Source organism: Melanaphis sacchari, unplaced genomic scaffold (assembly GCF_002803265.2).
Source record: "Melanaphis sacchari strain LSU unplaced genomic scaffold, SCAv2.0 Contig22_pilon_pilon, whole genome shotgun sequence".
In the NCBI taxonomy this organism is placed as follows: Eukaryota; Metazoa; Arthropoda; class Insecta; order Hemiptera; family Aphididae; genus Melanaphis; species Melanaphis sacchari.
Genome location: NW_020271107.1, coordinates 847,880 through 992,058, shown reverse-complemented (window position 1 = coordinate 992,058; position 144,179 = coordinate 847,880). Strand labels below are relative to the sequence as shown.

The following is a 144,179-nucleotide window of genomic DNA, read 5'->3' as shown; positions in this document are numbered from 1 at the left end:
ATTTTTTATTTATTATTACAAGTAATAGGATTGAAAAATTGAATTAAAAATTTATAATTAACATTATTATGTTACATTTATTTGCATAAAAATATAAAATATCAATATTGTATTTTTTTTTTTTTAATATCTAGGTGATATAATGGTGATACTACGATCTATGGGTGGCGCGAGTCATGCAATGAAAAAATCAGGATTAGGAGGTCTACAAGATTATTGCATCAAAACAGGATTACATCAAAAATCAATTTTAGAAGCTTGGAAATTGAATAATCAATTAATTAATCAACTCAACATAAATGTGCCATCTTTAAAATTAAATACTGATTTAGATATGACACCACCAACACCAATACAAGTATGACAGATTATGAATTGTTCTAGTCTTAATATAATACAAAAAATATTGTTTGTAGGTGAAACAAATAAGACAAATCGTATTAGCTGGTATGCTGGATAGAGTTGCAAGGCGACTAACTACAAATGAATTAAATAGAAATGGCATAAGGCCAAATAAGGCTGCTTATTACGCATCTAATTTAACAGCAATAGTATACATACATAACAGTAGTGTTTTAAAGAAGAGTAAACCAGAATGGTTAGTTTACCAGGAGATATTTGAAGTACAAGACAAAATGTATATTAAAGGTATATAAATAATAATGATATTTACATTAGTTCAATTAGTTTTATTTTTTTAACTGCAAATCTTAATGTACAAAATGATATTAAACATTTATTGTTTTATAACAATTCATTCATTAAGGCCTTACTGCAATTGAACCAGAATGGTTACCTGTGTATGCTAGTAGTTTATGTAAGACATTAAAAGTATTAGATGATCCTACACCAAGGTATGATGAAGAAACTGAGAAAATGTTCTGTACAGTTAATGCAACTTATGGTAATTTATTTTACTATTTTTTTTTCTTGAACACTGTAATCTAATAGTCAAAATTACATTTTATTCAGGTCAAGCTGGATGGTCATTACCACAAGCTGAGATTGAATTTCCTAATATTGAACAAAAATATTGTTGGTTAGCTTTTTTTATACTGAGCGGAAAAGTTTTTCCACAGTTGCAAGATTTTAGGCAACATCTGTTGTCAGAACCTGATCTCATAGTAAAACCTTGGTTAAAATTGTAAGTACATACTCTGTTTTATATGAACAATTATGTTATTTTATGTTTTATTTTATTTTTTAGCTTAAAAGAATCATTTTATTTGCTCACACAATCATTAATCAAAAATCACGATGATTCAGCAAAAAAAATTAAAGAACATTGGTTAAAAAAGCCAACATGTAAATTTTTATTGATTAAATAATAAAATTGTCTGATGTTAACAACAATCTTTATTTCGTTTTTACAGATCTGTTGGAAGAATATTTAACATGGTTACCACAATCAGCTCATAAAGAAGTAAAATCAATATGGCCACCATTATAAAATTAATAATTACAGACTTTCTGGTGAATGTGATTTTAAGTAATATAAATAAACTATTGTACAATTTCATCCTCGTCAATTTCTGAACCAATATCTTCATCAACCGTCATCTCATCTGAGCTCCTATTTTCTTCAATAGGCTTAACTGTTTGACTTTTTTTCTAAAATTATAAATTTTTTTATCACAGTTTGTTTTAAATTGAATATTACATAATATAAAATTAAAATAATTGTATAATATTTTTACTTTTTGCCTCAAAGCGTTTCTCAATCCACTTGTTTGAGTTTGACTTATGGATGTCATCAAAGACAATGAAGGTGCTGAAAGTTCAAGACTCTTCAATTCGTTTAACATTTCAGATCTCTAAAAATTAATTTAAAAATAATAAAACAAAATGTATAGTCTAATAGGTAATGTTAATAATAACTACAAAATATATCACCTTTTGGCTCTTTTGTTTTTTTTCTATAATTTTAGTAAGTGCTTTTCTTTGTCTACTAGTCAGTTTTTTTTTCTTAATAGCTTCTGTATCTGTTTGGTTTTCACTTTTCTTAGATTTGTTTTTCTGTAAGTAGATAACAAAAATATATTACTGTCAACACAAAAATTCAATATTTCTTAGGTCAACCCGATTTCTCAAAAATTATGGTATATCTTTCAATACATTTGGATTTACTGTTTAAATATAATTAAATTTTTAATTTAAAATACTCAAAATTAATGTTATTATTTATAATACCTAGAATAGGTATTATAGTATTTTATTTTTTTTTATTATTAGGTATCACAGGTCTTTTGGTATTATTACTACTACTATATCTACAATTCCTCACTATGATTCATTATCTTATTAACTATTATTTCTCAACTGGTGTTTTGTGGAGTGTTATATTGAGCATCAATGTCAATAATGTTTCATTAAAACCTTACACACATATTTTTTTCTTTTTTATGAAACCACTATTATGGTTGACAGTTAAATATTGAAGAAGACACACTAAATAACTATTATTAATGCCACTATTAATTATCAGGTAGTATTAATCAATGGTACTGTAAAATTGTTTTTATTTATACTAAAATCTAAAGAAAAGTAATTATTCTTGATGTACAAAAAATACATCTACACGGGGCTATAAAATGCATAATAATTATTATTTGTAAATTTTAATATATATCACCATTGAGTTTCTATTTTTCTTCATTTTTCCACACAAACTAGACTATTAAATTATATTGTTAAAAAAATTTAAAATAATTAACAAAAAGCAAAATCGGTAGTACAGGAAAATTTTGATTAATTATGACTTTGTTGATTTAAGAAATTATTTTAACACAGAATTACGTTATTTTATTAAAATCACGACGAATAGGCTAAAGTCAAAATTGAATTTAACACAAATTCAAAAACTCTGAATTCATATCTTAAAATTATCTTTATATTTTAAAATCTATATCATTGTATAGTGTATACTATATAATGCCATGTGCGAAGTGCCTGTATACTGTGTAGTGATAAAGCGGCATTATCATGATCATGAACCGAGGTGGTTGATTAAGACGAATTCATAAAATATCCACTTTTGTGATTGACATTGTAACTATACATTAGAATAATTATTTTTAGTCTAGAAATTTCATCATAGTAAAGTCAAAATATTGTTATGTGATGCTGTAAATTCTAAAACACGACAAAGAAGATGCTGTAATCCCGTACAGACATTTAATCATTTAATTATGTGTTAAAAAATTAAAATGTTAAAATTAAAATGCTTACAGATGATAGTATGATACAAGTCACGAAGTATCGTAATTTGTAAGCAGTAGGCACTAGGCAGTAGCCAACCTAAAAGAAATCTGGTAATCGGGAAACCGGCAACCATGGTCTACTGATACCGGTGCCGACAACTACCACGTTTGCGTGGTAATGTCGATTGCGATATTTTCATTGGTGCCGACTCAGCCGCCGCACCGCCATGTTTGATATTGATGTGTGTATTGTGTACTATTATACGTTTGAATTTGAAAGTTCGAATTTTCGAAACCTAATTGAGATTAGAGGCATAAACACTATGAACAGTATGAACGATGAATATAATGCTTTAAAGAAAGCATTTATTTTATATCCGACACTCGCGATAAAATTTATAAAAAAAATTAATTTTGTCAAGTCATTATCGAACATCAACCGATCCAGTCGCCGATAGGCTTTTTTCCCGATCCGAGAAGTGTGCCCCCTTGCATTCACCGTATAGAAGTATTAAGCCGGGTTCACGTTTTCGTCTGTCGTGTCCAAAAGTTGAGTTGAATCCAGTTTACGGTAAATTATGAATACGATACAACGAACGGCGTTGCTGTGAACCCGCCTTTGGGTTTACGACGTTTAACCCGTTAAGAAATAATGACATTTTTGCTGTACAATAATAAACTATATAATACTGTACAAATGGCGCCCATACCTAATATATCAATAAATTATCATATTTTGTATCTACACACGGACACGGTTGACCATAATAAAGTATTACTCGACAAAAGTTTAAAGATTTACGAATTTACATTATTAATATGTAATGTGTATTGTACAGTTTGCGTTCGCGCCATTATCTATGCACCAGACCTGACCAACACCCGTCACCCAACCACCGATCAGTGCAGTCAGTTTCCGCCGGCCTGCGGGCAACGATTATCAGTATTATCACTTTACGTTGGCCTTGACAGATGGCAGTGGCAGTAGTGGGACTTAGGACAGAGGACTTGACATTCGTAGTTCACCGATCGCCATAGTTTGAACTTACTCAATAGTCAAAACTCATCATTTGTGTTCGTCTGCTATCCCTACCGATCATCAGTCAATCATTTACATTTTAAAAATATAAATCATTTTCATTGAACGGTAAAGTACATACACACATACACACATAAATTTTATATACTTAATAATAAATAACTGCGTTAAGCTTATTTACGGATCATTTATCTCATACATAATTATACCGAGCTTATTTTGAACCATGTTTTGTTATATTGGCGCATTACAGAAGACGGTGAGTGCAGTCCCGTCCACCCTTCTCAGTACAGTCACCAAACGTCTAATAAGCATTAGCTTAAACTCCAAGATGCCAGTTAAAGTAAGACGAATTTAAATTATTTAAGGATTTTTATATTTTGATTCTTATAATGTTTAATTTTGACAGGTTGGAGATACCGTGCCAAACGTAGACCTGTTCGAAAACACACCTGCCAACAAAGTTAATATATCGGAACTGTGCAATGGAAAAACTGTTGTACTTTTTGCTGTTCCTGGAGCATTCACTCCAGGCTGCTCGAAGGTAAATACTTACATTTTTTTAACTACAGTAAAACTTCTCTATAACGACCCTCTATTAAATGGAATCCTCATTATAACAAAAAATGTCAATAGTTCCGGTGTAAATAATATATAATTGTCTACCTCTCTATGAAGAAAACTCTTTATAACGGAAAAAATGTTGGTTCCAAACGATTCCGTTATAGAGAGGTTTTACTGTATATTCTATTTATATATAATATTTATTACCTATTAATCATTTAATTAAATGTATTTAGACTCATTTGCCTGGTTATATAAACACTGCTGCAGATCTCAAAAGTAAAGGTGTAGATGAAATTGTCTGCGTTTCTGTGAATGATGCCTTTGTAATGGCAGCTTGGGGTCAAGATCAAAAAGCTGAAGGAAAAGTAATTTTTAAAATTTCTATTAATATTATAATATTATTTTACTAAATATACATCTTATTTTTAATTTAATATTATATTTTTATTTAAAAATATTTTTAAATTATACTTTAATTAAGTAATATTATCAATTTAAACAAAAATGTTTTAAAACTCAATTTTGTAAATTTGTAAATTAATATTAATTTATTACTAAATAATTAAATGACTGAAGGCAAAGACTAACCGAGTACAAATTAATATTTTAATTTAAATTGAATAATAAATTATTATTTTCCTGGCTGTGTTTACATTCAGATTAATAGTTTTAAATAATACATAACTTAAAAATTAAGATATTAATAAAATTAAATTTAAAATTTCCATTAATTTATGTTTTATAATATCGAAATATACTTTGCTTATACATGGTTTTTAAAATATGGCTTTATTGATTACCAAATCTGATTAAAGTTTGACCTTTATACTTAAATATAATTGCTAAAACCAATACATATCATTAAAATTGTTGTAAATAATTCATATTCATGTTTAAAAATAAACATATTTTATAACTACAAACTCTATTATTCATTTTATTAATTTAGAGTGTAGATCATTTATTATTTATACTAGTTACATTTAATGATTAAATTTAAGGGTTAGGTAGTATATTGATTATTCCATTCACCTCTACATATATAATGTATAAACTATAGTTTGATTATAACAAAAGTTACTTTGTTGAAAATATAATTTATTTAAGGTTGCCCTGGGTAATTATTATAAAAAAAAAAAAGTACACTTTGGAAATAAATGGCAATATGTTATCTTTAGTTTTTACCTCATACATTTTGAATTTTTAATACAAAGAAATTATTGAAAAGCATCTTAAAAATAATCAAGAATTAACATTAGAACCCCATTAGTATCATATTATTGTTAGAATATTTATAGAACTAACGATTTTGTAATACATTTATTTTAGGTACGATTATTAGCTGATCCCAATGCAGAACTCACAAAGGCTTTTGATTTGGCCATTGATTTGCCACCATTAGGCGGCACCCGTTCTAAGAGATACTCAATGCTAATCAAAAATGGTAAAGTGGAACAATTAAATGTTGAGCCAGATAACACCGGATTGTCTTGTTCATTAGCTAATAAAATTGTTTTGTAATTTTATTTTTATTTTATTTTATATTTTTTCCAAATTAATTTATGTGAATTATTTATAAAAAATAGTCCTTTAACAAGAAATATATTAATTTTTTCGGAGCAAAAATTATAGATTTATATTATTTAAATTTCAAATTTGTTCTTTTTTAATATGTTATCTGAATACCTAAATAAATATTACTTTATTTTTTACTTAAAGTAGTATAAGTGTTAAGTAAATACCCAATAGTGATGATAATTTCTTAAACTGTTAATATTTATAATATATATTTTGTATTTTTTTTTTAAAAATTATAAGTTAAATAATTTTATTTCAATAATTATATTAGTTGAACTAAACAATAGAATAGCTATATGATCACATATAGAAAAAAAAAAATAAATAATAATAATTTTTTTGATCAATTATCAATATTGAAAGATTTACTCTCCAGAAAATTGATGACAGTAATAAGACATAATACTTTTAATTTTGTCCTTGTATCATAATACTATACAAGCTTTACAATTTAACTCATATTACCATACTTTCAGTGTATGTGAAATACAGTTTCCATGTAATTATTGAAATTATTTACAAAAAGTAATAATGAATCACAATATTATGATAATAATAAATCCAACTATATAAATATGTGATGATTACACTTATACATAACATGATTTTCTGATTTTTTAATATTATAATTATTAAACAAATTTATTCTATTTTTAGATCAGTAGATACAATCACAAATTACGATTTATTACAATATAATGAGCCATTAAACAACAGGTCATAATTTCTTATTTAAATACAATCTAAGAATTTTACAAATATTATAATGAAGAACCAAAACAAATATGTGTATTATTGTTATTGTAAGGTTATTTTACTTTAAACAAAATATTAATATAAAATGAACAAACTTTATTACTTATAAGATAATATTTAAGTATATATACTTAAAATTATATCATTTGCAATAATAATTTTAATTATTAATAATAAAATATAATGAATATATTCAAATTAAAGAAGTTTATTTTAGGAAATGCTATCTGATGACAATAAACAAAATAAACAATATAATTGTAAGTATATCCTATAATAGGTACAATGTAATAAAAATATTAAATTTTAATTTAAATGACTAGATCTTAATTTAGTAGAAAAAAAGTTTCATGCTTAATTTGTTATTTTAAAAATGATTTCATTATTAACGATACAATATTATGATTATTATAATATAATATAATTTAAGAATTTGAAATGACTTTGTATACAATTTTGTGATGAAATACTATTTGTTTACTCGTAGTGAACACTATTGATATGGAAAAGATCAACAATCAAAAAAATCATAATCTTGTATTAAACCAATGAAAGTATAATATAGTAATTAATCATTCTTTAAGTTGAAACATTGTACAATATTTATTGATAAATAATTTTTGAATTTAATTCTTGTTTTTCAATATTGTACCTACTATTGAATATTTTAATTTAAGTTGAGAAAAAAATATATTTTTAAATCAATAATGCCAACCATAGAAATGTATAACGATTATTACAGGAAAGTAATTTTATGTTTAATGTCGCTTCCAAAGTAGTAGGCTACCTAACTGCATATTTTAATATTTAATTGCCCATACCAAATTTTATTTAAGTAGAAAATATCTGCTTTATTTAGAATGTAATAAAAAATATTTTAGTAAAAGTTAGCAGTTTTAAAGAAGATGCTTCACCCGCGTTTGTTGTTTTCGTCCTTAAAGTGCATCATAACATGGTAAATTTGCATTTAACAGTTCACGTTTAACTTTGTTTAAAAATTATGGTGAATCCAACCTATCATGAAACTTAATGGTAAAAATGTTATTCGTGTTCGTACGTACGTTTTTTACGATAGTTCAATTTTTTAACGAGTAATGAGCATTTTTAAATAACACTTTTTAATAGTTACCTACGCAAAACTCGCTAAAAAATTTAATTATCTTTAAAAACCAACTCACGAACACAAATAATAATGCTTTATTTTTTTACCATTAAATTTCATAATAAGTCGATTCACTTTAATTTTTAAGCTAACAAAACTAAACGTGAACCGCTGCACATACATTTTCCATATTATTCACATGTAAGACGGAGGCAACAGATACAGGTGTAGCGTCCTCTTGATAATTTATAAAGATAAACTATTAAATTTAAATAAGTTATTTTTATGTAAGATAATACTTAAGTACCTATTCCTGTTTTCACCCCAAAATACATTGGTCTGAGAATATCTGTAAAATATCTGAGAGATGGAAACCGATTGTCGACTGGATTTTAGATACATAATATAGTATTAAAGGTACATTTATTAATTCTTTAAAAAATAAAAATTAAATTACTTTTAAAATAAATTTAATGAAACTAATATATTATTATTTCTTAGAAAGATGTGAGAGTTAATTCACGGGCATTAAATTTGTCACGGTTCACACTGTTCACAGCCATCGCCGTCCAGGATCAGCTTCAGCTAGTATATTATAATGGTATTATGTGGTGTATAGTATACACTATACACCATATATTAAAATGAGATATAATTGTATTGCATATTGTAATAATTGGATTTGGGATTTTTAATAGTCATATCAATTTATCCAAGTGTTCGTTTTTATACCTGACGACTACCAAACAACGGTATAGCGGTGGTTCATACACAGACAAAACGTTTTGAATTTTTGTCTATTTTCGGAAATGAGAGAAGAGTAGACCAGTGAATATAAACTACCGGACTCGACACGACTATAACTATTTTTAATAAACACCATAATACAGTTTATTTGTGTATCGAGAATTGGAATAATACGATGCTATGTTAATAATATGGTGTACCTAGTTATTTAACCGCAAGTTCAAATAGAGCAGTGTTTCTTAATATTCGTATTATGGCGTGTCGCCATTAAAATATTTCATGCTTTACGACAAACGACAAAAAAAAAAAGAATAGGTAATGGGTAATATTTAATTTTAATTTGTAATGCCATAAAATATGTAAAATGCGTCGACGAGAGATAACTTATTTTTTAATCATTATAGAAATTACATCAAAAAAATGTATCTATGTATATATTATTAAAGCCTATTAGTTTTTGGAAATCTGTCAAAAATGTTTATGTACAATTATATGTGATATAATATACTTTGTGACACTTTTGGATTTATTCAGCAACTCACTGGCTGAGAAACACTGGTCTAGAGATCTCGATAACATCACCAATTTTAGGACCACTAACACACAGTGGCGTGTTCAGCTTTTTTGAAAGGAAAAATAGGAGAAATCTATTTTTGACTGTTGTTAAACCACGTCAAACAAAAATAATGTATTGTATATTTTTGCAAGTTGTGTTTAAATGTAGCCATGCAAGTTCTAGATAATTATAATATTTATAAATTTCATAATTAAAAGGTATATCTAGTGACGCAATGGCATAGCATGAGACTTGGTGGCCTTATGGCTTATATAGAAGGCGGATCTATTGAATACAAAAATTATATTATTAAATATAGTGATGGTATAAAGAGTGATGCTATAGAAATGTTTTCATATTTTAAATCAAATTGTTTTCAACATCTTTCAGTGTAACGAAAAATGCCTCGTACCCTCCCCTCCCTAACTTGGAAGTAATTATCGTGAAAGGAATATTTGTTATGTGTACATATTTTGTGTACGTTTTATTTGTTATACTTATTAGTAACAAGTTGCTATCTTGGCGTAAATCACCCCGCGATGGCGTTAAATATGTTTTTATTACTTTATCATATAATATTATATTTTATTGTTTACAATATTAACTTAGATACAATACCTATATGAAAAATGAAAAAAAATCCCTAAAAAAAATATGACATTAAAAACACGACTGATTATTTCATCAATAAATGACGAAAAATCAATAGACAAAAATAAGCCAAAGAGGGGATATACGACACCCTCATCCATCATCCCACCCCGTGAGAACGCCCCTACTATGGGAGCTATATATTGTGTTCGTAATGTACATATACGCATATAGTATACATGCATTACTGTCCGCTTATAATAATATAAAGCACGATTAAAATATCGAACGCGATCTATGTATAAATGCGATTACTATATATGCATTACGTGGGTTTAAAGGACACGCTGGGATAACGGTCAATATTTTGGCGTCACATTAATAATTATTGCAGTTACAGCTCATAGAGGTAGATACGCAGAACACACATACCTAACGCAAACGTATTGCGTATATGCCTATATAAAACGTCTAACAATAATAATAATAATAATAATAATAATAATATGTAAACGCGTATTTTATGTCTGTGTGGTTTTATCTACTGTAACAGTAAGACTACTATGGTGGAAGGGGGGAGGGGAGGGGGTAACGGGTGTATACTTGCAATAATTTACGTCGTAAGCACGTTAGTGTGTTGTGGTGGCGGGCCCAAGGGCCAGCGGGGGATAGCGATGAGGGTCGAGTGCAGGTCAACTCGCCGTCGCTGCTTGTTCACGATGAATTGGGGTGATTTTATTTTAAACTTTTTAACCTGCAGAAATGATATTGTAATGTAATTATAATTTTGTTATTATGTATATTAATTATCGTTTCGTGTCGTATACGCCGCTTTTGCCAACTGCCGTATGGGAGGGGGAGGGACGCTGCATTCACACGAGAATAGGTATAGACTAATATAATATGTGAGCACCGTCTAAACAGCAAAAATGAGATATCCCTGTGCGAACTTTACACAGGTGTTATGGGCACTTATAGAACACGTGTATTATTGTTTGTTACATTTTTATGTCTAATGGTAACCTGTAATTTTAGTTTTGTTTAATGCCTATAGGTATAACATTATGATAATATATATATATATATATATATATAACACACGGGGTAAGTTATGATAGACACGTTATAATAGGTATATGCAATACGAGTTGACGGGAATACGTCGAATAATTGGTTGTAAGGACTAAAGACTCGTAACGAAATTAACAATTTTATAACTAATGGCGGATCTATTTGGTGGGCACTATTTTGTTAATAATAGTCCTTAAGTAAGTCTTATTATGTACAATTTGGAGGAAAATTATAAACAATTTAACGTATATTATTTTTTTAATAATTAGTTACGTCATAACAATACAATGTAATATAATGTAATTTTTTGTTCTGGTGTAGGCCGTATGAAAAAATTTACCACTCGTCGAATTATTAGTAATTTTTAACAAAAATACGCGGAACGGTGGGTACTTCAGCTCTCAAGCATCCCCTCTCTCCTAAGTTTGCCACTCAGCTTGCATCGGTTTACAGACGCTTCAACAATGATAATATTCTATAATTTATCGCGGGCGTTATGCCTCTACTAAATTATGTGCGATAATACCGTTATAAATCTCGGTGTGGAATTACTACTGTTCGCAAGACTCAAGTCTGTCTAATTTAAAATGCTGCGTCGGTAGCGTCTCTCGAGAATTTCAATCGTTCGCCGTATAGACGCATATGACCCAGTAATCAACGGGCAAATAAGTGATGAAAAAAATTCAATCGGACAACGATGTCCAAACCCGATAATCTCCCTGGGAGAGTTGTGGAACGATCGAGTACCAACGCAACACATTACGCGAAGATATAATTATGCTGTTATAGGAATAGGTATTTAAAATCTTCTTTTACATAGTACTGCGAACAACGGAATATGAATTAAAATATTATTTACACCTATATAATGTATAGCATATACAGTGGCGTTGCCAAAGGGGTTTTGGGTGTTGTATAACTTTCCCCCCAATTGATTTTTATTCAATTATTCAGTAAACATATTATGAATGACCCTTTTTTTCCATAGTATCCCTGATATATACCTAAATCTTAAACCCTCCTCCCATTCGAAATTTTTTGCTACGCCATTGAGTACCTATATATATTTTATATAGGTCGTTTCCATACAAATGACATTGTCATAACTCATAAGTCATAATATATTTCGTGGTTATATTATAATTTATTTAATTATTTACCTAAATATAACCGTGTATAGGTATATAATTTAGAGTTTCAAAAATCATAAATGAGCAACATGCTAAAAGCTGTATAGTGAGTATAGGTACATGTTTGAGCATATAGACGACTAGGTGGTAATTAAGGAGTGCTTAGCAATATCAAATATTTTGCTAACACCTCTCTATCAAATAACTTGATAAATTATGCACTTATATAATACACTATAATATTAATTTCTGTAACGCGACGAACAAAAAATTGACTGTACGGACCACCATGACACTGACACATAATAACGGTTTTCCTCAAGCGTATTACTGCAGTTGATTTTTTTCCCGATATTTTCAATAAATCAATTAAAAACTAAAAATATTATTAATAACTTTGCAATTGATGAGACAATAATGGAAAATTTGCTGTATCATTGATAGTTACTTATTGTCAATATTTTATTTGAGTTATTGATTATTAATTATTATTATTGTTATTAAAAATGTTATAAAAATACGAGAATTAATAGTGATTTGTATCGTAAGATTCGTATATGATACCTATTAGCATCTCCAAGATCTATAAACCTTGTTGCGTGCTCATGTGTGCTTAAGTACATTATACGGGTATACCTATACTGCAGGATGAATAGTAGGTAGGTAATAAGCTAAATTATCGTCACGACATAATATTTTAAAAAAAAAATGCGAATTTAGGTAGATTCAAAACGCTTTAAAACGAAATCTTTTGCTCAAATGTATACATAATGCTGCAGATTATATTACCAGTGAATCGGTAATTTCATTGGTTCGGAATGTATAACTTTATATATTTTTTAGTCTCTATAAATATAGTGTATAACAATCACTGCAAACAACAACGAATAAATAAACAATATGTATAATATGTAAGTAAGCATATAATAAATTGTAAAGGAAAAAAAATAATTCAGTAAAACAGATCTGTATTTATTTTTTTTTTTTTTTGAACCCAGGTCCGCTTGTAGCTTATATGCCGTAGCGGCATGAGCCTTATGTCATCCTGTCCCATCCCCGTCACCGTCAACGGTGGCAAAATCAATTAGAAACTCTCGGTTATACAACGGCGGTAATAGTTTATACGCATAGGAAGTCAGTGCGCATGCTCGCACGTTTACAGTACGCATCTCGGCGCTCAATGGCCTGGAGTTTTTGATTTTTGCCTTGGGGCGGCGGCGGCGGCGGAGGGTTTGCATAATATAACTTCTACAGTTTCGCATATTAGGTACATACAATATTTATAAGCCGACGCTCTACCGTTCGGACAGACATCCTCATACTTGTTGGATATTATTTACATACATACGTACGTACGCGTAATACTTACCTATATGCACGTGACTACAGTAGGACCGCGAAAACGGCGCGTCTGACTGACTATATATATATATATATATATATATGTAATGTGACTTGCAACCAGCAACAAAACTTTTCGTCGCCGTCGTCATTGCAGGTCATATCATCCTGCGTACCTATATAATAGGATTGCAGTACTCTTAACTTGAACTATTCGTTGGCTCGGCGGTTAAGTCTTGTGTGCCGAAAAAATGTAAAAACATTTCCGATAAGTATTAATATTGTAACGATGACACAGATACATTTTTCAAAAAGTAAATCTAATTGTTTTTAATTATTGTGATTTTTTGTTACTTATTGTAAATACTTAAGTTTTTCTCGCGATAAATGTAATACCTATGTAATATATAGTTGACATACCTGTATAATATAATATTTCTTTTCATATTCTGAAGCTTTTCTAAAAAAAACTTTCGATAACGTTTGAATACAATATCGAATATTAATTTATCTATTATAGATTTATAGAATGGTCGTGGTATACGTAGATCATATAGATTTATATTATTAACCGTCTAATACTTATTTATAGAGTTTGAATAATGAATGATAAGTATTTACTATTGCTATATTAATTTTACTGGACATCTCTTTTGTAGTTTTGTCTAAAGTTTAAACGGCTATTAATAAAAATATATATTTTTTCAATAATAGATACAATATTGTATATTGAGTATTAGGTTTACTAATACCCAGGATACATTTTTAGACGATTGTTGAGATTTAGCTTGTGAAGTGTTAAATATTTAAGCATACTTACTAAAGATTGTTATAATGCGGGTTGGCATTAATTTTTATTTTTAAAGCCTGTAACGAGTGTAACGTAATACTATTACAAAGAACATGTAAAAAGTTAGTTTTCTTTCTAAAATTTATTATTTTTAATGTGTTTTCAACGTGAAAAAATCATTTTTTTTAAGACTAAACAAATTTACCGAAATAATAACCATCAACAAGTACCTATATTTGTTTATAAGTTATTATCACGCATTTCTGTAAGTCTAAAACAATATGAATTTCGGCAATATTATATATGTCATTTGCAACATATTATCTCTATTCTCTATAAAATATAAATACCTAAGTAATGGCGTGGTATGATATGTGCATAATATTAACATAAATTATGAGAGAACCGACCACCCCATTCACACGACCCTTCATATAGGGTTGCTATAGGGGTGTCTTACTCCAATGTTATTTTTATTATTTTTTTTTTTTTTTTTTGGACTGTAAGTCATATGTGTACAAAGTTTTGTTGATATTGTTCCAGATGTTCTAAAGTTATGTTAAAAAACTAGAACGTATATACCTATAGTCTATACACGATACATATACATAGGCAGTAGGCACGTATTATACTTCCAGTTTTTGTGTACTTATATATTTATATAAGATATTATATCATATACTTAATATTCTTTATAATTACTGTAACAACCTCCTGTTAGCGAATAGATAATTATAATTATTAATTTTATTGGACTCATTATTGTTTCAGCTTTCGGCTTTCAGGTTCAAGACAATTGAAAGTAATAAATTACGAATGCACACGCGTGTTTATAATATTATAAACACTTGCACTAGCAACTACAGGCAGTAGAAACTTTAAATTAAAACATATACTGCACAGATGCCTGTTTTTCCACCTTTTCGTTCTCTTCATAGTCTCGTCACTTACCAGTTATATGAAATACCAATAAAATGCAGTTTGTTATTTGAAATTTCTCAGATATATAATAAATAATAATATTACATAAAATAGTTATATATGTATATGATACAATATATAATATATTATGTGTATGATGGTTATTAGACATTAGTTATTATAATTAAACAAGGCGGGAAAAATGTAACGTAAAGAAACGTTAATTTTTCGTATTAATAATAAACATATAATTTTATCGTATTAAATAATAATATTATATAGATTATAATTATATTTGATTGGTGAGTTCATCTAACAAATAAATATTTTTTAAACTTGAAACTTTATCATACTGTAATAATTTAAAGCAATAATAGGTTTCAACAATTTATCAACTGATCGTGTACCTTTACAACAAACACGATTGTCAAGTACAGAGAATTTAAGTGTTAAACGCCAAAAAATAAAATTCGTTTCATAACGTCTTCTATTATAATATTTCATACAACAGGATGACTGCTACAGCTGCTCTCCAATCATAAAAAAAATAACATAAATTTAAAGAATTAACGTCATAAAAATGAAAGATTTTATATTATTTTATATCATCACGTCATGTTAAGAGTCGAAAGTATTAATTGTGTGGTGGTGTTGATGGTCATGGGAGGAGGTGATAGTTATATTTATATATCTCTATTTTGCTTCTAGAATTTCCGTCTTTTTTACTGTATTTTTTCTAAGTTAAAAATTGGTTACTGATCAGTTGATTAGAATTAAATATAAATTCCTTCAAAAAGGTAAGTTAAAATTAAAAATCGTGACTTATTGGTTATTGTGTAAATAAATTATAAATAACAATAAACTATATATGAAAACAAACATGGTACACGCCATAATATTTGTATTTATAATAAAATATATATATTTATATATATAATTAATATATAATATTTATATTTTTATAAAATTATACAATTTGAACGAATTTGTTGTAATGATTAAAAATAACACATATTTCATGTATAGAGATTTAAATGTTTTACTCAAACTGGTGGATCTTTAATGTACGCGAGACTTGAGGGGAGTTGCTAAAACAAAATTGGATTTGTGAACGAAAAAAGGAGTATAAAGACACAAAATACACATCTACAAATATAAATATATATTATGTAGGTACATTAAACACTGGTAGTTTTAAAAAGTGATAAACCAAAAAAAATATCATAAAATATGTACAACATTTATGTAAGTATCTACCCTGCAGTACAACATGTAGTATACCCATTATGGTAACTTACCATTATTAAAACTTTTTTGCAAATGAACTAATATGAAAAACATTTTAAAACTCAGAGTTCCCGTCTCTGTCTCTCCCGCGCACGCCTATGACTTATAAACGTATACAATATCCTGACAAGTAACCAGTGCGAGTGTATACATATACATATATATATAAAAGAGTATGCGTAGCCAACATACTTATATAGTAGGTATAGTTATTAGTTACTATAGTAGGTACTTACTACTTATACGCTGTATATTATACATACTTATATTTCTACCGCACAGCGTTAACTTCCCCTCGCGTGATCTTACGCTACGATAGATCGTTATATAATAATATGTCATCAGACAGTTATTCCCCCTATTCGACAAAAGGTCCCTTTGCCGGCGGTTGTTGAGGATTTTTGAACGGGAGCGCCTTTCCCTGGCGGTGCTATTCCCGCCCGTCAATCCCTGCTCAACGCCGTACGAAATACAAAACCGTTCTGCTATATGTTGTCGACGGCGCGACGGTTGTATAAAATTTAATAATATGGGTACGTATTATAATCAGACAGCAGGTATATAATAGTGTAAACTAATAGCAGTTTTTGTTTATTTGTCGCCAAAATCGTGTCTGCCGTAATGTGAAATACCGTTCATACTACATATTATTATAGGTTCGTTTCATTCAACTTGAAACTGTTGTGATACACACATCACGGAATAATGAATAACGATGACTACTCAAAGGCTTTCTATTTTTATTTTTATTTCACTCTCATAAATTGAGTTTTCATTTCCCTATACATCATCGGAAATATTACATTTAAAATGGCTTAATTCTCTGCAAGACTTAACATGATAATATTACATAAATGTCAAAAACTATAAACACTAAAAACTAAAAAAAAAGAAAGTAATGTAGGTATAGGTATTTTTAAGAAGTCACGAAAAATTAAATATTGATTTTGTTCTAATGTACACAATTTAGAAAATGATACTATAATATATATTACTATATAATATTAGAGTCTCTTAATCGAAAATCCAAGTGCTACAATATTATATTATAATAATAAACATTATGCACAGAGAGATTTATTTATTTATTATATTATATTCTCACTGTGTATATAAAGTTACTCCTTGATCCTCGCTTCATATTATAGTAATAATTATTTTTGACATTATAAGCGCGACATTGTATAGCGGTAAACTAAAAAAAAATAATAATAATAATAATAATAATAAAATATATAGCAAAATCGTTATTCATTACTTTTGTAGTTGAGTATTAATATACATATACTTCAATATAAATCGATTTAAATTCGTATTGATATATGATATAAACGATGTAACATAATAGTATATATACTGATATAAGATAGTATATATGTATAATACATTTTATAATTTGCACATATAGTTTATAACTAATGGCTCCTATAGTCCTATATTATTTACATAACACTATATAAATGTAGTATAATATAGACTTTTATGTGACTCTCGTATGTACTATAATATACTTTTATACATAGCATATAGGTATACCTATTGTATGCCATATGGAGAATATGAGCTCAATAGCTATACCTATTCTAGTTGTAGTGATATATAATGTCTATGATAATAGTATATTGTACCTGATCACAAAGTTTTACTTGATAATGATGCTCTTTATATAGGAAAAATTTACACCATATTTTAAATAATATTTAATTAAATTTTAAATCTACCTACTCTTTAAAACCTATAAATACCTATATACATATGACGGACTGAAATATATATTGTAATATTTTATTGTATTATAGTATAGTAAACATTAACAAATATATTGCATATTTTATTACAAATATACTATATTCACATTTTATAAGTAATAATCGATGTTGCAGTAGTTGTATACGAATATTAATCGTATTACCGCTGCTTCCATATTATACCAGACCTATTAGTTATATCGGTATAGCTAGTATAATATGTTTATCGGTTATTACAATGTAAAACGTATCTTGATTTAAACATTTGATTAAAATATCAAGTACATTTACTTTCCAATGTTAAATCAATAATTATTATTCACTTACTAAAGAGGTGTTGTTTAAAAATAATAAAAATATATTTGATTTTTATTCCGATGATAAACTATTGAATTGACACGATAATATTGAAATATTTTCTGTTTAGCGTTACGCTTACGACTGTAATGTTTGAGTTAATATGTGATTACACTTAACTATCTTATAGGTGACACTAGAGTATTTTACAAATCAACTACCTATGACTTACGAAGATATTAAATAAAAAAAATAAGCTGTAATAATCAAGTAATAATGAGTGTAATAATCTTAAGTATACTATCATAATAGTATGTCGAAATACACGTACTATAACTTATGACTATAGTTATCAGTGGTATCACTAATTAGTAAATATACTAGTATAAAACAAACGAGTTGTTTGAAAAATATTATCAAGTATCATATTATGATATTCATGTATTATGTATGATGGTAAATTGTATTAGATTCTAAATACTTAAAAATAAAACTTATATAGTTATTAGTTATGACTTTGTAGTCTATAATATGCCTGTATACAGTATAATATAGTGCTTTGTAATTTGTACTTACTACATAGATAGTAAGGTGATGGGTATTGAGGAAGTAGTTCTTAATTGTTCCGTCCATGTTAGCAGTAAAACCGAAAAAAAAAGTTAAGTACCTAGTAGGTGTTCTAGGGTTCACGCCTTTTAATCAAACCTTATTACTTATTTTATATACCTATACAACTTATGTAGTATGTATTTAGTGTTTTAAATTTTTAATGCAGGTATACTGATTGAAAATATTCTTTATGAATAAAAATTGAAAATTAAATAAGATTTTTTTTTTTTTATTTCAGCATTTACACATTTTTGTTAAAAATTAATATTTATTATAATTATTTGTTATCTAAATATTATAAACTATGACAAACTTGCAAGTTTTATTTCAAATATTAAACTGCTAAGTACTACTACTGTCAAGGGCAGCGGAATATTTAATATTTAATTAGACAAAATGTACTTAGTTACACCTACTATAAACTTATACATGCTTCACAGATAATGGTTATTCTAAAATTAGTAAAATTGCATATAAAATATACACACCTGGAAATAATATAGAGTTAATAACAAATACACTTATGTTTAAAAAAATATATTGTTCGATTTTTAATGAATATATTCAACAAGGCAGAATACTATGCTTACATACGTAGGTACACCATTTAGTATCTAGATGTAAATTTGGTAAATTCAGTTTTCTATTGTATTATTGTAGAAGTAAGATAATTAGAAACAATGTATTATTATATTTGCTTATTTTATTTTGAGTAAATATAATGTTTTTTATATTTTTTTCATGTAAAATCATTTAAACATCAAACCATATAAATAATTATGCATTTAACCAGTCATTTAGGCATTTACAATCTACTACTCCTTATTGCATATATTATCGCCTATCGGCTTTATTCCTTCGTCTCTGTGATTAGGTATTCGATTTATCCTGAATGATTATCTATTAATTAACACATTAAATTGTGTTTAATTGTTATATAAACCATTTGTACATAGACTCACAGAATTATGTTTTTATAATCTTTGAGCTGTAATATCATTTGTCGTACGAACGAGTAATCAATGTTGGTATAATATGTTTTGACTTTTGAGGTGTAATCAAAGATTAAATATGATTTATAGTTTTTATGTTCACAGCTCACGGTTGTTCACATATAGGTTCACTTGCATGTGTTCGCCATGATTTTTTTTTTTTTTAGAGGTACCTACTATAATTATTTTTATTATTTTTATAATATTTGCTCAATATAAATGTAATAGCATTGTTGCTATTATTATACAGTCATTAAACGGTATTTTTAATTGAAAACGTTCGTAATATATATTTTTAATATTAAATTGAGTTTGATCAGCTGGGTATTCTACCTCCTATAAGACTATATGTCAGGCAAAAAAAAGTCCAATGTAAAAAATGTTTTAGAAGAAAATGTCTGATAAATAAAAATGTAATATTTATTTTTATAATAAAATTACGTAATATCATTGGGTATAAATTGTATATTCAATGATAATACGCAGGTACTATTATTTTTTTTTTATATATTAACACATACAAATATACACATTTAATTTGTATTTTACTTTGTTTAAATTCCTATACATAATAAAATTAAAATAATCTCATAAAACATCTTTAAAAAACAACACAAATTTATATGATTAAATAATTTACAGTATAGTATATATTTATATAAATAAATAAATATTAAACATAGGATTATATAGTATAATCTAATTATTAATTAATGTATTATATATTTATATAATGTAATTACAATGGAGGATGTCTTAATAGTGGAGGGTTGATTATTCGAAAAGTCATGGTTGGGAATTGAAAATATAAAAGGGAGGGAGAAATGTCCAAGTACCATACGATTTACATTAATCAAGTATAATTTTAGGTTTTAAATAACTTAAAATGAATAAAATACTAAACAAATTCATAATTTACGACTTCATGGTAACTGCTTCAAGTATATCATTTTCAATAGACTCGGTTCTATTATTGCGGTTATCCTGCAGTTAATAGCGCTTGATATTATTTTGAGATAATTATGTAATCTAAAAGATGAAATAATTTAAGTAGGTCTACTTGACAAAACATACCTAACTTAATATAATCACCTACCAACAATAATATTAGATAAGTATTAAATTCGGGCGTGGACTTTTATTGATGGACTTTTTGGGTCTGTGGTCTGTCTTTTGTTCGGGGATTCGATTACCTGATAGTAAGTTTCATTAATTATTATTTAGCCGTTTTACAATAAATTATATTCTATAGAACGTATATAAATTATAGAAACTACAGATAACTTAAACTTAAAGTTATAGTATACTTATGTTAATTACTAACTACTAATTAAATAATGTTAATACATTTAATCTGCTTTTTAATTATTTATAAATGTTACACAATAGCATTTATTGAAATACCATTATGGTTGTAAAATATAATATACTTTGTATACATTGATGTATCTACGTTACTTACCTAATACCTATCTTGTATATAGGTACCTAAAACCATGATAAACATTTCTATACTACAGTGTTTATAATCAATAAACACGAGTTATATCAATGGTATAATACCGTGGAACTTATCTGCTAAATCAGATAGCTATGGACGCTATATGGTTGCTATTTTTACATATAACCATAATTGTGCATTAGTGCTACACGTTTACTCATTTTAAATATAGAAGTAGGTATAACTTTTAATTTAAAATGTCCTGTTTAGTCTTTTATAAAACCATATTACAACAATACATGGTTTAAATTTTATATTATAGAACCATAAAGATAGACACAATTATGTATACTACTAAACACCGTGATTAGAATTTAATTATATGCCTATATAATATCTATTAATATGCATTATTCTACTCTACAGGTAAATAGTAGAGCAGTAGGTACTGTGAAATCAGGTACCAATACTTCAATATATCAATGAATAAAAACATATGAAACACTGATACTAAGACTTTATTCTTTTTATCAATGATAAAACGAAGTGTAACTCACTTAAAATGTTATTATATAAATAATGAATATTTTTATTTTTTTAATAATATTTATATGTTGTAATATGTTAAATTTTTACAGAAAGCTTATAATCTAAATATTTATTAATTATATATTTACATAATAACGTGAAAAAAATATACCTAATAATAGCGGTAACACATTGAGTGAATATTGAATAATAAATAAAAAAAATAATATGACACATATAATCATGTGTTATATATATATTTGTATTTAATTTTATTAATTGTTTATACTTCTTCAATTACTATATATATTTTATGCTTATAACTATATTTAACCTGTAGGCTATCGTGGTATATAAATTAAAATATGTCAATTAAGTGTCACATTGTTTTAAAATTTATCACGTTGATGTTCAGTATGAAACAAAAAGGTTACTAACACGATATTCAATTATTCTAATATTTATTTAAATATATAATTTTTTAAGTGTAGGTAGTTTATATTATATAAAAAACCATTGAAACTAGTTGCTTACTTGAGAGTTTATTTTTGATAGTTTATCTATTATCATCATTATTATTTTTTAAAATAAGATAAAGTAAAAGTAGCTTATACTGGTTAAATATAAATATGGGTATTGTATGTTTTAGGTAGCTATCCAAGTGTTCTTTGTAGCCCGTAAAAATATGCCACCCCTTAAATGATTTAAATTTTGTTTAATTTATTATTTAATATTTGATGCAAGGATGTTCAAGACTTCAAATTTAACTTTGAGTTTTTATTTTAATTTAGTAACAATAATTTTATTTATACATTTTATCAAACTTATAGAGTTTAATTTACATTAAAGTTTTATTCATTTATTTTATAAAATGTTTATGAAAAAAATATAGTAAAACTATCACTTTTAAAATATATATATATAATTAATGTACACCGGATAGATAACACTCACCATTTAATTTAAAAGATATTGGATTATTTTAAAATAATCTAGAGTACTCCGACATTACATATTATAGACTATATTTTATTATTTTCGTGTGTGGTATTATTATATATTGGTTTTCTTCGCAAGGTTACCTGATCCAGTTAAGGTAGTACATAAATATCCACGTTTGTTCCTGCGTGGTGGTGGATAGTAGACAAAGTTAGTATAAAAACATCAATGACCTACTAATAAACCTCAAAAGTTTTTTAAAATTAATTGATCATTAATTGATATTTTGAATATTGTCGGCCCCTGTACACCGCGTCGCATGTCCAAATCCGTGATATTACTTCGTTTATGCTTAACGTTCTTTCTGACATTTTTTTTTGCTCAGTTCTTGTAGGTCTTAGTGTGATGATAAATAACTTTAATCTTACTCAAGAAATAAACTATCAAATGCAAAAAAAAATTTCATATCTGATAAGTAGTTCCAGAGATTAACTCGTTTGTAAAAAAAAAAAAATGTTGGTTTAGCTTTATTCTATAATAATTAGAATTCAATTACTTTGTTTAATATTCATCTCCATGAATGGCATGAATATAATATGTATTTACACTTAGGCACACAGTCCTTTTAATTTACTTTTCAATGATACAGCCTACAAGTAGTCGGCATTGCCTTTTTCTTTAACTATTCATTGAACAGTATTCGGTATCAATGTAACGTGTTTTTTTAAAGTAGGTATACAAATGTTTATATTTACTATTAAAATAGGTATTACATTTAACAACATTTGGTAGGTACAGCTAAATATTTATCAGCGGTATAGGTAATTTCGAAAGCATAATTTGTTCGAAACTGGTTGATTGTACATTGTACGAATGTATAAATTATTTAACGAACTTAATTAATGTGATATTTTTATAAGAAAAAAACAAAAATAAATGAGAGTATATATATATACTATATACGCAAGCGCATGCGTGAGCCGGGTGTACACGAAAATGTTGATTGTTTGCCGCCGCCGGCTCTTCCAAACAACTATGAAACCGACGGACCTATACACGTTTAAGAGGTACCTATTATATACCTATATAATATAAAAATAAAGGCATTTATTGAATACCATTTAAACGTGTTCCTAAAATTTCACCCCTGCGCATAGGGCCTCGACAGACCCCGAACTCACGATTATTCCCGACCAAGTGAACAGCGGTTTGTACATATCTAGTATATCTATAAAAACTATAGGATATTATATTATTATACTTATATACGTGAGCGCCTTGTTGTATACCTATTCATATTATCGTTATAAGATTTATATTCAACAAATTAACACTCGATAATTATGACGGGAAATTAAAAACATTATGTATATGTATTATAGCGGTAAAGCGCATTAAATAGATATTTACCTAAACAGAATAGTGTTGGATTTGACAAAATTAGCCGGTTTATAAATTGTTATAATATATGCGAGTCGTATAGTATTTGACGTATAGGTAGGTAGGTACCAAACATAACGCAACACAGTCATAGCAATAATAAACCAACGTAATAATTTGAATTGCACGGAGACAAAAAATCAAAACACATGAATTGATGGACAGCTCTGCTACGTCGGAAACACACAAGCAATATAATTCAAATTACATCGCGTCCCACATTATCTAAAGCGAAGAGCATTCAACGACAGTAGTCATCTTCCACATATTATAGTTTCCGTTGTTTCCGATACTCTTGTGAGACAGCTCGACATATATACTGGTAATCTGAATTTAGAATAGTTTTATTTTTTTTTTTAATAAATCTTTTGTATACAAATTTTTTATAATTAGGGGAAGATTTCAGAAAGTGATTGGGAAAAATCAAAATACCTATCAGGTATGACTATACACAGATAGAATATAGAAAAAAATATAAAATATGCAACTATATGTTTTGAAGTTCATGTTTAATATGAAATAAATTACACTATTATAATACGTATAAATTGAGAATTATATAATACTATAAATTGTCATCGAACTTGAATGGCGTCGACCTGCGCTTTTTCTTTTCAATGCGATCGCATAGGTCGAATAACTCGTTCGATACAAATATTGTTATGCATTTTGGTATATTGTTTTACCGACGTTTATCGTAATCTCGCACGAGAATACTGAATTAATACCGTTATGTTTGTAAACGAGAAATGAAAAAAAAAAATTATACATGTTGTTTAAACGTTTTGTTTTAATACAAATGATCGCAGAGTGGCAAACGTGAAACGTCCGTCAGCGACGCCATATTATAATCGTTATTCGTTATTTTGTAATGGAGTCTACGACGGCGCGCGCGGGTTTCGAATACAAACTATAAACACAGAGAGTTTTTATAATTTCCCCGACACGCGGTGGTCTGATTTATATTCTCTTTGGAAAATCAATGTTGGTGACGCGCGTAGGTGGCGTCGGAGCCGGTGATGGCGGTGCCGGATCGCCGGAACCGTTAAACTCATAATATTGTTATATAATGGAAAATAAAAATATATATTACTGTTATTGTTTCACTTTCATGTTATTTAAATATTATATTTTATTTTACACGATACAGTTTACCGGTCGCTATGTCCTATTCAAAAATCAACATTTTTACGTTATAAATACATAACGCGCACACATAATATACACATACGCACTTACGACATACTTGCGCGCGCGCGCGCGCGCATACAAACTCATAAACAATAAGGGCGGTTTACTGTTTGTTGTTTAATATAATATTAATTATAATAATATAAAACGAACGGACGAATATTATAATACGCAGGCATAATCATGAATATGTGTATGCACTATTTTTACGTGCGAAAAAAGGTTTATATTATTTTTAACAAACAATAACGGCCCTTGACGAACGATTTTGTACGATTGATGGTTCTCGATCGTGGAGCACCGAACGGTAACCCACCTCCGAAATTTAAGTAAAAAAAACTAGTACCCGTGGGCAAAGATACACTGGTAAACATTTCAAATATTTAGTTTTTTGAATAAAAAATTACTAATGTTTACCAACACTCAGTACGGTACTTTTTATGCGAACACCACCCATCTGCCGGCCATCGATGATATATTATGTGTTAACGTCCAACCGAGGCATTTAAGTGCATCGGCGACTCCGCGAAACAATCATAGTTATTGTAGTGTTTTACACACACGTAATTGCCAATTGAAAGATGAATTATCATTAAATAATAGGATATTATAATTTCAGATTAATTTATTATTTTAATAGTATTATTAAAATCGGAAAGTATAAAACACACTGACCATTTTTATTTTTATCATTGGGCTATGACGTGTGTTCGTGTGTATTTAAACTGAATTCGTCAATACGTATTATATAATGTGTAATATTATGTGAGAAGACGAAATATTCAAGTGTAGAGCGATTACAGTAAAATTACGGCAGAGTGAGTAGTAAACACCAAACACGTTTTATAACTTTGAAAATATTCTAGGACAATGTGTTGTGTTTGCCAAAAATCGTGCCGGTACGATTAAAAACGCATTTTTCGTTGGATACGAACGTGCAATGGAAAAAAATTAATATTTAATAATAATAACTAATAAGAGTATCTTGTTGTTACACGACTAGTGGAAATATTTATAATATATACATCCTGAGCGTTTTGCGTAATATATCAAGATAGATTTAATATTATTTTTAGTATAATTCAACTGTGTATAATAAATGTTTTCGAAATTGGTTTTATGTTTTGAATTCGTATAAAAACACGGTCCACCGCGGCATATATTTTTTTTTTGTTCGATATTAACGTTCGAAGCGTCCGCGAGGTCGCGCTCACGATTGCTTTAATCTCAACACCATTACCGTGGACCTCCGGTTTTAATCTCAAACCCCTCTTGATTTTTCTTGGATTTCGTCCATAAGATTTTTAAAAACAAATAAAAAGCATAAATATATTGCAAAAATTCTTCGAAAAATTTAACAACCATTATTGGGGTTTTAAACGTTCAATAACCGGTGAAAACGGACATTGAAAAATCGCCGACGTCCAGCCCCACCAGCACGCGCCATCTTCACAAACAAAGAACACCGCTCGCTCAGGCCGTATTCGCTGTGCGTTTGTCCGATCGTCCGTATGCTCTGTTAGCTTTCCGTGCCGACCCGCGTGCATAACATTTGGTTTTTATTCGTTTTTACGATTATTTCCGTCCGCAAGTCCGTGTGACCAGGTTTTCTGTCGTCCGCAGCAAGCATACGCACAACGCACCGGTGCGTTTATCCCGTCGATTTTCTAAACGTCGCGAATCCCCGTCCAGCTGTACATTTTTTGTAATTTTTTTTAATTTCAAAACCCAAAAACCAAAATGAGTACGAAAGAAGCCAAGAATGACGTCGCCGTAGACAAGATTGCCGAAAACGATGTCGTAGACGCCAAGGCCGACCTTAAGGGCACCAAAAGAACAGCAGACGTAAGTTGTAGTTTTAGAATTTTTTTTTGTTATTATTTATTATTATACACCTAGATTTTTATTTAATCCGATGGCGCTCGTTGCAAGATCGACAACGAAATAAAAAAAAAAAAAAACAATGACAACAATATTGTTCGATAAGGTGTTTTCGGGACTAGTATTTTGATTTTATTTATTCCGACCAAGTCGCGCGTACGCGAAGAAGAATCATCCCGCGCATCCGTTACGCGCGCGTTTTCCCCGGTTTTCGAAATATCGCGCGAGCCGCCGCAACCGTCACCGCGTTGTCGGTTACCGGCGACCGTCGCCGCCGCCGCCGCGATTACAAACACCGCATGCCCGCCATTTTTAACCCCCCCGGCTTTGCACCATTGCCGGCCGGCACGCGTGCCGTTTTTTTCGTCTTTGCGTCTTTTCGAGTGTCTTCGCGTAGCCACTCGAAGTCGTTTCGAATATGATTTTCTCATTTTAGGCGTCGTCTTAGGATATTTTTTATTTTTTCTATCGTTTACCGAGCGTGGTTGGATGGTCTCGGTGTGTGCTGCCGTTTATGTAATTCCCGCGGCTTACCGCCGCCATCGCCACCATCCACCACATGTTCACCGTCGTCGTCATCGCGAATATCACCTTCACCGATCACCTCGGCTGTCATAGGTATTCCGATATTCGGTGACGATGCGCGCTGTTTGTTTCCGGCACACCGACGGTTGTTTACCCGGTCTCTTAAACCCCTCTCCCTCCCCTCGCCATTCCATCATCGGTACACCCGTTCACCCACCCGTCTCGTCAATCGAGTCGGCGTCGGTACAGCGGTGCGGTACGGAACCTCCTCCCCACCACCCATCTACACATAGTTCCCGCGACCGTCGTACTCGATTTCTTCTCTACGAGAAATTGACCACGGAACGCCGTGTAATTACACGGGCCGCACACACGAGTTATAAACTCTGGTCTTGAGTTATTATTACATTATTAATATTTATTACTCATTATTGCGACACGCGTCGTACGGTTATTATTGTTGTTATAATAATGCGGGGGCGTCTTTTTTACACTCATCATTCTAATACGAAAATCATTTTTCGCTCGGCGAGTACACACTCCACGCGTTACTTTATCAACCGATCGTCGCTTGAACGCGCGCGCCGCAGCCGCTTTTCCACAACGGTTCGCCGTGATGGTGTTGTGTTCCGGCGGCGGGGGAAACCGGCCTATTGCCGTTGTCGTCGTCTAGGACGCGTGTTTTCCGCACGCTACGGATACGTCGAGAACCGAGAAACGGACGCGAATATAACGCTACTATACTGATCCATCATCTCCCCTCTGTTGTTGGTGGGGTGGAGTCAAGTTGGTTGGGGGAATTATTGTTTTATAAATATACATATATTTGTAGCTAATATTATTATTATTATTATTACTACTACTTCCACTATTGCTTTTACTCGAGCACGACGTGTCTTGTCAGATCCGAATACCGACGACGTATGCTAATTGTTTCTAATTTTATTTGAAAATTCAAGTTGACAACGCCATTTTTCAAGACGGTATGACGAGATGTGCGTCACCTGTGAATCCTCGCTTTCTAAAATTTCTACGGTTACGAAATTGCGCCAATTACTGTCTAAAATATATTAAATCTAATATACCCCAAATTATTATGATGTAACACGAGTAAAGTAACTAAATCCTTCTGTGTCATCAATTATAGGAAAAATCAGAAGAAGTCAAAAAATTAAAAAAAGAAGAAAATGGTGAAGAAGACCTAGATGAAGAAGATGAACCTGAAGGTGAAGAAGATGAGGAAGAGGAATTCGCCGAAGGTGAAGATGATCTAGATGAAGCTGATGGTAAGTTCCTGCACATATCACATGTGTAATAATATAGTTTTTTCATGCATTATTTTCACAGGTTGTTCAGAAGATGAAGATGACGATGTAGATGGTGTAGAAGAAGAAGATGATGTGTAAACTGACATAATGTACAATTGAACAAGTCTCTTAATTTTATATAATTTATACATAGTGCCGCATGTACTCGGTAACTCCGTTCGATAGAATTTGATTCCAAAATGTAATTTTTTTTTATATACATAATTTGTAAAACAAAGCTTTTTTGCTACTGAGTGACTAAGACAAAATTGAATTTTTTTTTAAATTTTAAACACGATATTCCTACTAATTTGTCTTGTGTACATGTTCTAAGTCTCTAGTCACTCACTATCAGTCAAGTTTTGAGCATGTACTTGTGAAAAAAAAGTTTCTAAACTAGGTTACACTTGACTGGAATACTTAAAACTAACTCGACCACCGACTATTACATAATTGGTTTTTTTTATAACAGATTTTAAACGCAATAATTTCTTTTTTTTTTAAATAAATTTAATACTACTTAAGTATAAGTAAATAATATAAATAATATTTAAAAATAAAAAATTGAAATACTGAATTGTAATTTAGTTCATAGGTTTGTCTTCTAAAAAAAAATATATATAAATATATATATTATCGTTTAAAATTTAAGCTACTTTTGTATAAACATTTTGATTAAATGATAAGATAATCAAATAAGTACCTCGTGTTGGTTTTTTTTATTTTGTATTCTCGGTGTGTTTCAAAGTTTAGGAAATTTTTTTTTGTTTCTCATTCCAACTAAAGAATTTTTTTAAAAACTTTAGCCACTGAAAATATGTTTTAAGTTAACGTTTAACATTAAATAATAAAAAAAGTTGTAATGTCAATTTATTTCATCCCATTTAAGTAAAATAAGTATATATAATATGATATTATTTAATATATATATATATATATATATATATATATATATATATATATACACACGTCATAAATGTTTTGTTGTTTAGACAGTATTGTAGTTGACAATTAATTTATTGTTGTAAATAATTCTAGTACAAAATAATATTTGGATTGTTAATATTCTTAATACATATTGTCAGTTGCTACAGCTCAGCATTTAGTTTTTATTTACTTTAAAATTACTGTTTAAGTAATACAATATTACCTATTTTATATACTGAATGGTTAATGTGACCCATGGTGTAAGCAGCGTTTACATATTGTGTCCTGTTTCTATATTTTTAACCAGTTACTCAATTTCTGATATGAGTAACAAAACAAGTTAAAATTTAATTTTTTTAATAATAATTATTGTCTTTTAAGAAACCTGTGAATAATTTTAAAAAGAGTTTATGTGTAATAATTGTCATTTAACTCTAATAAATTTCCTATTCAAATAAATGATAAAATAATATCTACCGAGTACTTGGATATGTATTAATTTACTTGGTATTAAAGTAATCATAATTTTAAGATATATTATGTTACTCGTTAACAATTATAAAATAAGAATGTTAGGTGTATAGAGTTCAATATTGAACTATTATTATGACTGATATTCAAATAAAAGTACTAAATAGTAACTTGAAATTTATTTGTGTCCATTAAATTATTAATATATTTACTTTAAGGTGTTTTGTAAAATAGAAATTTTATAAATTAGAATATTTGGTTATTATAACTAAGCAAAATCATAATTAACATAACAAATGGCAGAACTTGCCTTTTATTCACTAATGATAGGTATTGTTTTAAATGGAAAATCAAAAAATTAACTTATATAAGCTAAATAACATCCCACTTGATGGTTTTAAGTATTTTAACTATTAGTGTGAAGCAAATTGAAATAATGGTTATTTCATTTTCATTATTGTTTTCCTTGTACATATGCAGGGCCGCTTATCGAGTAACTGCAATCTTTTGTTGCGGATTTCACAAAGTTTTTTCATTACTTTATTTTTTGATTTAAGTTTCAACATATAATCGACCAAACCCTTCATTTGCTGTTCAAAATTAAAAAAATTAATGGGTTATTACACCAATTTTTAGCTTGTAATTGTATAAATCTTACCTGAAATCGTTTATTAGTGGTATTCAATAAATGTGTATCACAGCACCTTTTGGGAGTTGAATTTTGTATGTTCTTTAATTTCAATGACTGCAATAAAGAAGTGACAACTAGTATCTTTTAGGAAAAATTTATAATTGGTGATTTGCAGTGTGTTCTATACATGTCCATTACTACATTGGGCTTTTTTATGGGGAACAATGTGACTGGTATTGGATGGTAATTACAATGATAAATGTTAAAGTTTTTATTGATATATTTATACGTAAAATTTAAATAAACTTGAAGTAATCCTCTTCCAACGATCCTTGATCTTTTTATATATGTAACAAGGAAAGCATTTCTGAAGTTGGAAGTCTTAAATTAGTCATGAAGGTCGCTATTAATTTCAATAATTAACTGAAACTATGTATTATAATGATCCCATATTATTTTTATTTATATATTGTTATTAACTTCGACTAAGTAATTTAGTATAATAAATGTTATATTTTTAGGTATTGCAATATTTAAAATTTAATTTTTAGATTCTGAGCGGAATTATGAATGGGTTGATTTTATGACGGTATGCCTTTCTTTTATCATAACCTTTTGGAGCAATAAAAACCAAATGAAATTCTTATAAAATGTTTATATTAGCGATTATATATTATGATATAAATTGAAACATATTTTGTGTCTTTTTGAACTATTGATAAACATTTTGAAGTTTTCGCTATTTGTTATTATTTTTTCTATAAACGAGTAGGTATATTTTCGTTTGGTCAAAAGCTTAAAAATGTAATATAAGGTTCCTGATAAGTTATTACTAGAATTGAAAAACAACATAGTAACTTCACAATAAGTTTTTATGACAATTTAAAATTAGAATTTAAACTAAATTTGGAAATTCATTTGTATAAACTCTTTAATTTTTAATATTCATAACAAACTTTAGAACATTTAATACAATACTCTTATAAGTGATTCTCAGTTATCACTATAATCCAAAAGTTAAATAAATATGATATAGGTATATTTTTTTTTGTTATAGATATCTGAATTTGAATATTTAAACAATGATTTATATTCTAAGACCTGAGTTGTAATTAAAAATATTAGTGAGGTTTTGAAATATTCATGTATATTATTTTGAATTTTATTATAGGTACCTATGCAGACATTTTAAAGATATTTCAATTATTTTTAAGGTATTGCCTATTTATAGTTTATGCCTTATTACTTATTACTAAAAGTAAAATATATTTTTTTAGAAATATAAGCTGGTAGATTTCGTTCAGAATCATTTTTGAAGTTATAGCAGTGATCTGCCTCAATGACAAAGGTACACTTGGCTTTAACTGTACAGTAGAGTGATCGTCTACATTACCGTCATTTTAAAATATGTATTATAAATACGCAACTATAGTGTTAGTTACATTTTATAATAATAATAAAATCTCGAAAGGTTAAATATACATACTTGAATATTAGAGATTTCAGTTAAATGTTGAATAGTTTTAAGAGATTCTTTCAGTTGTGAACTTGCTATTTGTTCGGCTATCATAATGTGTGCACTTTTCAATTTTAAACTTTCTTTTAAATCTCGATTTTCATTTCTCAATTCAGTCTCTGTATCTGAGAATTAAAAACGGTTATTAATCTATTATAATACTAATAGATAGGTACATATAAATTATAATATTATATTCTTATATACATAGACGTACTTGTTATGTGTGCTATTTTAGAATCGTATTTCTCTTTTATATCTTTTATCTCATTTTGATGTTGGGATAGAATAATTGCATTTTCTTTGGTTAAATTTTCTGTCAATGTTGCTTTGTATTCAATGTCTTTAAAATATTGATATTTGGCTATCAAGTAGTTTCTTTTCTTAGACTGTTGCAAGACGGCGTTTTGCATGTTGTTTAACACTTTCTCGTAACCAACTATAGTATTTTGCCAGGTACTTAAATTGTCTAGGAATACGTCCATTTGTTGCTCTAGTTGACTCTTAATGTGCAATTGATTATCGGATGACAACAAAGATGACCGTGAAGTTGCTTTGTGCTGCTGTTTGCTTTGGGTTTTTAACATATTTTGTATCGTTTTATTTTTTTCGTTCAATACATACTCTAAGGTAATTGTCTTATGTTTTAAATTTTCGATATCAGCTTCTACTGACTCAATGCTATGTTTCAAATCATTACACTCATTTTGTAACACTGTGATATTGATGTCTTTTTCGTGGAGCTGGCTAGTAAATTCATTGACTATTTGTTGTGTGTAACTTTCGTTTCTCTGACATTTTTCTTTTTCTTTGTTGTACATTGCATTTGCAAATTCGAATTTATTCGTTTGCTCTGTTAAATTTGTTTGAAGTGTTTTAATTAGGTTATTGCCATCGACATATTTCATTTCTCTGTCAGTCAATCGTTGTCGATAGTCGTTGAGTAACGTCAATAAGTGTGCGTTTTCTTTATTTAGCTTGTCGTACATTAACTGCATTTTCGAATGATCTTCTTTGAGGTTTTTGTGTTCGTTTTCTTTGCCAATTAATGTTATTTGGACCTGTTTTAGGTGTTCGATTTCATAATTTAGTTTTTCGTTCTCGTTTTCCAAATGTTTTTGCCATTCTTTGTTATCATCAATTTCTTTTATTAATTGTTGATTTTTGTCTTCAATATTTCTAATTGAACGTCTATTAATTATTTTTAAATGTTCTTCTTTATCGGCTGTTAATCTCGTAAGCATATTAATTAAGTCACTCAATTGATGGTTTTCGGACTTGAAATTGCTAAAACCTTGAATTTGATTGATTTGTTCGGCGATCAACATTTTGCCTTCGTACAATTCATTATTATTTTGCGAATTATCAAATGTGCCGTGGAATTCATCAATCAATTCTTTAGGAAACTCTGACAAATTTTCATGTAATAATTGTAATGGTACGACTGTATTTTGTTCTTTATTAACCGAATAAATTTCGTCTTTCAATTGTGATATTTTTAGATCTTTGATATACAATTCTTCTTTTAATTTTTCTACGTTGTGTAGAATTTCATCATAATTACTTAACGTTTTCACGCGTATGTTCATAAGTTGTTTATCAAAACTATTTTTCAATTTATCGTTTTCTGCTAATATGTAATGATATTCACTTTCACGTGCAACTAACGCAGCGCAAATATTGATCAAATGCATAACATCTTCCTTGTCATCGAATCTACGACCTAATGCTAAACGAAGATTAATTATTATTTTATTCATTTCAGATTTAAGCTTATTGTGTTCTTTAACTACACAGTTATTACTTTCATATTTATTTCGTAAAGTTCTGTTCCTGTTCTTTAATTGTTTGTTGTTTTTTTCAGATTCACTCGTAGCAAATCCTATCATTTTGTCCAAATTAATAGCGTCTTTATGACTTATGACGTATTTACCATCTACAATTCTTGATATAAGTTTTTCTTTAAATATTTTAAGAATATCTTCAAAGGAAGTATTCAATTTGTACAGAACTATTGTTTCGTAGTTTGAATTATCAAATGAATTAAGATTCAGATTAATTTGCCCACCTGCAGTCATGTAATCCATTACCACAATCTTGTTTTCTGTTATATCTGATAATGATCTCCTTCCATTAAGTTGGTAATTACAATTTATTACCTATTATTTCAAAATATTAAAATAATATTAAATTATACCTTTATTATATGTTATTTTATCTAGTATTATGCACATGCATATATAGTTAAAATCCATTGACCCGGTAAATTAAATAGATATATTTATTTAAATTTAATTAATTAATTTATTACTTATTAGTTATTACTTATTACTTATTAGTAATCAAAGGAATTAAACTGATAATTATTTTTTAAATACTAACCTGGTCCTTTTTGTTTTCGTCATTATATGTCGTTTGATTACTTATGTTAGTTTGTTGAAATGTACCAGACATTTTTTTTGATAATATCTGATTTGAAATAACCCAAACAATATTTAATATATAATTTATAATTGAAAAATAATTTATAAATGTATGTATATATATTATAGACTTCAATTGACGTTGTTTATTAATTACCAATAGGTATAAATAGATTTAAAGTTAATCGTATTAGAATTTATTTTTAGGTTACGCACACGAAAATTAATTATGTTGATAAAGTAACTTAATAATAAAAAATTCTTTTTTTTTATCGAAGTCGATCCTCAAAGGTGAAGTAAATTTTTAGTAGATCGCGGCCAAAATAAGTTTGGCCGTCCCTGGTGTATAATATACTTATTATAGGTACAAGTACAATATGCATAAATGATATATAAATGCATAGCATTAAATGTATTATGTTAAATTCTGATTTCGCTTACCTTTTATTTCAACGTATTGGTTAGATAAATACGAAATATGTATACCGCAACAACAGTAGTAGGTACATGCATCACACATTTAAAAATTTTTAATTTTATGTGTTATGGATCGTCAAAAAATGATTCGATGATGGGTTAATTGTTAAAGCCATAGATTATAATATTATAATATTAGTTATCGTCTTTCTTTCGGTGAATCGTCAATTTTGTTTTCTATATATCGATGACTGACAGAGTCGAGTCACATAGAGTCAATAAAAGCGATAGAAAATTTTATAGAATTACTTATGGCGGCAGTTGTTGTCAGTTGTCACTAATTGTTGGTCATAATATTTTAATTTCCTCCATGATTCCTGAAAGATTGGTATCCCTTCGTTCATTGCTGTCATTTGACCACTAACCGGCGTTAATTATCGCGATAATAATGTACACATAAATATATAATATCCAGACCATTAACCAAGGTAGATTCTTTGTTTTAATCGGTTGGACGTGCAAAGTTTTCACAGAAAGCGTATTTTATTATTTTCGAATAGAATTCATTCAAGGTATCAAGAAAAGAATTATAATAACAAATACAAGTAATAAATAATTAGTAGGTATATTCAATATATATATTTATATACTATTTTTTTATTTATTTGTGCAAGTTGTATGATATAACAAACTGATTCAATTATTCTAAGTTTTATTATTTTTATTTTGTATTTAAATTTGTTAAATTTGAGTTTTAAGTGAAATTTTTTTGGTTAAATAATACCTAAGACATTTCAATATTTGTGTATTGTGTATATATTTTATCAGAATTTTACATGCTTAAAATAACTTTCAGAGGCTTCAGTGACAGCCTTCTGCATGCACAGAAAAAGAGGCCTGCGCACACCATGATATAGGGGCTTGAACTTCATTTTAGCTCGCGAAAATTGAATACCTAGATATTGTTTTATAGATAAATAGGTAAGATTGCTTTCGCTTATAAAAATACAATAAAAAAAAAATAAATAAATAAATAAAAAAATGGCTTAGAATAGTCAACTTGCCATGCATTACTATATAAGATTGTTTTTAAATAAAAGAAAATAATATTTAATTTATTATTATTTATTATTTAAATGTACAAAAAAGTGCAATACCTTCATGTGGTTAACTACCTAGTATAGACTTAAAAAACAATCGATTAATTTTAACGGAAGTTATTTAGAGTTTGTTCTAAAATTTAAAGTTTATGGAGTAATTTTAGCTACGTTCGAAAACATACCAAGAGCTATATCTGATCTGCCATAGGCGGATTGCTCATTTCGGTCGAAATAGTTTACAGAGTGAGGTACAATAAAATTAGGTGTGCCAAATTGACCGTGAATTAACGTAGATGTACTCTAAAACTGAAATACACCTTTATCTTGGTGCATTATAAGTTTGTTAATTTTTTTCCGGTCAAATTTTAAATATATACAACTAAAAATTAAAAAAAATCGTATAAAATAAAATAAAGTCATTATAGTTATCTTTTGGTAATTATCGTTGTACTAGGTTATATTGTGGGTTGTGAGTTTTTTAAGTCATTTCACTTTTTATTCATCTATGTTTTTAAGATATCACGGGCCGCATCGATAGAAGTATGATCAGTTTACAAAAATACGGGTCATTCTTTGTCAACTTCTTGTTCAAACTTCAAATATATTCCTGATTGTTTTGGTTTTTCAATTTTTGAAAGATTAATCACAACACCTATTTTTTCTGATGTGTGTGAAATATATTTAAAATTGGTTTCTCGATAGAAACGGTTGTTTAAGTTATTTGTCCATTTTGCTTTCAAGGATTCTTCGCATCTAAAATCAAAACCCGGAGGAGGAATCAGATATTTTATAACCGTGCCGAACATTTTAGTCGACAGTTTAGCGATTAAATTATGTTTTTAGTCGAAATATTTTTCAACTAAAAAATAATTATATGGTCGAATATTATTAATTAATATAAATTATAATTTAAATTTTGTTGTCGAGTGGATTTTCTGATCAAAGTAATATGTAATTAAGAATAATAATTAATAATTGAAATTGACAAACGTACCTTTTTAGTTATTAGTCTAGAGGTAGGAATTACCTTATCTTTTGTATATTATTTTTGAGTCTGCCCATACCAAAAACTATACATTGATATTATATTATATTTTATATTCAGTCTAAATACATTTTTGTATATTTGTCAATTAATATGATAATTCATATATGAATATATGTGTTTCTTTATTCATATGATAATTTTACTACATCAAGATTTTGATATAAAAAAAATTATTTGTGCGGAATATAAAATAATATAAGATATTTTCTGCATGATATTTGCCATGTATCTAATAATTAATGTTTTTTTGATATCTAAAAATATTTATTAAAAATAACATATTTACAGTATATCTTTTTAATATCAGAAATAATATATCGAAAATCTGATTTGTTAACAACATTCATGTGATATTGTTTAAATGATGTATACAGGATATTTAGTCTTTAATATATATATATATATATATATCATGTTTAAAATTGTTTATCATAAATAACATATCTATAGTGTATCTATTTAATATAGGAAATAATATATTGAAAAACAGATTTGTGTGCAACAATAATGCTATCCATGATATAGTAAAAAAATATTACACAAATATCCCTTGAAGATTCATTTATATATTTGTATATTTAATGCATGTCTTAAATAACACTGTACAAAATGTTTTAACATAATATATTAGATATCTGTAGGATGTCTAATGAATCAATTATCCACATCTCTTGGATATTTTGAATGAAATATTTAACAAATATCAGATAAAAATTAATACGGATATTCTCCGTATGTTATATGTATATTTAATAATTATTGATTTAAAATAAGAATCGGAAAAAAATACAAAAAACTTGATCGTAAATGTAATTTAAGGCGCCACTCAAATTTTACCGGAGTAAGATTTGTTCTTATTGCTACCTGCCTAATTAATCTTGGGAAATATATGCTAACATCTATTCATAGTATATGCAGTTGAATTTCGGTTTGAAATCTATAAAAAATTATTAATCATATAATTCAATGGTAAAAGTAATTTTTGCATATTTGAGAATATTTTAAGATAAAAGAATATTAGAAAATATATTGATTCATTTTATGGAATTTGGATATTTTGTGTTATAGGGACGAAAATTATAAATAATATTAAATAAGTTTTTAGTCTGTTATTATTGAGATAACTATAAATGGAATAACGATATGGAATAAGTTAATAAAGTGTTAAGTTAAATTTTTTTTCAAGCTAAATTATAAGATATTCTTTATTTAAATAAATAAAAAATATACATATATTTCAGTAAACATATAGAATTGTATCATAATTAATGACCTTTATGTATCAATTAGATTATATTTTTTTTAAACATAAAAGCATATTTTGAATTTAGGAGAATATATTACTGTAAAACCATATTTTTTGCATATTTAATTACCTACAGTTTTTAAAGAATATTAGAAGAATATTGTCAATTTTTTAGGGAATATTAGCATCTTATTTTGACTATTTTAAGAGAATATTATTCCGACCTCTAGTTATTACAAGCGATAATAGCTGAGGTAGTTTATAAGATAATGATCATGAAAATATTTGAAACACGAAACTAAAGCAGAAATTGAGATGAAGTTTGTAGACAGAGAAATAAAAAAAAGGAAATTTAAATACAATCCAACAATATACATTTAAAATAAATCAAACAAAGGTGATCCAGGTTAATATTTATTAAAGTACTTAAAAAGAATAGCTCAAAATTTCAATTTTTTTTTAATTATATAATAATAGCTAATTATTTTATTTTTTTTTTAAACATTAAACTCAACATTTATATTTATATTTTTATAAATTTTTTAACTATTATATATTTTGATCACTTGTATTTTGGATATTTTATTTTCCGATCAAAAATGTGTTGGACAAAATGATATTTCGACCAATAGAATTTTTGTCGTTAGATTTTTGACCAGATCACTCTCACCATTTATAACATAGTCAGCTTAGTATATGGTGTGGGTTTTAGTGTACCCATTAGATATGTAATAAGTATTATACGAATTATTGTGTTGAGTTATATATCTACCTTATTCGCAAGTGTGCCATACATACACACTGCAGTTTTCTTATTATGTAATCATAGGAAATATTGTATTAGTAATTATTAGTCATTGATATTTATAATTTTCTATCTATAAATTCGTTAAAAATACGAAAATTTAAATGACGTGGTAGTATGTTTGAAGAAGATATTAATAATAGTTAAGATCGTATAGGTAATTATTATTATGTTTTTATACATTATATAATTTTATATTACTGATAGGAACTTAGATAAATAAATAAGTAAATTTAAAATTTAGCACTTAATAAAAATTATACCTGTATAAATAATGTTTTTATATAACTTACAAATAATAATTTTTTACAGCAAAATGTTTCAATAAATTTACAATCGGAAGCATAATATCTAATTTAAATTTGTTAGATTAAATAATAATAATAGGTACCTATGTAAAATGTATTGATAATTAAGTACTCCTTATAATAGTATTAAATTATGTAATATTTGACTAGTATTTGGGTAACTCTCATTTGGCACAAAATCATATTTTTAAATAACTTCACACAACTTCTGTATGTTGCTGTTCTGGATCAAATTTAAAGTCTTTCATCGTTACATATGCTATTCCAATTTCACTAACAGGTTTAGGAATTTCATATTTTACTTCTTCTGCAGTTTCAGTTGTAGTTTGATTTTGATTTGCTAGTTCTTCATCTAAAAAAACATTTTGTTACAAAATAATTTTTATATGTGATTGTAAATAAAAAATTACCATCCATAAAGTAACACATGTTATTCACAATTTGTTTGAAATCCAATTTTAAGTAATCGTTTCCTTTTTCCAACATTTCTTCTAGCGACTTTGTTAACGATTTAAAACTAGGTCTTCTGTATTGATCTTCTGCCCAACAGTTGTTCATTATATCGTACCTATAGTAAATATAATTCAGAAAATCAACACACAACGATTTGTTCAAAACACAACTGTACTATTTAAACATTATGAATTTATATATTGTACATTATGGTATTGAGATATAGTATCATAGTTATATATTTATATGTCTACATATATAGTTATTATTAAATATGCACTTGTAATAACGATGATAAAACACAAAAGGCAAAAGCCAAATTTTTTAAAGCAGATACGTGTATTTCGTAAATACTAACGAATAACAACAGCTGAAAACCTTACAAGGTAAACTGATAAATAGATCAAATAATATAAATTTGTTTTTTTCACATTGAATATTAATTTATTTTCTTTTGTCATTATGCATTTATTGTACTTACTCAATAATACAAAGTTTATATGTTGAAATATTATGTTACCAAAATGCATAACTACAGTCATTAGGTGCACAACCTACTTATAAATTATTAAAATATTACTTATTGATAGAGCATTGAAGATATTACTATATAAGTACCTATATCATATTACTTTAATTTGTTGATCTTAATAAATGTATAAATGTAACATAAACCAAATTATTTGTAGCTGTTATTATAAAGATAATTCATAGTCTGAAGTACAGTGGTTTCGTGACAAGTACTTATGCTAAACATAATTATTATATGATCATTTTTATTAGCACATTTAATCTTTTTAAAGTTTGAATTCAAAAAGAATGCTAAATGATTATTAAAAAAAAAATATATTTATACTAGAATTTATAGTTTTCCCTTGGTAAAATTATATTTTTTTACGTATAAAATTAAATTTATAATATTATGAATCGATGTATTGTATTAAAATATTAAGTGATACCACTTTTAGGAGTAATTTATGGTTAGTTTTTGGTATGAGATTGTCTTTAGTTTTAAAGCAATATAAAAATATTAAAAATTTGTAGTCATAGTTTTTTTTTTTAAGTAATTAGAAATTAAAATGTTGATAAAATTGTTGAAATTTACAAAAATTAGCAAATTATCTTAGTTAAAAATATATGTCATTTTTAATTTTAATAACTGAGGTTTGAAAGTTATTATTTTTATGAGAATTTTTTTTGAATTTTTGAAACACAAATTTTTAATATCTTAAAAGTTTGTCCTTAAAATTCCCTTCAAATAGTATTTATTAATTTGTTTAAGTAAAAAAAAAAAAAGAAATATATTAATTGTAGAAACATTTCAATCGTACTAAAATTGCAAAATTATATACAATGAAATTTTCGATATAACTTATTTACACTTTTTTAGTAATAAGTTATTATTGACTTATAAGTTTGTAATAATAATATATAATACAATATTGTATTAATATTATTATTAATACATGCGATGTTTTTGAACAAAATTTATAGTTCAACCAATACTGTGTTGCAAATTGCTAATATAAATAAATAATTAGAAAATATTCTTAGACATAGGAGACTGGCACGCCGTACAAAGAATCCAGTCGTTTTGTTGTAGTAATAATTTATCACTTAATTCAAATTTAACACATTTTCATTATACTGACCTGTCTGACCTACTTACCATTTTTTGTTTTTAATTTCTACTAGTTCCAATAGAACTATGAAGATCTGTGAATTAAAACCAGTGTGTACAAAATTTGCTATTACTATTTAAATATTTTATTTATTTTTTTTAAGTTTATCCTGAGTAACTATTTATTATTATTATTTTATTATAATTTTAAAATGTTGCTGTTTTTTAATACCTAATTCTTTTAATTTTAATTTCAATGATTTGAAAAATTATTGTGAATCTGATGTTTTCTGAAAATGTTGATCGAGTATTTATTGATGTTAATATTAAAGTGATATTATTTTTAATATCAATCTGAATAGTCTAAAATAGTCTAATCTAAAATATTAGTTAATACTTTTTTTAATCATTCTGTCATATTTATACCTATAAATCCTATTAATAATCCTTATACTTACAATTCAACTGAACAGTTTTTTGGTTTATCCATTCGGTATCCTTCCTTCAATAGTTTAAATAAATCCTGTACGATTATTCCAGGATATGGAACTGCTCCTAAAGTGACTAATTCCCAAAGTAAGATTCCAAAACTCCAGACATCTGATCTACTAGTGTATATATGATCTGCTAAAGATTCTGGTGCCATCCATTTGACTGGAACTAGATACAATTTATGTTAATTAATTTAAAATATTTTTTTCAGATAAATATATATAAGTTAAAGAAAAAAGAATACAGACCTCTTCCTTTCGTTTTTTTTAAATAAGTATTATCCTCGTAAACATCTCTGGTCAGACCGAAGTCGGATATTTTACATATTTTATCTTCAGTAACTAGAACGTTTCTTGCAGCCAGATCTCTATGAACTAACTATAGATAATATAATATATTATCAATGTTTTTTTTAGTATTTATATTTAAAAGTCTTATGTCTAGTTATTATTTTTTAATTTTTTTTTGTTTATGTATTATTTTTTAAACATTTATTAAAATTATTTAAATTTTTAAAGTTGTAAACACCTATACTTGTGATTGTTATTGAATATTACATTATTTGTTTTTTTGGAGCGATTTATTTTATTTGATTAATAGTAATTTTGTAAATAATTATTTAAAATTTAAATACAAACTATCATGTTAATGTCCTATTACATTTTGTAATCTTGACATTATAATTAAGTAATAAGTTTTTTTAAATAAAATTCTATAAAAATTTTGGGAATAGTAACATTTTAGGCGCGAAAACATTTTTTTTTTTTATTTAGAAAAATATTTTAAGCATAAGTAAAATATATTTTAATTTCAAGTAGGTATTACATAAATATATTGACTAAAAAATGTTTGAGATTATAAAAAGGTAAATTCTCGTACTTTAAAAAAAATGTATTTCAGTGCAAATTATTTTAAATAGATTTTTAAAGTATTCTTTATAGCACTGGTTTTATTTAGTATCAGTTAAAATTTAATACAAATGAAATATTTTACTTTTAGGTCTGCTAAATAAGCCATTCCCTTGGATATTTGCCAGGCGAATTTCAAAATATCTTTTGGACTGATCGGGTAAAGTGGAAATGCCATAGATATTGGGCTTTCGTTATGCTGGAACTTTTCTGCTGTATTGGAAACAAGGCCATTTGTATTGTTGTCTAGGATTCTACTCTTTCGGAGGTAAGATCTAGATAATGTATTATTTTTTAATAAATGTCGATTTATTTATAAATCAATTTACCTAAGTGAGCCATATTTAGCATATTCAATAATTAGGTAAAATGGTCCTTCTTGAGTTGTACAAGCCCCGAGTAATTTAACTACATTTGGATGATTAACGTCTTTTAACAAGTTGTACTCTGACAACAAATCATCCTTTTCAGTTTTTCCTGCATTATTTTTTATTGTTTTTACTGCGACCGTCGACATGCCTAAATTATATGTAGAATTTATATTTTAAGATGCATATATATATTTTTAATAAACACACAAAGTCATAAAATAATGTTGGAATGTGACCCTTCCAATGACACTCTATTGAAGGGGCGAACAAAACTTGAGTATGCATATAATAGCTGCAGGACGGCGTTTAGACGCCGCTGTAGCATTTTTATTATTAATAATGAATGTATTCATATATTATAGCTAAAACGCGTAAAGCCGTTAAGGTCACAAGTCTCATACCAAAAATCGAAACGTGACTGTTGACTGAAAATTTGCTGAGTATAATTATGAATTAAATTAGTATTTTTAATTCACTATGATTGTACAATAATTTTTTATTTGACTATTTGAAATTATATTCAATATAAAGTATAAGTATATAGAGCAGCGGTTCTCAAACTTTTTATTTCGCGTACCATTTAAGTATATTATCAATCAGTCGCGTACCACTGATGATTAAAAATCCTACCACTATGCGGCCTTCCGCAGTTCCGCGTACCATCATGTAGTCTTTCGCGTACCACTAGTGGTACGCGTACCACAGTTTGAGAACCGCTGATATAGAGTATAGGTAGTTATATACTTATTATATATACAAATTTCATAGATTGAATATGTATAATATTAGTTACATAATTATACCTTTTGTTCCAGGAATATCTATAGCTTGAGCTTTCAGAACTTTACCAAATTCTCCTTCGCCAATAACCTGCTCTAGAATAAGTCTACTTCTAGGAAACTCCCATTTAGGGTCAAAGTCCTGTAGAATAAAGTATAACAATAATCATATAATAAAAATGGACACTGATATTTACAGTATTAACGGTATAAGTATCTCTGTTGGGTACTGGGTTTGGTTGATATTCATCTTGATTGAAGTTTGGTAATAGTTCCTCGAGTGTTCTGAGTGTTCTGAGTGTTCTGACGTTCCTATTCGTTTTATGACTGCCCAAAATACACACGATTCTGAAAATAATATTATTGTATTGATAAAACTAAAATAATAATATTATATTGTAGTTAACCTAAAATTCACCTATTTCTGCAACAATACATAACAACCCCAGTTGTTACAAATGCTACTACTATTATTATACTTGTATTTACATTGCTATCGCACCAATTTCCGCACATATCTTGGTCATTATTTACTGAATAAAACATAATTTTAAGAGGAAAAATTAGTAAAAAAATTAATTTAGATGCTACATTTTTATGCAATAAATTATAAGTTATAATATACATGGTATATGTGCGAGTTTAACGGAGTCATTTTGAACTTTTTGAATTTTCAACGGTTCAACTCTGAGTTTTGTTTCACATGTACATTTTCCAATTTCGTCGCATGTACAAATGCCTTTAGCTTTTGAAATCCCAGTATGACCTTCTTTTCCAGTTCCAAATACTTCATCTTTATTAAAATTACGTTTAAAAAAAATGTCTATTTGTAAAAAAGTTATAATTATAATTACTGGTACAGTCTTGTGGGCAAATTAAATCGTTTAATTTTTCAAGGCTGTCACAATTTCCATCTGGACAGGTGTTAATATCTGGGGTACAAGTTGAATAATTTGCAGTAAACGCATCTGGTTTTGGCGATTCTCGCCATTGGCATTTTGAAAAAGCTCTGCAAAGGTTTGAAAAAATATTATGTATCCTTAAAGTTATTACCTATATTCATTATAATGTACGATATAATATAAGATATTATTTCGTCTATAAAAAAGTTGTGTTAGTACCTAATGACTATTAACGTTTATATATTATTTAAAAAAAACAGTTGGTAAAAAATATAATTTAAGCTATTATAAATATGAATGGTTGTAGTTCGTTATAAAAACTTCATAATTTATAATTTAAACATGACATTAGAAAAACAGTATAGATTCATAATAACGATGAATGTATAATTAATAATTATTCTTAAAACAATATCAAATTATTATCTAATATATAGATACATCGGTAGAGCTTGAACATTTTTTTAATAATTTTAACTATTCAGTGATGTGTTGATTGATTATAAAAAACGCTTACATAAAATTAAAATTTTCTCTTTTTTTAATATAAATATATCATAGCTTATACTTTACACACCCTATCCCACAAGACGATGTACATTCAAATTTTGTGTCTAAATGAATATTAGAACAATGTGATGTTTTCTTGCACGGCTCTTCCAGTAATTTTTCAAGTTTTAAAATTATTTCCGTTTTTTTATCTTTGCCATAAAATATTTTTAGCCTAAAAAAGATACTTAATTTTCATAAAATATTAATTATTAATAAATTATGAACAACATAATTCTGTACACTTTTGCATACAATTTTTCATGAACTTGATTTAATTATATGAATTAATAATTATAAACTAATAAACCAATATTATAAATAAATAATTTGAATTTTTTCTGAACTTACGTAAATTGTGAATAATTAAATGTTTGTAAAAATGCTGCATCTTTGATAAATACTATTCCACCCTTTTTTGTTACACCAAATACTTTAGAATCTTGTTCTTCGAGATAAAAGTTTAATTTTTGTAACTTTATATTGGGTAAAGGTTCGGCAACACGGACGTAATTACTAGAACCTTTATTCACTGTATACGTGGTATTTGGATAAATCTAATAAAAATTAATTACATTATAAATTAAATGATATTTTATGTTTTTAACGTGATAAGAATAATAGGTATAAAATAATCAAAAATCTCCTAGGTTAGGTTAGGTAAGTATAAATAACTAATACTTTATACGAATTAATTTATACCAATCATCGTTTATTTTAATTTTTCACTAAATTATCTTTTTTAAATACGAGTATAGCTTCAAATTATAAAACTATTTTAAATAGTATTTAATAATTCATTTTGTATTTTATATATAAAAGCTCATCATAAAAGTTTAAAAATAGGTATATCGTTAAATAATTTTTAGTTGTATTAAGTTTTATTTTTATTGTTTTCGTTAAAATTGTCATAAAGTTTTAATAAATAGAGGTAGGTATACGTACATACCTTATACCCGTATAAGTACAATTGTTGATATAGTTAATTTAATTTAATCAAGTCAATAAAAAAAGGTAAAAAACGTTTTACTAACAAAATATATCGTATTGTTTTATACTTTGTAGGTCAAATATGTTTAGTTCATTATACTTAAAGCTTTATTACATAAAATTATGGTCTACCTACGTAGCACGCGCAATAATGTCTCGTTAGCGAAATTAAACTTTTATTTATCATTAGCTATCAGTTTGATAAAGCGTCAGATTTCTGAGAAACTCATTCGTGACTGCTTCATGTAATATATGTATTCTTTAAACACCCCTTTATGACCTATTTTAATATAACTTACTATTTAGCTTTCAAATATAATTGAAACGAATCTCGCATATTATGCGAAACTTGACAAATAAAGAACTGTTTAACTTTTTAATTATTTTAAAATGACCGAAAATAATAAATATTTAGTCTTTAATGTTATAATAATAAAAGAAAAAATCAAGGGGTATACATAGCATATTTAAGGTTTAGCATTTTTATGACAACATATCAAAATTAACGCAATATTCTTTAAAATTTTAAACGTTATATAAGTACCAACTGGACCTTATGTTATTACATTGATTTCTTCTAAAAATACAATATATAGAGTTACCAATATGGCTAAGTGTAAAAAGTATTTAAGTATCAGAATTTAAATTAAAATTGTAATAATTTTAGTTCTTTAGTAAGTACCTGTATAATATATACTGACCTGTGACGACATAGAATCGGAGGTATCGGTCCTTTTTTGGTGAATACTGTGAGTTATTACACCTGGTCACGTCAAAAACGCATAAAAATGTATACAATATTAGTAGTAATTATAAATGTGCTGAAATGATTTACATAATTTTATAAACAAATAAGGTTACATTTAAGTTTTACCCAGAAGAGCTTTTTATAAGATTTATTTAGATTTATACTGATCGAATTATCACTTATACCTACCTATATAACCTTGAGAAATTTTTCAGTGATAAATCAAAGAAGTTAGTGTAACAATTAATATTATATTCAATGTATTTAGTAGTATTTTCTTTGCACGAAACTAATATTGAGTTCTCATTTTCTTAATGCAACCAAGGTGTTAACTCATAAATTTCGCAATCAATAAACTATTATATTTCAGAGTTATACGTTTATAAACGTACTCGAGTTACTTAAAATAAAATTGTATATTGGGTACCTACATTTTTATTATTATGAATACCTTAAAATTTTGTGTTATTGATATAATTTTGTATATTTAATAATACCAGACATTGATGTCGAATTACTTATACTAAACTTAAAATACATTTTAAAATGTTAATTATCTTCAAATATTTTTAACTTAATATTATTATCTTCAAATTTAATCATAAATAAGTAATTAATTAACGTTTAATTTTTAAAATTCAGTGTAACGATAAAGTGAAATAATAATATACGGATGAAAAAAGAATGTTTTCTTGTAAAAAAAAAAAAAGAATGGTGGATCATAAAAATGTAATAAATATATTTAAGATGTCCAACACCATCACAAGTTTATGACTCATTGTGCTCTACGAGACAAAATCGATATAACTTTTATGTTACATACCTATAGTTACTTAAAGTCATCAGTTTTTTAAAAATTTGTTTTAAAATTATTAGAAAAATTATGTGTTAATTTAAAATGGAGTGTTTTTTACTTCAGATAAACCTATATATTTTAATAATATCGATATGTTTAATGAATGAATAATCATAAGTCCATAAATTGAATAATATTATTCTTATGTAATATGCGCGTTTTTTGTATTTTTTTGTTCATTGGTCTTAAACTGCAAAAGTCAATAAACAATAAAAGATAACATAGGTTTGAATTGGGTGCAAATATATATTTTGACTAGTATAATCTCTTATTTAACTATCATTCGAACAATATTATTGTTATTATAAAAATGAGTAATTTATTAGCACATTATCTATTACTAAACCATGTGATAAGTTTGAATTAAAAAAAAAAAAAAAACAAGTTCATTATAAAAACATGTAAATAATAAAATATATTTGATATATATTTATACAATATAGTTAATTTAAATAAATAATAAATATTTTTTCTTTGTTAAAGTTTGTTAATTTAACTTAATTAAAAAAATTAAAAATTTTTTTTTTCTGAGTTGGCATTATTATTTAATATTCTTTAACGGTTATCCATAGTGAAAGACATTTTATCATTAATTATGTTAAAAGTAAAAGTCGATATATTTTTTTTATATATTTTGTAAATGTAATTACACTTATAATAATAATAAAAAAAAATATAATGATTGAAGTATAAATGTTTTATTAAAAACGTATTTAGAATATGGTATTATTACTGGATTAAAAATAGTTAAGATTATTGAGTCATATATATAATTATGTATGATGATTCTATATTATAAATATAAAAATTGTATCATTGCAAGTGAAATTTTTCTTTTATTATTAATAATTGCTTAATATTTAATTGTATGTTCACGTACCGTACGCAGCTATAATCCAAATAAGCATATGCAAATTGCGAATGGAAATCATGACAATTAAAACTAGAACGATTGCGTTATATTTGTTCTTATTGTTCAATAATTTAATGAACAAAATATGTTGTCAACAGGTCTACTACACTACTCCAACTGCGCGTCACACGAGTTTCACGTGTCGACAAGTTTTTCTTAAAACAGTCATGCTCAGTTTTTCAATTACCTCCCGCAACCCCTCCACAGTGAACGACTTATCTTATACTTTTTCTTTTCATATTTAAAATATTGTTTTAAATTTATAAATAATTGCTTGTAGTACTTATTAAATTATATATTTGTAATTTGTATTTTTTTAATCTAGATTTTTATCATTTTGAAACGCTATATTCTATAAATTTTTGTTTTCAAACTGTTCAAATTTATGTATTTAAAAGAATTATATATTATGTTATGAAGAATAAAATTAGTTTACTCAAAATTTAAGACACAATTTTAAGGATAAGAAAATTACTTCTTAAAAAAATGTATATGCAAATTTAATCAAGTAAGGTACTTAGAAAACAATAATTTATTTATTGTAATGCATAAACATACTTCGTAATATATAAAATGATAGCATAGATATTATTTTTAAATGTTTTGTAAATTTATTAACAAATATACAGTGTATTGTCGCAAAAGAATGTTAAGAATAAAATCATAGAAATGGGTTACGTTATTATTTTGATTTATTTTTAGCGATTTTTTTTAGTTTTACGTTAAAGTATGTACAATAATAGCATAAAATTTATAATATTATGTTCTAAGCTTTATTTAATGGATAATTATTTACAGTTTGTATAATATACAAATATTTACTCTTATACCTATATCGAATAATTAAGTAAAATAGACAATATTAAAAAGAAAGAAGTTAATTTTTTTTTAACTAACAATTACGTACGTATGATTCTTAGGTGTAAGTTCAAAATCTGTTTTTGATTACATATAATTACTCGTATTATACCTACTTAATAATTTTATAAAATATATGTTATATTATCACTTATAACATCTATTATGCTAGTGTTAGGTATAATTTTTTTTGATTACGAATCATTAGTTTTTTTGTCGATCACATTTAATGTTTTAACCGATTTCTTTTATTACCCAAGGTAGTTAATACCTGCATATTATCTATATTTAATCGATGTCTTCATTTGTTATATACGTTTAGTAATATTTCAGTGCATGTCCAAAGTCTTATAGTATTTTCATACACACTATGAAGAATATACGATCAACAGAATTATCATTAAATATATTTGTGTAGTGTGGACTACCAAACTATAATATATATAATGACCTATTCACAGAGCTGATCAAATAATGGAAACGTGTATATACAGAGAAACACGTAGGGAATTTTTTATGCTAATTGTTTCATGACAGTTTTTTTAAAATTCAAATCGTAATATTAATTATAAAAATGAAGTACCTACTTATTATCAATTTATTTTAAACAGACCTTTTATTACATGTTATTATTCAGTTTTAAAATAAATCACAGTGATATAATAATAGTTAATAATTAATAACTGATAAGTGATGTAGGTACCTATAACCATGTATAAGTACAGTGGTATTCAATAATACCTGAAACATATGATTTTAAATAAATTTAGGATAATTGCTACGACAGCGATGTACAGATTTTTTTCTAATTGAGTTCGTAATATTTGTATATTAATATTTATACTTAGAAATACACCACTATCTTGCAACCAGGAGAGCCAAGTAAGAAGAATTACCCAATCTCGGTTTTTTTATCTACCTATCCTATACCTGTTTAATTGACGCGATAAAAGCAAAACATCAGAATATACCTTTTATAACATATAAAATGCGTAGACATCAATCAATACTCGTAGTATAGAACTATAATTTATTACCAACTAATAACTATAAATATTCATAGGCAAATCTAATATATTATACATTTATACATGCATGTATGTTGTGACAAAGTATTTTTGTGGTTGAACTGTTGAAGTGATAATTTATAATTTTCATTGTGGCGAAGAAGTGCAGTCATTTACTTATGTTGTACAATGTATGTATTTACATATTATACACAGAAAATATGTACACATTTCCATTTCCACTTTGGTGACGTACAGGATTGTTGGCCGACAATCGTGGATCCCAAGTATATATAATATATCACTTAACTATTGTATGAATAAATATATAATGAGGTTTTTATATAATTTTCACTTAATTATTGAAATACTATATAATTTTAATATTTTCATTCGACGTGAATTGTAATTAAACAACCAAGATGTTTATACCTACACGTCTACTGCACATGATACAAGAGAAAAATGAATAATGTTAAAAGAAAAATTGCGCGTTAAGGGCGATGTTTTGTAAATACTGTAGAATAAAATCTTAGTATTGAAAACCGACATAAGATTTGAAGGTTATAAATTATTTGTGACAGTTTATATTCTCGGAAAATTTTATTTATTCATTCTAACAAAACCAGGAAACGGTTAAACGTAATAATAATATTTCACAAATTATTAGTCAACTCTTCTTTTTATACAGAAGTTTGAATTTGAACAACATATTTTATTTAAATTGTCTGTGGATTTTATACTATGTGATTTTTTTATTTTTTATTTTATAATTAAATGTAAAAGTTCTGAAAACTAATGATAAACATTCAAGAATTGATAATGAAAAGAAAGCAAAAATGTTTCAACTTTCAAGTTGAGTCTTTATAATGTACCTATAGTTTTTTCACAGCAGTACATCTTTTTAATTGCAAAAAAATATTATTAAATTTGGAATTTTTGTTGACAAAATAATACTCAACAATAATTAATGTGAAAACTTTATTCTTAAGTAAATACATTTTTTTTTAGGTGTCTGATGCTATATTATTAGTCTGCGGTGTCACAGATAACAGGAATGTGTTGTTATTTTAATTGCAATGCGGTGGTTGACAGTCAAGTTCAAAAAAAGTTTGTGCAAGTACTATTTTGATTTTAAATTTATTTTTTTTTTTAAATTTGTACATGTTTTGGGAAATTGAAAAAAAAAATTATCAACTAGGTTTTGGCTGCAAGCATTAGGGCACGGGTACAATTTAGTATTATATTTTTATCGATACAAAAATATGACATAAAATATTTTTTAAATAAATAGATAGATATATAGATGTAGTGTCCTACGCATTAAACTTATCAGTTGTCTCGATCTCTAATGACGAAAAACTATGTATATATCATACACTAATATACTAAGTAAAAAATGTATACCTATGTAATATATATAGTAATAATAATAAAATATTATACACTATTTATTTGTCTGTATTAAATTTCGAATGAGTCGGGTCGTCAGCGTTCTCCCGACACCCACCAGTTCAATCCACTCTGTCAGGGCCTCGACGACGCCCGTTTTCATTACTATTATATACAGAGTGAATTGTCAGACATGCTCACCACCATTTTTTCTTTTAATATTGAATTTATTCAAATTTTGATTCTCTGGAATGTTTAAATATACTCAACATCTATGTTTTTTAATTCTTTAGATTTTTAGTACTATTTAAGGAGCGATACTGTAGCGATACAAACTTCTGTTTTTCAAATGAGAATTCTCATTTTTTACTACAAGTCACTGAGTGGATATTTTTTTTTGATGTATTTAATTTTAACTTTTATTGAGTAGTTTCTCAATCATTAATTATTTATAGGTTCTAAATTATACTTAATAGTCCATTAAGATGGTTTTTCAAAAATATAAAATATATATAACATTGGATCTAGTTTTTATTACACTTGGATTAAAAATTATAAATGTTGATAGATTAATATAAATTATTAAAATTTTCAAGCTATCAATAGCCCTTATATTTTTTAAACCTATCATAATGGTCTTATGAATTCTTAGAACACAAAATTAAATACTTAACAAAAAAATACTAGATTTTAAAACTTCGAAATTTTCAGAAAATATATCTTTTAAATACTTTACAGTAGACAAGGATTCTTATTTGAAAACAGAATTATGTATCTCCTCAATATATTCATTAAGTAACACAAAAATTTCATGAATTATAAAATATAGTTTTAAGGTAGGTATAATTAAAAATGTCATTAGTTTGATTTTAAATAACTACATTATTGGAGAAAATAGAGTTGTTTGGTGAATTATTCTGTTTGTCAGATCACTCGTAGGTACCTACATTTGGAAGCATACAGTGCTATGTTTTTAACAGCTTACACTTATTATCTCGAAAAGATTTAAAGTTTTTGAATTTACTGATATTTTTTTATCGTGATATATTAAGTTTTACTTTTTTGAATTACTACATATATTTTGAATTTCATATTTATAGTTAAGATAAGCTATCATGTGCTTATGGTACTGAACTGGTATTTTGTATGTTTTTCTTGTACCATACAACTCCACACAACAAAACTTAAAATAACTTATATAGCTGTTGTATTACTTATTTGAAATAGGATTTTCATGTAATAAAATTTCTCGGAAAAATATTCAAAAACATGAAATAAGAAATGACGCTGCCAATCAAACAGTAAAAAAAAATCTTTGAACAAATATAAATTTATTTTTATGGCTTCAATTTATATATATATAAAAAAAAATATTTTTTAAGATGATAATACCTTCTTAATACCCTCTTAATTCGATATAAAATTAGTATTAATGTATTTACCTTTTACAAAACAGTTTGTATATTTTAGGTAGATATACGTGGTATTACATTTATGTGATAATAATAAATACGTTCACTAAGAATAAACCGTCATTCGACCGCCAAAATTGTTACAGGACAATTGATGCTCATAACATAATGAGGGCTTTGGGGTTAAATATATTATTTCCTAAAAATATCAATATTGAGTTTTTTATCAATTTTAACTGTACTATACTGCGTACTATTTTTATATAAGTAAAAAAAAAAATACTGAATTTGGTAGGTGTATTATTATTATTTATTTAATATTGGACATATCGATTTTTCTTTTTACGAAAATAAAATATCCCGCAAACATAAAAAGTATATTATTTTATTATACTTATCAATTTGCACAACTGATAGTAAAACTCATAAAACTTTTATTTCCTATATAGTAATGTATAAATAACGCAGCATTCGCGCGACGAAAGTACACGTCACACATTAATAAGTTTTTGCTTAACCTTTATTCCTAAAAAAAGTTATGTCTCCAATAAAATAAAGACATAGTATAGGTACTTATATAGTACTTTTTGATTTAATACGTTTTTCATTGAAGTTTCTCCCTCGTCAATATCAAAATAGTATCATGATTGTCTTTGTGAGAGTAGGTACACGGTACACTAGTTGTTAATTAATTATTTATAATTTTATTATTCAAAAGGTATTTAAAATTTTTTAATATTAAAGAGAATTTTGAGTTTTAAAAATTATATGCAGGCAAAAAATAAATATTGGGAGACGGTAATAACGAATTAATGTTGTCTTATACGCAAGTCGGTAAATCATTTTTCGAACTTATTGACGTCATTAGCAGTTAGATAATAGTAAAATTCTAATATTGTTTATCATTAAACTTGTTGTATTTAGTCAATTTAAGTTTAAAGTTAATCTTACAATATGGTAAAGTCGTATTATTTTAGTGTATATAATGATTATGTACACTGGATACGCACGTCTACCTACACCGCAGCTATGACAACGTCTATGTTTCACAGTCATAAAGTAAATTTTTTATATACCTTTGCCGTGGGTATTGTAATAGAGATATAAATCCACCGTTGCCGGGTACACGTTCAAAGCGAATTCGCGATAAACAATATTGGTTTTACCAGTGGGTGTACATAAATTATCCATCTTGTTGTTAGTCTTGCCGATGACGTCTATATCAGATTAAATTATATAATGTAAATATATATATACAAAGGTGGGTATAAACTAGTTGGATTATTTTCTAATCAACTAATAAATTTAAGAAGTTTAATTGACAGCTGAAATAATTTAGCTTTTTGCAGTTGATATGAGAAATTTTTTTAAAAAAAATTATGAATTATAAATTGTATTGTTTTAATGTTATATGACCTTTAATTGCTCTATTATATAAAAATAATAATGTTTGTCAAATTATTAATTTGAGATGTGCATAGTTTAAATTAATAAATAATAAATCATGTAACACAGAAGGGTATTTACACTGTGCAATGTACATTATGGTAAAAATTCAATAAAATTATTTTTATAATTTAGTTAAACAGAAAGACATAATCATTTTTTATGTGATTTAAATACTGATTAAAAAAAAAATAGATTAACTTTTTTAAACTAAGTTAAGTTAATATTTTTTTCTAAATTAAATTTTAACTTATTGAGTTAAATTCATAATTCATTAATGGTTAACTTCTAATTTATCGATCTTGTATTCTTTAAATTTAACTTGAGTTTGAATATATAATATATATAAGTCACTTACACGGTCTTAGGATATACTGTAATACACATACTAAGTAGTAATAGTCACATCAAAAATTTGGGTATACATAGTAGAAAAAAGTAAATAAATTTATCAATATTTAAATAAATGATTAACTTAGTAAAATAGTAAATGGTTTCTTAACAATTAGATAAATAATTAAATTATATTTTCTGGATTATTTATTCTTTTATAAAGCTTTAATACGAATCAACATTAATTATATGAATATCTATATATTTTTTAATGTAGATGACAAAATTATTGATAGAACAAATAACATTGCAGGTTTGATGGTGGGTGAGAGGGGGTTTGCTTTACTTCCTTCGTGATCTCGTCAAATATTAGAGACTCTGCAGTTACACAGAATCCATACTGGCACCGAATCAAAATACGTCAGCTTATATAACACGGCGCGTCGAGTAGACAATTTAAAAACATGGTATAAATTTTTTTTAAATGATACACTACTGTACACGTCTCATCAGTTATCACATTAGAATATAATAATTATTACAGTATTCATATATAACATTATATTTATACATAATACATCAAAATGTCAGTCGCTCAGTTGATAAAGATTCGACAATAAAATAATACTATGCAGTAAGTCAGATTTTTTTTTGAAGGGGGCATTTAATTTTTTTCTTTAGTTTTTAAAATACTAGAATACTTACATGTTACATATTAATTTATTACCCCTATGTAATATGTTCATTTACTGTTAACTGCACATCTATTTTTATCTTACGACTGTACAATAATCATGTTAATGATTACTACCATTTAAAATTTACATAACAATGCATTAACAATATAGCAAATTAAATTTGTAAGCCATAGATGACCTATTTAATAAATAAGCATATTCATATTTTATTTTGAAAATGTGATATTTTATTTTTAATATTCGAATATTATTACCAAATAAGAATAAAAATTGAGACAGTAATTTAAAACTTTTAACTTTCATAAACATATAATATAATATAAAACAATTAAACAAATTCAAATGATTAAAAACAATAAAAGTCAGTTTGTAGTTTGTACACAAAGTCACGATGAACAATTAACTAGGGTATCAGAGTGTACTCGTGGTATATTTTTTGTTACGTTAAGGTATATATTAGATTAATTTAAAAAAATAAAAATATTATTGGTGTACCAGCTAAGGTCGTACTGGTAATTGTTCAACGTTTAATCTGGTGACTCCAATATAGCCCAATATTACACCATCGTGGCCGTCGATCCTTGCCAGGCGAAGAAGGGTAATTGAACTTAGGTTAATCTTTCGACTTTTGATATAGGCGATATATGTAGATGATATTATCGCACCACGGGGGGGCCATTGACAAAATTTTTTTATTAATTATTTTTAAAATATTAGATAGCTATTTTTAATTAAAATAAATGATTTTTGTATATTAATATTCGAACAAATTACTTGTCTAACACTTGTCATTTGAAAACATCACCTTCGAACTCATGATAGTTCCGCTTGGTGACCATGACACTGACAATACGTTTTACGTGGCATGATGTCCTAATGGTGTCGCCAACTATTATACCATGCAAGCGCGTATACAAGTGAAGTTTTTTTTGTGTCTGTCCATCACCAATCCACTATATGCAATTTTCTTAAAATTGCATGGTGTGGGTGGATAAAGAGTATTAATATTTCATCAATACTGTTTGTGCTTAAGAAGTGACACATTCAGGATTTTGTTGTCCCTCTTATCTCTTGCAGTACAAGTTAGTACATTTTATGTTCAATATTTAAATAAAATTTATAAAATTGAAGTATTTCTTAATTTTGTTTAGTTGTTAATTGTTATGAGGAGAAGGGAATATCTAACTACTAAAGAAATGGTATACTATAATCGTTTAAATACAAAATTTAATTTTAGATAAACAAAATTTTATCACATTTAACAAAAAAAATAATTAAAATACTGATGATTTAACTACCTACTTAAAATAACTAATTATTCATAATTATAATAATAATAAAGTTGCACCAAAGGCTCTGATGCGATTTGATTTGTTTCTTGCGTACAAAATATAAGGTAATATAAATAATAATAAACAACACATAAAAATAATATTAAAATATCCATAAACGAAAAAAAAAGGCATATAAAAAAAAATAATACACAACATACTTTGACTTTGTTTGTATAATATCTGATTGCACATAATGTTAATGGTTGGTAAAATAAAATAATATTATCACATTTTATGAATGTGGACACGAATCGTGAAAACAAATACATAAATGGTAAAAATGAAATAATAATAATTAAAAAATAAACATATTGTTTTAGTTGACATTTCTTGGTATGTTTGTGATATTAATTACATGAAAATGTTTTTGATTGTATCAATAACAATAATTAATGTTATATACCAATTTGAACAAGTAACATTCAATCATAAAATATACACAATATATATTTACAATCACCAAGGAATGCCAAACATACACATATATATATATATAAATATATAAAAAAAACATTGAACATAAAAATAAAACATAATATGACTTGGAAGATTAACTAATTGCATAATATACATAATAAATCTATTAAAATCTTAAAACAAGGTTATAATGTACCGTAAATAATATTTTAAGTTATTCATGATGTATTTTTCAATTATTTCTAAGAAATAGTTACTTATTGTTCCAAGTTTTTGTCAAATGGAAATCTAAGTAGATTTTTTCAATAAAAATATTTTACTTTATTGGTCTATATTTTGATTAGTCTTTTATTTAATATATTTAAACAGAAATTTAACGGCACATTTGAAAAAAACAAATGAATTGTAGTTGATTTTTTTTTTTACAAACACTTAAAATTGATCATATGATATGATAATTCAATGACACAAATTGAATTAGTATAAAAATAAATGCTTATTAGAAAAATTAGGATTAAAGATCAATGATATATATTTAAAAAAATAAAAGTAAAACATAAGACATTTTCTAAGACAGTATCTTTTTAATAATAAAGATTTTTTAAACTATGTAAAATATTTATATATCACTGATATTCTACCCCATACATCTGTTTAATAACTAAACTTGGAATTTTTTTATTGTCTAAAAAAAAAAAAATATATATTATTATCTAAAAATCAAATAAGACATTAATATTTCACATAATAAAAAAATGTTTTCCTTATTTTATTAGACACATAGTAAAATAGCTAGATCAGTCATCAGTTTTCAATTTAAAACGAAGCTCATTATATCCTATAAACAGGTATTTATATGTATGGATACAATAAGTAGAAATTGTTTTATTGACTATAAATAGTATAGACTAATGATGACTTTTATTTTATATTATTAGTGTCCATGTTATCACAATATGTCAATGAATATAGTATACTGTATAATGTTAATAGCACGTAAGTGTACCTAACTTAATATATTACATTCAAAATTTCATATAGGATATAATTTTGAGCGTTTAATGACTATATTGAATTTGTATAAAAAAGGAAAAGCAAATGTGTATATCAGATACATAACATATTATGTATTTAAATTCTAAGCCATACATTATATTATTATTATTATTATTATTTTTTTTTTATAAGGGAGAAAAATTACTTTATAAATTTTTTATTATACAAAATATAATATTAAATATAATAAGTATAACTCATATTATAACATGTAAATATCACAAGTGTTTTCACTGAATCCTTTTATTTTGTTATTATTTTAGTGCTTTTCATAAAAAGTGTAAATTTCTGGGCAAGGATAAAATAGTCACAAAATAGAAATACTTAAGATTCAATTATAAGTATTTTAAAATTGTCATGGATTTTATTAATTATGATTCTGATTTGTTCGGTGGTAAATAAGGTATTTTATTTTTATTTTAAGTAGATATTTTTGTTCATAAGAACTTTTAAGTAAATATTTTGATACCTAAAATGTATATATGTATATGTAAACAAATAACACTTGATTAAAATAAAGAGTAAAAAATTAGATTACGTTATCTTGAGCTAGCTTGCCAGTGAAAATTACTCTTCATTGTCCATTGTTGGCTACGTGAACCATCACATTCATTTAATATGGCAGCATACTGATCAGCAGACATTGAATGCTCCAAACATTGATCTGTGGTTTTATGTTTTATTGTCATCTCCTAAAAAAAATAAATTATTGATTAGCCAAATAACTATAACTACAAGTTATTTTATTAACATATTATATAATCAAGAATATTTAGCAAATTTACTTTTGAATCATAAACCCATGCTTGATTGCCCTCAAGACCATGGCATCTAATTAGACTAACTGGTCCGACAATGTTGGAAGCATCTAAACAATTATCATCAGACATAATTTGTGATCGTTTAGTATATGCGAAAACCTGTTAACACGTTTAAAGATTAATATACTAAGTTTAAAATATATAATAAATTTATTGATTTACTTGATTGCCACCAAGACCATGACAATAACTCATGCCAACTTTTTCACCACTTTTTCGCGACATTGTATCAAGACATTGTTGGGAGTCAACATTTTTTATCTGTACAAATAAATGGTATTATTAAACAGTGAGCTGAGGTTAATATTTTATTTACTGACTTCTCCTAGATAATAGTAATCAAGTGGCATTTGCGATTCTGGATAAATGTTTTCCAAATACCAACGGAAAGACTTGCACTTTAATTTTTCTCTTAAAGCCAAACGTTCAGAAACATCTCCAACCTCAACATTAGATGCACCTAATTATGAAAAAATGTTAATACACATAGATACTTTTAATTTATTAGTTATTATTTAATAGGAATAAATAATTAAAAATAATATACAAAATATGCAGATAACAATAATTATTTAATTATTATGCTTTACTCAATAAACAATGTGATCAATAGATATCATGCAATAAAATAAAACTACAAACCATAAGGCCATTAGTTTATGAAATGTACAACATGCATTAAGTGCTAGTTTTATCTAATATAACTAAATTTACTAGATTTAGGACAATTGGCCCTCACGATAAACTGTATGCAGACAATTATCCTCCTCCCTGTCATAATTTTATACTTAAGACAATATTGGTTCATTGTGTGGATTTTTCCTTGCGATATATTAAACATTTTTTTTATTTTTTTTATTTGGGTATCCCAATTTTATTTATGTGGTTGATATTAAAATAATTTATTACTATTTCCAATATGTACAAAATAAATATACAGACATACAACAAGATGTATTCAACATTTACAATATATAATAAAAATGAACCAACAAGTTGAATAATTGATGATAAAATACATAATATTTATGAAGGGAAATATGAAGAGCAGACAGGGTAGGATCCACTTAAGAATGCAAATTATCAATTGTCTAGGAACACAATTATGACAAAGGGCCAATTGTACACAACTTACTATGTTTTTTTATGTGGACCATTTTTTTCCGTTTATTTAATTTACCATATGAATGTAATCTATGATAAAATCTATTATAAAATTAATAAGTCAAATATAGATATAGCTAAAAGGATAAAATTATTTCAAAATCTTTATACATGCATAATGATTTTTGAATACATTAACAAACTGTAGGTGGGATTTTTTGTTAATTAAATAAACATTCAATGAAGAACACAATGAAAAATAGTGATTAAATAATAATTAAAAACAATTTTGTGTTTAAGATATGAAAAATAAATAAGATAAACATTCATAACTACGTAGTATGGTGTGCTAAGGGTGTAGAGAAAAATGTCAAATTATCAAAATAATACGTGTAGAGTGTTCGTGTGCTTGAAATATTTTCAATCACATATCAGTAGAAGGGGTACCTGGGTTTATGGCGTAGTAAAAATGTTTCCACTCATCCATCCAAACCTCAGCGAGGCGGGCATTGTTGTGGTTGACTATATGTGACGTGCCACCAGGGAAAGTGTAAGGTGTGGATTTGCGAAAAACATGACCAACATGTGAGCATGGCGATATTTCCAAAGTGCCGCCACACATCCAAATCTACGAGTGATCATTTCAATAAAGATAATATTGAAAGAAAACTCTTGGTTCATGTTGTATATGAATATAGATATATGTATTTAGACAGACAAACACACACACAATATATCCATTTCCTACCCCTCTCTATCAATTATAACACACGAGTACACAACAATAAATAAGTACAAGTGAGGACTGTATGAATTCATACAGAATGCATGGAGGACTGTGTAACCTTATCAATTTTATATTTCATATTAATAATTTTAATATTTTTAAAATTTAAATGTTATATGATGGGAGTAATTATATTTAAACCAGCAAGCAACATTAATTAGGTTAGACAGATGTTTTATGTTAGTAAATTTTAGAAAAGCGGAACGAATTTTCACAGGTCACATATATTGTCCTATACCTGGATTCATTGCATAATAGAAATCTCGCCATTCGTCCATCCAAACCTCAGCAACACGGGCTGCATTGTGTAACACGATTTTCGATACGCCTCCCGGAAATGAGTATGGCGACTTGTCACGAAATACGTGACCTACGTGTGAACATGGTATTATTTCCAGTGTGCCGCCACATTGCCACACCTAGAAATATCCATATCAACTACTTTTCCCCCATAACTATATTTCTTTAATAGAACATTTAATTTTTGCATTAAACCCAATTTTCAAATCAAATATCTGTACGGAAATTATTTATAATTGACAAGTTATTGATTAACCAGCTTGAAATGAAATTAAATTAAATGATTTATTTCACTAGGAATTATTGTACACAATACTTACTCTGAATGACATTTCAAGATTCTCACCACCCCATATATCCATTCCTTCATCATATGAACCTAATTCATAAAAATAATCTTTGTCTATAGAAAATAGTCCACCAGCCATCGTAGGAGTTCTTAATGGTGCTGTACGATCTTGGTTACGTCGTGACATTTCTCTTTGAGGAACTCGATACCTAAAATAAATATTTAAAATATTAAATTTAATTAAAAATACTCAAATTTTTAAAATACGTACCACCTAAAATTTAATTTCCAATTGAATCCACCCCAGGTCATATCAGATGCAGTAACATATTCAAATGTGTCATCTGATATAACATCAATTACTGGACACACAACAGTTTTTCTAGAAAAAAAAACAGTCAACTTGCAGCTTTCATTTTATACATAAAATCAAAATTTACTTATCATTATTATGAATTATTATGAATTATATTTTTTTTTTTGTATATTACATTTATAAAAATGTATTAAACTATATAAAATTTATTTATAAAAAATAATTAAACATACCGGTTTAGTACAATTCTGGCTAGAAGTGGTTCAAGCCAACCATCAGCACATTCACAATGTGCATCCAAAAATGTTATCACTTGGCCTGTAACATGTTTGGCTCCAAGCAATCGAGCTCTTATCAAACCAGAACGTTTTTCTGTTCTTAGTACTTTAGTTTCTACGGGAAGAGTGGCAACATAGTCTTCCAATTTTTTTCCCAAAAAATCTGAAATGGAAAAATTATATAAATAGAGATCACATTCTGTCTTCCGCATTTTTACAACTGAAATCACCTCTTTCGCTAGCATCATCTACCAACAAGATCTCTTTTAAGAGAGATCGAGGTGATCGGTTAATGACACTCCATACAGTCCTCAAAAGAGTGGACCACGCTTCATTGTGGAACACAATCACTATTGAAGTGGTGGGCATCAATGAGGGATATTGTTTACTTTTACATTCTGCTTGTCTTATGTCTTGCAAAGATCGATTTAATGAGATCATATCGCTAGCTATTATGTTAAACTGATTCTCTTTGAATTTTTGTTTCATCAAGGCTTCTTGTTCAGGTTTCATTGTGACACCTCGTCCTCCTTCACCGTGTTTACCGCGCTTTTCACGCACTGGAGGCATTGGCTTCCAACGCATCAACAGGTGACTAGGATATGTCGTGTCATCACTATGATCGCCACTGTGCTTGAAACGCTCAAGCATGTTGTCCTGCACAGGTCCCCACCCCATGCGTGGTGCTGCGGTGACGTCAAACACATCATCAGCACTGTTGTCGGAATTACTTACAGAGGTGCTTTTTGCCTTGCAATTAGGACCAATGCAATCGGTGTAGTACATGAGTATCATGATGTCGATGAAGATCCACAGCAGCGACGTGGCAACGATTATCTTGCAAGTATGCAGACGAAACTTGCTGCGAAACATGACGGCGGAACGAGTTGGAGAAGAGATAGAGAGCAAAAACTTTCCTAGTCTACCTGCGCACAAACAGCACTATCATAACAGCACTAGATCGTCCTGGCCAGTGTCCGGAGGTGACGGTTGAACGCGACGGCAGAATACCGCCAATGTCATGTATATGCGTATACGCGAGACGGACGTCTGTAGAGCGATCGGTAAGTAATATGTTGTAGTCGCCGTCGATTCAGAATGGCATCGTAGTATAATGTTCGTATTGAATAGCCGCCGACGTCATTCGTTTCACTGTAATGAAGGTAATAACTAATAACTATTATAGAGTAATTTATATAGTAGAAACAAGTAACGCAGAATGCAGATGAGAACACATCACCAAAAACCACTATCACTGGTTTTGAAATATTATTATTATTACTATTATTATTATTATTATTGTGTACACAACGTAGGTTTTATAGGTTAGGTCCATACAGTACGCGTTCGCCGTCTTTTGATCATTCTTTAATGCTTACATGGTTTTAAAATACTCTATCGCCTGTATTTTAAATGTGGTCTATATTCTGATGCTATTATATTATCTACATTCTATAGGTATCGCTGCGTGCCTGTGTATATTCGGAAAATTTAAGCAGTAGCTTCTGTATCTTTTCATTTTTTTTTTTTTTTATTGTCTTTGGAAAATATCAACTTTATTTGAAAAGATAGTAAATGTCATAATATTAACACCTTCGAAGTGGTCGAATATTCCTACTTCCAAGCTTTCCCCGACTAGTCTGACTCTTCGAAATAATATTTTATTCATTCTTATTCTTTATTTCCACAGTTCGGAGTAGAATAAATCTGCTGCGAAGACAGATTTATGTTTTATTTGTTTCACTTTGGTTTTTAACGTCTGACTACATCTTATAAAATATCTCGTGAACTAAAAACAAATACTATCAGACGATTGCCAAGGAAATTAAGGGTTGTAAGAAATTGATCATAAACTGCTAATAGTTATAATTGAAACATTTGAAATTCTTATGTTATTATTACATATATAGTAAATATTTTATAGCCATTCAATGAAATCCAAGTTCGTCGTCGGACATGAGTTCACATGATTGTTGAACCTAATTCTAACGAATTTTTTGTAAAAAAGTTAAAATCCCTATAAAAAAAAATAAATAGTTTTTCCTTCAACCTTTAGTAAAAATATTAATTGTACTTATTCAAGTTGTCTGTGGAATGTTTAAAACAATTAAGTGATTAATTGTTCATCATTCTTTATAAAAAATAAAAAATCTCAATTAAAAACGATTTAAATGAGTTTCAGTCTTCTAAATTATTTCTAGTGCAATAGAAGTCTGTAGTTTCTGCTGTTGAAAATTGTATTCAGTTACACAAGTCAAATGTGTAATTGAGCCATTATCGTTATTACTTATTACTTAATAATAATTCGTTAATTAATAATCATCATCAACACTTTGTTGTAAACAAAATGGCGGATGCACATATAATCGTTTATAAAATGGGTTTTGTGCTTATGACGCACGAAGTCTTGTATCTTAAGAACTTAAACCTTAGACTATATAAAAATGTTCATATTCAAATCGTACAATACTTGTTCTAATGGAACGCGGCAACTTGTGCTGCTGTTCACCAACGACACGTAACCGGTTCTTGATGACTGCTCTTTTTGCGCCTTTACATAATTTGTAGGTTAACTAAAGCCGAACTGATAAGTGATAACATGACAAACTAATAACAAATATTAACAACTATAATATAATATTAATAACGATGTTTTGATTTGCTTTAAGTCTAAGACGTGACAAAATAATTATAAAAAATTAAAATATATAAGTAAATATTTGCAGCGATAATTGATGCCATTGCGCCAACATATTCATTTGATAATTGGTTTAAAGAAGTATTTAAAAAATCAATATACTTGTTATTGTTTATGTAATTGTTCAAATTATTAGTTTAAATCATACGAGATGAACGTTTACGAAAGTGTTGTAAGAGGTACTCAAGCTAGTCGGTTAATACTCATTGAAGGTGAGACAACGATACAATTAATACAATTTAACTATTTAAATTTATTTATATGTGTATTGTGTATTCTTAAACTAAGTTAGTAATTTATATTTGAATACTATAATAATATAAAATAGGGATGTGAAATTGGAATGTAGTATTACGGAACATTAACTGTAAGATTTAAATTAAATTCCTTAGTATTTTAATTATTTGATATTTTTAATTTATGATATAAAGTTCCATATAATTAAAAATAATTATGTGTTTATATTATAGAGGTTGATTTACATCATACTAACCTAAAAGTCAGTGATGAACCATGATATACAAAATATACTTTAGTTCCTACTTTCGATAGCTTTAATGTAATATATATTATAGTTCATAATTATGACTAAATATAATTTTTGTATTAACATTTTTGCTTACCAATATATATCCAACTTCTTATAACCCACTCATCCGAACAATTTCTATTATGATGTCATAAAACTCCATTTACAGTTTAAGTAATGGTGTGTAATTAGTTCTTTATAGCTGATTAAAAATAGTCAATGTTCTTGTATTGTATAAAACTAAATTATCTTTTATCTTAAATGAAACTTTTAATTTATGAATATTTTACATATTTATTATAACCAATAACATATTTTGACTGATTTTTCTGGGCATGTCCAAAATATTCTCTGAAATATGTCGTTGAACCTAATAAGATTAATTCACTTGTGTAGTTTGAATATAAATATTTTGTTAAGCATAAGTAAAATACTAATACATTGGGCTATTTATTTTTTTTAAATTGAAAGTGTATAGACATAAGACACTTTCCCCCTATATATGCCACTGATTATAATAGGTTATGATTTATGACTATTGGTAATATTATCAAAGCATAGCAGTTTAGATTTAGTTAATATTTATTGATTAAAGAATAAATGATACATCATAAGTCATAACTTTTCCATTATTAACTCACTTGTTATTTTACTTAATCTTAGGTAGATTGTTAATTTATAAATTGGTTTTTAGTTTTTACTAATCAATATGTTTTATTTTCTATTAAATATTGCTTGTGTTGTAATTGAACATGCGCTGCCATAGAAAAGTAAATTATTAAAATAAGGAAGGAGAGATACAAAGTTTAAGCTGAGTATATCATTTAATAATTTTAATAATGCGTATAATATACTTATACTTCAATATTAATTAGGAAGTTCATTGTTTATAAACAAATTATAATACTAAAATTATTATAAAAAAACATACACATGTACTTATTTTATTATATGATGCCAAAACAAAATGTTATAATAATTAATATTTTATTAACAGATTGTAACTTTATTTTTTTTGCAGATTCATATTTAGCTAAAGGACAGTTTCTATTACATCTTATATCAGCAAATCGTAAATCTTACAACATTCATGTACTTTGTTATGAAAATTTAGTGCCCAAATACCAAACTTTATTTCCTTCTTTGTCTAATATTCAATACCATGATTGTATGACTAACATTTTGTCTTTAAATTTAAGTATGTATGAAACTGTTTCAAATATAATTGAAAAATCAACCAGAAATATAGTCATTTTTATTGATTCATTATCTCTATATTTACTTAGAACTGAATTCAGTAAAGCATATAAAGAATTATTGGATATCACATCATCAGATAAATGTAAATTTATTTATTTTTATTATCATCATTACTTATTAATCATATTATGATAGATAACTTAGTAACTTGTTTATAAATTATAAATAGTGTTTGATTTTTGCTATAATATGATTTTAGTTTCTAAAATTGTACAATGTGTGGCAGTGATACACAATGATGTAACAGAACTTAATCAAATTGAACACTTGAAAAACATATGTAAGACTCATGTACAAGTACAAAGTACTAACAATCCGTTACTTTTAAAGCTAAGATTAGAACATAAAAGGTCAAATGGTAAATGTGTAGTTCAGGTAATTGTATAATTTACAGTTATATTTTTCATTCTTTTAATTATTTTATTTTATTTAGAAATTAAAAGGTGAATTAAAATCTGATTGCTCATTTAAACTAATAAATGACTTGCCGCCTCAAAAAGTCGTAGAAGATAAAGGCATACCAACAAATTTAGCTAGTTTTAAATTAGATTTGCAAGACAATGAGAAGAAAGCCAAGGAAGAATTAATTTTACCTTATACTCTGTATGTTAAATGCTTTTGTAGAATTAAAATTATATTTTAATTAATTCATATTTATAAATTTTTAGCGTGCAAAATACATCCAATACTGGTGGAATGATTCATTATGTTCCAGATGAAGCAGATGACTGGGATGAGGAAGATCCGGATGATGACTTAGAAATATAACATCATATGATATAGTTTATAAATTGTGTTATGCAAATAAAATATGTATGCATTTTGTTATGATAATTTGGTATATTTTTGAATTGTTTTATAACAATTATTTTTATCAAATTATTGTAAAAAATAAACCTAAATGTTTATTTTATTCTTTAAAAGAATCTTCTAAAACTATATGTTAATGCAACAATATCATTTCTTATAATTTTTTTAAAAATAATTATGTTGATGAGCTTGCGTTGTTAAATCTATTAATGATTTAAATTTTTCGTTATCTATTTTTAAATGATCTTTGAATTTGCAGTTAACATTTTTAAGATAAATACTTGAAATTAAAAATAACATTACAGTTATTATAAATTTGATTAGTACCAGTCAAATGTTAAAGTAATAAAATATCTTAAAATTTGCATGTTTTACAAATTTTTTCAGTATTTTTTTAGTATTCACATATATTGTATACAATTGAACAAATTAAAAGATGTTATTTCATTAATTAAGTTAAGTTATTTTTTAAAAAACTAGTTTGCCAGGATAATAGAAAATAATAAATTATGTTGAAATTGTGAGAATTCTTAGAAAATATAATTTAATTACTATTAATTGCAATTTTAACTAACTTTCCTTACACAGGACAAATTTCCAGTTTTCACATTCAGTATATTGAATAGACCTATTCAAATATTTTCAGCTAGATAAGTAACTATTAAATTTTGTTCAAAGTTTAATTTCAGTTTAATTTAAAAAGAATGCTTTTAATTTAAAATTAAACATACCTATTTTGGACAGCTGTACAATATTATAATTCAACTGTAATTGTGTCAAAGTATTCAAATATTTATTCTAACAGGTATTAAAAAATGTATTTGATTTAATTTAAACTATACATTTTTTCCCTTAAATTGTTGTCAGTTTTTGAATGGTTAGAAATTGATAATTTAGTAGGTACCAACAGCATTGATTATTTTAAACATTATTATAGGCAAAAACTGGACATTTATATTATGGTAGACCAAAATATTTTAAAATTATCCTCTTCTTTCGCTAAAAAAATATTAGCTATTCAAAATTGTATATTTTTTAATGTTATAGAAGAACTTATTACCTTTTTAATTAATATTCTGACTTCCGAGCTTTGTTTTTTGTAATAAGATTTAATATAAGTACTTATCAAATGAAAAACTATGAGGTAAATAAGAATAATTTTTACCATGATCTGATGGTCAAATAAATGATTTTTAATCATTAGATGAAATATTTTCAATTTAAAAGGTTTTCATAAAATATAACTCTTCTTTCAGGTATCTAATACATCCATAGGAAGAGTTTTTAGTATTGGAACGAGGAAGCACAGTGTTTACAAAAAAATTTAGTCTTGTAAACGACAGAAATTTGTAAAAATATAACTAAAATTTAATTGATCATGAAACAGTAAATACTAATAATAGGTACACCATAAATACAACACTTATTAGTTATTTGTAAATGTATTATATTGATGTATATTTTATTACCAATGATAAAAGAATATACTTTAATATTATACTATCTTAAAGTATTCATAGGCAAAACTACGGGTCAGGCAGGTCAGATCATGGGCTCAGAAATGATACAGACGGAATACATAAAATAATATGGTATTTAAAAAAACTAAAAGACCCTTTTTGTGGTTATTTTTCCGAAAAACGATACAAATATTTTTTCATCACTGTTTACAATAATAATACATAACATGGAATAAATAATATAGCTTCTTTTTTCTGATGTAGGTAATTATTTAATAATTTATAAAAAATAAAAATAGGTTTTTTTAAATATTTTATATTTATCAACAAATGAAAATTATTTTTAGGTATTTTTATTTCTTTATATATTTATTTCAACTTGATACGTAGATACTATGTTTGGTTGTAGGTTGTAGAGGGATTTAAACATTATGTTTTCGTCAAAGTGTCAAACATATGATAATGTATGAAAATAAGTAATAAGAAAAGCCAGTGTTTAAAAGCCATATTTTCGTTGTGGTGATACGGTAGGTATCCGCACTACAAATAGCTGGTTGTGGCATTTAATAATTATCGGTATATCTTTTTTTGAAATTCAATGTGAAGCTTGAATTTATTATGGAGGTATGGCTAAAATAAAAAAATAAAATATTAATATCTTATAAGTTATAAGTAGGTACCTAATATGTATGATGTATCCATGTAGGATTGGTAGAATATTTTGAACATCAGATAAATTGGAAGGAACAGTTGTGACTTGCAACATGTATTTCATTGTCATTATTATGACCCCCCACTCCCGAATCTGGATATTAAATCCTATTGGATTTATTTTTTCTCTTAAGGTACCTATATAAAATTTTAAAATTTGAATTGTTAAATATAGACAATTATTTAAGTGTTATAAATAGTTTGTTATTTTAATATCTAATGTTTAATCGTCTTGCTGAATGCGTAAATTTGCTGAATTTTATACTTGTGATGACTTTTTTTATTGGTCTTATAACCCCTTCTTCCACCCAATGAAAATAACGTCTTGACTATATTCTTCCCTTACATGTTGATATCCATCTCTACTATATTATCTTATTCACATCATACCAGTCGTTTTTATGTTCACAATGTCATCTGGCGTCAATCACACGTCTTACCAGTTACTCTATCCCAAGACTAGCCATTATACATTACTAAATAATTCCTACTATTGAACTGGTATAGCTATAGAATAAATAATGCATTATAATTTATAATGTATCTGCGAGCATAATAATAATATATTTTATTAAATAAAATAATATTCTCAGTTCACGTTGCATAGAGTTCCGTCCGATACCACCGGCCGCGTCCGCGTATAATCTTTATCCTTTCTTAATATACTTATAAAAAACAGGCTTTTTTTATGTTACCTACCATTTTTTGACGACACTATTTAACATTTTTCCAATTTTTTTTCACAAGGTAGTACCAAATACTCCTACGAGCGATCTATTATTCAAAATTTAATTTTATTCGTCATTACAATTTACAGCCATTTTGAGAAAGCACGAACTTCACACGGGCGAAACCGGGTAGTTCAGTTATGTATATTATTATGATATATATTATATTACATTAATATTAATATCATAGTTGCCAATCCGTCGTCGTCATTCGATAGCGCTCGCGATGCATGTGCCCCTGGTACACGGTGGACTCGTTATGTGGAAATTTCGACGGACGGTTCGGTCTTCTGTTCGACGCGGTGACGGACGCTCGCACGCCGAACGGTCCGCTGCATACGGTCCTGGTCCTCAGAACGCGGCTTGTCCCGTGAATATTGTAATAACCGATCACTTCCGGCCGATAAATATCGTAATTCCTGTCAATAACAATTGTTTTTTCCGCCGTCGGATCCGTAACAATAATCGCGGTTACGCAAAATTAATACGCAATTATCGACATCACAGGAAACGGGCGCAACGTCCGGCGATTGAAGTCGGCCGCTGACGGTTTTCTCGGCCGATAGACGCCCGAGATCCGAGACCGCCCATGTTATGGGACACTGGTCGTCTCGTCGGTCGTTTGAGCGGAGCGCGTGCCAAACGCCGGTTCGGCGATACCGACGACCAGACTGCTTCGGCGAACGTCGCCCGCACCGCGGTCACTCTGTCGTCGTCGCTTACGACCGCTCTGGTATACTTAAAGCTTACCAACGGATACCGACCAATCACAGCAGAGGATTTTTGTACACGTACACGAAAACGTTAACGTAGGTATACCTACTACGCGTGTGTAGTGACAAGCGACGACATTGATATAATGTGACAAATCCGCGTACTTACCGGTTTCTAGCAGGTTAGTGGTTAGTGGTTAATGTTTTTCTACTGACCGTTCGTGGACTCCGTATCCGATGGAAGGCAATTTATCTCGTTACCGGGATTTGTCGTAGAGTTTAAGAGAGAACGAGCGAAGAGTTTTTTTTTTTTATCTTTATATTTTTTTTATTTTATGACTTTATATACAATACAATGATTTATTGCAAGCGAGTGCACGAATAATTATTCAAAATTCATAGAATTCGTTTAAAAATAAATTTAACGCGACAAAAAACTCTTCGTTCGAGCACAGTTTATGTTAATTATTCTCTTTTTTTTGCGGGATTTAGAATTCTTGTAGTTCTACGATATTATTTAAATTTGTTCCAACATGTGCGATACGACCAAGTGCGCTCATAGAAAAATTCTCAAGGGGGGTAGGGCAAAACTTTAATTATGTCCACGAGATAGTAAGGGGTTTACAATTTAACATTATACTATTATATTTTATATATCAAACTGGAAGATTATGAAATAATAATTATTTAACCAATTAACCATAAAAGTTATTTATTGAATTTGCATTTGATTAATAACATACATTTATTAAAACATAAATTTACAAGTAAAAATTGTAAATTTCTTTTTTTAACACCAAATATATTTATTATTTGTTCTATGTATTCATTTGTTTTATCATCATTTTTTTCCTTATGTATGCTTATCATGCACAATCCATCAAGTCTATCTTCATTCATTGTAGATCTTGTGTAAATAATTTTTTTAACATTTTCTAGGAGAGGGACATGACCCTCCCTTGCTCTTCCATATGGGCGCCCTTAGATACGACGTTCTTTTAAGTAAAGAAACCTTATGTGGAAAATGTATTAATTAATTGCGTGCTTATTAATGTGTGCAATGTTTGCTACCATTGGTGTATCCAATTTGATAATACTGCTTCTTCTTCATTATTATTTTCTGGATGTTGACGTAAAATTATTTAAGTTAGGAACATAAAGCCATAAGAATATTGAGTGTACTCACTTAAATTAATTTTAAAATATGTTTTAAAAACTGTAAAATGATGAAATTTGCTTAAATATGCACTAAAAAAATTCATATTTTTAATCGCACTTCTATGAAATATGTGTTGTGCCTGGTGTTTATCAATAAAAATATGAAAATATTACAAAGTGAAGCCCTAAAAAATTAGCGTATTATTGATTAATGATTTCCATTAGTTTTTATCTTATTTCTTGGCAATAGCATCTCGGATTTATTTTTATAGTAATACAAGCAGTATTTACAATATTATAATCCTATATGCTTTTTGTAGTCCGTTTAAATTAAATTTTGTAATTCAATAATATTGCATAGTATATTGATATAATTATTTAAATAAAATATAGAAGAAATATATTATTGATATTAATATAGCAATAATTTGTTATTGTTAAGTTTTTATTAATTGTATAGGTACAATTTAATATTAATATTATACTTAGAATCTATATAATTGACAGAGATTTAATATTTAAAGATTCAAAATGATCTAGTTAATTTAAAATCATACTAAATAAGATATTAGTGTATAGAATTGGCATTTTAAATAAGATTTTTCTTTTTAAGTGTACTTTTATTAACATCATTATTTATGTAATTTAAACATAATAATTAATAAGTATCTACTGTAGTCTGTAATACTCTATTATTATATATTCAGTGTAACTTACACTTACAGATTACTACTATGTTTATCTAAATATTTATATAGTTGATACTCTGTTTAATCAACTACGAATAACTTTTTTATTATGCAGGTATTAAAATAATTATTTGTGACTTTGTGTTGATGTTTGAAATTTCGATATGTTGAGCGCCTTTTTCTCTTTTTAATGTACCACAGATTTTGTTAACATAAATCATACATAAATTCACATTAACAAATCATCTCAGAGCTTATAATAAGCAATATTATACACGTAACACGACTTGATGGAATCAACTTACAAAAATTCCATTTAAATGTCGAAATCTTAAATATTTTCAATTGGAATATTGAATAATATATGCTTTTATACAAATTATACATTTAAGCTGTTTACGATATTTTATTAATTCGTAAAGTATCTAATAGTCAATAAAAGGTCTTAATTTTCTTGAAATATCATTAAAACTGCTAATATTAAATCCTTTAGAGAATAATTCTGATGAAATACTAAAACTTATTTTTAAATACCAGCATGCGCATATTCACTTTAACTTCGTAGAATCAGAATCTTTTTTTATGTTACTTAAAAAACAAAAACCGGAAATAAATATTACACAAATAAGTCCGAACTTTCAAGCGCTGCTGATAGTTATGAAATCGCAACACAAAATGATTATCCGACTACCTGGTCCATGGCATTTACATTACGCAATAAACAATAGGTACGCCTTATGTGGGTCGGACCACGACAGTAGCCATTAGGAACAGGTGTTTTGGTTATCTGTATTATAATTTATAATAATACCATACATGGGTGCGTAGTGTTGTAATCGTCACTTTGCACAGTCAGTGGACATTACACGGGTTTGGCTATCGAAACAAACACGCTACAACGCATAATAACTATGATATTAAAATGCGACGACGAGATGGCTGTACGGAAAGATTCCTGGGCTGGTGGACGCGTGCCTGTGCAGATGGCGCTCTCTTGTTTCGACGGAGGATGCCCGGAGACATCGTCCGCGACCACGTCAAGGCTACCATATATACCAGTTACCATCTCCACCACCGACAATGCCACCACCACAGCAACCGGTAACAAAATATAGTTATAATAAAAGTATAACGTGTATCGAGATGTTATAACATGTGCGACGGTGATGGTTGTTAAGGTTTCTAGTGTTTTTACTCTTTCTCATTCACCTCACGACCGCCGCCGGTCGCTCTCGTACGTACTTCTGTGGCACGTCGTACGATATTTTGTAATGATATTGCACTTCGATTGTTTGATGGGTCCTAATTTTTTCTCCCTAGATCTTCGTCAATAATAATATTACTGTCACCGTTTGTCGCCATTGCTATGACTGCAATGATATAGCCGAACGCCAACGCCACCGTCCATAGTCGTCCGGTGGTTCGCGTGGGATGCGCCCCAAGTCAGCTTCGTCGTATTTGTCTTCGTCTTTGTCATCATGGTGGTGGTGGGCTGCCGCAGAAGGATTCGCCGAGGGTTACCGTGGGCGATCGCTGTACTAGTCACGTCATGTCTGTTGCTGTGGTCGAAAAATGACGACACCGTGGAGACGGTTGTTGACCAGGCCGCCGCCGAAGACGACGACTGGGTGTCTCTAAGGTACGTTTCATTATAGTATATTATGTTTCACCAACTATTTTTTTAATACGTAGATTGTATATAAAAAGTAGTATTAATCGACATATGAATGCACCTGTATTCTGTAGTGATATATCTATGTGTGGTTTGGATTAGATAGTTGGTTAGAATTTCACTTTATTAGGAACTAAATAATAATTGATGAATGAGGTTTATATGATTGGCCATTTATAATGTTAATCTTTTGTGATCGAAGTGCTTATACCAATTAATTATATCAAAAACAATTATTTCCTTGTATCACATTGTCAAATGCTATTACGGTTTTTATTTTATTTTAATAATTAGTTACCTATTACAAGAAATCAAAATATTGAGTAAACTATATATCAAATATTCGTGACAATATATTTTATTTACTCCTAAAATACATCTATGGTTTATCCGAAAAACTAAAAATACTATAAAAGATCATAATATAAACTGGTAAAAATATATAGTAAACAGTAAAGGTTGTGTTTTTAAACGTTTCTGCAGTTTTATTCTGACAATATTATCGTAGGTACACGTTGTTTATGGGAAGTTTATACTCAATATTTACCTATATGTAATATGTGACTATCGTATAATGGTTGTCATGGACACAAATAATTGATCATAAACCTATGTTAATGAAATTGTAACTAATGGTTACTACCCATAAATAACAAAACTCTCTTAACCGTTTTTGATGTGAAAGCTTTGTCAAAATAATATTTTATGTTATACCAGGAGGTAGAAGGTATGTTAAGCTATCATAGTCATCGGATAGACGGAATAAATAAAAATAATTAGTTTACTTAAGCATTTATTATTTTTTTTTTCAAAATGTTTTATAATACGTAAAATCAGAAAAAAACTAAAACTTCATGTAATTTTTTGCTTATTTGTTATTATTTTTGATTTATGGCATTTGTGTATCTGATTATTTTTTTAAAAAACTGATGAATTATGTTCTTTTATTTTAATGAGTTAAAGTAGACGCGTTTATTTTGTTTACGAAAAACATACGAAATTGATGCAAGTATATATCCACGAATTTGGATAATGCTTTTCTCAATAATGGTTTAAATAATTGACGATTCTGTTTAGCATAGCTAATTTTACGTATAGATCTCATCAGGATTTGCTGAATATTCTACGGTGTATAATATCTATTATACATTGTGTAAATAATCTGCGATCAATCACATGTGTATGACTTAATAGAAAAAAATATAATTACAAAACATACAATTACAAGATAATTCATTTTGTGAAATTAAAAATTTGTCCTAAACAGTATTAAAATAACTATCGTGTAGATACTTTTTAATAAATTATATCTGATATCAGAATATAATATTTGTGTTATTTTTATTGGGTGTCCTAAGTATACCTGCTATAGCGCTGTTATTAAAAAAAAAAAAATGTACCACTAGTGTTCAGATTTCTACAAAATTTTCTCAAAGAGATTATTGTACGCAATTAAACATTTTTAAGGTCAAGTTCGTAATCTTGACAAAAATAATTGTGCATATCACAATATTGACTGTTATTATTCTAAATAATATATTGTATATGTGCGAGCACGCGGCAAAATTCAGTCAAGCCTTCAAGTTGAATGATTTTATCCGGTCGTTGTCCTGATGGGAAAAGAGGAGATCGATGCCGCTGGAATAATAATAATATTGTGTAGCAAAAAAAAAAAAAAACAATACAACTCAAGTTTTAATAGTAGTGATTAGAATAGAGGAAAAATGTATTTGATTATTCGGTTTACGGTTCAAATAAAATTGAATGCAAAAATCATTTAATTTTAATTTTTTAATTTATTTTTTAAGATGTTTCAGAAAATAAATACTTTTACGAGTTAAATAATATATAACATAATATAGCATATACTAATATATACTGATATTAAAAAAAACATTTAAAATAGATTATAGTTCTTAAATATACAGTATTGCAAGGCAATTGATTATAAATACTGATATTTTTAATGATATTTGTGAAAAAAATATTTGATGTTGAAAATTGTGACTATTATAGAAAACTTTTTCCGAGTTAATTTAAGAGGACGACGAGTAAAGAGATTAGATAATTTTATAAGGTTTTGAATTCGTTCAGAGTTCTTGAAATTAAATAAGAAGCTAGAATTGGATATTGGTTGAGTAGCGTTATTCTGGCATACGATGAACCGGGAGTGGATGTATTGAATTTGTAACGTGTAGGGACGTGTTTAGTTTAAAGTTCTACCTTTGTTGTGGATTTTATTAGATTTTTGTGTATTGTACAATCTTTATATGATGCTGTATGTGCATCAGAGTATAGTGCGCATCTTTGGTGAACTTTCCTGTAGAATAATCTTTACTGCATTTGACACACTTTAGCTGTTGATTACAGTAGTTAGACGTATGGTTATATGATTGACATAAGTGACATTAGGATAAGCTATTTCATTTTATATATTTTTTTTTTTTGATAACCACTGTACTGTGTTTTAATCATCAAGATTCCTTAATTATTTTTATTGATAGCCAGTTCAACATGGAACATTGGTAAAGGGCGATGGTTTTTTTTGATAACTACGTGCATTACCAAGTGTTCTAATTCGTCTGAAATATCGGTTAGGATTGTAGAATAATGAAAACTTCTAATCACTATTTTGTTTTAACGTTTACAGAGTGGCTAAAGAGAATAAAATAATGCTTCGATATTGTTAAGTAATCAATTATCATTTTGTAGGTTAGGTGGATTTTGGATAGGATATTTGGAATGATGATCTGGACTTACATAAAAAATTGTTAATACCTGTATGTTGTATTATTTTTTGTGAAATATTGAGAAATTTGTGACGTTTTTTACATAAATCGCTGGTATATGAGTGGGCTTAAGTGTAAATTTAATTTAAGGTAGTTGCTGCTAACATCTAACTATGTTATCATTAGGTAGAAATGTCTTGGTTTCAGTCTCGCTATCTACCATTGACAGTGCACCGTAGTGATTTGTTGAATAAAAAGATTTTATTTTTTCTATCTATTCAATAAAAATTCGAAGGCGAGGACAAATGCTGTTTTGATTTAATTAAGCTTTTATTTATATATTAATTTTAAAGTACATAAGCATTGTAATATACTTAATCGAAACTTGTTAGTCGCATGTATATTTGAAAAATAACAAGATTTGAAAATTTGGTTGGATAACTAATACTTGTAGATAACTGTACTTTTATATAATTTTTAGTAGTTATACATTTTGATAACTAAAATAAAATGTATGAATTAAAAATGTAATTTTTCAGAACGACTTTAAGTAATTTTATTTTTAAAATATAGACTCAAAAATATAAAATATAAAATATATAAGAAATAATAAGCACTTAGGATTTTGATTCTTACTATACGTATAGTGAAATATATTTAAAAAATACACTGATTATAGAATCGTCTATTAATTGGTTTTTGTTTATAGCAGAGTAACTGTTTGATTAGATAAAATTAATTGTATAGTTTTAATTGTAACAGTTTAGTTGTCACGTTTTGCGAGAACCTTAAACAATAGAGGTTCAAAAACAATGCGAATTTAAAAAATAAAACATTTAATTATAAAAAAAATGATGTAAATTATTAACAGTTACATTTTTTTTATTTTATATTTCCGTCAAATGTTTTTACTTCCGACAATGATTCGTGTTCCATCAAGTTGTTGATTCTTAGCTTGTGAAAAAATTATTGTTGTATTATACTTTTGCTAGACTACAATACATTTTTGCGGTGTACGTGTAGGGTTTAGGATTAACATAACATTTTGCTATTATTATCAATTTATTGCACACGATTGTACATTTATGAGATAGATTCGTGTAGATACTTAATGGCTATATATTTTTTGAATTTCGGTAATTTAAACGGTCTGGGTTTTGTGTTACTATCGAGTTGTACGGAGTATTTGTCTCGTACGTAAATCTATAGTAATAAAGTATTGTATATATACATAAATGTCTGTTATGGAAACCATAAAAATAAAATAAATTATTCACTGAAACCTCAATAATGGGTGTGGTAGTAATATAACCGCATGGAATCTACAGTTTATTATACTCTCTCATTCAGTCTTACACTATATATGCGATCCGACGCCATAGTTCGTTATATTAGTATTATTATTAATAATAATGATGTTGTTGGAGTTGTAAAAGCATCGTTCCGCGATCCGACGTAATTTTGCACGTGAACACAATTATTGCCTATTGGATTTTGAACGTGCGCATATGTACGACGGGCTGCACTGCATTACACACGCACATTATACGCAAGGAAGGATGCGACGGCAAGATATATAATATCTCACAGTAAAAATACTGTGGCCGGAGAAAATCGAAAAAATCTGCAGCCTCTTCGAATATCGCGTTGTCGCGTGGTTTGTATACTTATCTATTATTATTACGATATGTTAAGTTGAATATATATTATGTATGGACCGCTCCTTTACCAACTCCGGGCGGAAAACCGTCGAGTGCGCGGTAGTTATAATCGGTGCGTCCAAATTGCATGAGTCGAAAAAAATAAAATAAAAAAGAGTGCGTGTAAGGCCTATAGACCGCGAAAACGATTATATGCAGCGTGCTCGCGGGGTATAGGCAATACGTAACAATACGAGTAATGCCGATCCGGGTTTCAATTATACCAATCGTAGCGCAATGCCCGCAGGTCGTTCGCATCCTCCTCCTCCTCCAACTGCTATTTTTCCTAGCTCCGACGACGACGATGACGACAGTCCTTGAAAAATCGGTTAAATTTTATTCGCTTCCCATTCGGTCTATTATAATATCGGTAAAAATAAAAAAAAACTCCCGGAACAAGACTATATTATATAGTTTCCGTGATGGAAAAGGCGCGGGTATGAATATTTCAATTTAAGCAGTCATAATAATATACGGTATTTTATATATTATAATTTATAATATATTATATTACACGTACGTGATTTTATCACGGGGTTTTTTTTTCATCATCGTTTAATTTTCGTTGTTTGCGTCGCGAGCACGTGCTACTTGCGGACATTTAAATTTACCAATTCGACGCGCGATCCGAAGCTGTAGGAATTTTGTTTTTATATCATCAAAAATCTAAATATTAAATATCATAAAGGTATGGCTAGTAAACATCAAATGTATGTTGCGGTTTTTTGTAAGTCACGTTTTTATTATAGGATGTATATTCTCCGAGATTCTCAGATAGAACTTGGGGATTATTTATTATACTATTGTTTGAGATACATCGGAAGCGATTCAATATTATATTATTGTATCATCTTGTGAATCGAATGAACGAATTTGTAGACTGGCGTGACAAATATTCAGTGCTAGAATCAATAAAATAAAAGTAGGAAGTCTTTGTTTACTTTTGAAAAAAGATTGTCACCATCACTTTGTATAATATTATAATCGTACGTATATATATATATATATATATACTAGATGTTAGTGGATAGTGTAGTTTCCTATATGCAACGCATAGGAGTTTGATTGTAATACGTATGTATGGGTGTATAAATAAATAAAATAATAAGGTTTTTTAATTTTTGCGGTGTTTAACAGTAGGAAACGACATAGTATTGGTACCGTAAAATTATTCGTGTGTAGTTATGTTTACAGAATGATTTTCTTAACGGTAAAAACTCATCATAATTATCTTGAAAATTATTAATGTTTTTGAAAATAGTTTTTGCTTGTAAAATATTTTATGGCATTGCAAAACTACATTTTTGAAAATAATATCTATTTTTTCCCAGGTTTTATTTCATTAATTTTTAGTTTTTTAAACGAAAGTAAAGACATACCTACATTTTTAATTTTGTATTCTGATACAAAATATTTGGCCGAGAATTATGGTATATAAAAATCAATATTTTCGAACGATTATACTATTTAAAGTTAAATGAGTTGGGTGGAGGTGCCCAGTACAAGTACCTCGCAAAATATTAAATCATTACTCTGTTTATCTAAACTTTGAATACTTACTTATAACTAATTAATTATTCGTTAGAAATTGTATTTTATGTTTCATTAGTTTATTATGATATTGTAAAAATAATTTAAAAAACGTTAAATTTTTTTTGAGATAATGGGCGTTTACTGTTAAAAAAATCACCTAGTCCATAGCTGCGTTGGTTGTCCATATTTGCGTGCGAAATCGGTAAATATTATAAATACAATAACTATTTATATTATGTTATATTTACTGAATACGTTTTACGTCATCTAATAAACGATAAACAGAGACCATTAAGAGCGTAGGTACGTATAATATTTATACTATGTTTACAATCAGTTGTTCCCTTTCACTCGAAATTCCCACTCTTATACGTTTCGTGGTGTATATTGCGCACTTATACGGCTACTTATCTCGTTTATATACAATATATATATGTTTAAACAAAATTAAATCATGAATTGAGGTATATAATTATCAGTTCGTTTATCGTCTGTATAATATTAAAATAATATTGTTATGTAAATTTTAGGTAGGGTATTATAGTTGTATGGATTTACTTCCATATATCTCTTCTGGTGGTTATTGAAATCGACGAAAGAAAATAATTTTACATGTGCCTATAGCGTGGGACATTAAAAGATCCAAGTTCCTTTTTTTTTCTTTCGTTCAGACTCTTTAATTTTTAATAGCCCGTAGATGAAAACATTGAAATCGCAACTGCTGCGAATAATTTTTTTCGTATTATTTTTTTTGCCGAATCTTTAAGATTTGGTTAACATTAATTGTTAATACATTTGTATTATGGAACATACAATAATAGTTATATCTTATATGACATAGTAATTATTATACTTACTAACAACAAACGTATGAAGGAGCAAATACTTGTTTTATTTATATATTATAATATATGCATGTGTAAAATATGCAGTAATAACAACTCTATCGGAAAAAAATAGTTAGTTAATTTTCAATTTTTATAGTATTTAATCAAGTATTAAATATTTAATTGTATTTTTAAAGTATTATTATTTATTTTCTATATGTAATTTTGTAGGATTAAAGACTTTTTTACCGAAACATATTAACAAAAAGTATAACAAGCTTTTGGCTTTTTTAAAATTTTAACGTCATAATATATAAAAACTTGCAAAAATCATGGTTTGAAATTTGTTCTGGTAACGTTTGATGCAATAAAACTAAAAATTATTTTTCGTCATAGCTGAGTTTTTGTGATTCGTCACTACGATGATCCATTATATCATGACTGAAAATATGATTATCTTCATGAACGTATAATCACTTTGTTTCGGACAATGGACTGCTGAAGTTATTCTTACAAAATTATATAATTATCTATAATATAGATTCTTTATGAACGGCGTAGCTAGTTTTCATTCAGCTTACTTTTGTAGAACTGCGGGTTCGATTTTTTTTAGAATTTCATTATTATATTTGACTCTGAATTGTTTGCTTGAATTCTCTGTAAATTCTCTTCACTCTCAATATATTAATATAAATGATATACTCATCACTCAGTAAAAAGTACTTATATATAGATGATATTTTTTAAAGTATAGTATTCATTAGTCGTAAATAGTCCTGTACTATTATGTTTATATGGAATAATATGTTTATTGAGTAGGTATAATGTAAAAATGTTGAAGTAGGGATATTTGAAAAATGTAAGTTACCTATTTTATTTTTTTTAATAAATCGCTATAAATTTTATAAATGAATCAATAAATATTGTTGTGAATGTAAACCATATTTAATGATAATACGGTATATTATTAAAAAAAGTGCTATGTGCTCATCATAGCATACTAAAGGTTTGCGTTAAATATAAATATTTAAAGTAAGATACTATCACTTAATCTGTTAGATCATTATAGCAGTAATAATATAGTGCACCAATCAAATAATTATATATAATATATTTAATAATCACTATAATATAATTTATCTACAATGTCATTAATTAAATGTATTTTTTTGGAATTTCTTAAAGCATGGAATTTTTTTATCATTATTTTTAAGATGTATTTTTTTCATTCAGCATATTTTATAGGTTAATAATATTAAGTTATTAACTGTAATAATATATAGTAGAAGATATACTAAACAAATATTTTTATAAAATCTTTTATTTTTTCCTGTACAACGTACAAAATACCTACACCAAATAAACAATGGATAATTAAACATATTTATGTATTATATTTCTTACTAACAATTCAATTAGATAATGATGTGTTTTTAACACTTCTAATGGAATAGTTTCTTATTTTGTAAGGACAATTTAAGTTATCTCGTCGGAGTTTTAAATTCGTCTTATACATTGATGAATGCTTTGGATTTCAAAATCTGCTTTCCATATTAAATTATTGTACGATTCATCAATGTACAACCGAAGTAACTTCAAAGGTTGTTAAAATTATTCAAATAGATGTTTTTCATTATACAGTATTCAGTAAAATGCTTTAGAGTTTATATTTTTCTTTATTCAACCTTTCTATTATGACACATATTGTTTGGTTTGTTTAGCTCTGTTTCACTATATTCTAGGTCATCTATACGGTGTTATCGTCGAACTTGAACACGATTTCAATGACCAAATGCAATAATGCAAATAGTATGTTCTCATTGGTCATACGCTTATATTATAACGGTAGACAGCAGGATTTAAATATGCGCGGGAGATGTCGTCCAACCAAACCACGGGTGGTTTACTGTTCAGACCGCAATAACCAATTTAAATGGATATTGACAGTGTCGACACAGTATAAATTATAATCTTTAAAGTATATACTTAAATTGTGTTTCTGTTAGTTCGTAAATAATCCCATGTACATTTTTGCAAATATATTGTACTCGTGCTTTCATTGTTCAGTCTATACCAATATAATTGAGATTTACAAGTCTTATATAGAAAAATAATATTCTGTAGTAATGTAAAAATAGAGTATGTACGTAATATGTATGTATTTACCTTTTTAATCATGCACAATTTATTGTTTAAATATATGTATTACGCATACACTCTATAATATTATAATATAATATTGTATACGCATTTAAATGCACATATATTCTTGGGGTATATACTATATATACGTGTGGTAATTATGTGATAAATTCAACTGAAAGCTTATCATTTATTGGCTGAACCCAGGAGTAAGAAATAGATTTGATATTAATATACATATTTATAATATAACACATTAAATTAATGCATTGGAAATATTTAAAAAAATATCTTTATTATACTTGATAATACAAAATACTAACATGAGTTTACATTACATCACTCGTTACACATTATACAGACTGAGGCGTACGCAGGGAGAATTCAGTTGTAAAGATCTGGCTGATGGTCTATGGGTAGAATCCTAGCGGATAGAATAGTTTTGTTTATATAAGAATACAGCAAAAAATCACAGATGCTTGTATCAAAAAATAGGCATTCGTTTGATTTTATATACAATACGATGTATGTTGTAAGATTTTAATGATGACCATCATTACAATTCAAAAATATATTATATTGCATCGTAATCAATAACTCCTAAAATTTGCAGGCTCACATGACTTAACATGCCAATTAGTCGAAAGCGAGTTAAATGAACACAATTAGTAACTCCTTTAGCTTATTATTATTTTTTTTAATTAGAAACTTAATATTTAATTTAATTTTTTTAATATCTATTATCTGCAGTTATCATGTTATTATCTTTTGAGGTAGCCAATCCATATTAATAATAAATATATAACTATAAATGGTTTACAAATAATAAGGAGAATATACAATTTAAATACTAATTTAATTTTGTTTACCGTCTACGTGTACGAAATGGAGATATAGACCTTAAGTATGGTCATGGTTGGTTTAGGTTAGCCTAAAAAATAGTTAATTGAGATTCATAAACTTGATTTAAATTTAACATAATTCAATCTGATAAATTGAAAATCTCATTAAACATTATTTTTATATCATAGTTATAATGTATGGTGGTCACTGGACAAAAACAATTATTAGTAAAGAAAAATGTATATATTTTTCGTTTTCACTTATAGTTCTTTAGATTAAATCTGAAACGTGTAAGAGTTTTGAAATAAATTAAAATAATATGTGCATAAAATAATAAAATTATCCGAGTCAAAACACGTAAATTGCTGTTTTATTTGAAAAATACGTTCGATAAATAATTTTTAGTATGAAAAGTAAAAAACTTAAGTTTAATTGTTGTTTGAAATATAGTTAAAATGAATCAATCAATAATAGTATGAGGTCATCGACAACAAAATTATGAAAAACATTGAAACTATTTCTGGTCAATGGACATGGTGGTGGTATATAAACTAATTATTATTTTATTCGTAGTGTTTTTCACTAAAACGATTCTTATTCTTAATAAAAACGCTTACAGAATTTATTAATCCGAATGATAGCGAACAATGTATATGGTTGCTGTATACAGTTTGTACCTATATCTAACTATATTTTTATGCGTAGAGTATTTGATCATCATACAACTCATACAAGACAAATGATTTTATCTATGGCAACTATAAATTTTAAATTGTACGCAGTACTTAACCAGTGCAACCGACAATTAATTAACGCGAAAAATCGTGACTATATAATACATACCTATAGGATTCTGGCAGTCAGAAGACTCGTGACTAGTAAACCATAGTTGTGCATGGTAATTAAGTGTCAGAAAGCCCAAGGAAAGAAACTATAATACGTTTAATATATTATAATTTTTGGATTCATGATTTTTTTATTTCTTGTTGTTTTTATTTTTAGTTACAGTAATATTTTTATTTTGACATTTAACGTCATATAAAATCACTGTCGGAGAAGAATCATAATATCGTGTGATTCAGCTAGAGTAGGAAATTTTACTTGAAAATTCAAATACAACACTCTTACACAAATTCCTCTGTGCTGAATGGCGTGTAGGTTATATGACTTATGAAGATCACGAAAGACGCATGGGACGTTTGATAGGTATTTTTTCTTAAACATTGCATTCGTAGCCGTGGTGAAGTGTTATGGTGTTAAATAATTAGTGTCTTTACATACCTTCTTTTATTTTGTCAAGTGTTTTACTCTTTTTCTGTGACAGTGACAATGAGTTTAATTTTGGATGTAAAACTCGCCGTATACGTATATATATTATATGACAACAGTGTCTACGAATTGGCGTACATCTATAATGAATTATTATGTCTTACATTCGCCTTTAATCTTGTGTCTTGTTAATAAATTACGTACCAATATTCACGCGTTTAATCAAAAAAATAACATTATATTGTGTTTATTTTAATGTAGTTATTATGTTGTTGGCGTCTGTGATATGTATTTTAAGTTTTTGCCGTAAAACGAACTATGTGTAAAACCGCGTTGATTACTTCAATTGCATAGAAGCAATCTTGGGCTTTAGTTAGCAGTGGAGAGGGAAAAAAAATTAAAAACATATTAAAAATATTATGTTTGATATAATAAGCATTTATCTGCTTTGCAAGTTTATATTTATTTATAGAATTGTTGAAATAATTTAATAAAATTAATTTTAGTAAGCGTGGCGTGAGTGTTTGATAAACCACAATATCACATAATCAAATATCGTCATCATGGTATACTTTATAGATTTGTATTATAATTTATCATTTAATATAATGTATGGGTTGAATTGGTTGCATTGGTTCATCAATCCGTTTCAGTACACGCGTTCGTATTAAATTGTCCTTTGTCGGCGTGTACACTGAATATATTAGAACGTTTGAAGAATGACTGGATTAGAACTGTACGAAGTATTAGTTATTACAATAATACTCGCATTGTATTCTATTCGTGTCTTATATATTAGATCATTTAGCCATGTTGCAGTTACGCTGAGTGCATGTATTCGAATCGTGGATTTCATTCCTCTAGAGTAGAACATATATTTATCATAATATTTATATTCTTATAATCTTATGATAATATATCATTGGCAAAGTAATACGCGCGACGATAATTTCAGCCATCATATAAAGCACGCGTAGACTTTTATAATATTATTATTACGTATATTATGTTCTACTTGCTCACATTCATTTATAGACGTACAGTATAATGTGTAATGGCTCGTAAAGAGGTCGCCAGCGCAGATAATAATATATGTAGACACACCGAAACGGATGCGCTGCATTCAATAATGTTATCGACGTACGTAGGTATAAAGAATTACTTTTTTACATGGGATTTTCTTTTTTTCTTTTTGGTTTTGTGTGACAAACGAGTTCTGCGGCGGTGACTTCGCGTATAAAACCCGTACGCGTCCGTGTGAAATATCCAAGAAAACCATGCACTGTGTAACCTAACCGTATGACCTCGCGGTTACTTAGTTGTCGTATACATCGTCGTCGTTGATTTAGACGATGGCCAGCTGTCGTGTATTTAGGTACCGCTATAAAATTATGGATGAAAAACAAAGGAGATAATATACATTGATCGTTCGCGGTTGTATTTATCATTATTATTGGTAGATATATACTTATGTATTATACTGTAACATAATTTAATCGATTGGAGACAAAAGAAGATCGACGGCGGGGGCGACGGAGGTGGTATAAGAACCAACGTCACGACAGTTGTACGAGACACGATACCGCAACGTTCATTGTAAGATGAGTAGAGCTAGTAGAGACATACTATAGCGCCGCTATACATATTATAATAATATATTATTTTTGCACCAATGCAGTGATTCCGAAACGGGATTTTCGTGTGGAAACCGCGTCGTTTGTCTGCTGTGCGGGCAGAATGGCAGATATCCCGCAATATTTTGTTTCGGGTTTCCTCCAGTAGTCACGTAAATACAATGTACAGGAAAAACGGAAATAGACACCACCGCGAACAGCATATATCGTCATTGTTATTGTACTCACTTTGTCACGTTTCGGAACTGAAATGGTAGAAGAAAAATCGTTGGTGATAATATAGTATTAAATAAAATTGTGTCGTTTAGGTATATATTATATGACCAGTGGGGCACAGCTTACGTAGGTAGTATACTTATTATGACTGGACGTCATGTCGTCATCGTGGCGACTATTGTAACCGATTCGACCCGAATTTGCACAAGTTAGTGCATATTATTATTATGCTACTTTGTTATTTTTTATACTCATTTCTCAGTGATGAGTAGAACGCTATTCACGGCCTGGTAGTCATCGCACTGCTACAGACTGTTTAATATAGGTTATAACTATTAACTGTATCTATATGGGATGATTTGATTATGTGGCTACATTATAATTTTCAATATGTATTTTTTATGTTAAAATAAACGTTATAATTACACTAATATTTTATGAAAAAATTACTTTTTCACAATTTCTTAATTATCAGTACATTTTTATTTTTAGTTATTTTTTTTTTAAATAATTTATATATTTTAAATTTTATAATATATTTTATAGTACTTTTCTAAGATATGCTTATTTATCAAATCTTATTTATTTTTTTATCAGTAAACTTTTAAAATTTAGATAAGCATATAAAAATTAAAAGGGACTCCTTTCAAAAGTTATGTTCTGATACTTTGTTTATATTTATTTGATACCAAGGACCGATTATTCCTATTTAATTAACACGACATTCTATGGGGAATGTTTAGGAAAAAGGTTTGTATTGATTCTGCCGGATATTAATTTCGACGGTTACTGTTTATAATATTTACACATCGATTCCGTTGGACACTGTTTATCCCTCCTCCATTGTATAATATACTCGTATATTTAAAATATATTGAAGCGATTCCTATACTTTTTTAGTTTACGTTACCCTAAAAATAAAAAAATTAATTGCACCTCCTATGAATAAATACATAACAAATTTATAGTATTTAATTATATGAATATTTTTATTGTTATGACAAAATTAATCAACAATAAATATTATTACATTTTTATTTAAAGTATTACAACATTTTTAAATTTTATGAAAAAAAAAAAAAAACAATAACTATTAATATTAACATTTAATCTTAATGCGTACAATGTGTCAAACGTTGGCTGGATATAGTAACTTTTCGAAAATTTCCCAACTAAGTATAATACATTTACAAGGGAGGGATAAACAGAAGCCGGCATAATCGATATAAAATCAGCGAATAAATATACGCTCTCTCTTACATCTATTTTGTAAAAAATTTTTGTTTGTTTACTGAATATCTTCAATATTATGTAGGTACTTAAGTTATTTTATGTTTTTGTGCAGTAGCCTATTTTGTAATAAAATAAATATATAATGCATCAATATTTTTAAAACCGTAGGTATTCTGCTTTCGATTATAAAACTCAGTATGGATTATTAAAATAATATGAAAAAATCCATTTAACTTTTAAAAATTAGAATTTTAATAAAAAATCTAGCGCTATAAATACTTCAAGCTAAATAAAAATAAATTTATATTTTAGAAAAAAAATATGAAAATTGACTTGAAAAATGAGTGTAGTAATTTTAAACGGAGCACTCTGTACACTTGCCACCCGAGTGACTGGGTATAATATCGTAACACGTCATAGTATAAGTGATACATGTATATTACTGCAGTCGTCATCAACCATAACGACGAAAGCGAAGAAGACGTCGTATAATGTAATTATTCTTTATATAATTTTATATAATAAATAAAATATATATATGTGTAATATTATGTTTGGACGTGAGACCCGAAAAATTATGACCAAAATAATTGCGTAACACATGAGCGGTCAACGATGCCTCGTCTGTTGTGTCGGTGCAGTGCTATGTATAGAACAAATACGAATATAGATATATGTATTTGCGTGAGTGTGTGTGTTTGCACTGTGTACAGTTTGAAAGTTATTCGAGCAAAACGGTGTAGAAGTCGTGTTTCTATACACTCGTAGTGGTTGTCTTAAGACTGTTTTCGAGAAATATATTTATTGGCAATTTCCAAAACGATAGTCCATTTTTTTCTTTGTGTTTTCGACTCATTGTTGTTGATTGTAATTTGTACGGGTTTACCTTCGGTAAAACGATCGAACCGTGATTGATAACTTAAAAAATACAAAAGCGAATTGTGTAAATTTTATTACAGACAACATGTTTATTCCATTCGTTTTATACTTGTTAATTTATATGATTACCAGTCGGTTTGGTAGTGAGAACCAACTTAAAATTATTAATTTCTTATTTAGATGATAAAGCGTAGTTTAAATTTTATTTAAAAGAAAATTGTCGTATGAGGCTACTATAGTTTGAGTTTTTAACACCATGAATTAAATGAAAAATTGTCATTTTATTATTTAAAATTAAAAACAATTTAAATATACTCTGAAAATCACGTGAAAATATAAATAGGTATAGACTTATTGTTCCTAAAATTTTAAAATATGTAACATAAAATGTTGATACTTGATTAATAGAATATTATAAACCAGAAACGCACTCGCGTCTGATTTAACATTATAAAACTAATAAAAATTGTGAAACTAAAATAATTGATTTATTAAATTAGGTATAATTAATTCATAATATTAATTATAATGTGTAATATTAAGTTTCTATAATGAGCTATAGTTGTTGAATTTGTAATTAATAATAACGATGAAAGTACTTGAAATAATTGTATAAAAGTTATACAAATTATTTGAATATTTCTTTACTAAAAATTTATATTTCATTTATTGTTGATATTTATTCACATTGCAGAAGGTATCATAAATTCATAACATATAAAATTTTATTAAACTTCATAAAAATTAAATTGTATTATTATCTTATAAATATTAAATAGATACTCTTGTTATTTCATATATTATCTCTAATAACTGTTGAACTGTAATATTTTGTTGAGTAATATCGTTAAAAAAAATGTTAGTTAATATTTATTAAGTCATTGTATAACTTAAGCTTCTAAAAAATATTTGTTTACAAATAAAAAACTTTTGTATTGCATCAGAAATTAAAAATAGCTCTATTCTTGTATTATAATTATTTTTTTTATTTCTATTTAAGTAGGTATCTCTATTTATCAAATAATAGAGTGAATAGTAATTTTTATGTAGGTAATACTCGTAGTGTGGCGTACAAAATATATTAATATATTGCATATTATTAGATAATGTTTATCTGAATAACGAATTATAGAAATTCGTATCAACTATTGTAATACTATTGTAATTTTTATGATGTATGTTTCAGATTAAAAAGAGACCAACAAGAATTTATTGATCACAAAGGATTGCATGTAGTCGTTGGCCACTATTTGGGAGACGTTAATAACGCGGGGGCAAGTGTGAATCTCACCGATGGTAAATAAATAATAACTATAATAGGTATATTTCCTTTACACGTTTATAATGAATGGTAAAATAGAATATATCTTTACAACTATACTAACTAACCATATCCTGTAAGTTTGTAATAGTTCGGTAATTTTGCTGTGAAATGAACCGTTGGCCGTGACATTTTTTCTTTATATGATTTTAATCCTTAAAAATAAAAGGGTTAATGTGTTGTGAATATTTTTTAGAAAAAGTGTTTTTTTAAATTTTTGCGTGGATTTTTTTTATTTTATTATTTCTTTCTAAATTTGTTTTATACGTGATCAATTTATCTTTTTTCATAGAGTTACTCAATCGAAACATGTACGACCCAAAACCGAAGGAAGGGCGCGATGGGAATCCGGTCATTATTCCTCCTCACATGTCTTTACAGATGCAAAAACTCTACAGAATTAACAGGTTTAACCTTATGGCCAGTGATCGAATACCGTTGAACAGGTCGTTGCCGGACGTCAGAAAAAAATCGTAATTATTTTCTTTAGCGTTTGTGGTCATCAAACGTAAAATGTAATGGCCGATAGGTACTGTCGTACTGATAAATATATAATACTTTACAGATGTAGGCTGAAAAAAATTGGTATCGATAAGCTTCCATCTAGCACCGTAATAATTGTTTTCCACAACGAGGCTTGGTCGACATTAATGAGAACAGTCCAGAGCGTCATAGATCGTTCGCCAAAATATCTACTGAACGAGATCATTCTAGTCGACGATGCCAGTACTCGAAGTATGTACTACACTTAACCTAACCTATACGATCTACCATCTATATAATTCAACATACCGGACATTTTTGAATTGTCTGTTGAAAATAATATTACATAGCATAGTTACGAAGTGAACATTTTTATAAATAAAACCACGCGCTTATTATATTGTTTTCAGTATTTAGGCTGTGATGTTGCTGTTTATTTATTTATTATAAATACGCTTACGCGTATATTAGTGACTTAAATATATTAATTGATTTATTACGATTTAGTATTAACCACACTTGTGGGTAGATTGGATTTTTTCCATGAAACATTTTTCAAATACTCATTTAAATATATAATAATAATATACATCGTATATAGTTACGTTGTAGAGCAATAGCGACCAAGTACGGGCCGCGGGCCAAAGCCAACCCACCAAAGTAATTAAAATAAAAAAAATTAAAATATTTTAAAAATGTAACGTTTGTAAAATTAAGTAAAAATGTTTTATTTCTTTTCTATTAAGATGTGCTTAAAATAAAATGTAATATTCAATTTAAAGAAAAAGTTTAGATTCTTGGCTCGTTGAGAATTTTTAAATTTTTATATGGCCCCCGGTAAAAATAGGTTAGTCACCACTGCTATAGATTATCAAATGTATATTAATTTTGCTGAAGATAATTAAATATTACCATAAATGGTTTAGGTTTCATAGAAATAATTGAAAATAGACGGACAATTTATCGACTTGGATCGAAATTAGGTACCTATATTATTATTTTGTCTATGTTATAGATATTATTAGTGGATATCGAATCGTATTTTATGTATATATAGGTGATATGCAATCATATTTTTATGACTGTCATTAAGTCCCTCAGCTCGTACCACCCAAACAAGTCATTGTAAAAAATATAAAATACAAAACCTTCCGACTCATAATCAAAATGATTTTAACAACATTCTAGTCTTGACAAGGAGTTTACGATATGTCCTACAGTAGTGTATAGGTTTCATATTATTCGTATTATGTAAATCGACTATTGAGTAGGTACGTTAACCTCAGGGAAGAAAGATGTAACACTATGACAATTGATTAAATTGGCTTTCGCCAAGTACCTATAATATAAACCGATTTATTGTGCTATCCATCGGAACAAACATAATTGTCGTGCCAGATTTAATGGAAAAATTCTCTCGTTTTAAACTATTCTCTAATAGACAAGTATAGAATTAGACGATGTACTAACTTGATGCCCTAGAGCGTATTTCTATCATCACATATTTTATTATAATAAATATTGCGACCACTATACTATTAATTTATGCGTGTTTAACATCGTCTGTAGAATCATGTTAAAATTACATAGTTACATTGTCTTATTTACCTTTTAAACTGAACTATCATGTTTTGTATATTTTCTTTCTTGATTATAGTATTATACTTTGTACGTCCTATGTGCTGTATATTTATTATTTTAAATTCTATGTTTATTTGGGCCACGATTCACTTCAAGATGGTAGAATAGATTGAATTTATGTTTTTAGCATCATATACTATTTTTCATGTGTATTTACATTTTACCAGAGGCATGTCCAGGATCAAAATATTCATTGGGCTCGGTTATTAATATAGTTGAAAAAAAAATTGGACATATTAAATATTTTTAAATTTTTCTTTATAAAAACATAATATTTAAATAATAACAACTATCTACAATAAATGATGGGTTTTTTCCTTATTTTTTTTTTTTTTTTGTCATGAAATTAATTAATTATTATTTGATTAAATTATTAAGGAATAAGTTCTTTTAACAACGTAGTTGTCAAGTATTTTAATCATTAGTGTATATTATTAATACTATATAAGTATTATTAAAATCGTTATCTTGTTTTAGAATTTTTGGAAAAAGAATTGGATGATTACGTATCCAAATTACCCGTCTTAACACGGGTAATACGTTCACCAAAAAGGATCGGTCTGATAAAAGCGCGTATGATGGGAGCCCGGCAAGCGAAGGGAAAAATATTGGTGTTTTTGGATGCACACTGCGAGTGCACTTTGGGTAAACCATTTAAATGTCATCATTGTTTGTTCACTGTTATTTATATACGTGCTTGTTATTTTTTTTTCAGGATGGCTGGAAGCTCTTGTAAGTCGAGTGGCCGAGGACCGAAAACGCGTTGTGTGCCCTGTGATTGACATCATAAGTGACGAGACATTTGCCTACGTCAGAAGTTTTGAGTTGCACTGGGGAGCTTTCAATTGGGACTTGCACTTCCGATGGTATACACGGACTACACCCGACATAATGAATGGGCAACGGGACATCACTCAGGCGTTCAGGACCCCGGCGATGGCTGGGGGGTTGTTCGCCATGGACAAGTCATACTTTTTCGAGTTAGGTGGTTATGACGAAAAGATGGAGATTTGGGGTGGAGAAAATTTAGAACTCTCATTCAGGGTAGGTGCGATTTGTTTCCTATAAAGCCGTATTTATAATTTTTGTACATTTTCAGAACACACAAAATATAAGTATTATTAATAAATTATTAGAGATTTTTCAACAATTTCTAGATATTTTCTTAAATTGTTTGTAAAAACAATAAATTAATGAATTAAAACTATTGAAAACCTAATGAAAACATTTGCTAAGTTTTTTATTATTATTATTTGCACTTGTATACATTTTTTTGATAAATTTAATATGATAATTGAAAACTTTGTTTGCATTATTCATTGAGTTTCGTATTTGTGTCCTTTTTTAATATTAAATTAATTTTGTAATATTTTAAGTGTTCCGTGTACTTCTTTTTTTGTGATTTTAATTTTAATTTTTTATGTGCCACAGATTCACTGCACTCCTGCATTTATCATTTGACTGATTTAATTTTAGAAATATTTTGCTATAAAACATTCGCTTGTATTTCTTTTAATACAAACCAATTTGAAAGGAATTGGAATTTTGGTTGATAAAATGTATAATAATATTAAAACCGTTATAAACTATTGTTGTAATTGGTGCGCAGGTTTGGCAATGCGGTGGCAGCATAGAAATAGCACCGTGTTCTCATGTTGGGCACGTATTTCGGAAATCATCTCCCTATACGTTTCCGGGTGGTGTGTCCCACGTGCTATACACAAACTTGGCCCGCGTTGCGCTGGTTTGGATGGACGAGTGGCAAGAGTTTTACTTCAAATTCAACCCTGGTAAGTAGGCGTATTGTAACGCAATTGGCGGTTTTAACCACAGTTTGTTTTTGATGTTTGTAGAAGCGGAGAAGTATCGCGATGAACAGCAGATTAGAACGAGGTTAGAGCTCAGAGACCGTCTAAAGTGCAAAGGATTTAAATGGTATCTAGATAACGTGTGGCCCGAACACTTTATGCCAACCGATAAAAGATTTTTTGGCAAGGTTAGTTAATATTAGTAATATTTTTGGTTATTTCTGAATTTTTTAAATTCCTTTCACTGTAAAGTTAGGTTTAATTTATATGATATATATTTGTAACGTTATCGGTGCCATCGTTGTTAAGTATTGTTTTATTATTGTCTTATACTAAAAATGTACAAAATAAATGATAATAATTTAATTATTTTTGTTTTCTAACTTAATTAATAATAATATTTGAAAATCAATAGTTAGATGTTTTTTAATTTTATAATTATTTTGCTTATAGATTTTTGAATTTTAAGCATACATTTTTTTGGTAATTACTAGTTTGTTTTATTTGTAATTTTCGTTCAAAAAGTAAATATAAACATTTTTATACTTTCAATTAACATCTTAAATAGTGTGTATATACTCATCTATTGTATGTAGTATATGTAAAGAATTGAATTAATTTCTTCCCTTCACTTTCTGTTATGAACTCGTTTTAATTCAACCTTAACATTTTGAATGTGGTCGTTATTATTGCGGTTTTAATTTAGACTATTCTCATAACTCAACAACTAGAATAGATTTCATAATTTCTTTTACTTGTTTTCTTAAGTTGATTGTTTATCGTAATGTACTTATTAAGGCCTGTTTAATAAAAAACTACCAATGTATGTGTTTTTTTTTAAATTTATTAATTGTTTTTTTTTATTTTTTTTTTTATTGTATTTTAAATTTAAACGCATGAAAATAAATAGAAACTAATTCACATATATATTATCGGAAATCGCGGTACTAAAATTTAAATTTATGAAGGTACAATGGTGCATTTATTATGTTTAGTTTTCAAACAATGAGTGTAAAAAAAAATAAGTACGAACAATATTTAGGTATTAAGTCTAGTAAAATAGATCCTAAATTGGTATATGATATATGATACCGATTAATAAAATATAACATATGTATATTTATTATATGAAGTTTTCATTTTAGATTAAACATATGTTGTCAAACCGTTGTTTGGAAAAACCATCTGGACGTGGCTCGCTGAACCAGCCCATGGGCCCGGTCGGAATCAGAGAGTGTGACGTTCAAGGTCGTGCGTCCTTGTCGCTCATGTTTGTTATGGCTCCGGATGAAGGGCTGAACTCTGGCGTGTGGTCGGGGTCCTTGATGACGGACGAGTCCGTATGTTTGGACACGCCTGAGCTGGAGGTGCTCGATGAAATTGCGCTGAAAGTCCGGATCGTCGCTTGTACAGGTCAAAAACGACAGCGTTGGAAATACAATGCCGAGGTGAGCGTAATCCCAGGGATAGATTGAATATTTTTCGCTTACATAACACAATTATTTTGAGCCGTTAAGTTAAACAAAAACCTGTTTAATATGTATAAAGTAGTTTCGATGTTTTTGGGAGACGGGAGGTCAAAAGCTTTTGAATTTTAAATTAAATCAATTGTCTTCATAGGTATGCAAAAAATAACAGTAATAAATAATAATGCTCCAAGCATCAATAATAATTAGGACGCGAAGCATAAATTTATATGTCGAGTTCCCAAAAATTAGAATGTTTCTACGGATTTTAATAAATTTGGCATCTCGGAACTTTTAATAGTCATACATTTTCGATTGAATAATAATTATAAATGTTTCTATGTCGTTAAAGTTACAAAAGTATTTGGTAGTATTTGTAAAAAATTTTTTTTATCTTTTAATTCTACTGATAAACATTTTAAAAGAACTTTTTTTCTCATGAAATGTTTTTACATTTTTAAAATGTTATATTTGTTTTTGTAAAAACCTACGCGAAGTTTCTTTTGCAAATTTATTTGGGGGTTAAATTATTATTACCGTTGTCGGTAGTCTTCTATTTTAATTTAAGCTTATAAAATAATATAACTAACTTATATTAAACCAATAATTATTGTGAATAGAGAAAATAACGGATTCAATGTTACTATAAAACTAGGATGGGACTGAACTGTATGATACTCAGTAGTCAGGAGTTTTATATTATATATGATAGTTTGCTGTAGGCTTGAATAAATACACTTTTAGACTAGGTTGCTCAAATTTTCGATTTTGACTTTATTTATTTTATTGTTGTAGACTATGAACTTGGTTCACATACACACCGACTTGTGCCTGGACTTACCCGCCGGCGAATCTAGTGTCGTGCTCAAAAGTTGTGCTGATCATCTTGCTAGTCAGAAATGGATTTTTGAACAAAGTCCGTGGAGATAATTATAGGCACCTGTCTGTTGAACTATCTCTTATGTACATTAGTAATAATGTTATTTATCAGTCGTCAATTATTTATGCGATGTCTTAAGTTCCTGTAAAAATTGTTGGATTTTGTTTCCAAACAATTTTTTTTTGATTCTTTTTCATATAATATTAATATTAATTGTTTTAATTTTTTTTTTATTGTTTTTACTTAATTCGTGATTTTAAAATGAATTGCATTATAACATTAACAAAGTAAACAAATAAATATTAGTCATGTTTTATATTATAAACACTACACGTTTATCTGCTGGTCATAATTAACACAATTTTATTTTTATCTATTACCGGTACTATCAACTTATTGAGCGATAAGAATGTTTCCTCTTTTTTATATGTAAATAAGTAAATGTGTTCAAAAATGTGGGTGATAATAATTATAATGATGTACTCAGTTTTATAATTTCATTATTATTTAATGAAAAATTTAATTTTCATACTAAGGTTTTTGAAAAATTTTGAAAAAGATTTTTGTATTGATACCTTATAAAAAATAATGTAATTTATTACGTGTAAATGTGTATAGAGTTTAACTATATCAATAGTCAATTTTATCTGTTTGAATGTATTCACAATCACAATAAATATATTAAATATAATTTAATTTATTTTTATAGATATTGCATGTAGAAAGATCAAAAAGTCTGATGACAAATCTCTATGTTGATTTGAATTTGATGATTTATTGGTAGATGTATTACAATTTGATCAAACTCAAATGATTTAAGAAAAAAATAACATAAACATTCACATATAATACAGAAGTAGAAGATTCGATTTTGGCCGTGTTTTCTATCAAAACTTATGCTAATTGTACCAACTAATGGGCCTTTTGAATAATCGGTTAAAAAAATCTGTAAGCATATTTTAATTCGTCAAAGTTTATTTGAAAACGACATTTTGTTCTTAAATTGAATTGAGTTTTTAAAATTAAAGAATTTTAAAATATCAATTAAATTGAAGTAAAAAAAAAAAAATTAAAAATACAATAAAGTAATTTTCAAGTAATTTGCATAACGAAGATATTAGAAATGTTATCGAATAAATAGATTAAGTAGTTATTATACGATTATTAAAATATCGATGCTGATTTTAAACGAAAAAATAAAAATAATTATTAATTAATATTGCATAACACGCTATTGAAACTTGTGCGTTTCAAAATTTCTATTATTTTTGTGCTATTATTTTATTAGCTATAATCATGTATATTCGTATAATAGTTTTGTTTTGATTTTAATCATTGGGAAAATTTCAAGTAGTTATCGTTATTTTTATTCAAACATGAAATCATTAAAAATATTTCATACTTTCATAGAGCATAATATGTAGCTGATATCAAATATACATTTTTGAAAGTATATTATATTCGCTATTTAGTATTACGTTGTTTAAATTCTATACAAGGTACACATACTGTTATGATATGATTTTAATAATTTAAAGGTACTATATTAAATACGAGTGATTGTTGTCAACCATATCTATGAGATATTACTTTGTCACTATGTAGAGTGTAAGTGACTAAGTTTATTTTATTAACTTTAACATTTAAATTTGTAATAGTATGAAAAATGATGTTTTTTTTAAATAATGTGATATTTAAGTAGAAAATAATATCTGGAAAGCATTAAGCCATAAACGTACACAAATAAAATAATTATAACTTACTTATTATTTATGATGTATAAAGTATAATTACATAAATTGTAAATAATAGAAGGAATAACGAATGTACGAGTATGTATCTACAATCGTAGAGTTCCGTAAATACTATATAAACATAGATAAGAATAACTTTAAATTGATCATAACCGTTTTGTTTAGGCAGCGAATGAGTTACCTACGTATTATATATAGTTGTTGATTATTTATCTAAATTTTATATGCCCAGCGTGCAACGGTATTAACTATAATAGTCCATATTGGGTGAACATTAAATTTATAAAATTACGTTAGGTAAATTTAATGTGTAATGGAAAAGAAATTTATTGAATTATTAAAATAAGTGTGCGTGTTTCTTTTATAACTTGTCGGTTGTCCAGTCGCTTTACAGTGGCTTATTGTGTAAATTATTTTCCACTCGGATAAAATATATAAAGTTCGATAATCAAATTACGTACATGTTGCACGCGTACAGTATGGAAAGTCGGTAGATATTGGGAAATTCTAAAAAATCGATAATATTTTTTTTCAGAAATAAACTAGGTACTGTAAAACATTTAATAGCAAAGCTGTCTAATTCCCATAACGCAATATTTCTGTTGTGTTTCATGCGGATCGTTTGGATAGTCTTCGGAATAATCAACCCGTGGGTCGAAATGTAGGACGATAATACGCCGGAGACGAGAACGACGGGGCTGTAACTGCATAATTGGTTTTTGAGAGACGTCTGTCTGTTTTTGGAATACGCAAAGCGCTATAATTTCTATAGAATTATAATAGCGGTGAGGTGAGATGCGTATGTATATACAGATGGATATTACCGTAATTCATGTTGATATGACATGAATCATTGGGTATTATAATTAACCGGTCGAAAATCGATACAGAGGTGGAATAATTTAAACGAACGTATTAGTGGCGCGTGTAATTAGGGCCGAAAGCGATTTGTAAATAATTATAATATTGTTTTTCGAACAGCCGCGCGCACGTGATATTATTATCATAGTACTTTGGGCACAGCCAACAGTGACCACCGGCTGTGTGCAGAATTTATTATTGCGTATGCGCGCGTATACTTGATTTATGGGCGCCGTACGTAAGTTACGTTGTATGTTAAGTATGTGCGGCAGAGGATCAGTTGATTTTCCGGGGATATTACGAGAGCGTCCAGTTTTTAACTTTTACCTATTTCATAACCCGAGTGCGCCCGCAGTCTTATCGACAAATTATATTGAACAGCCCGAGTACGTCCTCCGCGGTCCGCAGTCCTCAGTCTATATGCAAGAAAATTTCTTACGTCGAAGATAATATAAATCAATTTCAAAATAATAAAATATTAAGATTATATTTTGTCAAAAGAATGGAATTTAAGCCCTAGCTCATATAAATATACTAAAAAATAAATAAATAAAATCTTTCTTGAAAAAAAAAAAAAAAAAAACTATTTAAAATAATTAGTACGCTCACCCAAATTCAAGGGTGTAAGCCAGTTCACTTCCTCGTGGTGCACTTCAGATAACTTTAAATTAACTGAGATGCACTATTTAGGGCTATATTATGTCAAAAATATGACCATTTTTTCTTGGGACGCATTCGGATTATACCTTATTCCAGACGCACTCGGAACATTAAAAAAGGGTCACTCGAGAACCTCTCGATTCTCGGTCAGAAAGAGTCCATAATTTAATTCAAGAGGATGCTACACACCCACATTTGTTGTTATTAGTTAATCAATAAATGTTTTATAATGGTAGCCACATACTATTGTGATATAGTAACTATTCTAGTTGTTTTTTTACAAATATTTGACATTTGTCGATATGGTTGAAACTTTTTATCCTAATTGCATATTCCAACAGTATTATTATAGAAAAATCGTTTAATATCATTTACTTATGGTTTACAATTGTTTTATAATTATTATTTATGTTTGACCCATAAAACGAGGCGTGCAATTCATCTATTAAATATTCTATCGTAATATGTATTATTTTGATTACTATATTTGCAATAGTTCTTTCTTCGTATTGTTTTTGATACTCATTAATATTTTTAGAAATTTTGCTTCGTATCATTGTTTAATAACTATGCTTTCGTTAACGTTCTGTTCCGTATTTTTTTTTTTTGGTAATTAAATTTGTGCATTTATATGTATAAACTGTACGTTTCTACGTCGACTAATACGTATTATAGGTAATGTGATATTATAAAATATTAAAATTTACGATAAATTATTTTAATTTGAAAATTACCTATTAATTGTATGTTACATTCTATACTCCATATCTATTTGATAAGTTGATGGATAAGTTTTAATTTGTGACAAAAATTTTTATTTTTAATAACATATGAATATTTTCAAAACGAATTGTTTTAAATAAACAAATTCAGTATTTTCCGCCATTAGCCAATTTTTTTCACGCACCTCTTGAGATCATGATCGTACTCTAGGTTGAGAACCGCTGCGATATATCATCATGACACAGACTTATAACAAAACGATAATATATTATATCACGGATGTGTTATGCGCGCGCGGCGTGTACGGCGTTTGGCTCGCGCACACGACATTTGCAGAAAACGTGTAGGAAATATGGGTGTTTTATTTATATTGTATATATGTATATTATATATGCAAAGTGGTGTTGTACACGTATGATATTATGTGTGCACATTGTATTCGTCACGCACAGTCTGTGCGGAATTCGCTCTCTCTGTATTTGGTCGTACGACTGTACACACACACACACACACACACACATGGCTGCGCAGTGTCCGTCCGCGGGGTCGAAAGATAATATTATTATTATATTATGTCATATCGTTTGTTTTATTTTTTTTCAAAAATAATATACCTACGAAACGATCATCGGCCGTGCGTATGTTATGATTTCTATCGATCGAACGCGGCCGGCTCGCCACGAACGACACACACCACTCGCGTATAGTATCGTAACTCGCTGGTATAACAGTCGCGGTCACCGGGCGACCCTCGAATCGTGCTGCAGCTTATATCATATAATTTATATAACTTGGCCGGTCGATTTCGTTACCATTTTGTTGTTATTGGTTTTTCTTTCCTTTTGGTTTTAAACGCGATACCGACGTTTGCCGGATGGTGAGCATTTACGGTTTACGATCCACGGACGACCAACCGACCGACTGCTATCATGTCATCCCCGACCAGACGGGCGCGGAGGTAGTCGCGACTTACGCACAACTATTGTATAATTGTACAATTACACGCGCGTATAACATGGGTACCATCTATTCGCTAAATCGCATAAGCGTAGCCAGAAGTCGTTTCCGGGGTTTTGCAAAATCTTATTCGGTTCTCAAATCCTCGAAGGATGCGTTAACCCTCCCCCACAACCCTTTGGATAACACGTGAAATGATTTTTTAAATAACGTCACTTCGGTTTGTGATTTTGTGAGGGTGTTTGAAATAATATTATCTGAATACTCGAAATGTCAAGACTTAATTTTAAAAGTAGCCCACGGAACATTTTATGTTTTCTGAAATCTTGACAATGTACCTGTATTATATTATTTCGTGTATGTTAAACAACAACGTATTAGGATGTTAGACGTTTAACTGTTACTATATATTATGCATTAATTGTCTCTAAAACCCATAACCTGAAATGTTATAATATATTTTATAATAATTATTCTAAAAAGACCATTATTTACTGTTATCAAATATTGTAAATATAATATATATATTATTTGGTATGAACAGCAATAAAACAGCGTTGGGTTGTTGACGATGTTTGTTTAAAGAAGTGTAAAAAAAAATAGCTATTAAAATAAATAATAAATACCTGTCGCGTATGTACGATATTTATAGCCCTTTCTGGAAATAACAATATAGGTATAATATTATTGAATGTTGTGTATTATTGAACGTTGAAAATGCAGATAACTTATTGTTTTTTATTAATAATTCGGAAAATTCGGCGTAATTTTTTACATTTAGATTTTATAGTTGATACTATATTGACTATTGAGTTTTATCTAATGACCAGTGATACAGCGTTTCAGTCAGTTTGTCCCACTTGCCGACCAAACCGATCTCCGTTCCGCGAATCATCACGCTGAATCCATTATAACCACGAGTTTACACTCCACATTTTATATGAAAACTATAAAGATCATAATATCATAAAATTTGTTTTACAAGTTGCAACTTTATTCCGGTTTATCCACAGTCCACCGAGACTTTTGTACGCGCCCATTTTTTGGTACCTACTATATTAATTATAATCTCGCGGGACAGAGTAATACAGCTAGTATCGTGTCACTGTACCGGTGTTTTTTTGGTGTATTCTGTTCTACAATCGTGCTCGAATATCACAATAGTAAGGTAAGTAATTTAAAAACTATAATTCATAATAAATATTTGTAATTAAGTAAAAACTATATCCATATGAGAGTTTATGAATTTTTGATGTGTACATCGTTGACACTACCTGCTAAAATGTCTGAATTTTTATGTGCAAGTTTAACTGATATTAAATATACTAGTACAAATCGTTTTTTTTATTAGGTTGTCTAACAATTTTGCATTGATTTTGTATTTAAACCATGCAGAGTATAAATGATATATAATTTTTTGCTAAAATCAAGTTCGTTCAATATACATAAAAGAATTTACACGTACCTACTTTTTATTTATTTTATTTTGTTTTTACTAGCATTTATATTATTATTAGTTCTAAAGCACTAATATTTTTTTTTATATAATAAATTATTATTGATTTTTATAAAAATATTTTTTAGTATTTAATATAAACAGTTTCATGTTCAAAAATGAGTTTTATGAGTATATATGTATATGTTATTACATATATTTATATATAAAATATAAGTGTATGCCTATTATGTTTTTAGTAAAACTCCATGGTACAGTAATTTGAAACATTACGTTATGGATGTATTTTATTGAGAGAAGATTACTTTTAAACGCATATTGGCAGCCTTAACTTATGTTTATTAAATTATTTAACGTTTATAAAACATTGATGTGTAACTTTTGAAGTGGTGCTAAAAAGAGTTGTTAATAAAACGTATCTTAAAAGACATTACGGAGTAAAAAAAGTTTAAGAGATGTTATTAATTCGTGTATGCAACGCAATCTATGATATTGCGTGTTTTAGAAAAACTATCCAGTAACATTGGTGGGACAAATTAATGTTCAGTGGGAGGAAACGATAATGTTATATCAGGTATTTGCGATAACCTTTTTGTCATCAATAAACATTGATGAGCATTGGGCGCATGATAGAATCATAAATAGACGAACTTTAACATCACTGTCATTCACTTACCATTATCTTAAAATCAGAAAACGATCGACGAAATTATCATTGTCAACTATTTGTGGTTAAATCAATTGATGACAACTGGCTGTTTTTTTTTTTTTTTTTTTTTCATTAAATTCCTATTATAATATTAAACTGGTATGATATCGTTGGAATAATTATTACCCATTCACAGTGCGTACATCTATCTAAAGGTATGTATACGTACACTTTGGGTTACTTACAGTACAACTAGTTATTGATTTTGATATTTAACAAATAAATTCCAGAGATAATTTTTTTGTGTTAAATTTTACTATATAATTTTGACTAATTAATAAAAACTTCTATAATTTAATAGTGGCCCTTGAAAATTGTAACCGAAATTAATGCTGCCCTTTTTTGGTGAATAGAACGTGCAGCTTCATATCCTTCACACCCTGTGGCTATACACTATATGATGCGCTAAAGGATCTAGCTTAACGATCTAGCAAACCAACTATATAGAAATGTACATATCTTAAGTAAAGTACAGTTATATCAATAATCGAGCGGATATAATTGCTGCTCGGTATCGTGATTATTAAATATCGACAGTAGGGCCAAGATGTTTGAATAATCAATAATTAATTATGAAAGGTTAGATTATATTATTTTAAGCATATAAATATGTACGTCGATCAAAATAATTTATGTATGGATTAAAATCATACCGTCTTTGATTTCGTAGATTTAATTTCTAGCTTTCTCTGGTGAGTTTTCGGTTTAACTCATTATCGATGTACAATGTTTTATTTGTTTTAACAACTAAAATATACTTATTGATATATATCTTTAATACTATTGTGCTTATAAATTATATCATCCATTTATCATTATTATTTAAAGACGTTGATAAGCAGTTAGATATCCCTAAGCATAATAGCAACAGAGACAAAAAATATTTTGCTTTAGAATATGAAATTAAAAATAATATGTAATACAAAGTTATATCTCTCCTCGGCAAGGTTCAAAAATCTTTAAAATAATTGTAAACAATTCTAAATTATTGTAAATTCAATCCTCGTACTTGTAAATTATCAGAAACTTAGAAATCCAAAAAAAACGAAAACCGGAGATCAAGTTCATAAACGGGCACGTACTTTGCTGGATTTGTTATTTTCAAGTATCTACTTTACCCATTACCTCTCATAAGAAATTTGTGAGAATTTTTTTTTACGAATTATTAATAAGTATTCACTCAATTGTTAACCATCTTTTTATAATTTGAGTTCTCTCGAACTTTCTCTTGGTTGGATTGGAGGTACCCCAATTCCACTCACCATGATTTACGAGAGCATTTTTTGTAGATTTAACATATTTGGAAAAATGTTTTCGTGGCATTTTATTATATTCGATCGATTGTGTCGGCATCGTAAAACGGCAAAAACATAACATAACAGCATAAAACAAACAATGTTGCATTGGTCTTATATTTTTATTATTCTTTTTTACATTTATTTCGTTTGGAATTAATGTAAGGAAAAAACCACACCGATATGTCGTCGTATAATAACGCGATTTCCCTTGTCGATCACCGTGGATGCGTGCGTGTGCCACACAATAATAATAATAATAATAATAATAATAATAATAATAATACTAGTATACTTTGTATTATTATTATTATTATACAGCAGCTGCAGCAGTGTGTCGACTAATGAAATAGTCGATTTTCGCCTACGAAGTCTATAATAATATAATACGATATAATATATTATTATTGCTGCATGCGGATGACCGAGCGGTTTAACGACGACAACGACGACGACTAGGTGACTTTCATAATATTAAAACACGAGCTTATAATACAAAACATATAGTAAGTATATATTAATATTTCCGAACGTTATTCTCCCGCTACTTACTTGAGGTATACGACGATGGCCATTGACGAGTTCGAGCCGGAGTTTTTTTTTTTATTGGTAACTAGTCTCAATACCATAGCTATACTTGCACTGGCTAAACTCTACAGGTTTAACCAAAATTTATTACTATACATTATGATAATATTACAACACCTGACTTACAGAATATTAAAACAGGTGTTAACCCATTATTATACTATCGGTATTAAAAATGCGCATAGATTCATGCAGATTTGGGTAAAAAATATATTTTTTTTCAGCAGTATAAAATGCACAAACGAAGATAATTATTAATGTAATATTAATACTCAAATGTTCAGATATTTTTTTTAATGTATATACCTACTGTAATGTTTATTATTATCATTATTATTATTGTAAGGGACATGAGAAGTCTAGAGTTATAGTTTTAGTCGTAGGCCCTGTGTTTTGGCGAAAATATAATATTATGATCTAATGGAAAATCTGACTTTGATTAAGAAGTGGTGCTGTTTTAATCGAAGTGTCTGTGTGTTACATCCATTTTATAAACGTATAATAATTCGGCATAGAGAGGAAGTAAATATTACTCGAGCTAAAATAGGCCATTCACATTTAACACATGCTTATCTCATAAGAAAAGAACCAGTCCCAGTATGCGATACTTGCAATGAGACACTAACTATAGAACATATAATCATAAATTGCACCAAACACACGGAAGCCCGCAAGATTCTCAAAAACCCCACCACACTCTACCAAGCACTCAGCGAAGACAATACGGACGCAATCAATCTATTCTTTCATAGTATAAACATAAGCCATAAATTGTAAACACACTATACATGTCATTATCTGTAAAATTTATAATGTATACTCATATATATTAATTTGATTCAGGCTAAAGACCTTTGATGTCGAAGCCTTAATAAATATTAAAAAAAAAAAAAAATAATTCGGCAAATGGATATTCAGCAGGTTAAATTTTATGTAGTCAACATAATAATAGGGTAATAATTATATAATAGGGTAAATGGACTTACTATTAAACTATAAAGAAGATCGTCTGTGTTTTCTTGTGAGTTTTAATGATGTTTTCATTTATAAGAAAGTTATAAGTATGTAAAATGTTAAGATTTAAAAATTCTCATAACTCGCTTAAAAATTAAAATATCGTAAAAACACCACGGGAAAACACGGAAACTTTTTTTACTTTTAACTTTGATAATTAATTTAATCAATCTCATATTAAAGTTCACTACTTACAATTGGAACTGCTGAACATAAATTTGCTATGATGTATAGGTATACGCGTTTGTAAGATGGTAACAACACATTTTCTGGTGTGCAGCAGTTCTCTTAAAGAGTACTCGATCATTAATATTCACGCGCTCCCAAAACATTGAAGCATATCACTCAACCTTATTCGATATTACATCTTATGAGCTATAATTGAAATTAAAAATTTAGGTTTTAAAATGCATACAGTAATTGACTCCGTGTATTAGCTATCGCTCTGAATATATTAAACGCAAAAGTTTATATTTTTTCATTGCGAATTCATAGTTAAACGCAACATATTATTATATTATACATTTTAATCATAAACGAAGTAATAGTTTTTCAAAATTATTAAAGACAAAAGAATAATGAAAAAGATTTTACGGAGACGAAGGCCCCGTACTGGAATAGTGATGTAATTGTGTATCATCATATTTGGTATTTATAGTTTTGCAACGAAGCGCGAGAACTGCTTGCCAAGTATATGTGTGTTCTTCGACCGTATAGAGCGAGTTTGCCTTGTGATTTTTTTTTTCATTTTACTGCCCCGCAAGTTTATATTTTTTTTCTTTACGACGAAGCCGCGACCGGATGTTATTAAATACGTGCGTTGTTCAAACATTATAATATATCTCGAGTACTTAACGAAGATTGACGTACAACGTATTGATGTAACTAGAATAAAAAAAAAAATCATCAGATCTTCTAGATACGCACCCTGTACATAACGACGTAGATATACATATTATATTGACCAATGACGGATCGACGTGTCTCGGGGGCTTTCTCGTCAAAAAAAAAAAAAAAAGAAAATAATCATACTCGTAATAAACGCGATTAAAAACGGCCTCGTCTAATTTTCCACTCTAGTTTATGACCGTTTCTAGTGCACTCTCCTCGCGGGTGTCCACCCACGTGCCAATTATACATACCATTATAATATTATACATCTATTGCAAAGCAGCTGTTGGCATAATGTTATAATGTGTCTCTGCCGCGTTTAAACTCACACTCGGAGGAACGCTGCTCGTTTGCTGCGACTTGCTGTTGTATGCAGACATTTCTCGAATGAACTCGCTCTCTTTAAAAAAACAAATTCGTTAAAGAATTGCCCGTCTCAGATTCTGCAGTCATCTTAAAAAGCAGTAAAAACGCTTCATCTAAATTTTAATGACGATTGATTTTTACCGTTATTTCCAGATTATTTTTTATATGATCTTTAGAAATTCTCTGTATGTTTCTTATCAGTGACAGTTATTTTGACCATGAAAAAAATTATTATGGTTTTAGATTATCAACGACCGAATCAATATATTTTTTATTTTATACCATTTTATAGGAGAAGGAGCGTCTTGTGAACTCCAAAATAAGATTTAGATGTTCACGGAAACGGCGTACTTTATATTTTGTTTTATAGTAACTAATATGATAATTTATGTTCTTCATTTCTACTGTGAATATTATTATACTTATAACAAAAAGTTATATTATGATGCGTATCATTCGATTATGCGTTTTTATTTATCACTACTTTACTTTTGTCGTAGTCTATAACTATTGTAATACGTCTCATTCGCCTCAACTATTTAAAAATTGTTGAACTGTCGTTTTTTTAAATTTATATTTTATATTTTAACTTAAAATGAGCGACAAATTTAACGCAGATTTGGATCAGAGTGTAAGTTTTGTATAAATAAGATTTATTTAAGTTAAAATGGTTAAATAGTTATTAAAAATTAAACTATTGTTTTTTCTTGTGTTTGAATTATAAATATATATTAATATATATAATTTAGACTTTTAAAATTATACTTAAAAGATCATAAAATAAATTTACATAATTCTTACTATACAATAAATATTTAATTGTTTTCTGCGTTTTGTGAATAAAACAAGACTATGCCAAAGTCTCGGTCATGTTTTGATCATCACTAACTAATTATCTGCGTTACACACCATTTACACATTTTATTCATAACATTATGTTTAATAGCTGCGTGTAATGTTTAATTTAGAATGACAACAATTTTTCTTATAAGTAATAGTTTATATTTTTGAATTATATTAAGCATCTACATACTTAGGTGTCGCGGATGACCTTGGGCGAAATATAAAACATTTATAAATAATTAAATTATTTACATTTTACAGTGAAGGTAAAGGAAACAAGGTGGACTTACTACCAGATGGTCAAACTGGTATGAAAATCATGATTGAATTATTTATTATACTTGAAATTACTATCTTTTTTTTTTGTCATACAAATTGTAAAACGTTAATACAAGTATAATATATATTATATATATAAACACACTGTCCAGTGTACATACATTAACTAGGATTCGATTATGTTTTTAGTCTGCTTACAAAAGTAATGTGAAATAAAAATCAATATTTTTTTCAGGAATATTTATTACTTAATGTCAGCATTGATAAATTGATTTTCTTAGGATAGAAGATAATACAATATAATCATACTTATTACTTAATATTGAATACAGAATTATACACAATTTGTATATAAAAAATAAAGTAATTTACAATATTTTTATAAACAAAATTTAACGATTGATCCTTACTGAATATTTTTCAATAGAAGTAATTCAAAGTTAAAAATATAAATTTCAGCTAGAGAGCAACTATCTGACTATTATACTATGTTAATACTATATTTAACCTATTTAGAAATGGGATTTGAATTTCATGTAAAATTATAGTAAGATTACGACCACCTAATATGTCTATGTACTCAATATTGTAGGTAGTTAATAATAATTATAGGTTTATTCATGATATATTAATATATTATATATCTATAGATAGATGCTAACATTTAATTTACTATCACTAACACACAACTTATTTTATAAATATCTGAAACAAATTCGCGTAATTTGCATACAAATGTATTTAAAATTATATTTTAGAATATATTTTTATACTCTTGAACACTTAAAAAGTTTGATCCTTAATATAACCAATTCAGTTTTTGATTAAAATTTTAGTACAAGTAGTTATATACCTAATTATAGACTATAGAATTTTTAATTGCAGTGCATTTTCTTAACTTTTAGTTATTCGTTTAGATTTATCTTTAGGCGAACATGTTTTAAAAGTACCTTTACAAAAGATGTATTTCATTTACAGATTTCAAAATTAACATATCTGGTGTTAAATATATAAATAACACGTCGTAAGTGTTTGGGTTTATTGTTCATATTCAAATTTTGGACAGGATAGAGGGGCTCATCATGACGATTTTATATATTTTTAAATATTAAAGATTTTTTTTTAAATTCATTTTTTTATTTCACAATCTATAAAATAAATGCTTTTATGATAAATGTAAATGTTGTAGGTATTTAGTGGCTTTAGTATATAGGCACTTGAATCAACAGAGTTTCTAATGAAGGCACTTCGTCAAAGCTATTTTTAAATGTATCTTTTGTATCATGGTTGCACCGAAAATTAAATTCTCAATGTCTGCTGAAGCGTTTAAAAATATATTTTTTCCGTTTATCAAACAGTTAATATTTTTTCTACTTATAGATTTCTGTCCAATCATGATTTACATAGAATATATACAATTTGATATGTTTTGTATAATATTTAAAATACTTGTTGATATAGGCAAGTTACTTCGATGCTGTTCTATTTAATGGTGAGAATAGAAGAATAGTTCATCACGGATTTCAGTAATATCGATAGAGACAAATACGAAGGCAACAGATATACGATAAAAATAGTATAATTAGTATATGATTAAAATATTTTTTCTAATATTTTAAAATAATCTAAAAAAACTAGTGGAAGGTCATTGAAATTTGATGTTGCATAAGTGAACATCATTGCATAGGTAAAATGTTAATGCTATTCACAATACATATTATAAATTTTGAGCAAGCGATGGTGTTGGTTTATAATGTTTACATGTGTGAGTGTATTTTTTTATTTTTGTGAGTTAGAAGTCACGTTTTGAAGCAGAGAAAAAAAATTAATCTGATATTCAGCTTTGATGATGGTTTCTACTTTTTGGTAACAAATTGAATCTATACATAGTTGGTACTTAGTGAAATTATTAGCGGAAAATCCCAATAATTTTTTTCGGGAAATACTTTCGAAAAATTGTGGTAAAACTGTATTTTAGTTGTTAGTTAACTAAAAGAACTGCTATAATTAAACGTACGTATAATCAATTTTATGGTTTCATGATACAATAGTTTAATATTAGTCTAAATATTTTGAAAATTTTGTTGCGTTTAGGAAATAATACTATATAAAAATAATAATGGTCTTTTTCCAAAAATAAAATTGTAAAATAATTTTAATCGTTTAAAAAAATTGAAATAGTTTTTACGTTTGAGTATTAGATTTTATTTAACTTACAACAATGACGAATTTTTGAAAATTGCGATTGAGATGATTTTAATAATCAAATCAAAAAACTTGCTTAGTACTTATGAAATACTTAGATAATATATTATACAGTAGAATTTTATATTATGTACGGGAAATTTACAGTATAATTTCTTTGTTTCTATATGTGTGTACAAATTAAACGAATTCGGCTTCGTGATGATTTTATTTTATTTTATTTTATTTGTTATTATCAATATACGTTGGATTCAAGTACGAATTTAATATTTATATATTTATAAGTGCACAAACAAAAGCGCAGAACATAAAAAATACCTAAACATTTTTTTTTAGAAGAAATAAACCCATCAACCTACGGCCTACAGCTAGTTTGTAATAAATTAATTGAATGGATTGTCTTGTTGTCAATGGGACGAAGAACCATTTACTAAGCGGAGGATTCGGATTTTTTTTTTAACACATCAATAAGTAAACAATTAACCGTTTAATAGTTCGTTAGGCCAAGGTCTTCGTTGCCTGCGGATTATATTTATCTATGCGGTTTAAATAAAAGGGCGTTCTGCGTGTACGATTTCGTATATTATTTTATGACGATACATTCGTTTTATAAAAAACCGACGAGATCTTCAATGATCTCTCGACTTTGATTCCATTCTCTCCTAGCCCTCCCTTTCCACGGGTCAAACTCGACGACAGTCCTGTCTTTTTCAGTATATACATACACTGCATTTTACGAAATGGAATGTGTAATCGGTGATCAAGCACTAGGTATTATCATATTTTATTACTATATGTTATGTCGTTATTATATTATAGTTTCATAGACGTGCGATGAGGAATGACACGATGACTTCAAGTCGTAACAACAATATAAGAAAAGCGCGCGCGTGGCATATTATAAACTCGAGTGCGCACGAGGTTCTATCTCTGTCTTTTGGAGGACGATGATGATGATAAGGAGGAGGGGGAGGAAGAGGAGAAGAAGAAGAACAAACACGACCGATACTACTCCTCTCTTTTAATATTATTATTATTATTATTATTATAGGTATGTATAATTTACGCGTCTTCGTGTTTTTATTATAATCTCTTCGAATACTATACAGGCTGCAGAGAGTCCATAACGTTATACGTGTATATTGTAATATTATAATATGTATACAGTGACGAGGATAAAACGATATTCCGTGTGCACGCACGCGCTCATCGACAGCGAAAAAAAATCTACGTATATCGCAATGACGAATGTATATAATATAATATACGACTGCCAGGCATATGTGTATATTATATAGTAGTTACGACCTGATATTATATATACATAAGTTCATATAGATGCTGTACGTATAAATACATATAATATACAATATATAGATTATAGGTATGTCGCATCTATATCGCGTAATATTGTACGTTACGCAAAATGGACAAAGTTTATATCCGTTTCGCTGTGGAAACGCTTGTTTTCCACTTCACATAATTCTGCCATCTGGATAACAGGATAACATTTCACGAAATAGACACCTAAACTAAACATAACGGAACTAGTTCTGTCATTTGGACAAACACTGAACGTAACAATATTATTATTATAAGAAGGTATATCAAAATTATATTATGAACTGTGATCTGTGTGTGAAACGAATTAAGTCAGAGTAACTATAGCTATAATATTTCAATATTTTAGATTACATAAATTATAATAATATCTATTATAGTGATCTTATAATAACTATAGCTGATATAATATAAAACTATCACCATACCTATCGTAACGTTTATCTGCACTAATCGAATAATTGGCCAACTCGCGTTGGTGTCTCCAGTACAGAACCTATTTTGTTACCTATCTATCTTACAGCTGTTAATTACCTATTATAGTGGCCTAGTTGTTTGTTCATAATAATATTACACGATTATTTCAACTGAGTTGAAGGGTTCAACTACCTGCATTTAAAGTTGGGAATTATGTGATCATTTCAATTCCTAAGTTGGATTGAGGTTCGTCGGATTCAGTGAGTATCATTGGAGTAGTGATTGATTAAAAAACAAATGGTATTAATCAATTGGGAATTGAACATGGAATTATTAAGGTTGATATGGTGTAGAAAGTTTACAACCGGCTTTTTTGAATTTTATAAAATTAAAGCAAGTAAAACATGATGTTGAGAAAACGTTAAAACAAAATGTTTCTTCATTAAAGGAGGGGAAGAGCAAATGCCAAACTAAAAAGTGTGCTTGTTTTAAGGCTAAGTTAAAATTTAATTCTCAATATCATAATAGTTCTATTTTATGTTTAAACAAATAATAAATATAAATAGTTTGAAATTCATAATTTTCATATTTCAGTATACTTATAGTTAATAGTTTTCATAATTCATTATATTCGCGATTAATCATTTTCATAATAATTCAAAATGATAAAAATATAATTATAAATATTGTTACGCTAAGTGCTTGTCTAGATGACGGAACTAGTTCCGTTATGTGTAGTTTAGGTATCCATTTCACGAAATGTTGTCCAGAAAGCGGAATCAAGCGAAGTGGAAAAAAAGCGTTTCCATTTCGTGAAACGTACAATTATGCGCTATGAATGTGATATATTTTATAATATATATTATTATAATTAATATGTATAACTTGTATAATGTCTGGTATTTTCGATATATCTGCACTGTATAGAAAATATCGGCGAAGGGCTGGCACTTTATCGTAAGTTTATCGACAGACCCGCAGGAGAAGGTCGCGGTTATATTATTTATTCTATTATTGCGACATTATTAAGTGTATAGATCTATATACGGCCTATACCCGTGAACTAGAGCGACAGCAGTACTACTGTGTGAGTTTGAATTTTTTTTCTAGTCGATTTTTGTATTTTTGAAAAAAAAAAAATGACAATGCGTTTGTGCGATTGGACGTCGTCTATCATTATTGTTAGTGAATACATTCCGTACAATATATTATTATATTATACCATATGGCCATATGGCGTATGGGTTTATGGGTTTAGTGCGTTTCGCTCCGTTATACCGTCTACGCACTATTTAAACGTCATACATACTCGTCGGAACGCGTTCGTGACGTTTTACATGCTGTGTGTCGTATAAAAAAATAAGAGCGTGTGGCCTTTTAAGCGTATCACCCGCCGTATAGTGTGCATAAATATAGTGTATTGTGGTCTATCGCCGTATCCGTCACGTCTTCTTCGCGCTGATATTATACTACCATAAACGGCGGTTGGCGCACAGCAAACGACCGCGAGGAAGGCGTGCACAGGGTGGTGGGGTGAGGTGGGGGGGGGGGGGGGGGTTGGGCGAGGAGAAGCGACGGGAAAGGTCGTAGGTCACGTGTGTAAAGACCACGCCGGTTAATTAATGGGCTCGCGATCGTTGCACGCCCTCGGTGAATCCTACACACACACACACTATATGTATTATAAGTCTACACATTTCACGTCATACAGGTGGTACATTATGTTACATATTATTATTATTATACACGGAGAGATGATCCACTTATTTTCGAGACCGCACCGCTCCTATTACGATCATCACCTTGTGAGGTCCCCGAGGCGAGAGTCGACTGCTGGTACCAATATAATAATAATATAACCGCACGCACACGACGACGGTGATGGACTTGGTGGACGAGTGTTCCGCGAGGCCGAGTGTCCGCCTTTCTACGTCCGCATCTCACCAACGCCACCGCCGCCACCGCGACGTGAGATGATGGCGTCCGTCAATCATTCGTGTGCTGTGCGTCCGGAAGCGACCTACGGTTCGACGAACGCGAACAGACAGTACAACACACTTATCTACGGTTTATACGCGGAGAGAAAAATACATAATGAAAACTAGATAATTGATTTTTTAACCTATCCATGTATGAAGCTCGACTTTTCGAGGAAATCGCCAAGAAAAAAAGGATGTTAAGCTACGAGATCGAGTCGAGGGCGTTTCGCGAGGGGTGTAAAATTGTGTGTCATCTTTGATCAAAATTCTGCGATTTCTTAATGTCCTGCAGCGAAAAAGTCAAATTTTTCTTCGTTTTCATCTATACTCACTCGTTATGTCGTCGTGTGAAGTCACTGATTTTTACACATTTTTTTGGTATGAATAAATAAACGATTACCATTCTTAGAGACTAGAACTCATCCGTTAGGGAGGCGCAAGCAGTAATCGTAGAGTAAATTTTTTTAATTATTTATATAAACGGAAGTCAAAATTCAGGTTTTTTTATTATAATTATATGGTAATATTTTTAATTTTAAATATATATATATGCATTGAAATATCAAATAGATATTAATATACTTATCCCTTTACTTAGATTTTGTATCAAATGTGGTTTTCATAAAAAACGGTTTTCGAGGCCTTTTGTTGTAAATTTTTCGAAAATCAGATAATTAATTACATTAAAATGTACAACAACATTCCATTAAACATATTTGTTTGTTTCAAACAAATTTACTAATACCTTACACTCTAAAAAAAGATGAATTATTAGGTTTTTAACAAAAAAAAATCAACAGGCGATTGTGAGCCATAAGAGAAAAAAAATTGTATATTTTTATTTTTGTTTATGCTCAATATTTTCTGGCATCTCATCTTATGCAGGGGCATTTTTTTAGGGCGAGATCAGGGTGTGTAGTTGCACCTTTTACTTTTAAAATAGTACTGATGAACTGTGCCCTATTGAGATATTGTTTAAAATTAAATCTTCTTAAATGGTATTTTAATTTTCACATTGATCAATATTGGTGTACTGTGAATTATGATGATTGTTAATTATTTATTATATTTTAGTTTTTAAATTGATTTTTTCAATTTATATTGATGCAATAATTCGGTACATGCAATGTATGGAAATTATTGAATGCAAGATTATATACATCGATACGTACATCTATTTTTTTATGGCCTAGTGAAATTTCAAAATGGCCTGCTTCAAACTTCGAACACCCAAAAAAGACCTAAAATGACGCCCCTGTACTCAATAGGATTTATAGATCCGTACGATTATTATTAGTTAAAGAACAGGTAAATCGCTAAATAATATTATTATTGAGGTTTGGGTCTTCCCGTAATAATATTTCACACGATATTTAAAAAAGCACACTGGTTTTAAAATATTTATGTTTTCCCAGACCAGATACAATACCGTGTATAGGTATAAAATGTAATGTTATGTTGAACACAGACGACGTTTTACAGCTTATCTAATGAGTCTTTAACATTTTTATAAACATCAATTAGCATTTTATTTTTCAAGCCACTACAGCCGTATATAGCTATAGGTACGTTGTATACCAAGGTACAACAATAATATGTATTTCACAAGATATATTATATGCAAATAATGTCTCGCACGAATATAAAAAAAAAACATAGGGTTTTTTTTTTGACTTACATACGTATACGTACTCACGAAGTCACTATATTGCACTTGTAAAACTTATTCGCTTTATTTATAAACATATAGATATAATATGTATTATATATATATACGTGTACCATGTATGTACTATAGGTATATGCGTATCTCCGATCTCTCACTACTAAACGACGCTAATAACATAGGTATATATTATCATCATATTATACAATTAGTGTCACGGTAAAATACCACCAAACGAGTGTGAGACGTACTTCTTTTTAACTATGTACGATATTATATATTGTATGCGACACGTTTTTATAATAATAATAATAATAATAATAATAATAATATTAATATAAACAGTATTCAGTAATAACATGGTGCTGCATATTGCACGAGATTCTGTAGCCGCCGAACGATCGACGTCGACATGACATGCGTGCGCCATCACGCGATGACGATGAAGACCGACGATTGTAACAATATTGTTAAAAACGTCGGTACGGATTATAAATTATAATATTATAATGTTGACTTGGTATTTGTTTTGCGACAAGCCGTTTGGTTATTCTCAGAATCGTCGTCGTCGTCGTCGTTAGATGATTAAACAAGTATGATTTCATGACAAAGTGTTGTACATCTGCATCATAATTTAAAGAGCTGACCACTCATGATAAATTTGTGACGTTTAAGCCCGGAAAATTTCGTAGTCTCCATGTCCTTGAATACCATTAAAATAATAGCTTTACTCGAATCAAATGAAAAATGACTAGCCTTTACTTGACGCACAATAAGATTCAAAAATTAATTCACCTTAAAATTCTTCAACTCATCGATTATATTAATTAAATACCTATTATTTTAACTTACCGAAATTGTGTTTTACAAAGAATAAAACAATTGAGAAATACGTTTATAAGAACCCAAACTCTTTTACGAAATAATAATATACAAATATGTTATAAAATAATTTGATCGTAATTGTTGCTCGAACGAAGGGTTTTATCGATAATAATTATCTTGTCTATCAAACACCATTTACAAAATAAGCTTAATAATTATATTTTGAATTTTTGTATTTTAACTTCTGAGCGGATCGATGAATGTATTGGTATGAGATTGTGTATTTTATGTCCAAAGATTGTTATAGCAGAAAGAAAAAATGATGAATATTGAAAAAAAAATATTATATTATATTACATTCAATATTGATTCTGAAAATTAAAATATTATTATACATTTTGAGGGATCTAAAAAAAAAAAAAAAACACGGAAAGACTGGTTTATTGTCAATTTTGTTTTGTTGTTGTTGTAACTCTACAATTAATAGCATTGGTATCGTTAAATTTCGTGAAGTTTATACTAACTGTTTATATTTTCTAGATATGATAATACTATTATAAACTGCATACCTAACACGATTTGTTCTTGGTAAAAAAAAAAATAATTAAATTAATTTTTGTCAGTGCTATGGATATAACGTAAACCCATCACTATACTTACACAAAGTACCTATCTTGCCAAATCAATATTCTACGTCAATTGATTCTATAACGTGCCTATATATGCATATTGTATACATTTTTCATTTTAAGTTAATTTATTCACAATAATCCACTCGCCCAACCACCTACCCACTCACCCACCATGCAATCATCTGTCCTAACTAGATACATTCATTAAATAAATTTCGGCGCCACTGCCTGTGCAGTATTTTTTTGTTTCAATGTTACCTGTATTATTTGAACGATCCGGTGGGTCGTTGAAATTCCGCCGCCGTGGTCTTCTTCGCGTCGTTACCGACGCGTCGTCGCCTTGAAGATTGGCATCGACAGAATAATGTGCCTACGGACCGATTGATATAAACGGCCGATGATTAGACGGTGCACGCGGATATATAATAATAATATTAATAATGATGATGATAATATTACATTATATGTTAGTTGCCGTGGGCACGTCCACGTGTGGGCTCTGAAGACGATGATTGCCCGACCATATAATACATTACAATATACCATAAACGCGTCATGACCATATGATGTATAATCGAAATGCACATTTCGCGATGCGCCCGCGAAGCATTATAATATTAATATGAGCACGACGAGGAAGTCCCGTCGCGCGTTGCCAGCGGAATTGGCGTTTTGTCGTGGATAAGCATTACGGATGTCTGTTATATAGGTACATGATTGTCGCGATCGTCGTCCATTTATGATTTACGACGATTAACATGTAGGTACGGGCTGAATAAACCGCGGGCCTTGTGGAGCAGCGGGAGGTCGATTGCGCGGGGATAACGAGCGTCGATGTACGCACTACGCACGCATATTATAATATACGAAATACCTATTTATTTTCAATAGTACTTACCTACCCACAATTCGTAGTATTATGTTATATATATTGGTTATGAAATGACATAATGCAGTATGTATGTTTGGTGTATCAGAGTAAGCGATGATGTCGAATACAGTGACGTAAATGCGTTTTTTTTTCTAGTTAACCAACCATGTTATAATCATTGAACGTGTATTGTTAGGTTTAGGCACATCTGAACATGAGATTAATAACTTAACGTTGACGACGTACCCGCCGCATAGCATTGCTGTTAAAAAATACTGAATGAAACAAAATATCAATTACTGTGCAAGTATATACATTTGAATTATGAAGAATTAAACCAAGTAAGTCTTAAGAAATATTTGTTGCTTTGTTCATCAATATTTTTTTTTTTTTTTTTTAGTGCAATCTTTCGATTTGAAATTTAAAGACAATATTTTTTAGATAGACATTCATTTATCATTTCAAATGACTGATGAATGTATTTAATGCAAAAAAAACGAAAATGCATGGTTATGATCTTCATACGCCTTAAATTAATTTTAAAATTGCGCTTTGGAATTTGGTTTCAGCGCATTAAATAAAGACCAATTAAATAACTTAAAAAACTATTTATTTTCTATAATTGCATTTTAAATATTTACATTAAAATATGTAAGTAATTAATTTTAGTGACAAGTGTAAGTGCGATTCTTTTACAAAATAATACTCATTATTTCAAAATGTATTAATAGACTTTTAGATTGGATCGGAACCATCCCGCAGGTAGACGCCTTGGACTCAATTCCAGACGTTGATATATTGAGCATTGATGTTAAGTCTCTGGAGCAGACCAATGCTAGACATATTTAATTTATTATATATTAATAAAAATTGTATTATATCTTGAAAATGCTAATATGAACATTTGATAACATTTTCGAGTATCTTAAGTTATTTTTTTTTCAGTTAAGTACAAAAAAACTTTTAAATTTTATTGACTCATTCTGCGTAAAAATTTACCTTTTTCCTTAATTTTTTTTTCATTTTTCTCAGTTATTTTGATAGGTACTAGGAGTTTTTTTACTTAAGTTCTTTTTAGGTATTATAATTAGATTGAATTATCTATAAGAAATTATCCCCAAAGTTGTAAATCGGAGTTTTTTTTCGTTACATATTGCTTTTATTGTAATATGGAGCATGTTATTTAAAGTGTTTAAACACTATTTTTAAGAAATTTTTACTATGGAACTTATCGTTTTAGGAGGCATTAGTATATATTTCTTAAAAATCTTTTTGCGATTCGAGTAAACATTTAATAAACATTTGAATTTACTTGTATATTCAGTAATGTATTGAACGCCTTTAGATCTAATTATTTTTTTTTATTATTATTATCTGTGGAATTTGAATATTATTGTTTTGATTTTTCAATATTTCTACTTAATTTAAATATGGCGAAACTTCTATAAAATTAAGTTTCATTGAGAGCAAAAAATTCATAGTATAGACCAATTCGTTTAATAAAAGTACATATTTTTAATATTTACATAATTAGGTATTTTATATTTTATATTGCATAAAAGTAAACATCTAATATCATATTATTTTTTAATTTTAATTTAAAAGAAATAACCAGTGAGATTCATTTGCTTATTATTTTTATAAATTGTACTTTTTTCGTAAATTGCTTCTATTTCATTAGAAACTTTTTCAATTTATTCGTATACACACTTTTTCATTCCTTTTCTATTGCCTTCGAGAGAAGTTTTTTGCTTCACTTCCTTAATAATGTTTTTTTAGATTTTTCAATATGGTCGAAGAAGAACTTGTCGGAATACCATATTTTTTTTTTTTAACACTTTTACTTCATTTAACATTTATTGACAGTTGATAAACATTTACATTTCGAAATTTGTATGTAGGTATAGATAAAAGAATTTGATCGTATAAATACGTTTATGTTAATATTGGAACTGCAGTAAAAAATTACTTTTATAGAATATCTTTATCGGATGCAATAAAATTGTAGATATTTTAGAACAATATTTAATATTTGATGGTGACAACATTTATTAAAACAGGTTTGATTTTTGAATAGTTTATTCGTTATATAGAGACATCGGATTCGAAATACAGAGATAAATTTACGCATGATTAACAATGAAGGTCATGGTTCTCAAAAATAATTCGTTAAATGGAAATTTGTTGTATGGAAGTTTCACAGTACAGCATAAACAAAATTATACATTTTAATTAATTAATTAATTTCATAGTTTGTTTTTCTGATTATCACCTGTTGTTTTAATTTTTATCTTACGGTTATTATATTGTATATTATATTATAATCGAATGATGTTATATTTTCGAACAAGGACGATGGCCATTGGTCGGATAGTAGGTAATATTGATACGTGTGTAGATATAAAAATGTTTTAGGATATAATTTATAAGGTTAATCAAATTAAAAATACAATATCAAATGATCATTTGAAATCTCAATGTTATAGTGTTCCGTTCATAATGACTTGACGAGTTTCAATAACATATACCAACGTCACGTAAAATAACACCCGAAATTCGACGAACTCAACGCTTTCACATCCGTACAAGTATTACGCATCTATACGTCCCTCTCCTTGTGTCTACAAAGGGGGTATAATATCATAATAATATGTATTTCCGCATCGTTTTATAATTAAGCCCAATATTACATACACCAGTAAACGGACCGTGTATAATGTATACTACTTAAAATGTTTTTTCTTGATTAAAATATTGCTGTTTCTATGTAATATTATTATTATACGTGTCGTGCAATAACGGTTCGTAAAAAAAAATTTACAAAATACGAGAATAATATGACATCGGCGTTCTAATCGTCGATATGGGCCATAACAATAATATGATAAATTATGACCGTAACGCGTTTTCCTCGGGTGATTTCAATACACTACGTCGCGTCGTAGCTGGTACTATTGGTAGCCACTATATATAATATGTACTTATACCTAAACGCGTAACCACACTCTAACAGCGGTGGTGCTGCTATGGAGATTTTTTTCCGCGAGCCGGGGAAAGCGATGCGATGAAAACGAACATTATTCGAATCCCGACGTATAGAGAAAGAGGATGTGAGGAAAAAAACCGTCTTTGGTGGCGAGTTCGCGACAAACGTGCGCGTGCCGCGGTCGCGCATCGGCGGACTATAACATCGCGATTTGCTGCCGAAACCGCGAAGAAGGGCAAACGTGAAAAGAAAACGATTTGACGTCGGCCGGATCGCACACGCGCATAGAAGCTATACTGCTATAGATAAGTACACTGACCAATTATCGACGGATTATAATATGCATCGGACGTAATAGATAATGTACCTATCGATTGTATAGAAACCGTTCACCGCCGCCCTAACTGCAGCGTACGAAAACCGTTCGCTTTCTACGCATATATATGTATATATATATATATAAAACAGTGGTATATACGATATTATAAGTATCTATACCACGGTTACCTATATACCTATATATATATATATATATAAATATTGTATGTATATAACGTCGTAGTGTTGCGCGCGTGCGTCAGCCCCGCGAGTCAAGTGCCGTATGACGGTATAGGTATGCAGGTTTCGGCGCGCGCGCGATCGTTGAAACAATGGGACAAGATAAATATGATTGTATTAAAACGTAGCCGGCAGGGTCGTGTAAAAGAGAGAGAGAGAGAGAGAGAGAGACGAAAAGAGAAAAAATTCCGTTTTCTAAAAAAGGCCTCCAGCCGCACACTGCAGCACGGATCGTGACAAATAACTGAACCGAAGGGAAAGAGAAAGAGCCGCAGAACGCGCGCGACGGATGGCGGGCAAAGAGGATAATATATATTGTGTGTATAATATATAATAATATAATATGCAAACTATTATATGTATACTTACTCACATGCGTGTTATAATATTATATTGTATTATCACGCACTTTGTTTTTATAATAGATTTTTTTTATTTCTTTTAATAATAATAATTATTATTGTTTGGTTTTCTTCGCTGCAGTTTGGTTTGCGACGACAAAACGTAAAATAGTATAATGTTCGACATTTATTATGCGTAGGTACGTTATGTCAATATTCCCGAATTCACATAATCCACAAAAAATAACTAGCACTAATACAAAAATGTGTTATTGCATTTCTAGAGCTATGCACACTTGGAGTGTATGAATCAAACTTTATTTCCAGATTAAACAACATTTGTGATATTATTTCCACATCAAAGCTATATTATAAACTATATATATATATATACATATATATTTAACGATAATTAGAAAAATCAATTGAGAAAATAAATAAACATTTTAATGAAAACTATGCAATAATAATATCGTATTATAGTTTAAAGATTTTTATTATTATGTATTTTGTTAAGTATACCGTATACTTAATCATACGTAATACGCTATTCGCGAGTTAAATTCATCAAGCCACGCGAATTCATATAGCTACTTGTTGTTATGTTCCTTATTGTATCGTATTCGTTGAGTGGTTGCAGTCAATGGTATCATTCACTAATCATATTGAAATGTACTGTGAAATTTTCAGAGTTGGGCCGAGCTTTACACTTTGGACACGAGTACACGATATAACAGATGATTTGGACAACTATCCCGGCTTTATTCTTATTGAAATTAGTAGAGCACCTAACTGTTATTATCCTGCAGGTACTAATAATGAATTTTTAATTGAAAAGTGTTTTTTAACGGAATCGATTAATACCAGTATATTATCATTTATCACTTTTTTATTTGTAATTTATTAAACATCAAAACCTGGAAGGGAGTTTTTATTTTTTAAAACATTAACCAAAAGGTACTCACGCGTTCTATATATACACGTATATATCCTATATAGGCAGTATCTCATACACTTGCGCAAATATACGTAGGTATATACCATCGTCATTAATATATATTTACGCGGTGCCGATTAATTCCGTTTTTTATCGCCGTCGGTGATGTACCACAATACTATACATGTAATAATACTATTATATTATTGTGCATTACACGCACGCGCGGTCGTCCGCTTAAACCACGTCGTCGCGCGGCAAAACGTTTACATTTAACGCGTTCTATTATATATATATATATATATATATACGGCAGCATAATATTAAAAGTATTTTCGTTCTCGGACCTTCCGGCTCCGCGAGATGAATCACGTAAATCCGAAAACGCCGGCCATAAATCCATTCGCGCCGAACTCGTCGCGTTTTACATCCCGCACCGCAATAATAACACCATTATAATGATATTATATTATTATTATACACCGCGGTAATGAGGTGCGCAAAACGCACCTATAGTACCTATATGGTTGCCACTCGCCGCCGGAGAATCACGAAACTTTTAGAATAATATATTTTGCGTTCCCCTGCGTCGAATCACACGACAACGAACCACCGTAATTGCCGCCGCTACATTATAATAACACATTATATCAATACTTATCGCCTGACCGGTCCCCATAGGCGTTCCGCGGAACGTTATTAATTAACGTGTCCGGACGCAACAGCGTTATATTAGCTTACAGAAATCATGGAATCGCGCCCGGGTTAAGAACCGTGGTTGTACCATACAGGACCTATAAAACGTGAGTACAGAGTGGAATCTTGTGGAATAAACTATTTATTGATAGTCGAAGTGGTTATTTTTCTCTCGAAAATCCAATGACACGCTGGCAGAGCTGTGCAGAAGTTAATACGCTGTAGAAAACTGTTAAGTAGTAATTTGTACTTACTTAAGTAAGTTGACAATTGTCAACTACAAAGGTCGGTAGAATTGCATGGTTCCTTGCATTTTATTTTAATTAATTATACGGACTGGACCTTTCAAAAAGAATAATATTATACAATTTCAATACTTATACAATCGATATTTAATTAATAAATCGCTATAAATTTAGGGTCTGCATTAGCACACGACATTAGACGCCTTAAAGGCTCATTAGCCATATAGTTGGTGGCGGCATGCGGGACATTGAAGGGGGCATTGGAACGAGATGAACAGATGAACGAGAAGGAATTTTGAAGTAGATTAGAGAGAGAAAAGAACAGATGAATCGATATTATTGTTTAATAAACCAACAAGAAAACCTGCAATACGGCAACGTTCGGCCAAAGAGGCTAAACCCAAGTGAGTAGTAATCGGTGCGGCGTATAATAATTTTCAGTCAAAACAGTTCATATAAATTGAACAAAAATAAGATATATTTTAAAATTAAAAAAAATTATTCGCTTACACTTGTTTTGATAAAAGTTTTATAATGTTTCGTCTAACGTTGTCTGAATGATATAACTATCAGAGTTACCATTTTTTCTGTTTAAATTGGTTGAAGTCTGACATGCGTACAGTTCGATCTCTCTTTTCATTGAAACCTGTTAAATATCGGTTTTAGCATTATGACTTATGATGATAGTATATTTGTTGAACTTTTCGACCATATAATTAGTTAGCTATTTTTTTTCTATAACTAATAAACTTACATGTTTCACGGTGTCTTTCTGGATGTGCATACGTCCTTAAATTAAATTACTGTTTGTTACGAGTAGTAATTATTAATATGTTTACTTTATTAAAATTACTAGTTATACATTATACTTTCAAACACAAATTATTTGAATACCTAATATATTTGTTAAGGTGTAGTTAAAATTAGTTATGTATACGCCTCTGCGGTAAGGTAGAAGACTATTTTCTACTTCACGAAATAAGGTCGATAAAATAAAATTATTATCCATCGAATTGTAATAACATTACACCGTGCAGATAAATTATCTACTTTTTGTACAATTTTTTTTTATCGATCCGATAAGACTTCGCGTTGGCTGTTATTGAATACAAATTGCACAACTTACGTGTACTTGAAATTTTATGCGCTACACGGGTGAATGTCAGATGAATCTGCAGGTTTAGACATGTAATTTTAAATATTATCTAAAACAATTTTGTTTGGTGCAACGCTTTAAGGTCCCGTCGCAGGTGAAGTATTGGGGAACGCCCTGTTGACTCTGTGATAATGGTGACAACACCTAACACGGTTGTAATAATGATAATGTACGAAGGCGTAATATTTATAAATCATTATTTTCTTCGTACACTATAAGTGAATTGTCTACTGAATCGTCTCGTAGTTAATAATTACATTTCTATTGTTTGACATAATTTCCGGTGTCTGATAACGAAAAAAAAAATAATTCTATTAATTTTATTTCTCTGAATGATTTATTTAAGTTTATGAATTACAAGACAGATTTTTATATTTTAAATTATATGAGTTATGTTATTTGATGTCTTATTAATTATTATTATGTCGTTTTTTTTCTGAACATAATTTTGAAAAAACACAGTTGAAAAAAATATTTTATCAATCCTTATCTTAAACTGATAAATTATCAGTTCACGATTGGTACGCATTTAACATAATATTATATAAATCACAGTGTGCACATATTATTGATATTATAATATTACATCATATTTATAAGTCGTAGAAAAATCATTTTTGTATTCAAGTGGAGGCGAATTATTTTTTTAAATTAATTTGTGACGCATAAACATCGACTCATTTTTATAATACTTTTTTTTTTTTTAAGTAGTTCTATGTCGTATTAGTATTAAGTTTATTATTTTTTAATACATTTCGAATGTTCTATACGCTTTCACATTCAACTTATTATAACAAAATAATATATCGAATAAAAAATGCTGCCTCTGATGACCACTATAAGCTTTCACGATTCTAGTTCACCCGATGGGCAACATAAATCATGAGCGTATACTTGTTTAATATGTATTTGTTGCATCGTGGATTAAACGTTAGCGAATAGTGGGGGAAGACATACGTGTGGTAAAATGGTTTTCCTTATAACATTATAATATGATATATATTGTTGATGTTGTCCTCATATTATATAGAATGATATGCCCATCGGCGGACACATTCATGTTATACTTTAGGTAGGTATGTATATTGAAGGGACTATAGTTCGTAGGTGTGTCTATTTTTCACACATCGTCCGTGTAGATGATACCGCGCCGCCGTTCTTCATATACGTATAGGTTACCTATTCTATTACTATTATGGTTGTTAAATTCGTCGTCATTTCAATTTTAAATGCTTATAAAAAAAAATGTAGTTGATTTTTGTTCGATAACTTTGAATAGCTGTAAGAACAACCCAATAGGAAGCTTATATATTGGATATTTAAAAATATAATGATGTTAAAATTGAAAATTTCATGCATTTTTACTTCACAATAATTTACATATTTTTGTGATTTTTACGAATTTCGTCAAAATTTAAGTTCAAACTTAAAAATAAAATTATATATTCAATAATTTAAATTTGTTATAAGAACAATTTATAATGATTCTTCAGTCAAATTTTCAAGCTTTTTGACCTAGAGAAAATTACTTCCTTTGCTCAATCTGTATCCATTATATACGGACATACATAGGTATTTTGTTTCATAGCACAAATAACAGTATGTCGAGTATATATCACTAATTTATTTATATAACTATTTATATATTATATAATGTATTATATTAGGTATATGATATTCGTATTATAATGTATAAATGTAATTAACATTGTATACTCGTACTTTGTTTTAATTATGTTATTGATGTTTCTATTCTGATCGAGAATACACATCAATATTGAAAATTAAGCAATGACACTAATATTTATACCATTATAATACTATTATGCTTTGATAAAACATCACGTGTTTGCGGAATGGTCTTAGGTTAACAAATAATGTCAAAAGATACAACTTTTATAGGTATATTGCGGTGTTACGAACGTACGAAACATGGCCATGAAACAAATTCCACTCTTACTAATTTCTACTCAAACTGAATCGTGTCACCAATAATATTATGGTAAAATATTTGGAAAATCTCGGCGAAAATATAATGAATGATTCCGTCACGCTAAAATTTACCGTGTACATCCTGCAGATTGGTCGATAATCGCAACGATAACGCTGTGCATGTTAGCCTCATTCTAATTCTCGAGTTTTATAGATTTATAATTGTAATAAACGATCGCTTTATTATACGCGGCACATCGACTAAAGTCTACAGTTGTTGGAACGTGGGCCGGAATAGATATAGGTAATACTCGCTGATGTTAACGGTCATAAAACAACGTAAAACATAATAATTTATCGATTAATGTACATAATTTACTAATATATAGGCACATCTTAGCAAATTACAGATTTTATAGCGTGTGCACATTGTCACAGTATAAATTCGATTTATGTGTCATTTTTTGCCCACATTCCTACTTGACTGCTACTAAACAAAAATTACGAAACGTCGCTAATTGTTCAATACAACTAATAAACAAGAATATAATGTAAAAAAATTATACTTATTATACTGCACTTCTCTCATCGAGAATTTATTTATTCATAACATAAAATGTTCGGTCAATGGCCGTTTACGAACGGCTTTAATGCGATCGGACACGTCCAATAATTATTAAATATACACATAAAATGTTTTCGATTGCACTGTACGTAGTATACACGCGTAGGTATATAATATTATTAGTATTATATCGCGATATAAATGCGAGCTGGTTTTTTTCATAGAAAGTCATTGACGATGAGACCGTTTTAATAAAATTTCAGATGAAAAAAAAAATAATAATAAAAATCCTTGAGAAAAGTCATAAAATTAATATAAATCAAAAAAAAAAAAAAAAAAATGCTAATAGATAAAACTAATATCTGTATTATATAATATATTTACATAATTTTTTACTCATCATGAAATTACAGAAAAAAAGATATTAAACTACAAGATGTTTTAAAATTTTTGAATGTTATTTATTCAAATAAACTACTGCGATTGGTAATAAAGAGTATTTGGTTGGTACATTATATTATATACAATAGGTAAAACTATTACCTTTTTTTCGTTCACAATAATCATCATTGATTGAGAAAAAAAATCCGAACAGAAATAAAAATGTAGTAATTAAAATTGAAGATGCTTGGAATGAAAACGATCGGTGTTATGAGGAATAAAATTAGTATGATAATTTATGAACAGAATATATTTTTGTTCATTGCAGTATAATCCCGTGATTTACATAACGGGACGTTGCAGCAACATAATAATCACAATATGGTCGTATATTATTGTAATGGCTTTTTACTTTTTTTAATTATACCTGCACTGATGAAATATACTAAAATGGTTTTGTCACGGGCGATTTATCACGTGTACGACATAATATTATTGTTATTATAGGTAGGTATACTGTCAAACATAATGTAATATTTTAGTGCTAGACACGCGTAGTCATCTAAACGGTCGTACGGGGACAATGAGATTGGAGGATATTAATAATAGTTTAGTCCCAGTAAAATGATTTATGTGTCGTGTGTTTTAAGTATATTTATCGCGTTTAAATGATAATTTTCGCAGACACGTTGGCGCAATTCATCGAACTGCATTGGCATCGAGTCTATCGGATCGTCGGCATTTGCTGTGTGGTCTGTAGATGTTTGGGTGTCGATGCGTAGGCCGCGACGACGGCGGCGGCGCAATGAGGTTGTACGATATTATTATTAATTATTCGGTTTTCCGCTGTTATCGCGTTTCGTCAATTTATGCATATTATTTTGAGCTCTTTGCGAGATGACGTTCACTGTCCGTGCGCGTAGTCAGGCGGTGTCACTGTGCATAATACACGTAGTGCATTACAATATATTTATATATATATATATATATATATGTAGCTGGCTTACGTAACGCAGTCTGTCATTTTCTAATTCCTCGAAATACTCGAGAAAAGCCTACGTGCTCGCGATTCAAAGCCTGTTTCAAGATGGTTCGTCGTGTAGTATGTAATATACGCGGTTTCGGTTTCACTTTGACGCGAATCCGCGTACGTGCGATGATATGGAAAACAATTGATTTGATTTCTCCAAACTATCGTCGTCGTCGTCGTTCACACGTTTACTATGCGTAACTATCTTTTGATTGATTCACGCTGAACACGCTCACTTCATTTTTAACCGTCAACAATGCAGTTATTCAAAATCTTATTTTTGGAATTTTTGATTATTTGTTATAGTATATTATATACACGAAGACCGTGTTTTTAGATTATCGAGATTTTTTTTGTACTACTTAAAGAGTGCTGTCTCATGGAGACACTGCAAACTTTTGTTTTTCAAACGAGAACTCGTTATTTAACTTTTGATTTTTGTGGATAGTTTTTCTGAAAACTTAGACGATAAGATTGAGAATTTTAGTAAGCCAAAAAATTCGATATCAATATTGTTTCTGTATTTATCTATAACATCCGTAGAACATGGATATCCTGCAGACGTGTTTTTAGTGAAGCGATAAGAAATTTTGAAAACAGATTTGAATTTGTTGTCAAGTCTACTTGAGATTGATTTTCCTACATTTTTATTTTATTTTATTATTTATAATTTTTTCAAAAATTAATATATACCAATTTCTTAATTTCTATTTTTTTAATATATAATTTTTTGTGTTTAAGACGATAAAAATGATAAAATCAAAAATTTGAGAAAGACAATATCAAGTAGACTTAATGACAAATTCAAATTTTCATATTTATCTTCACTTCACTAGATAAATTAATACTTTTTGCAAAGAGCACTTCTAAATTTCTATGTTCCGTGTGTATTAAAAAAAAGATAAAAACAGTTAGCAGACTGTATTGAATCAACTTAATTTTAATCTATGTTGACTACATATTTTATACTTAGTAAAAATGGTTAATATGTAATTAATTCTAAATCTAATATTAAATTGAAAATTAAATGTTCAAATTTTAAATTAGGCTGTACATCAAGCGGTTTTCAAAAATTCCGAAATTCAGAATATTTGAATAAACTTATCATTAAAAGTGAAAACGCTGGAAGTACTGAGCATGTTTGATGGTGAATTAATCTGTGTATGATATACGTTTAAATGCGATTTTTCATTCCATACGATTATTTTGATTAAAATTTGTATAATATTATTATACCTAATTTATGAATAATTGTGTTGAAGAGTAGTCGGAGAGAACATTTTTGACAGTGGTTTTAATTATTTCAAATTGACGTCGCCGCAACGACGTATGTTGTGGTGGCTGAGATTCATTGGAGAAACGTTTTTAGAATTTTTTATTTTGTTTGTTTGTTTTATTTATCAGAACGATCATTAGCACGCCAATTACATGTCCTATTGTTCCGCAGTAATGCATAGAAAGCGCACTGTATCGGGTTCGGAGTAAATCACTATAGATATATGATATATATTATACCCATTACCTACATAATATTATCATGAATTGTTTTCCTATATTATTAATTATTAATTGGATAGTAATTATTGTCAGATGACTCAGATGTAGGTAGTAGGTATACGTGGTGTCGGATACAATAATCTGTGGTATTAACGCGCGACAGTGCGTTCCGAAAGGAAAACCGTTGTCTTAGTATAATGAACGTTTACTAATAATACTGCAGTTTTTTATTGTTGTTTACCACGCAAACTTTTATTCCGGTGGGTAAAATTTTTTATTTCAGACATATGGTTGTGAATAAATATTATAAATATTATAAAATTATGCAGTTATCGAAACTCGGATGAGGTGTGATACGTGTATATCGAATTTTATAATACCTATAATATTAAAAACCACAGTATAGTATATATTAACGTGGCGAGTTTTTTCCTCAAGAAATGATTACAATTTCAAAGTTGAGTACTAACCATTACATTTTTTTTTTTTTTTGGTATTATAGGTGTATAAGCGTTTCTATAGTCAAATTGGGCATGTTTGTGTAATTTTTAGTTAAATTTTGTTATTTTTTGGCTAATAAAGTGTAGTTATAAATTGCGTTAAACTAGATTAATTTTTCTATGATAATATTAATATAGTGTAAAATAGATATTTTTAAAAATAAAATTAATTTTCCTATTATAGGGTTACCTACTGCAATATATACAAAATACAAAACGTAATATTATTTTACACGTTTTATGTATTTTTAGAAAATATGAGATGTACTTTTAATAAGATGTTTCTTCAAAAACCTTAATTAGAGAGTTTGATAATAGGTATGTACAATTGTATTATAATTTATGGATTTATGGCAAGATTTTTATTTTTTATTTAAAGTTAATTCAATTACTATGGAAATGGTGCTTTTAGGTAGATTGTGGTTGATGTGCAGGCATTGTGCTAATATAATACTGTCTTCGGTCAGCGAGAGTACTTATTGGTGAATTTTGATGGTATTTACAATTTGACTCTGTGTGTATGTTTGAAGGTGGGAAAAATATGAAATAATAATATTACATAAACGAGCATGAATTGTACCTACATAGTAATGTATTATATTATGATAATGCTATCAGAAATAATAATTGCAAAGTGTGAGCGTATCCACTAGCAGGATTGAGACTTCAAAACGTTTTCTATCAGGATTCGCGCATCATCTGTGGTATAGTGACCAGATAATATAAAATATTATTGTATACTGACGATAATACTGGCAATATTATTTTTAAATTTATACAAATCGCTTTGATAATTTTGAAAACGATTAGCGGGGTAAAAAAATTAATAACAACCGTAGATGAAAAGAAAACGTCTTTAGAAAGCGGTTTGCAGGTGGAAAATACATAGTAATATTACGACGTTGGTGTATGATCAAAACCAGTAGTCAAATGTATGTTTTGGATTCAATGCGCCGTGTATCTTCGTAAATGTGCTTGTCGTTCGCAGTAATGCATGTAAATTGCCTTCTGATAAATCCTTGTAACCATCCTCGCCGCGTCGTCGTAGGTCGTCAAACGAAATAATAAAAGTTGTGATTAGTGCTCGAGAGTTCGGGACCTTGGGTGGGACGTTAGAATTATGTCATTTATCATTATTTGTATGAATACTTCGAAAAAATGTTTAGCTTAACTATGCGCATTATCCATCATTCTCGGAGTTTGTCTCCTCTAGGCAACTACGCCCACCATTTATTTTATCTTACTAATTTTATCACTTATTGTTACATTTACATTATTTTCGGTTAAAATCTATGCAGTGCAAATATTATTATTAAAAGAGAATATCTATTACAGAGATGAGTGACGGTATCACGTATTTTATTTCATTTCTCAATACTATTAAATAAAATCGTAAATCGTAATCGAGTTTCAATATTTTAGCAATATACGAATATATCATATTATTATGATAGTAAAAGTGTATATTTAATAATAATATATTTTCAATATTTTGTTTCCATGTATGACACAATAATTACAAAAAATAGCTTCAGTAGAGAATTGCGATCAAACTATTTATCATCGCCCATATTAAATAAAACCGCTATAAATTACATACTTAGCTTAAACGTCAAATTCGAAATTATAAAAACAAATAAAAAAACCACCAAACGAGGTTGTAACCCATATTTTCGGTTATATAATTATTGTTGTATATTATTTATTATTATTTACTTATCTAATTTTTTTTTCTTTATATACGCAGAACGATACTCGACGACGTGACGTTCACTGTTCTGTGATCGAATTCAAAAACAATTTCTGTCACAAAATAGTGTGTAAAATTACGGTAAACGGCGGCGTACAATTGCAACGGACGATTGTGACGTAATATAATGACGATGATATTTTATAGGTAATGATATCAATAGTATGCGTAAAATTCAAACGGCAGCGGTTCCTAGCTGCAGAAGCAAGAGCCATCCGTCAGCATATATCAACGGGCGTACCTAATTATCAATTTGGAGAAGTATAATAATTTATAGGTAATGTATGTACATGGATGATTACCGTGGCGGTGGCGTTTAGCAGTCATTACGGACCGTATGTGATAGGTATTAAATATTATACGTTATACACGGCGTGTGTACATCAGCTGCGGATCACCGCGGTAACTACGTATAATATGATGGCGGCGGCGGCGGCGTCGCAGCCGATGATCTGTCTGCAGCATGCGGGATCGTACTATATAGTTGCGGTAACGACCGTCTAATCGCACCAAAAGTGCCCTCGAAACGACGGACCTCACGCGGACCACGAGCAAAAGGTCAAGTAGAATGTAGATTATTGTAACCATTATTATGGTTATTATCGAAAGTTTTCTCACGGGCGTATAAGGGTGAAAATCGTTAAAGTCTTTAGCAACGCAACGCCCGCGCGCCACTCGTCGTGTGTGATATCGCAATGCCCCATAGATCTGCGGCTATCCGGTTTGATGGTAATTTACCCGGTAGTCGGTATACGCATATAGTTTTCTACGCACAGCGTCGTCCAGTGAGATAAAAATATATAATAATAACGTAATATCGTGTGGCTGCAGCAGCATTCATCGCATTAAGGTTATCATATAATCATGTGGAATTTCAGAACCGTCTGCGCAGGATACGATTTTGAAATGAAAGTTTATTATCAGACACACTAGACAGGTATAGGCACTTTATTACGCGCACGTATAATATGAGAATATCCACAAAGATAATTTAAATAAGTACAGCTATAGGTAGGTGTATAGATATAGTCAGAAATGTAAGCTTTTCAATATACTCAATGTATTAACCTACATTATGGATATGCCGTTTCTGTGTGTGTAATATATAATATTATGTATATGTACTGTTTTCATAAGCCGCGAGAAAAATTAATGTTAATCATAAAATTATATTATATTACATTCAGTTGTCATCGCGCGTTAAAAGTCGAAATCGTTGTGTGTTGTGATAAATCGATTTCATATTAATAGAGATAAAAGAACATTAGTGGATTTAACTACGGTAAGTTACGGTATTATGTTATGGTGACGTTATACGTTCGTTAAACAATTAATGTGCTGGAAACAAAGTAGACCAATAGAGTAAATCGAGTTCCGGGAATTATTGAAATGAAAAATAATTATATCGATCTCGATTATCATTGTTGAACCGCAATAAAATAAAAAAGTATAACTATTGCATAGACGTGTTAAAGTTCCCGCGGTGTGCGGTTTGTTTTTAAAATATATAATAATATATGATCTTATGATTGAACAGCAACTAACAGTTTTTATAAACATTAAACACGTATACTACACGTTTTCCTACAATAAAACATTGTCGTAATATAAATTTGATAAATACAATATTTATTGTATTTATATTACTGGTAGCACTTAAATGTGTTTGTGTCTACATTATTTTTGTAATCAGGAAACCAGTTATCAATCAACTTGTTTTCGATTAGTTTTATTACCAAAAATAAAAAGATATCTTTTTGATTAATCTAATTACACGGTTGTGCTCATTATGGTTTATATTTGGTCGAGTAAACTAAAATTTAAAAAAATCCGGTTTGATTTCTTCTTCATCACGAAGACGGTTCATTGCACAAGTCATTAACTGAAAAAAAAAAAATTAGAATACGAACTAACTAAACTAATTGGTTTCTTGTAATTATAATTGAAGAAGGACGTTTTGGAAAATACATATGATAATGTGGATTGCAATCTTATATAGAAATAATTGCGCTTGATCTTGAAGTTAAAATCACTGAGAGTTATTACACAAAATTTATTATTATAAATAATAAAATTCTATTCCAGACCGTTTACTGATTATCGATAGACGGTGTAGTAGATACTGAGCGTATCATAAAATAAAATATGAATTTAGCAATTTTTAGGGGTTTAATGTCGATTTAAAGTTAATTTTAATCAAAGCTATGATTTTAGATTTTGATTTGAGTGTGTTAGATGTATGTCATTGATTATAGATACACATTATTATTTTTATTCGTATCAATTTAATCCTTATGTAATATCATAATATATACAGCGGTTAATTTAATTTTCTATATTAAAAAATACTAATTATAAATTAAGTATATAAATATATATTCTAAATAAGATTTCTTTTCTATTGAACATGGATTTCAATTAATTTTCCTTTTTTAATTTAAGTAGTTTATTTTTTGATAACAAATTTTAATGGTTTTAAAATGTTTGAGTTTTTATATTTGTTTTAAATATTGGTTTTTTAAAATGTTTTAAAGACTGATTTTTTTTCATATATTTATATTTTAAAATATATTGGCTTGGCTACCTCAAAACCTTTAATAATTATCATTTATAGTAAAATAAACACACTTCATTAAATAAATTATTTAAAAGTGTACTTGAGTATGCCAATTTTTTGTTTTGAATATTATGCTGTTTATTTTTTCAGTTAATTACATAGTTTAATTAATGCTTGCTACGTATAATTATTACTTATGTATATTAAAAAAAGTTTGAATTATTCAAAAATATAGTATTCAAATTTTAAGTATTTATGTTTTATGAATTCAGAATCATGATAAATATTAGTAATTAATTAAACAATACATATATATAATGCATTATTCACTTCGAATATTGGGTAGGTATAAATAATGAGGTTTTTAATTTTTATAAAGTTATGTAATGACAAACTATGATTTACATTGTTTTAAAATCATTTATTTTAAACAGGACGACTATTTTAATAGTAACAATAAAGTTTTTTCTAAACGCATATTTTTGGAAAATATTTTAAAAACATTATGTAGGTAATTGTACTATTGAATATCACATGACATTAAAATCCTATTTGTTTCTGCGTCCATATAAGTTGTTATTTATTATTGTTAGTGAAACCACTACATCTATATTTGATTTTTAAATGGCGAAAATCTTATTATAGCTAACTATATTGAAAGTATATATTATGTCTTTAATACATTTTCAATTATTTACAGTTTAAAGCATAGTGCTATTCTTAAAATGTCAATATGTATGTATATATCTGCAGACATGGAACGATTAATTATTATTTAAGTCCTTTTTATACCTATACTCTTAGTATTATTACTAAAGTAAATAACACAAATAATTGTTGTTCGCGGAACTTTGAACATTTCTATGGAATTAAATTCACCTAAGCAACGTTCAACAGCTATTATAACTGCTACTATACATAAAAATGTAGTTCCTATTCCGTAAATTGATATTGATTATATTATTATATAGGTATGACGGAGATTATGTACCAGTAGTCAACAAACAAAGCAATCTATACCGTTTTTGTTATTATAAAATTATGTATTGAATTAAATTTCAAAAGGGTTCTTATTCTGAAATATCATTTGAAAATAGATCGAACGGTTCGATTACGTAGGTACCTATGTATAATAGGTATCTTCGTATTCAATACCTACCGTTGTAGCACATATTATAAGTGTACTTTTTATTATTTTTTTTCGTCCATTTATCGTCGTTACCGAAAAACGCTTTCATGCGTATGATTTGACGTGGTAAACTAAAACGAAGAAAGTCTATAATAACGCGCAACAAGTGGTACCTATACGACTGAATTGGTTAGGCCCCAGAAGTACCTAACTAACATAAAGTAGACCAATGTACAATACTCATCAATTTCGAATAATCGGAAGAAAACGTATCGGGTGTATGAGAAATGAAACGGAAAAAAAAATAATAATTTGACCGGATTGCGGTACGGCGGAAAATTGAACTCGTATATTATACGGTTTTAGCGGTTTAAAAATAATAACGATTAGACGCCCGGTCGCCGTCTGGCGTTAAAGTCTTCGTCGCGGAGTCCACAATAAGAGATAGTATATTGTAATAAAATATAATAATAATGAAAAAGAACACACAGCAGCAATAATGCGCGTGTACTAGCCGCGCTGTGTACCTATTATATGTTATATTACAGGTATATATACTGTTATTTCGTATTACTGCGGTTCGTCATCGTCATTGCAATATCATTGCTGTCGTATATAACTACTATAGTATACCTATAATATGTTGTAAACGTATTGATATATACATCCGTTGTCGGGACGGACATAGATGATTTATACTCGAAAAAAAAACGGACCGAATCCCGATCGAACAACAATGCGCTTCTTATATAATATACGTATATTATATTATGTGTACGTATAGATATACTACGTTTATAATATTTTAAAGTGGAGAGCTACGTTGTCGTCGTCGTTGTCGGCGGTGGCGGCGGCGGTAGCGGCGGAGAGAAAATATAGAACAGCGTTCCGCGGCTGCAGCAAATGAAAAATAAAATAAACAATTAAGCGCACAAAACGGACACGACGGATTCCACACAAAAGGCGCCGCGAACAATATTGATGAAATTAAGACGGCGATTGAAAAATAAAAAGTAAACGTCTATACGTCGCTCCGCCGCCGCCGGCACATAACAGAATACATATATATATATGATATTTTATTATAATGGCAACACAAAGCTGGTTAAATCGGATGAATAGACATTATATCGTTTCGAATGATATACTACTCGTACATACATATACACACGCGGTATACATAACATATAAATTCGTATCGCATCTATGTGTGTGTGTGTGTGTGTGTGTGTGTGAAACGAACGGTGTCGGACTACACGCGCGCTCGGGTAAAAGGTGTCTGCAAGTCGTCCGGTCGTCGTGGGCAGAAGAAAAACCTCCAAAGACGTCAACGACGACGACAATAGGCTCGGTTCAAAGGGGTTATACACACACATACATATTATCATTCACGAGTCTACTATATATACATCGACATATACATAAATATATATATATATATATATGTATATTATAATGTACAGGTACTCGTATATCGCGTACACGTTACGTATATAATAATATATACTTATATAGTTATATATGTATATTATATCGTATTATATGCACACAGGGTGCGGCGATGCGTGTGTATGTGTGTTTTTCGCGTTTGCGGCCGACTCGGACAACTGATATACACTCGACTGTTTTGTGTTATTATTATTTTTTTCCTACGCTCGCACTAATAGCCTTCCCGTGTTCTATATAATTTGTACTATGTGTAAAATACGTATTATGTGTCTCGCGTCCACGATTGAGACGCTCTCCATCAGGGACCGCCGTCGTCGCGCCGTTTCGACTCTAAATCGCGCATATTGTCTTATAATAATATCGTATAGAGGTACCAATAATACATAAAATGTGTCTTACACGATGGCGTATTGCGTCGATGTACGTGTTATGTTATACCGGTGCACGTCCACAGAGCCGTCCGTTATATCGTACCTATAGGCAGATATATATATGTATATAATATACGTACGCCGTCGACTGTTGCTGCAGTTATCGTTTATTATAAAAAATATAGTCCATTCAGCACCTCCGCGATCTGGCCGCAACGAGGGTACGTATTTCGAGATACATGCAAAAACTATTGAAAAACGGAAAATAATATTTGCTCATACCTATTGTAGAATATTATATAAAATATACCCAACCGATCTGGAGTAATTGTTACATGTTATGAAAATGGCAAAATGGTGAAATAAAAATATCCAAGTGGGAGGAAAGGATCAATATGATATGATTGTACACACGTTTATAAGATTACGCGTTTTTTAGGAAGTTAATAAAATTGAGATGAGGGGTATTGATTATTCAAAATTTCTACTTTTCCCCATCCAATCATGCAAACGCCAATGAAAGATATTTTAAACAATTTAATTTTTATTTCAGTTTATGTAAAAAAAAATTTAAGCAAATATATAGTTTCATACTCATCACAATGTGAATTGTGATTTGTGAGTACAAGATAATGTTTTCATGTTCAAATCAAAATTAATAGATCATTCGTATATGTAGTTGTATAGTAGGCAAGTATAATATGTAGACAAGTTTTCTTTAAGAGTTTGTTTTAAAAAAAAAATATTGCCAACACATTTTTCAAAAGATCATTTCTACACATACTACTTCAGTAGATATGAGTAATAGGCAATAACAATGTAGGCGGAGCGATTTCAACGTTTTCAATATTTGATAAGAATCTAAAATTAATTTAAGTGTCATGTTAACAAATTGCGTAGACGTTGGTTGTTGATTCTTGAATATTATAATATATTATTAGCTAAACGAATTTATATCATATTAATCAATAAAAATAAAAAAAATGAAATTAGTATTCAAGTCATTGTAGTAAATTGGTTCCTAATAATATTATAATACGTATTTAATATACAGATAATACAGATACATACGTTCATACGTACACAGACAGGTGCAATAAAATCTTATTTACTGTTTCAGACGGGTTAATATCTAATGGTAGGTATGCGTACCTATCAATTTAATTATGGAACACATTTTCGAAAAAATATTCAATCTAAAACTCAACTTTTTATTACCCATTTCATAGCTTATAGTTGGTAATTAATTACGCACTTCATATTATGTACTGCAGCACCGCTATTGATTATGTTGTGTGTATATATAATTAATAAAATGAAAGGTAACCGACGTGTACAGAACAGATCCACGTATTGGTATACCTTGTAGGTACTTGGCGAGGAAACCTAACCTTAGCCTAGTGTGTATAATGTTTGTTTATAACTCATAAATGTCATATTTATCAATACAGTTACCCACTATTTGAACTGAAGTGCATTGTATTTTGTGTTCGCTCGCTTTAAAACTAATCATCATTAGGTTTATAATATTATAATGGTGGTTTACGGTCGAATTCACTGAACAAAAAATAGTTGATCGTTATTTCATGAATTCAAATGCATTGATATTTATATCATATTATTTTAGGTACCTACTTATGTTGTGCATACGATACAGCATTGAGAAAAAAATTTAAGCCCACATATATATTATAAATGTATATATACGTATAAAAGTAAAAATACCGACCTACTATTCGTGCATACAAATATATCAATTGACATTTATTTGAACAATTTTATACTATTAAATCGATTGAATGATGGGTACCGCCGGGTAACCGAATAGGTATACATAATATATATATATATATATATATAATGATGTTTGAGTCTTTCGACTCAAATATATTGTCGTAATTCACTTGGCATAGAATATGACCGGAAAATTATTTTTACAACGCGCATAAAACATTTGTTTTTTATTTATTTTTTTTTATACCATTTTAAATTTTCGATAAACAGATTTTTGTTTAAGTAAATAAACGTTGCGGAATTGATGACGGGAGGTTTTTATCCTGAAAATGCTGAAAACAATAAAAAAATTATTAAACCAATCTCATCTAATATGGTTATTACTCTTATTATAGTTATGGTATTTATATTTCATAGTACATGTCGGATGATAAAGCGATTTGTTTTTGTTTATGAGTTATTATATTATTTATATTTCTTCACGTTTTTAATAATAATTGTAATTTTGAAATTCTTAACTCTAATCTATCACGGTAAAAAGCAGCATTTTCGGTTAAAGGTGTGGATTTTGCTTTCATTTTTAAAAAATATATGATAATTTATGCAAAAATGATAATTTATAGACATATAGGTACTTACTATGTTTTTAATTTATTATCAGATCTAAATATCCTTGTGGGATATTTATTTACTCGATAGTTACTCATCACATATACATTTATTTTACGAAATATCTTTACACTTATAAATATACTGTCTGTGTAGTATTTTAGCTTGGTAAAATATAATGTATCTTATTTATTGGCGATTTAAAATTAATTATAACAATTTTGATGGACGAATTCAACGGAAATATAATATTTACATAGTTAGGGGCTCTGTAGTGTAGTTTAAAGTATTTTTTCTTACCAAATATTATTTTGACTTTTGGGTTAAAAATGTCTTATCCGCATAAATATCTATACTGTTATACATTTAACAATAATTCATTTAGTCTAGTCCTACACGCAGTGTAAATGTGTATGCGTTTATAAATCGTAAAAGTGTTTTAAAATCATGTCGAAGGGGATATGTATCTATCAATCTATCCATATTATTCTTGCTT

The 144,179-nt window shown here is 28.4% G+C and overlaps 9 protein-coding genes and 1 long non-coding RNA gene across 14 annotated transcripts in view; 5 read left to right on the top strand and 5 right to left on the bottom strand.

The window, feature by feature from the left end:
* Nucleotides 1-1,464, top strand: part of LOC112594296 (probable ATP-dependent RNA helicase kurz) — a 4,373-nt gene extending 2,909 nt beyond the window's left edge. Inside the window, exons 9-14 of the mRNA XM_025339004.1 lie at nucleotides 135-358; nucleotides 417-648; nucleotides 767-904; nucleotides 973-1,144; nucleotides 1,208-1,305; nucleotides 1,374-1,464. Of these exons, the coding sequence (XP_025194789.1) occupies nucleotides 135-358; nucleotides 417-648; nucleotides 767-904; nucleotides 973-1,144; nucleotides 1,208-1,305; nucleotides 1,374-1,450 (941 nt within the window). The 3' untranslated portion in view covers nucleotides 1,451-1,464. The remainder of the gene's footprint in view (nucleotides 1-134; nucleotides 359-416; nucleotides 649-766; nucleotides 905-972; nucleotides 1,145-1,207; nucleotides 1,306-1,373) is intronic.
* LOC112594298 lies at nucleotides 1,334-2,652 on the bottom strand. Its single transcript, XM_025339008.1, has 4 exons — nucleotides 2,633-2,652; nucleotides 1,894-2,016; nucleotides 1,698-1,814; nucleotides 1,334-1,611 (listed from the first exon to the last, which is right to left on the bottom strand). Exons 1-4 carry the CDS (start codon nucleotides 2,633-2,635, stop codon nucleotides 1,504-1,506), a joined length of 351 nt encoding a protein of 116 aa, XP_025194793.1. The 5' UTR covers nucleotides 2,636-2,652; the 3' UTR covers nucleotides 1,334-1,503.
* A 1,430-nt stretch (nucleotides 2,653-4,082) lies between these two features.
* Nucleotides 4,083-6,332, top strand: LOC112594297 (peroxiredoxin-5, mitochondrial). Of its 2 annotated transcripts, XM_025339006.1 has the most exons (5): nucleotides 4,083-4,347; nucleotides 4,493-4,582; nucleotides 4,649-4,783; nucleotides 5,040-5,171; nucleotides 6,136-6,332. In XM_025339006.1, exons 2-5 carry the CDS (start codon nucleotides 4,571-4,573, stop codon nucleotides 6,325-6,327), a joined length of 471 nt encoding a protein of 156 aa, XP_025194791.1. In that variant the 5' UTR covers nucleotides 4,083-4,347; nucleotides 4,493-4,570; the 3' UTR covers nucleotides 6,328-6,332. The 2 variants fall into 2 exon arrangements, with proteins under 2 accessions (XP_025194791.1, XP_025194790.1); XM_025339005.1 differs by lacking the exon at nucleotides 4,083-4,347 and having other exon boundaries at nucleotides 4,354-4,582.
* A 20,992-nt stretch (nucleotides 6,333-27,324) lies between these two features.
* LOC112594430 (acidic leucine-rich nuclear phosphoprotein 32 family member B) lies at nucleotides 27,325-30,063 on the top strand. The gene is made up of 3 exons (XM_025339206.1): nucleotides 27,325-27,706; nucleotides 29,415-29,553; nucleotides 29,615-30,063. The coding sequence occupies exons 1-3, from the start codon at nucleotides 27,602-27,604 to the stop codon at nucleotides 29,671-29,673; spliced, it is 303 nt and encodes a 100-aa protein (XP_025194991.1). The 5' UTR covers nucleotides 27,325-27,601; the 3' UTR covers nucleotides 29,674-30,063.
* A 1,177-nt stretch (nucleotides 30,064-31,240) lies between these two features.
* LOC112594453 (centrosomal protein of 63 kDa-like) lies at nucleotides 31,241-35,576 on the bottom strand. The gene is made up of 5 exons (XM_025339241.1): nucleotides 35,502-35,576; nucleotides 33,337-35,278; nucleotides 33,090-33,244; nucleotides 31,631-31,717; nucleotides 31,241-31,562 (listed from the first exon to the last, which is right to left on the bottom strand). The coding sequence occupies exons 1-5, from the start codon at nucleotides 35,571-35,573 to the stop codon at nucleotides 31,413-31,415; spliced, it is 2,406 nt and encodes an 801-aa protein (XP_025195026.1). The 5' UTR covers nucleotides 35,574-35,576; the 3' UTR covers nucleotides 31,241-31,412.
* Nucleotides 35,577-40,549: 4,973 nt separating this feature from the next.
* Nucleotides 40,550-50,140, bottom strand: LOC112594382 (proto-oncogene tyrosine-protein kinase receptor Ret-like). The gene is made up of 15 exons (XM_025339140.1): nucleotides 50,016-50,140; nucleotides 48,233-48,294; nucleotides 46,893-47,098; nucleotides 46,570-46,716; nucleotides 45,945-46,099; nucleotides 45,716-45,883; nucleotides 45,509-45,623; nucleotides 45,288-45,438; nucleotides 45,115-45,232; nucleotides 44,270-44,459; nucleotides 44,026-44,215; nucleotides 43,281-43,410; nucleotides 42,999-43,200; nucleotides 40,877-41,034; nucleotides 40,550-40,818 (listed from the first exon to the last, which is right to left on the bottom strand). The coding sequence occupies exons 1-15, from the start codon at nucleotides 50,065-50,067 to the stop codon at nucleotides 40,664-40,666; spliced, it is 2,199 nt and encodes a 732-aa protein (XP_025194925.1). The 5' UTR covers nucleotides 50,068-50,140; the 3' UTR covers nucleotides 40,550-40,663.
* A 9,336-nt stretch (nucleotides 50,141-59,476) lies between these two features.
* On the bottom strand, nucleotides 59,477-65,154 carry LOC112594315 (polypeptide N-acetylgalactosaminyltransferase 5). Of its 3 annotated transcripts, XM_025339032.1 has the most exons (10): nucleotides 64,127-65,153; nucleotides 63,852-64,059; nucleotides 63,574-63,684; nucleotides 63,334-63,511; nucleotides 62,952-63,132; nucleotides 61,143-61,282; nucleotides 60,985-61,083; nucleotides 60,787-60,921; nucleotides 60,540-60,693; nucleotides 59,477-59,630 (listed from the first exon to the last, which is right to left on the bottom strand). In XM_025339032.1, the coding sequence occupies exons 1-9, from the start codon at nucleotides 64,767-64,769 to the stop codon at nucleotides 60,541-60,543; spliced, it is 1,848 nt and encodes a 615-aa protein (XP_025194817.1). In that variant the 5' UTR covers nucleotides 64,770-65,153; the 3' UTR covers nucleotides 59,477-59,630; nucleotide 60,540. The 3 variants fall into 3 exon arrangements, with proteins under 3 accessions (XP_025194817.1, XP_025194818.1, XP_025194816.1); XM_025339033.1 differs by lacking the exons at nucleotides 59,477-59,630; nucleotides 62,952-63,132 and adding an exon at nucleotides 62,374-62,554 and having other exon boundaries at nucleotides 60,535-60,693; nucleotides 64,127-65,154; XM_025339031.1 differs by lacking the exon at nucleotides 59,477-59,630 and having other exon boundaries at nucleotides 60,535-60,693; nucleotides 64,127-65,152.
* A 1,380-nt stretch (nucleotides 65,155-66,534) lies between these two features.
* LOC112594405 (elongator complex protein 5) lies at nucleotides 66,535-69,217 on the top strand. Its single transcript, XM_025339168.1, has 5 exons — nucleotides 66,535-66,806; nucleotides 68,145-68,465; nucleotides 68,583-68,758; nucleotides 68,817-68,986; nucleotides 69,052-69,217. The coding sequence occupies exons 1-5, from the start codon at nucleotides 66,746-66,748 to the stop codon at nucleotides 69,149-69,151; spliced, it is 828 nt and encodes a 275-aa protein (XP_025194953.1). The 5' UTR covers nucleotides 66,535-66,745; the 3' UTR covers nucleotides 69,152-69,217.
* A 6,913-nt stretch (nucleotides 69,218-76,130) lies between these two features.
* Nucleotides 76,131-99,098, top strand: LOC112594437 (polypeptide N-acetylgalactosaminyltransferase 3-like). Of its 2 annotated transcripts, none has more exons than XM_025339220.1 (10): nucleotides 76,131-76,291; nucleotides 92,516-92,625; nucleotides 92,943-93,123; nucleotides 93,216-93,385; nucleotides 95,252-95,419; nucleotides 95,490-95,818; nucleotides 96,384-96,564; nucleotides 96,628-96,770; nucleotides 97,728-98,030; nucleotides 98,844-99,098. In XM_025339220.1, the coding sequence occupies exons 1-10, from the start codon at nucleotides 76,131-76,133 to the stop codon at nucleotides 98,976-98,978; spliced, it is 1,881 nt and encodes a 626-aa protein (XP_025195005.1). In that variant the 3' UTR covers nucleotides 98,979-99,098. The 2 variants fall into 2 exon arrangements, with proteins under 2 accessions (XP_025195005.1, XP_025195006.1); XM_025339221.1 differs by lacking the exon at nucleotides 76,131-76,291 and adding an exon at nucleotides 80,476-80,710 and having other exon boundaries at nucleotides 98,844-99,096.
* A 27,420-nt stretch (nucleotides 99,099-126,518) lies between these two features.
* LOC112594443 lies at nucleotides 126,519-127,886 on the bottom strand. Its single transcript, XR_003114653.1, has 3 exons — nucleotides 127,778-127,886; nucleotides 127,534-127,669; nucleotides 126,519-127,120 (listed from the first exon to the last, which is right to left on the bottom strand). It is a non-coding gene; the product is annotated as an uncharacterized LOC112594443 (long non-coding RNA).
* Nucleotides 127,887-144,179: the final 16,293 nt, after the last annotated feature.

What these genes read in the sequence shown, in the direction of transcription:
- LOC112594297 (XM_025339005.1), top strand. Translation starts at nt 4,466, where the DNA reads ATGTTTTGTTATATTGGCGCATTACAGAAGACGGTGAGTGCAGTCCCG. An exon ending in TCACTCCAGGCTGCTCGAAG is followed by an intron (nt 4,784 to 5,039) that starts GTAAATACTTAC and finishes AAATGTATTTAG; the next exon opens with ACTCATTTGCCTGGTTATAT. An exon ending in ATCAAAAAGCTGAAGGAAAA is followed by an intron (nt 5,172 to 6,135) that starts GTAATTTTTAAA and finishes CATTTATTTTAG; the next exon opens with GTACGATTATTAGCTGATCC.
- LOC112594298 (XM_025339008.1), bottom strand. An exon ending in AAAAACAAAAGAGCCAAAAG is followed by an intron (nt 1,815 to 1,893) that starts GTGATATATTTT and finishes ATTAATTTTTAG; the next exon opens with AGATCTGAAATGTTAAACGA. An exon ending in GAAACGCTTTGAGGCAAAAA is followed by an intron (nt 1,612 to 1,697) that starts GTAAAAATATTA and finishes TTATAATTTTAG; the next exon opens with AAAAAAAGTCAAACAGTTAA.
- LOC112594437 (XM_025339220.1), top strand. Translation starts at nt 76,131, where the DNA reads ATGGTGGTGGTGGGCTGCCGCAGAAGGATTCGCCGAGGGTTACCGTGG. An exon ending in CGACGATGCCAGTACTCGAA is followed by an intron (nt 93,386 to 95,251) that starts GTATGTACTACA and finishes ATCTTGTTTTAG; the next exon opens with AATTTTTGGAAAAAGAATTG. An exon ending in ACACTGCGAGTGCACTTTGG is followed by an intron (nt 95,420 to 95,489) that starts GTAAACCATTTA and finishes TTTTTTTTTCAG; the next exon opens with GATGGCTGGAAGCTCTTGTA.
- LOC112594382 (XM_025339140.1), bottom strand. Translation starts at nt 50,067, where the DNA reads ATGATTTCCATTCGCAATTTGCATATGCTTATTTGGATTATAGCTGCG. An exon ending in TTTAATTATTCACAATTTAC is followed by an intron (nt 46,717 to 46,892) that starts GTAAGTTCAGAA and finishes TATCTTTTTTAG; the next exon opens with GCTAAAAATATTTTATGGCA. An exon ending in CTTATTTAGCAGACCTAAAA is followed by an intron (nt 43,411 to 44,025) that starts GTAAAATATTTC and finishes TATTATCTATAG; the next exon opens with TTAGTTCATAGAGATCTGGC.
- LOC112594430 (XM_025339206.1), top strand. Translation starts at nt 27,602, where the DNA reads ATGAGTACGAAAGAAGCCAAGAATGACGTCGCCGTAGACAAGATTGCC. An exon ending in GCACCAAAAGAACAGCAGAC is followed by an intron (nt 27,707 to 29,414) that starts GTAAGTTGTAGT and finishes CATCAATTATAG; the next exon opens with GAAAAATCAGAAGAAGTCAA. An exon ending in TGATCTAGATGAAGCTGATG is followed by an intron (nt 29,554 to 29,614) that starts GTAAGTTCCTGC and finishes TTATTTTCACAG; the next exon opens with GTTGTTCAGAAGATGAAGAT.
- LOC112594315 (XM_025339033.1), bottom strand. Translation starts at nt 64,769, where the DNA reads ATGTTTCGCAGCAAGTTTCGTCTGCATACTTGCAAGATAATCGTTGCC. An exon ending in GCCAGAATTGTACTAAACCG is followed by an intron (nt 63,685 to 63,851) that starts GTATGTTTAATT and finishes TTTTTTTTCTAG; the next exon opens with AAAAACTGTTGTGTGTCCAG. An exon ending in ATGGTCTTGGTGGCAATCAA is followed by an intron (nt 60,922 to 60,984) that starts GTAAATCAATAA and finishes ACGTGTTAACAG; the next exon opens with GTTTTCGCATATACTAAACG.
- LOC112594405 (XM_025339168.1), top strand. Translation starts at nt 66,746, where the DNA reads ATGAACGTTTACGAAAGTGTTGTAAGAGGTACTCAAGCTAGTCGGTTA. An exon ending in TCGGTTAATACTCATTGAAG is followed by an intron (nt 66,807 to 68,144) that starts GTGAGACAACGA and finishes TTTTTTTTGCAG; the next exon opens with ATTCATATTTAGCTAAAGGA. An exon ending in TATCACATCATCAGATAAAT is followed by an intron (nt 68,466 to 68,582) that starts GTAAATTTATTT and finishes ATATGATTTTAG; the next exon opens with TTTCTAAAATTGTACAATGT.
- LOC112594453 (XM_025339241.1), bottom strand. Translation starts at nt 35,573, where the DNA reads ATGTCTGGTACATTTCAACAAACTAACATAAGTAATCAAACGACATAT. An exon ending in ACGAAAACAAAAAGGACCAG is followed by an intron (nt 35,279 to 35,501) that starts GTTAGTATTTAA and finishes TTGAAATAATAG; the next exon opens with GTAATAAATTGTAATTACCA. An exon ending in CTGAAATCTCTAATATTCAA is followed by an intron (nt 31,718 to 33,089) that starts GTATGTATATTT and finishes TCTTTATTGCAG; the next exon opens with TCATTGAAATTAAAGAACAT.